This window comes from Macrosteles quadrilineatus, unplaced genomic scaffold, assembly GCF_028750875.1.
Source record: "Macrosteles quadrilineatus isolate MER2022 unplaced genomic scaffold, UCM_ALF_1.0 Scaffold_4__1_contigs__length_99947679, whole genome shotgun sequence".
NCBI lineage: Eukaryota > Metazoa > Arthropoda > Insecta > Hemiptera > Cicadellidae > Macrosteles > Macrosteles quadrilineatus.
Window position 1 is genome coordinate 91,006,497 of NW_026542597.1, and position 126,664 is coordinate 91,133,160.

Sequence of the window (126,664 nt, forward strand, 5' to 3'; positions counted from 1 at the left end):
CAGTGTGTAGTGTGAGTCTCCCCAGCTCAGGGTCTCTCTCCTACCCCTCCATGGAGTTCTCTCTAGCCTCTAGACACAAGATGTACATGTGATCTGCACCTCTCTCTAGAACTGATGTCAGTGTTGTACTACAGTTGTGTGTGTTGACAGTCAAGGAGGAGCCAGTGTGTAGTGTGAGTCTCCCCAGCTCAGGGTCTCTCTCCTACCCCTCCATGGAGTTCTCTCTAGCCTCTAGACACAAGATGTACATGTGACCTACACCTCTCTCTAGAACTGATATCAGTGTTGTACTACAGTTGTATGTGTCGACAGTCAAGGAGGAGCCAGTGTGTAGTGTGAGTCTCCCCAGCTCAGGGTCTCTCTCCTACCCCTCCATGGAGTTCTCTCTAGCCTCTAGACACAAGATGTACATGTGACCTACACCTCTCTCCAGAACTGATGTCAGTGTTGTACTACAGTTGTGTGTGTTGACAGTCAAGGAGGAGCCAGTGTGTAGTGTGAGTCTCCCCAGCTCAGGGTCTCTCTCCTACCCCTCCATGGAGTTCTCTCTAGCCTCTAGACACAATATGTACATGTGACCTACACCTCTCTCTAGAACTGATGTCAGTGTTGTACTACAGTTGTGTGTGTTGACAGTCAAGGAGGAGCCAGTGTGTAGTGTGAGTCTTCCCAGCTCAGGGTCTCTCTCCTACCCCTCCATGGAGTTCTCTCTAGCCTCTAGACACAAGATGTACATGTGACCTACACCTCTCTCTAGAACTGATGTCAGTGTTGTACTACAGTTGTGTGTGTTGACAGTCAAGGAGGAGCCAGTGTGTAGTGTGAGTCTTCCCAGCTCAGGGTCTCTCTCCTACCCCTCCATGGAGTTCTCTCTAGCCTCTAGACACAAGATGTACATGTGACCTACACCTCTCTCTAGAACTGATATCAGTGTTGTACTACAGTTGTATGTGTCGACAGTCAAGGAGGAGCCAGTGTGTAGTGTGAGTCTCCCCAGCTCAGGGTCTCTCTCCTACCCCTCCATGGAGTTCTCTCTAGCCTCTAGACACAAGATGTACATGTGACCTACACCTCTCTCTAGAACTGATGTCAGTGTTGTACTACAGTTGTGTGTGTTGACAGTCAAGGAGGAGCCAGTGTGTAGTGTGAGTCTCCCCAGCTCAGGGTCTCTCTCCTACCCCTCCATGGAGTTCTCTCTAGCCTCTAGACACAAGATGTACATGTGACCTACACCTCTCTCTAGAACTGATGTCAGTGTTGTACTACAGTTGTGTGTGTTGACAGTCAAGGAGGAGCCAGTGTGTAGTGTGAGTCTCCCCAGCTCAGGGTCTCTCTCCTACCCCTCCATGGAGTTCTCTCTAGCCTCTAGACACAAGATGTACATGTGACCTACACCTCTCTCTAGAACTGATGTCAGTGTTGTACTACAGTTGTGTGTGTTGACAGTCAAGGAGGAGCCAGTGTGTAGTGTGAGTCTCCCCAGCTCAGGGTCTCTCTCCTACCCCTCCATGGAGTTCTCTCTAGCCTCTAGACACAAGATGTACATGTGACCTACACCTCTCTCTAGAACTGATGTCAGTGTTGTACTACAGTTGTATGTGTCGACAGTCAAGGAGGAGCCAGTGTGTAGTGTGAGTCTCCCCAGCTCAGGGTCTCTCTCCTACCCCTCCATGGAGTTCTCTCTAGCCTCTAGACACAAGATGTACATGTGACCTACACCTCTCTCTAGAACTGATGTCAGTGTTGTACTACAGTTGTGTGTGTTGACAGTCAAGGAGGAGCCAGTGTGTAGTGTGAGTCTCCCCAGCTCAGGGTCTCTCTCCTACCCCTCCATGGAGTTCTCTCTAGCCTCTAGACACAAGATGTACATGTGACCTACACCTCTCTCTAGAACTGATATCAGTGTTGTACTACAGTTGTATGTGTCGACAGTCAAGGAGGAGCCAGTGTGTAGTGTGAGTCTCCCCAGCTCAGGGTCTCTCTCCTACCCCTCCATGGAGTTCTCTCTAGCCTCTAGACACAAGATGTACATGTGACCTACACCTCTCTCTAGAACTGATGTCAGTGTTGTACTACAGTTGTGTGTGTTGACAGTCAAGGAGGAGCCAGTGTGTAGTGTGAGTCTCCCCAGCTCAGGGTCTCTCTCCTACCCCTCCATGGAGTTCTCTCTAGCCTCTAGACACAAGATGTACATGTGATCTACACCTCTCTCTAGAACTGATGTAAGTACAATTAATTATACATGAATTCACATTTGATTTGATCATAATATTTTTTTAATATATCCATTAAAAATCATGTAGCATAATAGTAAGCTAAGCACATGATCATGTGATATTTTTCTTAAGTTTATAAGAGTCGAATACACAATTTACTAAAATATAAAATCTAGTTTTGATTTGAAGTATTTGAACTTGGACCTCAAGGCTCAGCTTGGAACTCAGCTGTTTCAGTCACCAGTTTAGTCGGGAAACAAACTGGATAACATCAAATAATGTCTTTTAAACTTCACAGTGAGAAATTTACATTGACAAAAGCTGTTACAAGAAGGACATTTGGTTTAAGATTTCTTTGCAAGTCCTCTGATTTTAGAATTTACTTTGCTACCAAAAACGTTTAAGTTTCATTTTTATTATCTATTTTCAGATCCGTCCATCAGATATTCTGCAATGCGTTGAACAAGAATTCGTCTAGAAAAGTGCTATTTAAGAATTGAACTGAGCAATGGACTGAGCACAATGTTGCAAGATAAGTTATTGAACATAGAAATCAATAAGGCTGTGTAAAGATTATATTTTTACTGTCCAAATACTAATTTTAGAGATAGCTTTCAAGCTATAATTTATTTATTAATGTAAGAATGTAAAGTGTATGTTTTAGGTGTACATTTGTATCATGTAACATTTTAATTTATTTGTTAAGTATACTAGTTTAGTATATTTGTTTAGTCAATGTTTCGTAAAGCTTTTTTTAAAGAAGCTACGTAATAAAAATGTTTTAAGACTTGATAATACAGTAATGTTATAGTGATTTTTTTTATTGTTTACTAATGTATATTATTTTCATAACATTCTTGATACCCTTATACATCAGTCCATGCAATGTTTAAGTTTGAGTTTTCTTACTTTAGATAGTTTTTGCGTGAATCCACATTTATTTTTACATAAAAAAACTTACATCACTATAAGTATTTTCTTTTTAAGAAAAATAACATTTAAAGGCATTCCCTCTCATACCATTGTCATATAATTTCCATAGCAGCAAATATGTAAATCGTTTCTCATTTAATACACCACAACTATGTATATAGCATACGATTATGGTTTTGTAAATCAGTATTATAGGTATAAAATGTGTTCTTTGTGTTTATAAGGGTACTTATGTATACTATTCATAGTCAATCATTTTGGTGAATTCCAAATCAAACTGTATGTTTTTGTGTAAATTTGTGTAATAGGTGTTATAAAATACTTTTTTAAAGTTGAGAGTGTTCATTTACCCTAAATTTGTTAAACTGTTATGTTAGGAGACAGCTACAGTAATACATGTTACTACCATTAGACGTCCCATCTATGGACCAGCTGTCGCCAATTTCTTTATTAAAAAAGAACGTAGCTATGTCAGCCAGTTACAGAATGCGCTAGTGTCTAAAATTCTATTTTATACCCTATTTTTTGTTGCTAATCTGGTTTATGGGTCATAACAGTTGCTTTGGATCACCATAAGTCATTCTTTAAGTTTACGACTTGGTAAAAAGGTTTGTGTGTTCGACAGAATTAAGTAATTTAGATCAGCGCAATCCGTCGGTGGCTCTCATCAACTACAACAATTTTGTGGAACCCCCTATTAACGTCCCTTCCCACAAAAATTAAATAAATAAAGGGGGTGTGGAGGGACATCTCCAGTGTCTTAGACGTCGGTTTAAAGGGTTCGACCCCCCACAAAGTAAGTTTTGTAAGTATCGTATGACCTTCAATAAGTTTTTTTTCTTTTTGAATATACAATCCGACTAGCATGGATACAAATAATCTCACTATTACAAAGGTTTTTGGGGAGTTTTGTGTGGTCTTCATTAAAGGTTTTCTCGTAATGTCATATTATAAAAGCGGAGGAAAAGCAGTTTACAAAATAGTATATTTCGTACCTAGGGCCGAAAATGAGGTCTTGCTGGTTCGAGCTCGACACGAAGTCGATAACTTAGAACGATCGAGAGCTGCAAAATCCTCTCGATTCGTGGTACGAACGCTATTTTTCACCACACTATACAAAATAAAAAATATTCACAGTTAATACACACGATTCAACTTTAAGGTATGCGACGTTGCGACGAAATAATTAGAGGAATCAGCAACAATATTAAATATAGGCAGCGGTGATAATAAAACAAGTTTGTTGCAATGCATAACATGGATACTGCTTGTGTATACTTTAATATATACTAATGTTTTAAGTAAATAAGCAAACAACTGATTTTCGGTCCTAGGGATGTAAAAACCTGCTCGGTCCTCAAGTGCTGATTACAGCTGACATGGACAGCATTATGTAGCTTTCAGCCTCCAATTAACATTGTCAAACGGCTAAAAACACCATAAGTGTGGTGAACATGTAATTTATGGAAGTAATTATTCAAAAGTCAGATATATATAGGCTAATCAGAAATAGTAGAACGAGTCCACAATAATGGTACAAGATAACTATCTACAATTACGATAACTAATAAGGGAGCGTGTTTAATTAATATTGAAGTCATTTTAGTATTGTTTTTGAGGTACCATTCCACTGATGTATGGTAATGTAAAGGTTTACACTAAGCTCTTGTTACTACATCTCATGTAAATTTGATCATCATTAACGTATAGCCAAATAACAACTAATTGGTCACTCAGTTTAGAATATCCTGTACAAAATCTAACATCCTTTGAACTCAAAGGTGAGCACTACGACCACAGACAAAAAGAATTAAATATAGACTGTCAGCCGTGCTGCGGTTAACGTGGTTACCATAGGTTCTGGCGCACACCGCTGGGAGCACCATGTATTTACGGCGTACGCGCAACGTAACTACTCGAACTCGGCGCTCCCAGTGGTGTGCGCCAGAACCTATGGTAACCATGGTAACCGCAGCACGGCTGACCGTCTATATTTAATTATTTTTATATCTATGCTACGACTCAACAATAATCGCACAACAACAAATCCAAGATCAAAGGGTATTTCTCTAAATCCACAAAGAGCAGTGCGATTGTAACTCGCCCAGTCAGTGTTGAGTGTTAGTGCATCAATAAACACTAACACCCGCTATTAGTGTTCACTAATAAAGCTGTCCGGGGACGAAATCCCGCCAAATCCTCGGCACTCGGCCAGGCCCAGGTTTACTAAACAGGTCCTATATAATGTTTCCAGAAATATCAACAGTTCGAGTTGGACTAGACCACCGAGTGTGAGAGGAGGGCTTTGGGATTGAGTAAATTGTATTAAATTAAGGTATAGTTATATCATGTTGGATACCAGGTTTGGCATTTCATCTTATGAACCGACTGTAGCCTTTTCCCACTTTTAGATTTACCTTTTTTGTAACTTTGGTTTTGGTCATGTGAAATAAAAGATGCTGCTACAATTTCTAACTATAGTTTAGCTTGGTTGAAAGTTGGCATACAAGACAGAAATCAGTGATGGCACTGTAGCAGCACTTAAAGCATAATCTGTCCTAGTTTATTGTCCCAAATAGTTAGTCTACTCCAAAACTGACAGCGAATATAACATGGAAAGGTGTCTAGCTCTATTCAAAGTCGAAGATAATTTATTATTTTATTTAAAGTTAAATGTTTGTTAGGATAACTACTGCATTTATTCATGAGTTGCGAACTTATTCTTCAACTTATAAACTTATCATCCAAAGTATAATTTCTGGCATTAGTATGAGAGAGGATTTTTTCTTAGGGCATTTTTTTTATGGGGCAAGGGATTGCGGGGATTATTTAGTTCCACGAGATAGAAATTTGTCAAGAAAACTCACAACTGAGTGACTGACGATCCGGGACACAGTAGTTGATTACGCCGCAACAAATCAACTCGCAAGAGCGAGTAACAAAACGATTGAGTCAAAGGGGATAACGGAGACGGAGTGAGGAGTTTGTCTGGTGGAGTGGTAAACAATTCCTGTATTGAAAACACAGTAGTTTATTACGACGAGATGCGATTGGCACGGAAGCAGTAATGAAGCATGTGACAAATTGAGTGAAGAAGTGACAACCGAGTAAGAGGTAAGTTGTGACACAATTGTTGAGACTATAGATATACCACGAACAAAACAACCTGCGCAGAAACGAAAAGATCACGTGGTTCGCGCAGGTAGGTGGGCCGTACCATTGAAACCTGCGCGGCTCGAAACGGCCGAGGGTTCTTTTGTTTCTGGTATTACTATAGCAACAATTAATTGTACTTGACTCAATGAGTGGCGAAGTTATTATAGTGACTCCTGACGGTCACGCAATGAGTTACGAGTGACGGTCACGCAATGAGTGACGAGTGATGGTCACGCAATGAGTGACTCCTGACGGTCACACAATGAGTGACGAGTGATGGTCACTCAATGAGTGACGAGTGACGGTCACGCAATGAGTGACGAGTGACGGTCACGCAATGAGTGACGAGTGACGGTCACGCAATGAGTGACGGAACAGGTGACAAATCACGTTAACTGGCATAACGGATTAAGAGATGAGTTGTTAGAACTGTCACGGTCACGCAATGAGTGACGAGTAACGGTCATGCAATGAGTGACGAGTAACGGTCACGCAATGAGTGACTAGTGGTGGAGCGAGTGACTCCTGACGGTCATGCAATGAGTGAGTGGCAAATCACGTTACGTGTCATAACGTGTTAAGATACGAGTTGTTAGAACTGTCACGGTCACGCAATGAGTGACGAGTAACGGTCACGCAATGAGTGACGAGTAACGGTCACGCAATGAGTGACTAGTGGTGGAGCGAGTGACTCCTGACGGTCATGCAATGAGTGAGTGGCAAATCACGTTACGTGTCATAACGTGTTAAGATACGAGTTGTTAGAACTGTCACGGTCACGCAATGAGTGACGAGTAACGGTCACGCAATGAGTGACTAGTGGTGGAGCGAGTGACTCCTGACGGTCATGCAATGAGTGAGTGGCAAATCACGTTACGTGTCATAACGTGTTAAGATACGAGTTGTTAGAACTGTCACGGTCACGCAATGAGTGACGAGTAACGGTCACGCAATGAGTGACTAGTGGTGGAGCGAGTGACTCCTGACGGTCATGCAATGAGTGAGTGGCAAATCACGTTACGTGTCATAACGTGTTAAGATACGAGTTGTTAGAACTGTCACGGTCACGCAATGAGTGACGAGTAACGGTCACGCAATGAGTGACTAGTGGTGGAGCGAGTGACTCCTGACGGTCATGCAATGAGTGAGTGGCAAATCACGTTACGTGTCATAACGTGTTAAGATACGAGTTGTTAGAACTGTCACGGTCACGCAATGAGTGACGAGTGACGGTCACGCAATGAGTGACGGAACAGGTGACAAATCACGTTAACTGGCATAACGGATTAAGAGACGAGTTGTTAGAACTGTCACGGTCACGCAATGAGTGACGAGTGACTCGGTTACGCAATGAGTGGCGAAACAAGTGACAAGTCGCGTTACGTGTCAAAACGGATTAAGAGACGAGCTGTTAGAACTGTCACGGTCACGCAATGAGTGACGAGTGACTCGGTTACGCAATGAGTGACGGAACAAGTGACAAGTCGCGTTACGTGTCAAAACGGATTAAGAGACGAGCTGTTAGAACTGTCACGGTCACGCAATGAGTGACGAGTGACTCGGTTACGCAATGAGTGACGGAACAAGTGACAAGTCGCGTTACGTGTCAAAACGGATTAAGAGACGAGCTGTTAGAACTGTCACGGTCACGCAATGAGTGACGAGTGACTCGGTTACGCAATGAGTGGCGAAACAAGTGACAAGTCGCGTTACGTGTCATAACGGATTAAGAGACGAGCTGTTAGAACTGTCACGGTCACGCAATGAGTGACTCCTAACGGTCATGCAATGAGTGACGGAACAAGTGACAAGTCGCGTTACGTGTCATAACGGATTAAGAGACGAGCTGTTAGAACTGTCACGGTCACGCAATGAGTGACTCCTAACGGTCATGCAATGAGTGACGGAACAAGTGACAAGTCGCGTTACGTGTCATAACGGATTAAGAGACGAGCTGTTAGAACTGTCACGGTCACGCAATGAGTGACTCCTGACGGTCATGCAATGAGTGACGGAACAAGTGACAAGTCGCGTTACGTGTCATAACGGATTTAAAGACGAGTTGTTAGAACTGTCACGGTCACGCAATGAGTGACGAGTGGCGGAGCGAGTGACAAGTCGCGTTACGTGTCATAACGGATTAAGAGACGAGTTGTTAGAACTGTCACGGTCACGCAATGAGTGACGAGTGGAGTGACCACACCACAGATCGACAGCCAGCTCGTATATCAGTCGCTGTAGAGCGATTTGATAGCGGCTGCGGAACACGTTCTCTCCTCGTAACCGGGTGCAACAAAAATAACAAGAGCAGGAATAGTAAGCGACCGCGAGCACGTACGTGTCGGGACCGGCCCAGACAGATCACCATGGAACTGGAGTACAAGGGGACCCTGTAACTAGGCCAAAGTGCGGACCGATTACTTAAAAATGTTAAATAACACCACTGGTGTAGTACAAAATATTTACAGCCAGATTCCCTAGCTGTAACGGTGTCTTAGCAAAACCAATATGAAAATCAGTAGTAAGAATTTGAATAGGTAGTGTCAAGTTAGGTGAAAACGAAAAACATAAAAGGTTAACTTCCCTTCCCTTTATTCCATGTTCTGATTATTGCTCCCCGGTTAGCAATGTTAATAACGTTGCAGAGTAGATCCAGCTCTCAAATCCATGACAAGTTACACTAAACCTCAATTGAAATTGGTTTATTAAAGCCTACTCCTTAAGGATATGCATGTCACTGGTAAATCTAAGATTATGAATTTTAGTTCTACTATCATATCCTAAGACGTTGTTCACATTTGTATGGCAACAATTGAATCTATAGTAGGCCTAAATGTAGAAGAGTCTGCAATTAATTGTGGATACCTATCGGTATTTATGAACATTTCTATTTAGTTTGATGTTGGGACTGTTGGGAGGTAGCCTACTGAAAATGGGTATGGGGAAGTCTGGCTTTTTCTGTTTAAACGATAGTGACTCTTTATTGGGATCTCAGGAGGAAAATAACATCATCACTTGGGAGCACGACTCTAAAGCACAGATTTTATAGGGCAGAAATACTAGGAGTCAATTTTCAATAAAATACCATAATAGTAATTAATATAATCCACTAAGTTGTAAGAAGAAATATCTCTAGTAAAGATACCGGTCTAAGAGGTCCTTTTACGTCAATAGGGTTCACCGATTAAGGTGACTCCAAACCATACGCTCCTGATTAATAAAATTTATATAAATATACATTTCTATTTGCGGGATTTGAACCTAAAACTAGTACAATATTGTTCTAACAATACCGTAACTATATTAGCACATACAAAATAAACCGTACCATTACAAAACATTCCAGTACAATATATAACCAACCCCAAACATAGAACATAAAAAATATAGCAACACCCAACACCCCCTCAACACTTCGAGATAGAGACACCAGACGCCGGCGGCACATCTTAGAGTGTCAAATCCAAAATTACGACACCATCTGAAGAGGTCGAAGGTTCATTCACGAGAAGCGGAAATAAAATGGCGACCGGAAATGGGTTGCAACAAGACAATCCACTTAGCGAAGTCGGCGTCTTTGGGGATGGGGGTGAAACTCAAAACAGACGTCCGAAAACAGACAACAACCATCATCGCTGGGGCTGCGCTGGAGGTGATAGTGTCAATCCAACGTCCGTGTGAGTGTGAGTGGAAAAAACGTACAGTTTTGTAAAATATGAAAAGTCAAAGGCAATGGACTTGGCGAAACAGACATTGATAGTTTTTCTTCAGCTGTTCTCGATGTATGATAAATCTAAAGGAGAATGTTTAATTTATTTATGGTGCAGAATATTTAAGTTAGGTTAAACTGAGTATACGACTTTTGACTATAGATTGAAGGCGTCTCATTCTCAAGAATAAAAATTATCGTAGTCTAGACCTAATCCAACGACGGAGTGCGCTGATTTGAATTAGACTAAACTCTATCAAAGAAGGGATATTTTTAACCAATTCGCGATTTTTTGTAGATGAATGAGGTTAAGCTTGTCTGATGCACCTCATTGAGCCTTAGTTTACAACTAAAAATCGCGATTCTTCAGCTTTCAGTTATTTGTTCGATATTTTTGAGCTTGGTGTAGTTTGATAGGAAATATCAAATGTTAATATCAGAACGACTAGCGGGAAAATGGAAGAAACCTTACAGTTTAGTGATGAACTGGATAAGGGTAAAAACCATCTGTGCGACATTAAGGGCAGCAGCATGTGTCTAAGGAGACAAGAAAGAAGTGGAGTATCCTTAGAGAGTTTGAAGATGGGGCTGGAGTACCATTAAAATAGCAAATGTGTATTACTTTTCTTATTAAACAACATGTACCTATATCAAACGCTAAATTAAAGAGATCTTAACATTGTTTTATAAAATTAGCCTAATAGAAAGTATTTTGTTAACTTACGATATCTTTGGATGTCTGGTTAAAACATGTTTCGTGGTGACTGCTACATCCTCAGGTTTATCCTCTTCACGATTCGTCGTAGCAAAATTGAACACAAAGCACACTTTTAACGCGACACATTAAACAAAAAGACGTTATAATAACTATAGTTGTTCTGCCCGTGCCTCACCACGGGAGGAAAACGCAGAGATGGTGATTCTTCCCTGCCTCGTCCAATGGTTTCCAATGCTTGTTGATTTAAACGCTTGCTCTTGATGTAAATTAATTTTATCATTGTCCATGACACAAGAAAAAATACTCTACAGATGCGTTTTTTCCCCAGTTGGAAAACATAAGGCTCGGTCCAAACTCTATGGTTCTTGTGTCACTTCATTATTTACACATTTGCTCAAATTATAAGAACAACTAACTTACTTCTCTAACACGCAATGAAACACTTCTCTTTATAGAAATCTACGGTAGAATAAGAAGGTTAACTCAAGGAAATGCACACATAAACAATCTAAAACAAAACAAATCTAACAGCTGATGTATCTTCAATAGTAGTTCACACAACGATTGAGTAAAGATAGTGTTAAACGACACAAGTATAAAATTTAAGGAAGGAGCTTTTGGCGAGTGCCTTAAAAACGTGTACGAGTGTCGTTAATACTATTTACGCGAGTTGCGTACACTACTTTACCTATGACAGTGTTTTAAATTCTAAAACTTACTACTCCTTCAAGAGAGGTTATGTTTTCGTGTAAAACCTCTCATTGCCACTGACAGTGATACAACGCCAAACGAAACATTGTACCAAACACTAATTGCACCACTCAACAATTAAATTGGCCTGATCAGCTGATTAGTTAGAAATCATTACAATTTTACTTCTTCACTCACGGTGATTAAAAAAATAGTATACGGTTGATAGGTGTGCGGCTTATGGTTTTCTCAAGAGTTCACATCCTTCGTATCTTTATAGATTCGATCAAAATACTCCAGTAAATTTAAATAGCATCCAAGAATATTCTAGGGTGATGAAATACTATCTGTATAAATCGATATCCAGAGTTATGACATTTAATTCAATTTTTTTTATAATTTAGTAATACAAATTTTAATGGCTACTATTTTGAACCCAAACAATTTCTTTATGGATTTTATGTTGTAAATTTTGTATTGCTATTTTAAAATACACCAAATTTTATAAAGACATCTTAAATAGTTATAGGATTTTGAACACGGAAAAACAAAAAGGCAAATATTTCACCAAGGTTAAAAAATGTAATTCCTGGTCTTCGTTTTATTTTCACCCACAAAACAGTTTCCCGGAGTTTAGCTGTTTATTTATGGGACACCCTGTATTAAACAAAATTGTATTTACTACTTGCTACAGGGTACGGTATTACCTTTACTAATGTAAAACAGACCGTACAAACGTTACGTATAACAGCGCCTTCAAACGCTCATAAGCAATTCGAATGATGTACCGATTTTGCATTGATGTTTTTGAAGGCGCCCTACATTGATGAATATAACAATACAGTAATGCTTTTACTGTGATTTTGCTGAGAATACTGACTTCGCTCCTGCTTCCTCACAGTTTCTTTAATTACTTCACAGTTCACTAATCCTAGAATTTTTTATATTTTATTTGAAGGCATTGTTTATTATTATGGAATCGTGTTGCTCCTTTTCAGGGTATAAAGATAAATAGATTGTACATCGTCAGATTAATATGTTAACCTGTTTTTAACATGGAAGAATGTGTGTTTCTACTCTATCTTTAAATCATTTACCTCTATCTAATAGCCTACTTAAAAGGTTTACTTTTTATATACCGGTATCTTGGTAATTTTAAAGTCTCAAATACCTTTAGAGCGCTGATTTTATACTCAAGTCATCATAAAGAGTCATGGGATACAAAAACCGTGTCAAAGTTATCGCAGCAATAGTTATAAAACCTTCCATTATCTAAAACCTTTAATATAAATGTTCCATACTGTCCAAAATAAATATTTATAATTAATCCCTCTTCTATCATTATTTAAATTATACGTATATAACAAAATACGCTAAATACATAAAGAAATTTAAATAAATTAAAACAAGGCAATTAGCTGAACATGAGAACCACTTAAGCCATCACTTTTTGTGACAAAATCCTTTTAATGAAGACTTCTTTGTGAAAAAATTCGCAATGCTAAAAATTGTTTTACTTCCTGTACAAATCTATCTGAATACTATCTATCTGGAGGTGATGTCAACTGTTTCTTAATTCTTCATCAGCCTCGTTGTAGTTGTGTTTTGGGGATATGGCCCTGGGAGGGAAGGTGTTGATGACGGGTAGCTCGGTGTCATTATGAGGGCCATTCTGAAAACATCGTAACCAAACGACTACTAAATAGACACTCGTAAACACACAACTACTAAATCGATACGTCGGTGATTCATCTGCCGCCTGAGCCAAGTTTTGTAAAAGGCTAGTAGCGCAGCATCCTCCGACAAAACATGTTAATTTCGTCCCCAGTTTGGCACATATTTTTCAACAGATTTTTTTTTTTTATGTGGTATCAATGTAGTTAGTTATATTAGAGCTCTTATACCTCAAAAAATTTTAAATGGAAAATAATTAGTTTCATTAGAGTTTAAAAGTGACCCAATTTACATTACTTTTAAGATTTTTCTGTACTTACGACTATTGGTTTTCTTGGATATATCATGTATGAGGGCTCTAGAATGAACATTAATCTGTAAGGAAAATACCCCCGCCGCAGCTAACCTGCCGACTAAGCGAATTTCCATTTGTCTGAATTGATTTTCAGTTAAATATATTTTAATAACATTAGGTTTAACGAGTACCTAGGTTTGCTACTACAAGGAAACGAATAAAGTGTGTTTTTGATTAAAATATTGATAGCTTAGTACAAAATAAATAAATTTGCCAAGTTTGATCAAAATATATCCATAAACAAGCAAACTACAACATTTGACAATATTCTCCATAAGAATAACAAGGGAATTTTAAATTTACAATTTTTTTAATTTTCTCCGTTACTAATCAAACAAAAATACTTTTATATACTAAATTATTTGTTTTTTTAAGCTCTTTAAAAAGGTCTAAAGAGAAATCGGGAAATTTTGTGTTTTGAGGGTCAAAAGTGAGAAAAACCAATTTTTACCCCATAAAACCCCCCATAAAGCCCCGTTCCCATGGTCCGATCGTGCTGGTTCGCGAACTCATTCAAGTTTATCCCGCTTTACACCTTTAAACCAAATTTCATCAAAATCGGACAAAAATTACTCAAGTTATCGCGTTCACGGACATATATATATATATATATAAGTCTATATATATATACATATATAAAAATTTGAACGAATGGTGTTTTTGGCCTCTGGGGACATCAAAATGAAAAAGTAAATCGGTCCCGGGTCTAGGTCTTACCGTGCCACCTACGGTAATAGCTACTTCCCTATAGGGAAATTTGCTAAAATGTTTTTAACATTATATCTTAACACATTCCATCCAGTTCAAGGTATGTTTTTGTTATTTTTGCAAGGGTGAAGAACTCTTAAGAACAGACAATGCTTAAAATACAAATGCTGCAAACTAAGCAAAAATACTTTCCAAACATAATGTCTAACACTTTTTGATTTATGAAGTATATTCGCTTAGGATTTCTTAATCAATGTAGTTTAATAGGTCGTCGATTTTATCTGTATTAACACACGATATACTTAACCAAAATAAAATCCATAAGAAACAATGTGTTTCATACTTCTCTATACTAAAGTAAAAAGAAGCAAAGTGCAATAGTTAACCTCAACTTCCGAGCACCTTTTATTTAAGTTGAGCCGCCCCATCGGCTTAGCCACATGTTACTTAGCTTTATCAGGTTGTACATGATTGCAAATCGAACTCGCGCATGTTGAGCGAACTTCAGGGCCACTTTAGTAGATGGGCCCAGGGTTTCAAGGTTTGACGGGAGCGCACCGCGCAAGGAAGAGTATTCCTCCATAAGAAAGGGGGGGAGGGGTGTGATTATCTCCGGGGGCCCATAGCGCAAAACAAGTCAACTGCTGGCCAGATACACTTCAGAGTTACACTCCAGAGCATCTAAATCACCATTGCTAAAGACCGAATGTCACAGTAGCGCTCGCAGGTGCCATTCAACGAATTACTTAAGTGTAGTGAGTTAATGGTACCGTGAGACTAGGTAGGTATGTCAAAGGTTGAAAATTTATCTTTGAATCATTAAACAAAATTTTTTTGACAAATTCCCTCATAAATTCCAGCAATAAAATGACATATAAAATCATACATATTAAAAGAGTAAAATCATAATGCACTTTTTTTTACTAAATGTTTATTTTACAAATATACACATTCAGTAGCTCATTTTCACCTATTATCTCATTTTCTTTTGTTTGATTAGGTAGTTTCTCAGGGCAATCTGCAACAAAAGATCAAATTAATACAAAAATGTCCAAGAAAAGTTCAACTGTAGCCTAAAGTTAAGTCAAAATTAACTTTAAAAGAGAAATTCAAGTTTTTACCTGTTTGTCTTTGAAAGATCGCTTTGTCTTTCCCCTGACTTTGTGTTTTATCATCATGAAATTCTTATTCTTCTTTTTCTCTCTGTTGGTTTTGCTGGAGAAAGGGTTTAGTCTGCCATCTTTGTAACCAAACTTTTCTCTCCCTTCTTGTCCTTTCTGAAAAACAAAAAAGTGTTATTACCAACATTTTTATTGAATCATGCCTAATAGACAAACACCATTTTCAATTTGTAAGTAACATTTTCCTCTAGTCAAAACTTTTCTTCATTCTTCTATTTCTGTACTTTAACCGAAGGTTATACATAATCTACTGTGTTTTAAGGTGTTATCTATGATTTTCCCAGAAATCGAGTCCTCGATCCCTGTGAAACTTTCTCTGATCTGGGATTGCTGCGTGGGGAACATTTCCCTTGAGTATATCACTATGGTGATCCAAACTTTTCTTTAGTTATCCTCTGATTCACAATAATTGAGGCAACATTGTTTACTACGGCAGTTGTTTACCTAAAAGTTCCAAATAACACGAAGTAAGGTACAGAGGAAATTTGCTTATGAGACGGAGACGACTGTGCGCTTTCAGCTCTAGTATGTTGTGAAATATACTTGTGACAAGCGAGGAAGATCCCCAACAGTGGGCACTGTGTCGGAATTCCAATCACACAGGGTCTTCCTCCACCATGAGCGTTGTAGTACATGAGGGCGAGGGGAGCGGTGTTGGACTTAGCCCTAGACACCACCAGTGACTAGTACTGGACACCACTTAAGTGCATCATTGAATGTCTCCTCTGTACCTTGCTTTTCTGTGCAACTAAACAAACGTTAGTAACGCTACACTTTACACTTCATTGAATTTTTAACCAAATTTTATGAAAACTAAAGTCCTAAATCTGATGAAAAAAGTTAAATGGTACTTGACATTATAATTTACTGCAACTATTATTATGACATAAAGCATTGAACAAGCCATTTTGTCACTAAGGTTTATTTTTCAACTCACCTTAACACAGTCAATTCTTGCTTGCTTGTCGTGTTTCCTCTTTTTGTAGATATTTTCAATGTCTGCCAGTGAAACTAGTTCTTTCCTGAAAAAAGTTATTTGTAACATAAATTTAACAAGATACTACTGCATCAAGTAACAAGAAATGCAAATATTTTACAAGGTATGCGTATGAAGAAAGAGTTATCAAACACTTGATAATTCTCACTGTATATTCAGTAATTATTTTCTAGACACATGCGACTGGTGCTAGACACGACGTGTACCATTGAATGTTTCCTCTGTATCTTACTTCTTTGTTGTAGAACTAAGTGGTATTTGTTTATTTGAATTTGTATTGTTTATTGGTGTTGTTATTTGTTTAGTTGTATTGTATAGTAATCCATGAAAGATGTAAAACTCTTTCTTCACACTGGCAATTGATTTTTTTCACCCCATCTATTAACCATTCTACCAACTGTGAAATTATCACTGCAAAGCTTCAGTCATACAACACCTCTCATTGCGCTGACAAGAATGCACGATGCAGCAGAAGGTAAGCCAGTTCTAGTGAACAATTTGACCTACTTTACACCCAGCACATTCTGTATCAAACCTCAGTTGAAGAATTGACTTTGAGTACTGCATGGAGACTTGTCATCTACTGTAAAAACATTGATGTTTGGTTTATGTCTAGAAATACTTGAGTATCCTGATGATAAATGTAAATGTTTATTATTTTTTGGGAAAGTTTAAAAATTTAAGTTTTTTTATTGATACCAGTGGATAAGCATTAGTTAGCAAAGGGTCGTATACATAGGAGGTTACATAGGGTAGGGGGTACGTAGGGTCGTATAGATAAGGGGTTACATAGGGTAGGGGGTACATAGGGTCGTATACATAGGAGGTTACATAGGGTAGGGGGTACATAGGGTCGTATACATAGGTTACGGGGTACATAGGGTCGTATACATAGGGGGTTACATGGGTAGGGGGTACATAGGGTCGTATACATAGGTTACGGGGTACATAGGGTCGTATACATAGGGGGTTACATGGGTAGGGGGTACATAGGGTCGTATACATAGGTTACGGGGTACATAGGGTCGTATACATAGGTTACGGGGTACATAGGGTCGTATACATAGGGGGTTACATGGGTAGGGGGTACATAGGGTCGTATACATAGGTTACGGGGTACATAGGGTCGTATACATGGGGGTTACATGGGTAGGGGGTACATAGGGTCGTATACATAGGTTACGGGGTACATAGGGTCGTATAGATATGGGATTACATAGGGTAGGGGGTACAAAGGGTCGTATACATAGGGGTTACATAGGTAGGGGTACATAGGGTTGTATACATAGGGGGTTACATAGGATAGGGGGTACATAGGGTCGTATAGATATGGGATTACATAGGGTAGGGGGTACATAGGGTCGTATACATAGGGGGTTACATAGGGTAGGGGGTACATAGGGTCGTATACATAGGGGGTAACATGGGTAGGGGGTACATAGGTTCGTATAGATATGGGGTTACATAGGGTAGGGGGTACATAGGGTCGTATACATAGGGGGTTACATGGGTAGGGGGTACATAGGGTCGTATAGATATGGGATTACATAGGGTAGGGGGTACATAGGGTCGTATACATAGGTTACGGGGTACATAGGGTCGTATACATAGGGGGTTACATGGGTACATAGTGTACATAGAGTACATAGGGTCGTATAGATATGGGATTACATAGGTAAGGGTACATAGGGTTGTATACATAGGGCGTTACATAGGATAGGGGGTACATAGGGTAGTATACATAGGGTCGTATTTACAGGTTCGTCAGATCATTGGACTTATCTACTGAGAAAAATTGTAGGAACAGAATATTAATGGAATTGTTCATTGTAAAACAAATCATTTAACCTATATTGGTTCTTACTTGGCTTTTGAATCGTCCTCTTCCAGTTTTCGCTTGATGCCTTTTTTAGGGGCTTCGATTTGTTTCCTGATTAAAGCGGCATCGATTTCTTTAAAGTCATCATCAGTCAAGATTCGCATTACGCTGGCTTCGGCTGCTTGTTTCTTCTTCATTGCTACAACTTCTTTGGCGTCTACTTTCTCAACCTTGGTAAAATATATACAAATTTAAAAAATTACGTTAAAAATCTATATAATTAATACACTACATGAAACTTTGTCGGTTGAACTCCTCCGCCATTTCTTAGCCAATTTTATCCATTGACGTCTCATTGGAAAGAGCGTGTCGCGGAGATTTGCAAACTGGCCTTACATTTTTGAAAAAGTCCTTGGGCTCTTCCCCAGTGGCTTTGAAGGTTCCCATGTTATCCTTATGAAGAACATAATTGTTTACATTTTGATCAGCTGTATAATTTAACTGCTGTTATTTATTTTTCAATTCAATGAAACGCATTGAGTACATTCATGTGCTCGCTGATTTATTTACTATTTGAGTTTGTGTAAACATAACCCCCAAGATGGATCATGTTAGTATGGTTGTATCTTAAATTTGTGTATTTATCGCTGTTTTGTGTCGCTATGACAGATCGTGTTATGATTGTAACTTAAATTTGTGAATTTATCGTTGTTTTATGTAGCTATAATTTGTTTATTTGTTGTTTTTTCTTTTAAATGCCTCCGACGCTACTACAACGAAACATAGATAGGAGGCGTAATCGTGATAATGACCGCAGCTACAGAACAGTGACACGTAATAGGCTCAACTATTAGGTTAAAAATGCGCCCTATCACTACCCCAAAACAACTTTTCGTGCTCAATTGGCCCTCTATCAATGACCTGTGTTGCCTGTACAGCGAGGCATTTTGAGAAGGAGACGAAAACCGGCCGGAATGCTTTAGGTTTATCAATAACGAAGATAAACATGGTCTGAGTTACACACCGGTAATCTTTGAGTTGACTCTTTTAAATTCATTGTAAATATGACTATTCGTTTTGAAATAACTCCTGTAATACTTTGCAATTGCTCGAATTCGAGCAACATGTACACTAGTAGTTATTACAATGGTAAAATTCATTTAATCTTAAACATAGGCTAACCTAAACTGCCAAGAAAAGCATAAGTTCGCTTCGCCAATTTATTACATGCTAAGGATTATTTAGGAATCTGTTCCACCCCAAACTTACAAAGCAAAAACCAAAATTATGAATTTTCTTTCTAACAAATCAACGTTAATGTCCAAGCCTACAACATATTTACTGCAGATTTAAAAGTTAATTTAATGTTCATGTTAAATGTAAATCTTCAGAAAGATCTCTTTCAAACAATATTTTGTGTCAAAAAGTCTATACTATTTAGGTGAAGTGTGAAAATTACCTTTTCAGATTTTCCTTTTTTTACTTTTTTATCTGATTTATCTTTTTCTTCTTCCTCTGAACTTCCATCTCCATCTTCATCTTCATCTTCACCTTCCTCTTCTTCATTTTCCTCTTCATCATTATCCCCTTCTCCTTCCCCTTCAGACTCTTGTTCATCTTCTGAGTGAGATACGTCGATCCAACTTCCATCTTCACTGTCAGAGTCTGCCTCATCAGTTTTACTTGTACTCTAAAAACATATTTATTTATTATTTAGTGGTTTTGAAGTAAAATAATACCACTGAACAGCATCAAATAGTTTGTGGTTTACTAATTTTACTTTGAGTAGATATTAGATAAATTTAACTAGTTTCAGTTTGAAAGGTAAAACTGAATTAGGGACATCAAAACGAATTCTACATTAACAGGACTAAAATATAACTTCAAATTGTCTGCTGATCCACAAAGACTACAAGGAAAACAAATTTCTAAAGGAGTACACTTAGTCTATGATATAATTTAGAAATTGTTACTCTCTTAAATAATTTCTCACCTCATTTTTATCCAGCAAGACTTCAGCTCCTGGTACCGCCTCAGGGACGTCCATTTCTCCAAAGTTCTTCAGTTTCAGCTCAACAGACGCTTCTGTAGGTTTTCCCTGCAACAAGAAATGAAAATCTCAAAAGAGAAATATTGTCTTTTGGGCCTTAGAAATACAACAATCATTAAGGCTTTAGTTCAAATCACTAGTCGAAATACAAATTATGAAATCGCTAGTGGATAGAGTACTCTATCAGAAAGTCGATGGTTCAATCCTGACTAAAATAAGTATTTATGGTTTTTTTTCTTACCCTGTCTCGCTTGTGTAGCAGTGTAGGCGCTGTGTGCCTGTACAAGTGTATGAGAGACCGAGCCGCCATCATGACACTGCGCTCTCGGTAGTTCTTGTACTGCGCCAAGTCTCCTAACAGGTCTTCCGTCATCACTAACGGGTTACGAGAACACATTTCTCGGACTGCGTTCAGCCTGTGAATTTATGTCTTAATTACCAAAAGTTGTAATAGTGGGATGGACGGAAATGTGAGGAAATGTAATGTGAGGAAAAACACAATCATACACAGTTTAGAAGAGAAGTAAAAATACTGTAATTTCGTGTAGTGATTCGATTTATAATACCTACTCCTTAAAGGGTGGTTGATGATCATTTTGGCCCTTCTTTGGATCCTTGTCAGGTATGTCAATCTTCACTCATACTGAGGTCGACAAAACATTAAACACGCACACACTTACATTTAGACAAGGTACACAAAATTAATATTTGACACCTACTGTGGCTATAGGTGGGCACTGCTCGGTTGGCGACCAGACTGCCCACAGTACCTCAATTAGTTTTGACGACCTCAATATGAGTGAAGATTAATAATCTTGACAAGGATCCGAAGAAGGCGACATAGTCACTGAGTCATCTGCCCTATGAGGAGTAAGTAAGTATTAGGAATAACTAGATGAAGTCAAGGAAAATTTATCTCTTATATGTTTGAGTGATGCGAGACTACACAAAAATATAAATAATTTTTGTTGTTACCCAATTGCCATGACATCAGAAGAGTTTCTCTCAGAGACAAAGTTGTTCACTAGTGTCCTCAAAACTGGTTCTAGCACCTAAAATGAAAAAAAAAACATAGTTTGAAGTGTGAAAAGATAATAAGGTGGGTAGTTTGATGGGATTTGTGTAAACCATTCTTTCCTATGTGCCCGTTAGGTTATTCAGGGACCATCACCAGCTCTCTAAATGCAAGTAAGCTTTTCAAGAGTGAAACAAAAAAGATCTGATGAGGAGATGGATAGACAAACTCTTGGGTGATTAGATGGTAGAGGTATCTTAAGAATGTGTGCGCACACACAATGAATGGAAGAATGTGTCCACATGAGGAGACTTTAGTAGCCATGGAGCAATATGGTGAAGTATCAAAAAACAAAAAGGCAACAAACAGAACTCAAAATTTACATTTGCACAAATTGACTTTGTTACCATATCAATACAATTGTCTTCTACTGCACAGCTAATAAACTGAAAGAAAACTATTACTAAACCAAAGTGATTCTGTTTAGTTCTGCTTTTTACCAAACAATGGCTTATAGAATCTCTTTTTACAGTAAGATACAAAGGAACTAACTAGTCTCCTAGCCTGAGTCTGAAAACAGGTAGGCTAACAACAAACTAGTTTTTAATAAACAAAATTTCACCAAATACTAAGAATAATGTACAAAACAAATTAAAAGATATCTAGTGTGGTAGAATATTAAAAGGATGCATAGTTTCCACAAGCTACATTACTGTCTGTTATTGGCTAAATACTTACATCTGGAGGAACCAGGTCATGACACGCCTGAGCCGCGTACACCAGCAACTTCGTCACCTCTGGGAAACAAACATAATTAGTCATAAACATAGAAATGTATGACAGAAGTATAAACGTGCTTTTCCATGAAAGGATACAAGAGTGAAAATGAGATTTATAAATAGGTGATTGAAGAAATGGGATATAGCTTCACTTAGGCCTTAGCCTTTGGAATGGGTGTGGGATGATAGAACTGGACTGTTGCTAAAACTTCTATCTGAGAAGGTTACACAGTGGCAGATCTTGGTGTTATAATTGTGTCTTCAATGTGTGCCTCCAGGAGATGATTTAAAAACACAAACCTAACTAGAAAAGAGAACTCTCTCCATCTCTTTTAGATAATATAGGTACCACACTCAGTTGCAGGTTTACTAACCTTACAATGATTAAGTAAAATGTAAAACTGATTACCCTCCAAATAAAAAACCAACAAAGTTCAAAGAGCCTGTTCCACTTTTTGAATCTTCCAAGGTGGTCTAATTATCCCTTATGCTAGCAGTACACTATCGCCGAATATAGGCAAGCTATGGCAAGCGTGATAGTGTACCCGGTCTGCTCGTGTACGCTCGGGATAGTTCGCCTTGCCATGATTTGTGCTCCATTTTTTGTCGGTTTTTTGAACGAGTCAAAGGAGACGAGCAAAGGCGAGTGCCGCAAGTTAAAATACCTCTAACACCAGCAAGCATGTTCGGCAGACATGGGTGAGCTCGTGGTTCAAGTTCGGCAGCATTCGTTGTCGCAAATCAAGTAAAAAATTTGGCAAAACATTTGGCCGAACATTCGGCGATAGTGTACTGCAAGCATCTAAAATTTTTGTTTGTTTTGTGTATACTATTATCATTTTAATGCTATAATCTAAACCTAGAGAAACTCTGCAGGACGTCTAGCTTTTTAATTTCTCAACACTGGACGCAGCAGTTGCTAATCATTACATTTATATTGTCATAACTAAAAAGCTAGTGTCAATCAGTAATAAAGCCACACAAGTTATCTAACTCTTCTACATAATCTTTCACTCACACTTTTATGAAAATACACCAATCTAACATGATATGTTACTCAAAAGTATCTAAGAGGGTATCCAAACGTACTGTTTCAACAACTATGTATTTTTTTAGTTACTCGTACATTACAGTTAATGAACTTTACCCTTCTGATGTGGTTGGAGGAATCGCTGAATGTAAGGGTAGAAGTTCAGTAGAATCAGTTGATGGAGGCCGATCAGACGAGAGACAGCGTCCAAAGTCATCAGTCGCACTTCAAACCTCTCGTGTGACGTTTCTAGTTGTTTGAACAATTTTTCTGCCATTCCTGAAAGATTCAAAATTAAAATTAAAAAGTTAAAGTTAAAAAGTTTTTTTTTTAGAGGTTGGCGGTCTCTTTAGCTTTCATTTGCCTGATTATATAGGCTACAGACCTGTATATGGAATGGATCCAGCAATGCAAGGGATGAGCCGGTACAGTACAAGGGTGAACTGTACTGTTAAAAAGCAGTGGCATGTACCGGGATCCGAACCAAAAACATCACTACCTTGGGCCCGAAGTTTATGACTCTACCGACTGAGCCATTGACTCACCAACTTTGTACCAAAAGTACTTTTTACTAACAAAAAATGTATACCTAGACTGTTTATTTACTTAAGTGTTTTGTGTTTGTTTCAACATTTTTTTTTTTTTTTAGGGAACAGCCAAATCTGGTCTTGTTATTACTTAACATCAACCTTTTGTTGAATAGTGACATTAAGTACCTCTTCAATTTTTCATTGGGCTACCTGCCCAATGAAAAATTGGCACCAAGGTTAAGAATTGACTTTACTTTACAATGAACCAGCAACCTTAAGATTTGGAAGCAACCAATGCAACCATTTTACTAAGGTTATTTGTTTTGAAAAGTTTCTTCTCATCATTTGGTTTATTTTTAACACTCAAGGCCTATCCCCCTGTACCTTTTGGTGGAAAAAACTATTTCACAAAACAACATTAGCAATACTACTAAAATTGTCAATTAGATTGAAGTATATTAAAGTTAACTAACTAGGACTACTTACAGTTACTCTATAGCCTAAGCCTAGGTTAGCATTTTGGCTTCTCTTTGTTTTTATAGTGAAGGCCATTTTTAGCATAAAGGTAGTGATTAGTATTTGACAATTTTCAGCGTTTTTTATTTTCAGCTGTTTCTCCCTAAAGTGCCAGAGGAAAAAGTGTCCAAAATAAGCCAAACAAAAATAAAAACATAACATTAAAAAAACGAATAAAATTGTCCAATGATCAGCCCCTCCAATATTCTTTTGGTGATACCCATTTGGTTAAACACACAAACACAACAGGGTAACACACAAGGTAAACAGTTAAGGGTAGAAAGGAGAAAAGCTGGATTCTACATGATCAACACAGGCTACTGGGCTACAGATGTTAAATAAATTACGGTTGGTAACTAGTGGTGTACACTTAATTTATAAACGTACCAATTACATGTTAAAATTGGAGCCTTTCTCCAAAAATATTTATTAGTATGCATATTTACCTTGAGGATCGTGGATAAGCTGTAACGCAGAAAAATTGTAAACTGGTGCAGCAGACTTCTTCTTTTTGGATTTCTGTAACATGTTTTTGAAAAATTATGATTTTCAATTTCATGATGAATGGTCTCTGGATCATGATTTTAGCCTACTGATAAAGGTTTAGTAAGGTTACCTGATGTTTGTAACGTATCTGTGATCGTGTAACATAAATCTTCCGACGAACTCCCCCATAAGAGATTAACAGCGAGACATCCTAATCTGATGATGTGTTCATTTCCCGAAAGCTTGAAACAGCCGTAGTTAATTAAATAGCCTACTACAACCGATGGTTTTGACAGGCAACAGATAACCTTTATCAGTTAGCCTAACAACGATTTCATAAGAAAACGGAAACGATTACTGTATACTAAAATTTGCTAACATCTTATGCGTGGGAGGGATGAAAAATCAAGACTAGGTGGATTGGATAATTGAGAAGTAGGCTACCTATGCAGGAAAAAGGATCCAAAGGAAAACGGAGTTGAATGTGATAAGAGTGAAGAAGAACAAGAGAAAGACTTAGAGGTGAAGTAAAGATGGTATTTGAGTAAACAATATTTATTGTACAATTTATCATACAGGGTGCGGCAAAAAAAACAATCTATTTTTTGTAGAGCAATGTTCAGCAACAGGTTGTCTGAAAGTGGTGGGAGTAGACTCATTGGAAAGCCTACACAATGCCATTTTTGGTAGTCATAGAGCAGTGGTCGCATGAGCTACGTGCGGTTGTTATAGAATTGTTTTGAAAAAGTATTGATTCCATTCATTGCAACTCAGCGGCAGTTTCATGAATTCTTTCAATTAAGGCGACATGGAGAAGTTCCGTTGCGTAGCACAATAATGGTGTGGGTTACTAACTTTAGAACAACGGCTTCTGCATTGAAAAGGAAGCTGAAATGCCGTTCAAAGTCAGATCGGACCCCAGACAACTAACATTCAATAGAATTCGTGATGCTGTGGAAAACAGTTTCCTCCTAGCCCGCCCAAAAACAAGCGGCTGTCTTAAACATGTCTGACTCCTCAGTTACACAAATTTTGAGGTTAATTTTCATCCCTACAGATTAATTAGTATAACAACCTGTTTAATTTTGTTAATTATCCATACAGATAATGACGACAGAACCTCTCCAATGTCGACCTAATAGAATAAAAGCACGGAACTGCCACTGAGTTGCAATGACTGATTCATTACTTTTTTTTAATGACTCTATAACAACCGCACGTAGCTCATACGACCACTACTCTATAACTAAAAAAATATCATTGTATAGGCGTTCCAACGAGCCTACTCTCACCACCCTCAGAAGGCCTGTCGCTGAAGAAAATAGATGGGTTTCTTGCCACACCCTGCATAAGATAGCAATGGATTGGTTACAAAATAAGCTATTACCTTCGACAATTTTTTTAAACTAGCTGTTTCAGTTCAGTTCTTAGAATTGAAAAGATTCACTTAACAGCATTTTTTACTTACCGTATTTACCATTTTCTACTCGTGTCATTAAGACTTTCCTTACGCGATCGTTGCGTAAACTACTATTCTAATTTCTATGGATAAGAAATCTTATAAAAGTAGAGAGAAAAACCACTCACCTGTACCAATTGTTTGACTTTTTTCAGCTGTTTTTCTCTTTTTCTTGTCTTCTTGTTGACTTTATTGGCCATCATTACTTCCTTTGCGTTTGGTTCGTCCTAAAATGTTGTTCAGTATTAAATACACACTATTAACTTAAATACTTCTTGATCCGTATTTCCGACTTCCAGTAGCCAATAGTACAGTAGTCGCAGTTAGTCTGGGCGCGCGGACCCTTGTGTACTAACCGTCCCCCACCTCAAAGCCATGAAGACAGCGCTGAGGCGCTGAAAAACCCCAGGGAGCCGTGTGGGCCAGATGTTTTTGGAAATGAGCAATAAACACTCCCCTCTACACCCCCCGCCATAGCGTGGCCACGCGCCCAGACTAGCTGCGACTACTGTATATAAGGGATGCCATTGAGATTCTTATCATTCACCTATTAAGTCTGATAATGATCAAGAAGTTTTTTACTAACTAAAAACAATCATAAAAAAAAGAGTATTATTGTCAGGCCTGCATACGAATCACGGTAAAAATAAACAGGAAAAGAACCTTTTCATTATTCCTTATTGTAAAACCTACTGTAGCCTAAGAATTTGAAAATAATGTACAAACAAATTCTAAAATACTTTTTCTAATTAATTTAGTCAGAACATTAATATAGACAATTCTTCCTAAAATAAATATGCAAACCACAAACCTTTAGAAAATTACTACAACAACAAACTAGGCCCTACTTTTCAAATAAGTCAGTTGTTTTACCATGTACTGATGAAAAGTCAACGTTAAGAGTTAGAATTCAAAAAAGCGTGGTGAAAAAACTAATATTTTGAAAGTGACTGGATAGGCCTACTTAAATTTTCATAATAACCTATTCTAGTTAAATATTAACTTTTTAAGGGTTAAGGTTAAGAATTCTGTTTGGTTTTCTTTTTCAAAAAGAAACTTTTACACTATGTCTATAGAAATTTGAACTGTGCTACTCCAGCCCAGAATTTTTCTTTACTTACATCTGAATCACTGTCCGAGTCGTCTTCTTTGCGTTCATCGGAACTGAGGAAGAACTTCAGTGCTGTTACCAGAACCTAAAAAAATTGATAAAACCATCAGTACCGATTGTTTGAGTGTTAGAATTGTGGCAAACTGGAACAATAGTTAGTGTGTAGGATTGGAGATTGAAGAGTTTGCTCCAAAGATGAAAATCTATATATATTCTAACAATAATGGATCCCTGCAATCTATAAAATATACTATCATCAACATTCTAGAATTAATTTGTTACTTTTTGTGATTTCTATAATCAATACGAATGAGAATAAGAATTAGAGAAACTTGGGTCCTCTTCCTTAACATCACATCATAAGCACACGCATCATGAACAAAATGTGCATTTTTAGTGTAAGGTTATGTTCAACCAACAAACGGAAACGAACAAACAAGACTCAAGCTTGTCAAGCAACTCTTTTTTTCTCTCGACACTCACTCGCTCCACTGCCACCACCACACGACAAACTCACAAATCTAAAGACAACAAATATTGCAATCTAGGTGAATGCCGTTGGTTATATGAGCTTTCACTCCTACCTTTTATTTATTGTTTATTCGTTACACTTCTTTTTAACGCTTTTAGAATTAAGTTTAGCTGCCAAAACACTCTTGCTATTAATAAGTGCCTGCCACAAACCGCCTTAGAACTAGTTTTCATAATTTCATTGTACTTAGAAAACAAAACAAAAGTAAAAGAGAAAAATCTGCAAACTTTGTTTGTCATTTTTTTTAATCTATTGGTCCTCGCCGACAAGTTTTGTAAACTTGGCGAGGCCATGCTTGTAACATTCTAAATAAATATATTTGAATTTGAAGAGCAAATCAATTTTCGCTCACCTTTGTAACTTTGGAAAAACAAGCTGTGGCAATAACATTGACGGTCTTCACATCGTTCCAAATGTTTTTCTTGTACAGTTCTACCATGATGTCCTTAAACACACAAAATTTAACGTTTTTTAGTAATCAAGACAGTAATGTTTGGATTGTGGTTTGACTCCGGGATGGTATTGATTATATTTTAAACAAATGTAAAAATACTAGGATAGAACAGAACATTACAAATATTTTAACATGCGTTGATACTTGTCAAATGTGAGAAATTGTAATATAATTCATTCCTGGTATTTTTTTTAGATATTACCAACTGAGATATTCCTGGGAAAATTGTGTTATAATTAATTCCTGGTATTTTCAGATATTACCAAGTGAGATAACTGGGAAACTGAGCGTATTTTTACCCAAAAAAATTGCTAAGAGGGGAAGATAAAAAGTGTTTTTTACCAAACTTTAATACCATAGGAAGAAATAAATAAACTTGTCAAATTTTATTAACATAGGTATATTCATCAACAAGTTAGTTTACAACAGTTTTTATTTTCTCCATAAGAAGAACATGGGAATTATAAATTTACTATATAGGCTTACCTCCATCAGTAGTCCAAAATTGTGTCTTATTTCAACTAATGCTTTGAACAACATTAGTTGACCAGGGGCCATCAGAATGAATAATATTATAAATTTACACTTTTTTTGAATTTTCTCTGTCTAACCGTTGGCACGTCAATGTACTAAATTGTTTCTTTTCTTAGGCTCTACAAAATGGTTTGGAAAGAAATTGAAAAGTCTTATGTGTTTAGGGTCGAAAATGGGGAAACCCATTTGTACCCCGTAAAACCCCCCATTAACCCCAGTTCCAATGGTCCGATCATACTGGTTTGCGAACTTGTTCGAATAAATGTATGTTTACACGCTTATACCAAATTTCATCAAAATCGGATCATTTTTGCTTGAGTTATCGTGCTAACGGACACACATATATATGTATAAAGGTCAAAATATATATGTGAAAGTGAATTTGAACGGATGGGGTTTTTGGCCTTTAGGGACCTCAAAATTAAAATGTAAGTCGGTACCGGGTCCTGGTCTTACCATGAGTACTACGGCAGTAGATTATTCCCTATGGGAAATTCGCTAAAAAGGCAGGATCTTTATAAAGGAAAAGGTTGTAAAAATTTTAAACATAGGTAGGCTAACTAGTTTTGCAAGAAGATTTGGAGAGAATTGGGGCAACGGAGGATGATGCGAAAGACCGGTTAACTTGGCGAAGATTTGTTGGTGCGGCCAAATATCACCTCCGATATAAATGGCCCTGGGAGTAAGAGTAAGTAAGTAAGGCTAACTAGTTAGATACTTACCAAAGAGAGTTTTGCAGCTTTAGGATTATTGTCCTTCAACATGCTGAACATGAAGTTTTGAAGAGTCTGTGAAATAAAAACGTCATTAGAACAGAATTGAATGGACTTCTTGCAAACTGTATATCAACTGAACGAACATAACTTTTTTTTCTAGGCCCTATTCATTTCTGTATCTTTGCCATTAGAATTTTTTTATTGTCTTTTGTAGGGAACGGTCCAAATTCTGATCTTGTTACCATCCAACATGGACCTTTATTTTTTTTTATTCTTGGACGGCATCATTTAATATTGACAGCCCAATGACGAAGGATATCTGAGGCCAATAACGATCTCGCTCTAGCGGAATCGAACCAGTGACCTTCAGTTTTAAAGCACTGTAACCATTTGGCTACCTAGATTTATGATAATTTATTGTCGATTGGATATTTTAAAATGTAGGCTACCCTCTTTACCTTAAGTTAAGTGTTATGTACACTGCTTAGGCTGAACAGAACTAATTTTACTTACGGTGTTGAGCTTAGCGTTCTTATGTTTTGCGTTCATATTCTTAATATCCGTTACAATGTGGGATTGTAAAAATGTCCGTAGAGCTTTATCGTTGCAGCGAAGTAACTGAAAGAAGAGGGATAAAAGATCTGTAGGCTGAAGCAGGTTTTTGTTCCTCAGCAAAATCAATGCTCGGCAGAATGTCTGCAAAGGAAATTTCACTAATTAAAACAATTCAGAAAATACAGTAGGCGTATTTACAAATTTCAATGCAGCTTGTGGATCATCTATTTTTAATGTATCTAATTGATAATATAAGTTAGAAGAGTTAAAACTGTAGGCCTAGCATTCTTAAATACAATAACATCAATTACAAAAATTACAAAGGATAAGTAAGTTGTTTCACAGTGTTATCAGTTTTGGTTTAATTCTATGGGGTAATAGCTCAAGAATTGATGAAGTACTGATTTTGCAGAAAAAGGCTATTAGAATAATGACAGGCTCAGAATTGAACGCTCATTGTAAACCTCTTTTTGCTGAACTTAAAATAATGACTGTGATAAATCTATATATTTTCATGTTATGTGTCTATAGTAAAGAAATAGAATGCACTTTCAACAGAGATGTTCACAAGTATAACACCAGAGCACAACATAAGGTTCATGTTCCTAGAGTTAGGTTAAGTAAAACCACAGAAAACGTACTACTATAACCCAGAATGCCAACCGCATGGTAAAAAGCATTAAGCGTTTTGAGAGAGCTTCGCCACCAGCGTTGCCATGCAATAGCATAGCAACGCTGGGTGCGCTGCCTACGGATTGACAGGCAAAGCTCTCTCAAAACACTTAATGCTTTTTACCATGCGGTTGGCATTCTGGGTTATAGTAGTACGTTTTCTGTGGTAAAACTCAAAAGAGCCATGTAGTTATAGGTTTAAAAATGTTGAATCACCTTCCTTATAAGTTAACCTGTCTACCCTTAAAAAGTTTTAAATGTAAGTTGAATTCTCTTTTAACAGCAAAGCCTTTTTACAGCATTAAAGATTTCTTTGAAAACAAGTTCAATTAGTTTTTTATTGTTGATGTCAGATGTGCTGTTTGCTTTTTATTGTCTAATGTTAAATGTATGTTTTTATTGTTAAATCTCCTGTTACCGCCCATAGAAATTTTAACAATTTTTTTGTACTATATAGGTATTGTTGAGTTTTATTTTGTTATTGTGACTTTTTTTAACTGTTAAAAAATTTTATGTATTGTTGACATTTGTTTATATAGACTACTTGTATATTTTTTTTTCAATCAACTTCTGTGATAGAAATCTAAAGACGATTTAAAGACTGCTTCTTATTGATAATGGTTGTTTTCTTAAGACAAGCAATTCATGTTTGCTAAAAATTGTACCTGACGATGGCCTATACATTTTTCTAATGTTTTCGGCAATAAATGTTTCTGATTTCTAAGTTTTTTTTACTTAGGCCTGCTGGTATAGAGGTACTGTAGGCCTAATTAATATTCATGTTCCTAATGTAAAGTAGCTCTATCAATAGGCTCCTTTTATAAACTTAATTATAAATTATTTTATGACAATTTTTCACCCACCATTCTCATAGCAGGGTCCAAAACCGTGTTGTGAGTGTTCAACAGATTGATAAGCTCCTGTGCATAGTCGGATAGTACATCGGGATAACAGTGAGCGACTTGTGCAATAAACATCACCAACTCGTCCAGACTCTTGTTGACTTGGTTTGGATTGAGCCAAAACACTTGTAACAGTGATTTGTAGTGCCGCAGTTGAAGCATAAACTGAAACATAGGTTTAAGTTTAGTTAGTTTTTTTGGCATGTATGTAACTTAACGCTAATAGCCTAGTGTTCACTTCACACAAACTACGTAGATCGCAGTCGTAACATTAGATTATTCTTGCGTGTACAAGTATTATGACTAGGCCTACCTAAGTTACCCATATTTATTTTGTTGATGTTGAAGGGGTCATGTAAAGAAAAACTGTCAAGAGCAATAAGTAACTTAATGTTGGGTGTTTATAGGTACTTGTCACTGGGGATAAGCCAAAGTATAACCATAGCAATACAGATAACCTAAATATCAGATCAGCAATCAATATTTGAGCATATATTTTTGTACAGGCTAAGTTAATCAAGATTTTGCAGTTTTAGGTAAATTGTTGAATAAACATAACCTCTATGTCAATTTTTCTTAAAGACTGTCTTACAACAAATTATTGCGTTCAAATCCTTATTATAACAGGTATAGGGTAGTTTACAGGGTACAGTTTCTTAACTGGGCTATGCTAATATTGATTTAAACTATCGAATTGAAAATACTGATTAATAATCGATATTTGTATATACAGTAGAACTCCAATTATCCGAGCTCCAATTAACCGAATCTCCGATTATCCGAATCGCTTACTTCAACAATTTTAAAAACGTAAAGCTACAGTAATAAGTTTTGCAAAATATCAAAGAATTGTTATTAAACACATTTAGCCAGTGTGTAATTTTGGACTTTGATGGAACACCAAAATTACACACTGGCTAAACTAATAACTTAATAACATGTATAGAACACTTGTACTAAGAGCATTGTAAACTGTAAAAATGTTCTGATTTAATTTATTATTAATTAAAAGTTCACTTAGTACCGAAAATTAGGATTTATCTTTAAAATTCTCAGAATTCCGGTAAAACTCCGATTATCCGAATATTTGATTATCCGAATGGGGTCTGGTCCCTATTAATTCGGATGATCGGAGTTCTACTGTATATCTATTATAAAATAAAGCTATCATAACCTAACCTAACCAACCAAACTTGCTGATGGTTAAAAAATCGCATGAAGGTTTACTAATCGAATCGATAGTTTCAATCGATATTAGCGTAGCCCAGTTAAGAAACTGTACCCATGGTCAGTAATTGTAATACTCAACTTTGGATTAGTATCGTAAAATTAGTATTATAACATAATTTTGTTTTTAACTAACCTCATCTTTGTAAGACACTGGATCTCTTTTTATAAGATTTTGTAACTGAGGTAAATTGTTTGGTAGTTGGTTGTTGTGCCTAACCATGTTTGCGTTTGCAAAATTTCAGCTTTATATATCTAATAATAGAAATTAATAAGGTTTAATTAATTTATAACACACTATAATAACACTCCGCGCATGTTGTTTTGTTAGGTTATATTATATTTCTTTTTCTAGAGTAGAGATAGTAGTGAGTAGTGGAGTGGGAGTGGAGTGTGAATGGAATGGAGGTGACAGATGGAGATGAGCTCATTGAAGTGAGTCTGCTGAGTGGAGTGGAGTGGACTGAAGAAGCGGCCCTTTTCTCTTGGGATAAAAAAAAATATTCATTCAGTCAGAGCACCAGAGAGGCTCGACTCGAAACCTCAACGTCAATGTCGATGTTTTCGAAACATCGATGGTTTTCTATGGTGCTTGAAATTTTTTACATCGAACATGGTTTGTCGATGTTTTCGAAACATCGATGGTTTTCTATGGTGCTTGAAATTTTTTACATCGAACATGGTTTAGATTACCGATGTTTTTGTTGCAACGATGTTTTCTTAAAAAAAATGTTTTGGTAGACAAAGATTGAAATATATTGATGTTTTCATCGATATGTATTCACAGCTAAATGAATACTAGAGTATGTTTTATCCATGATAACACCACACACCATAACACAACACTTATATTTACATCGTGGTGTACGGTTAGTCTAATCTAATCACCACTAGAGATAACACTTACATCGTCATTCGTCCAGTGTTTTTTTAGTGTGGCCCAGGCCCAGTTCGTATAGTCAGTCACCGCTAGATGACACCATAGATAAAACATGAAAGTTGTATTCTCAATCCAACGTACAGGGGCGGCTAGTCACGCACGGGTTTTTCGGTAGTACCTGTTCAGGATGGGCAAAGCCGTGTCACCCGATTGCATCTACTGGCCAGGCACTCCCCGACGACGTGGAGCACACCTTTTTCCACTGCCAGCGTTGGGAAAGTTCCCGCCTGGATGCTGAACAACATGTAGGGCAGTTGTCGGTGGACACGGTCATTCCGATGATGACGGAGGGTGAGGACAATTGGACCTGTATGTCACATTTCGTTCAGGATATTCTCCGCACAAAGATGCTAGAGCTTGACCGTGATGCAGTCTAGGTCATAAAGAAATTGAATGCCAGAATCGGCACGAGCCCTGAGGGCTTAGGTCACACGTTGACCTGACCTGAAGTAATGTGCAAACAATCCCAGGTCTGTATCCAACAGAGTAGAACCAGTAGAAGGGGCTTTTTTAGTGAGTAGTCTGACAAGCTCAGGAGTCTCATGCTACAGGCTGGCTACCTGTGTGCATAAAAGCATTTTTACCTCGTCTCCCTAAAAAAAACTAGGCTATTTTGAAAATTACGTACAATGATTGGTAATTTTATTAAAATGTTATAAATTATATTAGATTGAATTGCAACGGTATACAACATATTTACCTTACATGTATAACTTCCGTTACCCTTAACTACAAATATTTTTAATTTGATTATGTTCTAAACATTATCACCCGACACCTCTCTAATGTCCGCAGCGGCATCTGAAGTAATGTGCAAAACAATCCTAGGCTCGTGCCTAGCGTCCTTAGGACAAAAAAAAAAATGTCCGCAGCGGCAGCGTTTATAAATGTTCAAATGCCGTATTGGTAAATGTTATTAGTTTACGAATGTTAAACACCGATCATTAAATGTTGATGCGTCAATAAAATATAACTGGACACAATAATATACCAAGGGGGGACAAATCGTTCGACTTAGCTATTCTTATAGCATATTCAATAAATCTTTAAAACTTTTGTAAGTTGTTAAACAAACTTTTAGTTTTAATACGTGGGACATTTATGTTGATAACTATTCCAGCAGATCTAAAGATCATAAATTATTATCTTAAAAACGTTTTCTTCCCTTTGCGAAGCACAGGTATGGAAGCTAGTACTAAAAAAAGGGATGCTTTTTTTTAACTGGCTTCAGCTAACTTTGGGATGGAATTCTATTTACAGTAAATAAATCTACATACAAGGAGTCTGCACTGAGTCTAGTTCATATCAAGCACGATTACTTACCCTCTAGGTGTCACATTGACGACCTCCAAATGTTTCAGTATTTAGGCACTTTTTCCGAGATTTGTGTAAACATCCACAAAATCTTTCACTGAAGACATATATTTTCTTAAACTCCATCAAATAGGCTATCTCTAAATACATAATATAATACCCTTACCTTACAAGACTGAATTCCTATTTGGGTTTGAATCCAGAAAATGCACAAATTTTGTGTCTATATCTGAGTAAACAGACATGTGGTAAAATACTAAAAAAACTGTTATATACATTTTATTCTACATTAAATGAGGGAAAAGAAAATGTATAGTTATAAAGTAGGTTTTTATTTGAAAATGTTTACTAAACTTTAAAAAACGAGGTTAGACACAGAAATTTCGCTATGACAACCATAGACAAAAACAAACAAGCAGAAAAACAAACACAGGGAAAAAGAAATAGACGCAAAACGGCCATCTTTGTTGGTTGATATGAAGCCCAGAATCTGCTGAATACATTGGTATGTATTGTTACCGGGATCGTTCGATACGATTAAATCGAACAAAACAGAAAGCCTGCAACGTTGCCATAATTACGACGATTGACCCTTTGAGGGTTAAGGATAAGTAAAGGAATAGAAAGTATCATCACTTTATAATTAATTCTTTTATTGAATACAACCAATAAAATCTAAATAAATTTGCATGAAATCAGAACTAAAATAATAAAATATTTTTGAATATACAAAAGACACAACTCAAGACACAAATTACACAAACCACAAAATATTTTATATTTTAATACTAATAGTATACACATACAACGTCCATTGTATATTTCAAAATTTGCTTTTCAAGAGAACTTTGTTTCATTTGTATCCAGGAAGGATAATCATAATTTTATACCGTAAAGCTAGTAAAGTCAAAAATAAATAAAAAAACTTTTAGCATAGAATTCATTTTAACAAAAATAGTAAATAATAAATGGTATAATAAACATATAAACTAAGAACTTGCAATAATTAACTAACTTTATCTTTATACATTTAAAAAATTCTTGGTCAGTAATTTAAAGATAGCTAGGCTCAAAATCTGTACAAACACAAAAATGATTTGATTATTAACTTAAAACTGACTTATCCGGGAAAATAAACATAATCTAGGGTCAGGTTAACTTAAATCTCCAGGATCAAAAGCAAATTAAACATTGAAATAAAAGGCATGAAACCGATGTCAGCTGTAGGCAGGTGTAGGTTGTTAGGATTTTTTATTACATCATTTCTTGGTACTTTGAAGATAACAATCAAAATACCACAAAACAATGTGGTTGATAAAACAATAAAACAACAAATGTTACTTCAAACAATTTATCAAATTTAGTTACTCTTGAAAACTAATAAAATTTTTTTGTACCGGTATTGAACGATTTGTAAATTGTTAACATCACAAAAATCTAAGTGAGTCATCACAGTTCCAGGAAATAATTCAAAGGATTGTAAATTAAAATAAGTTAACCTGACAAACCCGATAAATGCAAACAAAACTAGGTGGGATATATCACACTCTAGTACATGATAAACTGTCTCATAATATTCAGAAACTGCACAACAGAATAAAGCTTGTCAAAAATCAAACCATGTATAGTTTTCATATCATATATAAACCAAATTATGGAAATTCAAAATTAAAATGTTAGAGAAAAAAACATTGGTTTGTTATGATTCTTTATCTATCCAAAAACCGTAACCTAGTTGTAAACTAATAAAAGGATTCATTAAAAATACCTATCTTTAGATCACAAAAAGTACATAAAACAGTCACAAGGTATAATTCTATCTACTACAAGAATATAACTTGTACGATTGTTGGTCTTTGCACACACAGTTTTAGCTTGGGATGCTTTCCAAGTCGTCTTCGTCGTCACTGATGTATTTCTTGCTGCTGCGTTTCCGTTTAGTTGCTGAACCCTTGCCGTCTTTGCCTTTTTTCAGTTTTAGTTTGACTTTGACTGAGTCCCCATCCGATGTGTTCCCATCATCATTGCCCCCTGGACAAGAAAAATAAGAAAAGTCAGAAACGGGTTAAATGGTCCTTATCATCTGTTTATGGATAATATATATATACTAGCTGTACCCGCGGGCTTTGCCCCGCTTAACTTCATAAGTATTCGCATGGCTCAATCACGTCCTGGTTGAAGTTCGTTCGCTACGCTCACTCACCTTCAGGTTGGAAATCGTTCGCTGCGCTCACTTGTTTTCTGGTTAGCTCGTTCGCTACGCTTACTCGCCTCCAGGTCGATTTTCGTTCGCTACGCTCACTCACCTTTTGGTTGCAAATTAGCTGTCGTCATAAATTTTAAAAAAATCATCCCTTTTATTGTTTATAATACTTTGATAAAGGTTTTTATGTTTTAATATTTAACATTGGAGAATTTAAACGTTGTTGAGTGCACAGGTGTGCTGCGATTGGGGTTTAATACATTTGGACTTATTAAAAAGTAAAATAGTTTTCTGTGCTGCACTCTGTAGAAACACTGTGGCACTATTTCAAATCATGACTAATGCTAATACAGAATGTTGTGATTATTCAAACCTACAAAACAGTTGGTGAAAGTAAACATCTGCTTTTAAATTATATTTATTTGTAAACATTGTAGATCAAAAAGTCTGACATTGGCCCACTTAAAACCCTCTAGGGCAGAGCCCTTTTGACGGATCTGCACCAAACTTCACTCGAACCATCCTTGAAAGATGCTTAACAATGCTTGAAAGTTTCATTACAATCTGTCTAGCGGTTTTGGAGTCCATAATGTATATACACACACACATACATACATACATACATAGAGTCTCTTTTATAGTATATATATATATATATATAGGCTACATATTTTTAAAATTTCAAGATACTATAGACCTTTATAAGTTAAAGTTAAATGAAAAAGTATATTTCGACCTAGGGCCGAAAATGACGTTTTGCCGGCTAAAGATAATTTTTTAAGTTCGAAACAATGTCGAGGACTTCAAACGATCGAGAGCTGCAAAACCCTTATACCTACCTACCTTTACCTTTTAGAACCTTTACCTTTTTTACCTTTTTTTACCTTTTAGGGTATGAAACCTATTTTTCACCACACTATACAAAATTGAGAAAATACATACAATAAATTCACACAACTACAACCTTTCTTGGTTATGTGAAGAAATATTTAGAGGAATCAGCAAAAATAACAAATAGCTGCTAGGCAGCGGTGATAATAAAACAAGTCTATTGCAATGCATAATAACGCATCTAGCAAAGTGAGGCCTGCCCAATACACGAATAACATTAGCCTACTGATAAGCGTCTACAGCAGAAAGCAGGCATGAGGCATATCCTTTGTACTTGAACCTACAATTGATGGCGTCGAAAATGCAATGAAGGCCTAAAGGCAGACCAAAAGGTGCTGAAAACGAAACTGGAGCAGTTTGAAAATGTGATACTCCAGTCTGTTTTGTGTATTTTTCTTGTGTAAAATACTATCTTAATCCCAATGATAAAAATACAGTAGGTTAGTTGGCAAGTCCTTGAATTTTAGAAGTCTCAGTTAATGACTACGTTGAGCCATCAACTGTATCATTGAATTACTGACACCACTAATGACTCACCTTTGCTGTCCTCATCATCCTCCGACTCGGGCTCCTGGCTGAGCCTTTGTCTTGCGTTGGTGAACACCGACTGCAGCACAATGCTGTCCTCGTGGATGAGCGACGCCTCCTCGTTGTACATTTGTGCGTTCTTACACAGCTGCATGAAATCTCGCTCCAGATCGTCAAAGTCTACATACTGTGGACAAAGATAAATAATATAGTTAACTACCAAGAAAATGCATGTTGTTGTGAGTTTAAATCTACAGAACTTTTTTTTCAAATGAGAGGAAAGCAACTGCTTTTATGCACATAGGTTGTCAGCCTGTATTGTGAGCCCCTGCATTGTTCAGACTAGGAAAAAACCCCTCTTTTGTACACAGATCTGGTATGGTGTTAGTTTGTGTATTTTTGAGCGTTACTGTTCAACAAAAAACTTATATGTTCTAAGTAAACACAAATTATTGACAACTTGTGGTTTCTTGAAGATTCCCTTGAAGAGTCAAACTGGTAGCATAGACAGACTACAATAATCACTCTGGCTGAAAAGGGTATTTAAACCACTATTATATGTTACTACATGTGGAAGAGTCACATAAGACTGTCAAATACGGAAGTAACCTATTGTAAATCTACGTTTTCACGAGCTAAAAAATCAAATTGTACACCATACCTTGCATTCTTCAATCCTTGTCATTATCTTTTTGATGTCCATAGGTTTTTTAATGACTTCGTAATAATCTGGAAGTTCTTTTCTTGAAGGGAGCTTCATGAAAGGGTCACTTAGCACTCTTGAATCACTGAAATAAAATTATGTTTTGTCATTAAAAAAGAAATACAAAAAACTTGCTTTAATATTTTAATTTTATTACTGGTTTTATTCAAATTCAAACAAGTTGAAGTTTTTTTTTAGAGTAAAATAACAATATAACGCTTTAAGATAAAATTTTCAAGACTCCATTAAGCGTTAATTTAATAACACGTAGCAATGAAAAAACATATTCTTGAAGCAGAGGGTTTTTGGTGACATACATAATAACATGCACCAAAATATTCATGTGTTTGTTCAGCATCTCTCATATAAGTTCAAACAAGATAGCCTTGTCAAATTTTAATACATAACAATTTAAAATAAATAGGTCTAACGATCTTCTTACAGCTCCCCCCTTCAAGAAACCTGCAATGTCTTCGCTTGGTTGATACTTTCACTATTTTCAAATTATCCTCCTAATGAGTCATGAAAGTTTTTTTTTCAAAAGATAATTTTAAAATCTCTAATACCGTATAATATATGAATTTGAGTTTGTAACTTTAGCCGTATATATCAACTAAAATGTCCTTTATAGTTATTTAACTTACAGTAGACTCTCTCATACAGCCTCCTCAGGACCGTGGCCAGTCCAGATAACGGGTTTTCCGACCCCTTAAATTTGTGAATCACTCGAAAAACAATCCAAATAGCTACTTTAAAAAAACCAAATAAGCTACTTATCCCAAAGGATAGCATTGTATTTGGGCACGTGATCACTGGTCTCAAATCTTTCCCATGAGGAAAGTCGTTTCACTACTGCCAACTTCCTGCCGATCCAATACGGTAAACCAATGTGCTGATAAAGACTAGGTCTGGTAGTGCAGTCTGGTTAAACTGATGTAGGCCTAACGTTAAAATGTGTCCGGATAAGAGAGACTACTGTATATTTAGTAATTAATTATCACGTGAATTCTGTCAAATCATTTAAGGGTGCTGATATTAAATTATCAGGAGCACAGATATAAGTTAATTAAATAGACAAAAAGGTATTTCATATAACCATAGACTAACCAACACAAGTAGACTTCTCATCCCATTGTAAATTTTGAAGCTCGTTTTTCATGTCTATTTCATGTACGGTAACACTGGGCGCTAGTGTCGAGTAAATTTTGTTTCTATTATTTTTAGGTTAGTTTCATGAATTGGTTATATAACTAGGGAACGAGTTATTGTTTATGTTTAGATGGTATTATTTGGTTAACGAGGTTTTAAATTACAGAAATCACAAGAAACCAATTGTAAAAAAACACAACCTCTACAATACACCGTACAGAATTAACAAAATATTTGGCATCAGCTGTTCCATAAGGATGAGAAATCTACTAAGGCAGTATGTTTTATCTTTGGTATAACTTTATGACAACTTCTAATTTTTACCTTTTCCCCTGCTACAAATTACATCTTATTACAATCTATGAAAACTTCGCCATGTAGAAAGTGTAAATATATCTTAAATTTATATTGTGAAACGTAAAGAGACAAAACCAATTAAGGAAAATATATCTTTTTGAACCTTTCTTGATTCTTCAAAAAAAATTTACTTTATAAACCTGTAGGCATACTTCCCATTAAAATACGTTAAGAAAGGCGGGCATACCTACCAAAGCTACATCTAAACCACTACACTAGACGACCACAAGACAGAAACGTAGCGTAACCTACCTTAGCAGCAGCAAGAACCATCCCGACACCACACTTTCACACACGACAGTTCGACAAGAAAGTTTCAACACAGGGAAAACGTTAGGATAAATACCACACAACTAGCACGGGAAATTATATCACTGTGAAGCTAAACAACGGAACTAGAGTCTATGTTCTACTAAAGTCACTGGATCATCACTGCCTGGGCTGACTGAAACATACAGCATCTCGGTAAACATGAGTCGACCACCAGGTCTACCAACAACAGGGGGAAACAGAACATACCAAGCCGAACAACCGACAGAGAAATCAAACAAGCCTTGAAAACAAAACTCCAAAGGAGAGAAGAACGGCTAAAGAACTTCAGAACAAACAAAACGGTTTCCAGCTAGGGATACCAAAGCGAAACTAAATAAAAGAAATCAGGAGAAGGATTTTTAAGTTACAAAGTAACACAATTTTTAAGGTTATGAAGTAACTAGAATACTACTAATTAAAAATGTCATATTATGAATCAAGGGGAAAATACAAAGTCATTTCAAAACTTCAGTAATTTTAAGTAAGATTACTTAGAACATTTTCACCTTAAAATAAGGAATTATAAAATCTTACAATATTATTAATATATTAATTCTTACATTTAATTTGAAAGCAAACTTCCATACTCCTAATTATGTTGGTTATTTATTATTTAAATAAATGATTCAACCTAACCATAACATGTGCATGTTATAAATAGATACAGGCTCACATAACTTAAAAAAAAAACTCAACTTTATGGTTGCATTATTTCTGTTGTGAAAGAAAATACATCTAAATTGTTTTAAATAATATAGCTTAGAAGAGAAAATGGATTGCATTTTTTTTATGTTTAGAGGTCTATGAGAGCAAAGCCTAAACAAAAGTGTTATTTAGTAGAACTCCAAGTAAACGAATCATTTGGGACTGTACTACATTCGGATAGTTAGATTTTTATTGAAATTTAGGATACTTTACAGTTGGGCCGAGCTTTTACAATGGTGATCGCAGAACACGTTTGCCAAGATTGTAGCTTGTTACGATTGCGGAGAACGAATGATAATGTCTACACGACTGCAGAAGATTTTCAAGATTTTGTCGTGATTGCGGGGAACGATGGCGATATTTCAATGGGGGTAGACGATGATCGTGTTTACATGACTGTGGGATATATAACATGTTTCCACAAATACAGAAAATGATGATGTTTCTGTGATCGTAGGATACGATGATATCTATAAGATCACTGAAGATATGCAAGATTTAGTCGTGATAGCAAAAAACGATGACCATGTTTCCATAACGGGAGACGATTATTATGTTCACACGACCACGGGAGGTTTTGAATTTTACCGCGATCACAAATTCTGCCTTCTTTAAAAACAATATTTAATACTGGGGTTTTAAGTTTAAAAAAATCTTTCTGTAAGCGATTTATTAATCGGCTATTCGGATTGTTAGAGTTCGGATAGTTGAAGTTCTACTGTAATTGAGAATATTTATAAAATCCATTATACTTTACTGAACATTATCTAACAGTTATTTAATGTTTTTTTTTTAGTTGAGTTTTTAAGTTTTAACTTATTTAAAATCTATTCTCATGCACTTGATACCTTTCCAACTGCTCATACTTGACTTTTTTTTCTTATTAGTAGTATTAATCAATTGAGTATTGGTAAAATCTAACAAAATATAGTAAGAATAAAAAATAAAACAATAGTGATACAATTTTATAAGTGGAGCTAATGGGTTAAAGTTTTAATTATGTTTAAAAATTATGATTCAATATAAATTAGATAAAACCTATAGACAGGTTAAATTTTGTTTAACAAACCTCTAGTCACAAATGTTGAAAAAAATCCTTCAGTTTGAAAAGAAGGGTTAGTTTAACATCATTTTACTTGAAGAATGAAGTAGATCACAAACCCTGAACACTTTTAAGAAACTGAATGTGTGTAATGTAAAGGGAGTTTTAGATTGATTGTACAAGTTTGAAACACTTTCAAAGAATAAAAACGTTACTTAAGCTGCCATAGAAGAACAAAATGTACAGTAGTTTCATAATTGAAAATAATGTTGGTTCTTTTGCCAACCTCACAAAGAAAACTATATGAGAAATTTAGAAAACAGCTACTTGAGGATCTCCAACTCAACTGCTCACAAACAAGTTCCTACGTGCAATAGACGGAATGAATCGTGGCAAAACTATTCTGGATATAACAACATTACCATTATGATTTATTGACGAACCTATGCAATCTTCACAAGACTCTACTAAACTTCACCAAATAATCAATGTATCACTCGTCATAACAATGATTCTAAACGTACAACTACCACAATGAGACAGAAGACAATAAATAATATAATTACGATCCAAGACATACAATCATGACAAGAACCAACTAAACCTGGCCAAACGATTACTGTACAACAATGAGACACGACTAGAACACCAATAAACGAGATAATTAAGAGCCACAATCAAAAATTGTAACAAGAATAAATTATCTTCTATTGTTTCCATACAGACGATTCCTACACACCAAAATTTTATGAGTATTTCAACTACCCGCTTAGACCAACAGTTTTTAACTGTGAAAGAAAAAAATGCAAGATGTGGAAATATAAAGATAAACAAGAGCCTAACAAAATCTATGTTGACATGGACAATCTAACCATTTGAACCAACTACTTTTAACTATTTGAAAAGCTAGCACGGACGACCTAACATGTCTCAATCAGCTTTTGATGGATTTATGATTCTGAGCTTAAGTGTGTAACAGAGAGAACTTTAGTTTAAATTTAACGTGATCCTCAAGGGAGCATAATAGAAACAAATTATCAATAATTTTATTGTTCAACCTTCATAAACCAAGACTACCCAGTTTTACAAGACTTGTGGCAAAAATATAAATTATATTTAAAGTTTAATCTTCCAAAACAAATTAGTCTTAGTAGAAAAACAAAGTATTAACAGAGGTTTCAACAAAAATGGTGAATTTGTGTCAATATAAAGCGAAGTGAAACCAAAAACCATAGGATGAGTGTGAAGTTAAATGTAAAGCAACCAGATGTACAAAAGATTAAAATTTGTGAGGGTAATTACAATAGAATAGTTAATGTTAACATCACTTTTAGTTGCTTGAAAAACTAAACAACAAAATAGATTTTTAAACCTACCACCTTTTTCGTTAACTAAATAGACAATTATTTCTAACATCAAGTTATCTACTAGTAATTTGGTAATTATTGTTAAATTTTCCTAATTCTTATCATAGTTAGAATGTTGAATTATCACAGTTGACTGTTCATGAACAGCAACACTAATAAATTTAAATTTTTAAAACCAATGTTAAATGTTTATTTAACAACATCAATTGTGCATTTTGCTACTACAGTCCGACTGCTCATTTCAATAAAGTGTTTTTTATGTACCAAAAGTACATTGCCAAAAAGTTATAAACAACACCAATAGTTCTATGTAGACAAACAATATAAAAATGAATGCTCAGTTTGCAAGTTTTTTTTTTATTTGCATAGAAACGTATCAAACATTTCTTAGAAATATAGGAGATAGAAGACAGATGGATTAGGCGGAGGTAAAAATCTTATATTTCACAATAGAGTTAAAAGACTAGAAGCCTATGGTAACGATTTTGTAGATCAGTTTGAAAGAAAATACCACCTACAGGTTTTCTTAAGTGTTAATACCTAAACATAGTTGACAATTCCACCCTAAAATCATTGACTTATCAAACTGTACAGCACTAGGACAATATTAAAAGAAACATCATACTAAAATTGAATTGGAGTATTCCAAATTATAACATGGTGAGTGTTATCAACTAAAGTATATAACCTTTTAAAACACAATATTGATGCTTATCCGCAAGAAAAATTTAAGTCCTTGTTTTATAATTGGCTATTAGACAACCCTTTTTATAGCCTGGACGATTTGTTCAAATCTGGCCAAATAAATCTTTGATTGTATAACCCTGCTGCTAACCTGTTGCTTTATCAGGTCCTTATATTGTTATTAGTTTAGTCATTTGTATATATTTTAGTTATTAAGCCCTCTATTGTTTTTTCAAAATATTGAAAGTGTTTTGATTTTGTTTTGTTTGATAATTGATGTATAATCATGATTTTGACTTTGTCGATGATCTAATGTATCCTTATGACAAATAAAGATTTTTATTATTATTATTATTATTATTATTATTATTATAATTCAAGGTGTCCAGTGCCTTGGCAACATCAAGATAAACTCCATGGTACCCGTGATAATCTCCCACGACTATAGCTATGATTCTAATGATTTTCTGCAATCGTCACATCATCTGTGATTGTCTCTTGCTTTCGTGACAACAACTTTGGGATTTATCGTAGCAACGTATGGGTTAATTTCTTACTATAATGGTGACTTCACAAGCTCTGCAACAACGTCATCATTTGCCGTGATCGCAATCTTTTTGCTTGACACAAAAAAAGCAAAAAAGAGAAAAAAGGCAAAATTTTGTGGATTTTATCGAGGACTATTTCACAATATAAACATTTCTTGCTCTTATTCAAGTTTCACGTACGATTCACAGATTGTTTTCCGATCATAACAAATTTTATACAATTCCCAGTTTTCCCTATTTTTAGGACGGTTGGACATCCTGTAATTGGCGAAAAAAACTTTTTATTTCAATATTATTACCTTAATTACACGAGTGTGGTTTGCAAAGTTATCTCTGACAGAAAATAAACAACTCAAGTTGGTTCAACACAGAAATTTCAGTTCTACCTTCTAATTATGTTTTTTTTTTCTTTTTTTTCTCCGCAGACTTTTTTTCCACCATGGATCTTGTTTTGACATTAGGAATTTCTCCTATTGTGTCTGAGCAATGATAGGTTAGGTTATCCCTATGTTGACTTAATGAAACCTAACCAAAAACCTTAAATAACAGGTTTCCTGTATAATGTCTACATGCATTTCTTCTTTTCTTCTTCCTTGGCACTAACATAATTGATTTGTATATTGGACATCTGCACACATTTTTCCGCATTTTAATAAACAATTCAAAGGCTATGTGTTGGTTCCCAAACCATTTTTGATTTAAGTAAAAAATGTCCTCTTGCAAATTTCAAAGACCGAGCCGAAGACCTTAGCAATGCTTTCCTTTTACGTATAACAAAAAACTACACCCACTTATTGAAAATCCATTTCTAATCGTTTACAGAATAAAAATTACTATAGTTAAAAATTAAAATGAGGTAAGTAAAAATATTGATGAGCAGTTGGAAAGGAGGCTTAATTAATTTAACCTAACTGATGAAAAATTGAGTTCTAATTATTGTGATAAAAAGGTTTTAATTTTTAGTTTTGACATTCATTACTCTGCATGCAGTTAGAAATGCGTTGGATTTATTATTAGTTTGCAGCTGGTGATGATGTTAGACAGAACAGCTGACAGCTTAGTTTATATTTAATATCATCGGAAATATTTGTATTAAAAAATAAACACATAATTTAAATCTATTTCGTCAGTGGTATTTTAGACTTTATTTTCTTGTAATGTGGCAGGAAAACCTTAAGGAATTGATAGTTTTTTTAATTGATTAGTTTTACTATTAAAACATTTTACTTAATTTAAATCAATTCTATAACTTTTTATTTTTAAAAATTGTTTCACCAGAATTGTAGCAGCACTTACAGAGAAAAAAATCTGGCATACCCAAACAATTAATTATGCTAGAAAAAAATACAAAAACATGTCTTTTCAAAACTAGGAAGGAAAGTGAACACAACAGTTCATAAAGTAAAAATCAAAGGAAGTATTTTTTTTTTTTTATAAGCTGACTAAAACTTTTTACTTTTACTATTTAAACATTTTACTTAATTTAAAATCAATTCTATAACTTTTTATTTTTAAAAATTGTTTCACCAGAATTGTAGCAGCACTTACAATATCTGCTACGGTACTGGCAACAATAATAGTGACCATTGAGATTGTATTAAAAAATTGCAAGAATCCTGAGTACCAAGGAAAATATCTCAAATTTTTAAATTCCACTAAAAAAATATGATATTTAACATTTAAATCTCAAGTACAGTCTGATTTTTCAGAACTCATATTATTTACAAAACTGAGTTTCCTTTACTCATAAAAATATGTAACAGCTGATCTAATCTTCAGCTAAACTGTAAACTGTTCTGTACCAAGCGCTTTGCTGTGTACGCAAGTGTGGACGCGAGTGTGTACGCTACCTGTCAGTGTACTTGATGACTACGTTCATCAACTTCTTCATCTGCCGCTTCAGCTTTGCGTCTACAGAGGCCTTGTCCGATCCTCTCCGCCGCTTGCTGGTGCTCGGCTCATCGTCGTCATCATCTCCCGCGCGTCGCCGCCGCTTGCGTGTCTTCTTTTTCGTCTCTTCTTCATCATCTTCCTCGTAGTCTTCAATACCGTCGTCGATTGCCTGTAAAATTTATCACAGTTAACTCGGAAGCAATCCTATTCTAGGGTGAAATGTCATTTTTACATTATGTGAATTTTTTGGTGTCCGAAGTATTACTAAAAACTAGGGATGGACGAGATTGGATTTTTAGTTCGAGATGAGACGAGACAAGACGAGATTTTTTATTTCTCATAAAATTTCGAGACGAGATCGAGACGGGATTTCCCTTCTCATACACAACGGGAAATGCACGTTCAAAATTTTTACCTGATTTTGTAACATTGTTAGATGACTGTTTAAATACAAAAATAATGATTATAGGCAAGAATATTTACAATCTTTTATTAAAAAACATCAGCATAACATTTTTTTATTAATCACCCTTAACTTATTAAAAATGCCTACGATTAGGAAACATAGTGATATCAGTTAGGATAGAGTTCAACTTATCCTAAAATAAAATAAATCATAAAATAAAAGCAATATTAATTTTTATAAAATAGTTACTTGTTTTGACTTTTTATAGTAGCCTAATAAAACATTCCTAACACTGCTTACACTTAACAAAACTTCTCAAATGTTATTAAAGTAATATTATTAAAATAATTAAAGTAATATTTACATTTAAAAAATTAATTAAACAAGAACGCCTTCGCAAAGGAAACGCAACTACAACAGACTCCTGTATTGCGGGTATTGCATTGACTTTCTGCAGGCTTTTAAATTTTTTTTTATTTATTTTTTTTTTTATTCTCGTCTCGATAAAAATCTCGGCCAAAAAGAAATCTCGTCTTGTGTAACGAGATTTAAAATTTCCCGAAAACTTCCCGAAATTTCGAGACTTGACCATCCCTACTAAAAACATAACCTGATTATGTATTGGTTCCTTCCACAGGATGTTAAATGTTTATCAATGGCTTCCTCTCTAATTTTGATCAGTTTGAAATTCGGAAGGTTCGTACAGTCATATGTTTAATTCACACATAAACTCTAATTTGTAAACAACCTGTCTGCTTGACTCTTTTTAGTCATACAGATGATTGGCTATATCACTTTATTGTTTAGTATGATAAATTTACTAATTCTTGTATGCATTATGCGTTTTTGCAGCAGCAAACCACTCATTTTTGTACCAACTTCATAATTTTTGAACTGTTAGTGTGTTGTCTGAGCTAATCCAACAAGAGAAAGTGGGTTTGAAATGCAATTTACCTTAAGCCACTCTTTCTCTGTGAGACTGTCTGTATAGTCGACTTCCTTGCGTTGTCTCGACCCTCGGCCCATCTGCACCTCCGGCTCCTCTTCATAAGTCCACCGCTCCACCTGCCGGGAACAACACAGTCGTAAGTAAATGAATACAAACTAACTCTTGAGATAAATAGTTCCAGCTACTCTTTGATTCCAGTTCATTTTTGGAGATGAAAAAATTGCTGTGAAGATCGTCTATCCTTAACACAATAACTCACAATATTTCAAGATCTTTGTCTGAGTTCATCTTTAAATGGCATGGTATCTGAAACATGACCAGGCAGTTTAAGGAAAAACAATAACTGATAACAGTTGTCAAACTCAAAAGGCAAACAAAAAAAAAACTATGTAAACAACAGAAAAAGGTAACTGAATAATCAACACTATCCACTCAACACGATTAAGACTGTCCAGTCCAAGAACTCAATCTATTCGCATTGAACGAGAACAAGGAGATTTGAAGGTGACGTAAAGCCCAAATGTCTACTAGGCCCTACTTTCATGTTCACTTATATAAGATGAACCCAGCTGGTTCAGTAGTTTTAGAGTTTACCCAGAACAAACAAATACATACAGAGACCACCACTTTGACCTACCTCGTCATCATCCTTGACCAGCCAGTCAGGCAGTTCCGTCTCCTCTATCAGACGAGACTTGCGGTTCACTCCCAGCTTGGCGTCTTCCCTCCGTCGCTCCAGGTCCATCCTCTGGAAGATCTCAAACTCGGCTTCACTTCTGGCGATCATTTGATTCACCGTCTCGTCATCCGGTACTTCATTTTCCTGAATAAATAAACGATAGTAAGTATAGTGATATTAAAATTGGTAATGAAAACAATTTCCTTGATTTTTCATAAGCAAGGTTTAGTTGGACTTTTCTAAACCCTTGCAAATAAGTATTTTTGTAATATGTTTAAATAACTAAGTTATGAGTTAAAAATAAGTTATAGGCAGAAAGCTGTAAGCAAACTACAAGACGAAATTAAAAATTAGAAAATTTAACAAAATGGAGAAACAAAATCAAAACAAGGGATACATTAAGGAAGAAGATGTTGATCAAAAGCCTAAAGAAGAGGGGTTCAGGCTGTTGACAAAAATATTTACAATAGTAGTAGAATGGTCATTCTACAATTTCTTACTAAAGAAGCCATGTTGTAGGGGCGTAACTTCAAATTTATTATTGTTTTATGAAATTTGTGTGTACTATTAACTGCCTCTCTTTTCTTGGGTAAATGTGTAAGTGTATCCATTCCTTCCTCAATACTATATTCATGGACCAATTTGTATTTCTTCTAAACAAAAAAATATGATGTTATAGTTTTAAATACATGTGTCAGAGTATTGTGCATTTTTGAGTCTGCAAAGACATATAGAGATCCAGTTGGGTTGACTTTGACTGCAAACAGTGTTTAATAGTTGCATATGGTAACAAACAAAAAAAATCACAAGGCAACCATTATTGCAAAGTGTACCACATACCTCATCGTCGGCGTCATCTTGATGCAAGATGGTCTGCAGGAACTGTTGTCTCTCGGAGCCCGTGGACTTCTGATCAAACATTCCGGCCTGGATGACCTTCTCGTCCATGTTCAGCTTGTATCTGGCCGCAGCGAGGATTCTCTCCTCTACAGAGTTGACTGTCATCAGACGCAATACTCGCACCTCATTCTGCTGTCCTATACGATGAGCTCGATCCTGGGCTTGCAGATCCTGTGGAGAAAACATACATTAATATGTGGTAGTTGACGATGGCTTCAATTTCTCAGACTACTTCATTTATGTTCTTCAGGTGGCTTTGGGAAGTCTGCAAGATCTGTACATCAACTCATGTTGCCAAAGGCAGAACAACATTTTAAAATAGAAACACACAAATCATCCTCCTGAGATGCTGCCTAAGTACATGGTGAAAAAACCTGTTTACAAAAAGGATTCTCTACTTCTGCCGGTAGTCCAAATTTGCATCTACAAAATGCAAAATGAGGAGGAGGAGGCAAGGAAGCCTGTTTTGTTCAGGAAGATGTTTAGAGGGTTAGGCTATTAACTGAATTGTTATAAGAACTTGTTGCTCTACTTTAAGTGGGTGCGAAAGTAGATAGAAGAAGGTCCTCATGTCCTCAAGGTCTACAACAAACCATTCCTGGGACCTTGGGAAACCAAGCAATCTTCACAGTGTACCTGATGAGGGTTCCAGTCGGAGTCGAATATGACAACAGTGTCGGCCGCTTGCAAGTTGAGACCCAGACCTCCGGCGCGAGTACTCAGCAGGAAGATGAAGAACTCACTGTCCGGGTGGTTAAACTTCTTCAGCAAATCTCCTCGGTCTTCCGCCTTTACAATGACAAAAACAACATAATCTATTAGTGTTATTTTACTCCATTACATATTGTAGAGGTGATCTTTTACACCTAATTAGTTACCATATAGTGTATAGAATTTAATACTTCTTTAATTATGTTTAGCTTTGTGTAGTAACTCATTTTACCATCCCTCATATGGGTTTTGTTAGGGTTAAGCCAAAGATAATTTCAATCAGTATTTTCATCTAGTAACACTTAGCTTCAGTCTTATGATGTATATATTTTTATTTTATTTTAAATTATATTTGTTGGGGACATTCCAATCATTCAAATTTGCTAACTTCGCTGATGTCTTCTACGATAACGTAAATACTGCGGGATTCCCAACCTAATAATGCTGTGAAATTAATCAAGTCCTCCCAGAAGAAACAAATTCCTAACAATTTCCAATCTTTGAGTCTTTGAAATCTCTACTAAATTAATAGATTCATTATTACATCCATAAATAAATTTACGATTCAAAATTTTTCTGTGGATACTTTAGCAAGACTTCCAAGTTTATTTTAAACCACTTTAATTTCATTCATTGTGTATCCTTAGTATGGTATAGAATCAGAATTTACAGCCGGAGTTTTAAAATAAATTGTCATTTTAGCATCGCAATTTTGGAATTGAACAATATCATAACCAGCTCATCGCTAGTATTTTATGGCATTGAAATCATCGTAAATTGATTAAACACAAAGCATTACCATCCATATTGAGTGTTTAATATGGCACTGGTGGAGTGCCAGTGCAATATGCCATTAATAAGCCAAATAAAACATTTGAAAGAACTGAATCAAGTGGGGTTAACACTGCATGCCGCACCTTGGTGGTTCCGTCGAGCCGCAGATAAGTGAAGCCCCTCCAGCCGAGATAATCCTCCATGATGGTCATCAGCTGGGTCATCTGACAGAACAGCAGCACTCGGTGATTGGTGTTCTTCAGCTTGGGCAAGATGCGATCGAGCAGTTCAAACTTGCCTGACACTCGGTACAGGTCTGGGCTGCAATACAGGTGTGAAAGACATAAAAACACAATTTTCAGAACTGTCTACTGAGTTATCTATTTATACAGGAAGTTATTGCTATATGCAGCCATAGTTTGCACTATTTCCTGTACTAGCGATTCACAAAATTTAATTTTGTGAGTAGATTAGTATTTAATCTAAAAATAAAATAACAGCGCTTAAACTGATACCTTTTTTTAAAGTAAAAAATAAAGGATGTTACATGTTTGATTTTGGTTTAAAGATGACGTAAAATTGAATTTTTATATCTAGACACCAGTCGGTAATACAATCCTTGCTCCTCGGTTTTGCTTTGTGCAGCACTTAAACAGAAAGCACCAACCATCAACATCAACGACAACAAAGTATTCTAACAATTGAGAAATGTAATATTTGCTATCCAAACATAATTTTACATTTTCCTTAGCTTTACTATTTTTTTTCAATACTCGCCTCTGTAATGATCGTTCAACTTCATACCCAAACAAAAGTAAAGACATGATCAACTAATCAAAAGTACTTGTTCAACTACTAATGTAAACAAAGACCAAAATTGTGTTCCCTATAATTGTCATCTACTTTAGTATTGATACTCTAATCATCCACTAACTTAATGCCCAAACAAAAGCAACAAATTCACTACCAACTATGCAGGACTTATCCGGTTGCTACATACCCGGAGACTACGCCGTTATTGCTGCCAATGTGGTCGCAGTACTTCTCCTCGATGTGTTGGAACATGAACGGATGGTTACACAGCTTACGCAGCTGTACGATGGTGTTCATCAGGGCCTTGGCGCCTCCCCGACCTTGCTTGCCCTTCTCTGAGCCGTCCGTCAGCAACACCCCCTTGCTCTGCATGTGTCTGCAAAACAACAAGTACACGTTTTTTGTAAATTTAAGTTATACATCAAAGAGATAGCTGAAGAAACAAATTGTTAAATGGATATTTTGGATACAGGTGTATAAAGAGTGGATAAAGAGTATCAGTTTGTACGGATAAGTCTGTGTATTTCCAACAACAGTTGGCAGTTTAGTTTCAAGCTCAAAGAACCCATTAATACAACACGTACATTTATACAAAAATCTAATAGCAGAGTTCCACACTAACCTGTACAAGACCCTCTGCAGCCCTGACATGTCACATTTGATGATGTACTCCACTTTGTCTGGCAGCTGAGATTCCACTTCTTTCTTGAGACGTCGCAGCAAGAACGGCCGAAGCACTTTGTGCAGACGACGGATGATCAGGATAGTTTCTTCCTCGTTTAACTCTACCTGAAAAAGCGAAATCAACATTAATCAGTTTCAGTATCTTTAGAAGCAGTTAATATTTAACGACAGTAATTGTGACAATGTAAAGTTAAAAAATGGCGGGTAGCGGAAGAAGAGGAAAGTGAACGAATAGGAGACAATAATCATGCCTAGTCGACACCAAGACTAAACAATTAAAATGGAAGAAAATGTGTATGCATTTAAGTGCAGGAGAAATTATTATAAGATGTAAAGGTAAATAGGCCATGTCAGTCATATTTAGGTGCAGATAGCAAAAAGATATTCTGTAAAAGATTGAAAAATTCGTCATTCTGTTAATGTAGCACATTTAACATACAGGCTGCTGTTTGACCATATCAATAAACTAATACAAGCGCACAAAAAAATTAATAGAAAGTAGATGGTTGCTCGTTTTTTAAAACAAGATCGGTGGTAAGATCTTTTCTCCAACAACAACAAACATTCTGAAATAGTGGCTGATTAAGAGCCATTGGACTCCAAATACAGTGTAGATGGGCTGGATACATAAAAAAAAGAAGAGGCTCAATTAAAAAAGCATCGAGAAATAGAGGCAAAAAACCCGAAATCAAGAATGGTGGGACATACCGAATATGAAGAAGTTGAGGCTTAATGAGGAGGATACTGTAGACTGAACCTAGTAAAGAGGCAGTGTAATTGGGGCAAAGTACCGACTGAGGTACAAGTGACCTTTAGCAGGTTAGTCTAGACTAATACGCACCTTTTCACCCGTGGTGGCAAACGGAGCATTGAACCACTGCTCGAACGTGCTGCAAGACTTGAAGATGCTGGGCAGCAAGAAGTTAAGCAACGCCCACAGCTCCGGCAGTTTGTTCTGCAGAGGTGTACCAGTGAGTAGGAGACGGTGAGGCGCTGTGTAGTGTGTGTTGAGCACCTGGGTCAACTTACAGTGGTGGTTCTTCATACGATGACCCTCGTCAATGATCATGTACTTCCAGTGGAGCTGCACACAAACACAGTCAACTGATTAATGTTGAATCAAGCATCCTAAATCTTATCTTACTGTTCTGAAACCTAAGTATAGTTCAAGAAATCAAACTCTCACAGCAAAAAATGGAAAAATAAGTTATTAGTAACTACTTTTAAGATAAAGTTATCAAAGAACCTACAATAACTCAAACTCAAGAAGAAAAATATTTTCCAAAAAATTGGTGTACATTGATAATTTGTTTATTTGATTATAGTTTATGGTTTTCTCAAGACCATGGCATCTTCTCCCACTATCACGACAATATCATAAGTTAAGACAATTAAGTTCAACTGACAACTGACAAAAAAACAAGCAAACGTAGAACAGAAAAATTTCATTGGTCCGGAATAATTTGGGATCTGTCATCCAGATAAAATAAAATATGATACAGTAGACGCTAACAAATCCAGTACGTTCAGGACTATAGCGGTGCAGCAGTATTGAAAATCGCGGATTATTGAGTGTCTTCTAAAAACAGCTGTTATTGCAAAACTACCACTAATTCTAGAAATTATTTTGACCGCTTTCAACTGTTTCGATCACTCCCAACTCTTCCAATCGCTATCGACTGTTCCAATCTCTCCCTAAGGCTACCCATTGGTCCTCACGTCTGCCAGTTGCTCCTGTCGTTGTTTGCCGACCACTCCTAACTCTTCCAAACGGGCTAATATGGCTTAAAACAGCATTCACAATTTTTATGACCTGGATACTGATGATGAATTATTGAAAGCGCTGAACCATTGGATTCCAGGATTAGCAGGCTTTTTCTGTAAGTGTTGTTCCAGATATGTGTGGCTCTCCTGATTAAGATAACTACGTAATAATGAGGGTTTGCTTTTATACACATCTTCTACACACTTTATCACTGAAATGATCGTAAAATCTACAAATAGCAAACAGATCAACATCAAAAACTCATAACACAAATGAAATTCCACTACTGTATAGACACATCTCATACTGAGCTAACAACTTGTTAATTACCTTAGCCAACACAGCCTTGTCCTTGATGACATACTCGTAAGTCGTCAGTAAAACGTTGAACTTGGTAGCCCTCATCTGTCCCTGCAGAGTGCGCCGCATGCCTGGCGAGCCCTTGTACGCCACTACGATCACTGACGGCGCCCACTTCTCAAACTCCAACACCCAGTTAGAGAGTGTGCTGCGGACAACAGAACATTTGTTACAATTAAATAATTGAAATTTCCAATTACTGAAATCTTAAACACCAAATTGATTAAAATTACTGATTTACCACCACTTAAATTCCTGTGTTCAAGGATTCTTAATTGTTAACTACGTCTATTTCTATAAACCTTTTCCCTTATTTGATGAACAAAGTTTTTTTTAAATAAATACAAAACAATATTTCTGTGTAGAGGCAGCAAAATAAGCAAAAATAAGGTCAAATATACATACGAGAGAGGGACGATGATCAAGAACGGTCCGTTGACCTTCTTCTTCTCCATGAGGTAAGTGATAAGCCCGATAGTCTGGATGGTCTTTCCGAGACCCATCTCATCGGCCAGGATACCGTTGAGGTTGTTGTTGAACAGCGAAACTAGCCACTCCAAACCCTGGAAAAAAATTTTGAAATAACAATAAAGTTAGTAGTGTTAACACTAGTAAGCACAAACCCAAAGAAATATTGATGACACAGTAATATAAAGTTTAAAGTACAGAGAAGCCCAGCTATTTCGATAATACACCAACAAACTGAAATTTCAAAATTATTATTATTTTTAAAGACATAAGTACGAAGCTAGTATGAAATCGAGAACATTTTCCCTGGTTGCTGCGAAATTGTAAAAATTATTTGCAGCAAAACCATGAACATCACAATGAAGATGATCAATCATCACATAAAACCGCTTATTCCGAATTCGGGCAAATCAGACCTTGGTTTGGTCCCAGTTAGTTAGGAAAAGCGGGACTCTACTGTACATTTCACTCCTTCACACAATTACTCCTGTGGCCATTTTTACCCAAGAAGGTATTTGGAACTGCTTAGTGCTTACACTTATTTTTGATTATATACTAACTGAGGAGGGGAACTCAACTGGGCTTGAGAAGGGGTGCAACCATGTCAACTCAAATGTGAGTGAAGAATAAGAGATGAATGAATAGTTATTTGACTTTTCATTAGTTTTAATTTAATAACAACTTTGTTTGAAGTAAAAACTGTGTTTATTGATTTGTACAATAGTTAACATGTATATTGCAAATACATATGACATACCTTGATCTGATACTCCTTCAATTTTCCATTTATCATTATGGACGCCTGTTCAGTCACCATCTCATGGATTGTATGTGCAATGCTGAAAAACGTAGAAAACCGTTAAATGGTTACCGTTGAAAACACAATCGGATGAACGTGTATCATTTTACATTTACTACTGAATTCAAAATCAAGTTTAATGGAACCTTTTATTATGTTTGTTCAGTAGTGGCATGTCAAAGCAAAATGATAAATTCAGAGAAATTTTAGGAAAATATTATAGTTCTTGGTTGTCTGGATTCAAGAATCAAATCTCAAATCTCACACTTAGCTAAACCCTTAAACATTTTGGGGAACACATCTTGCAATATTGCTTTAATTAATGTAGATTATCATGAAGCGATTCTGGAGTAAACTATTTTGAAAATCAACTGTGTTTTGCAATTGTTTAGTAAAGTAGACTTGAATTTTAGTATTTAGGCCCAATATCTAAAATACCTGAATTTGACTATCTTTATCTTTAATGTTTTTGTTAACTTTTGAGTATTAAAAACCTTTCTTAGCCAAAACCGATATAAACTAAAATAATGCAGATTTGATAAATTATTACCATGAAAATTTAAAGGAAATGTAGATCCTCCAGGCAGTATTAGTTAGATAGGTAGTCAATTAGAAACATACATTATTATTAACTTGTTGTAGGCTATATAAAAATAGATTGCACCTACCTATAATAAGTATGCTCTTCACAGGAAATTGATTTGTACTCATCGTCTTCTACCTGGGCTTTCTTAATGACTTCTTTGACCTGTTCTCCATCTTTCTTTGAATGTTTCTTCTCTGAAAATGTGAATTGAGAAATCGATTGAATACATATGAAATGAATGAAACATTCTAAAGGAAAAGTACATGTAGTGAGTGAAAAAAATTCAGTAATGTCATCTAGTGGTGAAACTTAGCATGGACACCATTTTCTATACTCTAGTTACTTGTTAAGAAAAGCAATTCCATCAGATCTGTTTTTTATTGTCATATATTATTTTTAAATGATTTTAAGTAGGTTAAAATCAGCGATTGCATCAGAATAATATTCATGATTTCATTTTCTAAGCAAGAGATTTCTAAGAGATTCTAAGTGTTTGATTAAAATAGAAAGACTTTTTGTGAGTTTGCGTGTGTTGTTTTTAGCGAATTTCCCATTCAATTCAATTCAAATTCTCTTTATTCATTCACAGTACAAGTTTTTATACAATGAATAGCCCCATATAGGGAATAAGCTATTACCGTAGTACTCATGTTAAGACCTGGACCCGGGACAGATTTACTTTTTTGTTTTGAGGTCCCTAGAGACCAAAAACAGCATCCGTTTAAATTCATATATATAGGCCTATATATATATTATGTGTTAACACTCATACTGTGATCATGGCCTTAGTGCCGAAATACGTATCAGTTTAAATAAAAAATGAATTTCGGGGTACTCTGGTTTTTATTATTTTGCTTATTAATTAAAATAGTAGCCCTAAAAAGTGAACAGAACTATCAAAAAATATATATATATATTTATTTATATATGTGTCCGTTAGCGCGATAACTCGAGCAAAAATCAACCGATCTTGATGAAATTTGGTACAAACGTGTAAACCTACGTTTATTCGAACGAGTTCGCGAACCAGCATGATCGGACTATGGGAACAGGGGTTTGTGGGGGTTTTATGGGGCAAAAATTGGTTTTTCCCAATTTTTTAACCTAAAAACTTAAAATTTAGCATTTTCTTTCCATACCATTTTTTAGAGCTTAAAAAAACAAATAGCGTTATTATGCGCCTAATGGTTACGGAGAAAATTCCAAAAAACTGTAAATTTAAAATTCTCATGTTATTCTTATGGAGAATATGTAAACTGTTGTAGTTTGCTTGTTTATGATCATATTTTGATCAAATTTGGAAAATGCATTCATTTCATACTAAACTACTAACATTTTACAAAAAAACACCTTTTTACCCTCCCTGTTGTAGCAAACCTAAGTACTCGTTAAACTAATGTTATTTAAATAGGGAATAAATGTGATATTTTTAAGGAGACATTTTAGTGTAAATCCAATCAGGCAAATGGAAATTCGCTTGGTCTGCAGGTTTGCTGCGGCGGGGGTTTTTTTTTTTAATCGAGCTCACTATTTTTGCTATTTCTTATTTTAAAAAAACACCATTAGGAAATAAATATATCTCAAATCACATAATGAATCAAAAGTCATTAGTTTCAAAGGAAACACCTTGTGTCTGATTATGGAAATATAAAAAAAAATTATTAGTTAAGCTAGAAAATCTTAAAAAGAACTCAGCTGAGACTCTTTTTTTTAGATTATCTTATCTCTATTCCTTTAAGAAAACTTCCAATCATAAAAGTAGTGAATGTTATTTAAGTTTCTTTTCTTTTCACTCTCTCGTTTTTGACAGCCATAACAATCTGCAATTTCTTAAACTACACTAAGTAGTCTTAAGTTAATTAGGTTCAGTTTACCTTTAGGTTCGCCATTCTCATCCTCGTCACTATCGTCTTCATCCGAGTCCGAGTCCTCCTCCGCCACGATCCACCCAGGGTGAGCCTCTAGCCACTCGCTGAGCTGGGTGGCCAATGGCGCGTCCTCTCCAGAGATCTTGTTGCCTGCATATAACACAACAAACGTTAAAAAAGGAAAACATAATTATAAATCATTAGAGTTTTTTTAATAATCATAATAGAAAATAATTGCATAATCCCTACATTATTCAAGTTGGAGTACAGGAAAACATTTATTGCCAGTATCTTAAACTTCAACGAACCAAGATGAGGCTATCTGTTTGACCAGTGTGCTTTCTCGCCTTTTAGAATTTGAAAAAACAACAAGATGCATAAACTTGGTTCTGTCATTGGAGAGTTAAATATATATTTCAAATTTATGACACTTCTTCATCTGGTGTCGAGAAGTTAAGTTAGCCCACTTTGTAATGTACGTAAAAAGTAATAATTTAATATGTCTCATAACCCCTCATTGAGGCTGTTCCACAGTTATATATATGACTAGCTGTACCCGCGGGCTTTGCCCCGTTTAACTTCACAAGTGAGATCGTTCGCATGGCTCAATCACGTCCTGGTTGAAGTTCGTTTACTACGCTCACTCACCTTTAGGTTGGAGCTCGTTCGCTCCGCTCACTTGCCTTCAGGTTAGCTCGTTCGCTACGCTAACTCGCTTCCAGGTTGAAGTTTGTTCGCTACGCTCACTCACCTTTTGGTTGCAAATTGGCTGTAGTCATAAATTTAAAAAAAATAATAGTGCTGCACCCTGTTGGTAATCCTTATAACTTTAATGCTATTGAACATCATAGAACAGAACCAACTTGTTTAATTGAAACAGCTGTTAAGAAATTCCTTTTAAATATGAAAAATCATAAGGTTGACATGGAAAACTCCAGAGCCACTGGGGCGGAGCCCGAAAGCCCGATCAGAATAAATCTACTTAGTTTTCCTATTTAATGCCCAAATAATCGGTGTACCGAATTTCAGCCCCCTAGGTAAATGGGAAGTGGGAGAATTAGTGATGAGTGAGTGAGTGAGTGAGTGAGTGAGTGAGTGAGTGAGTGAGTGAGTCAGTCAGTCAGTGAGGGCTTTGCCTTTTATGTATTTAGATGAAAATAAAAAAACTATCAATGCTAGGACAATCCAGACACACCTTAACTTCACAAAGAAACTTCCGTCAGAGTATATCATACATTGACAAAAACCGAACTATTATCATACCAAACTTATAAATGTAACATTGAAACAATGTGTTATTACCTGTGGCAGGCTCGATGACAGTAACATGCATGTCGGACATTTGAGAACTATCATCTTCCCCCCCTTCGATAAGCTCGCCTTCTGCGTTGAACCTCAACTTCTTCTTCTGTAAAGTGAAATTCAAATCAACACGTTTTGTTATAGTACAACTGGTATTGTAAATTATTGGAATGAAAAATACACTTTATTTGTAAAATTCTCAGTACACTTCGACGTTACACACTGGGAATGTATCTACAAGCTATCTATTTTGTATCTATTTTGGCCGTCTGCTGAGGTACAACTGATGATGTTTAGTAATAAATCTACAGATCATTTTTACTATTTCTAAATCACACCAGCCAAGTTAGCAATACATTGGATTGTGGGAATATTTCTCGAGCATAAAAAAATTTAATTATGCTCGTAGCCCCAGTCGAACCAGGTCTTTGATGAATGTCAAACATCCGTTTACCAAACAAGACCAGAAAGTGAGTTTTGGAGAGAAAAAATGAACCCTAGAGAAACTAACAGTAGAAAATATGGATGGATAGACACTTTTAGAGAGGAATGGAACAAAATTACCAAACAATCTATAACCAAAGACTAAAAGTGACAAGAAAGAGATCAAGAAAGAACTGGCTGACGTAAGAAAAGAAGAATATGACCTAAAAACCTATGCATCTGTTAGGATGAAGGAAATAAGAAGGCACCGTTACCTTCTTCTTCTTTTTCATCTCCTCGTCCTGTTTCCTCTTCTGCTCCATCTTGTGCTGTTTCACCATCTCCGTGAGGTTGCTGATGTACTCGTCTGTCTGAGACAACAGGAATGCCAACCGCTTGTCTTTCTTTTGATCGATAAGTTTCCTGTACAAGAAAAGATCAATTGAAATAAAATCAGACATGATTATGGAATCAACTAGGTAGTTGATGGTAATTAATACTAATGACTACATATGTTACTATTATATGCATGCAAAATTATAAGATAATTTGTTACAAATTACATCAAGATTTTAGCAATAAAACCGTGTTATTTAGTTAACAAAGACAAATTGTATTTTTTAGGTGCATGAACGAGGTAGCATACAAACTACTGAGAATATTTATTGAATCCTCTAAAATAAATTGATTTTCAAAATTCCAGTTCAGGTATTTTAGGAAAATTGTATAATTTGAAAACTCCGATTTTAGTGTAACATAGTTTTCTAATTTATTTGCAATGAAGTTGATTGATTTTTGCATATTTTGTCTTCTCTAACTGTCTACAGCAGAAAGAAAAACACATTTGAAAGAGAAAAATGTATGAACTGTGAACAATGAAGTAACATAACTAATAAATCTTACACAAATATTACAAGACTGTATCCAATATTATACTTATTCACCTGTATCCCTCTTCGTCCTCCGCCATAAGTCTTCTCATTCTCTCCTTCTCTATTCGCTCCTGTTCCTTCTTCTGTTCTCTCTCCGCGTTGGCGTGGTGGTTCATGATGGCCTTGTTGATGCGGCCCACCTTGGCCAGATTATTACGATGGTACTCCTTAAAGTCTTTGCAGTGTTGGAGGATGGTGCTCAAATATTCCTGTGGATCAAACACATGTTCTTAGCTGTGTATCCAAGTCTTCTACTAAATCTTATAAAACTTCAAAAAGTGGTACGAGGCTAAGAATAAGCACAATGATTAATTAATTTACACAAAAGTTATTTTGTGGTGATAAACTATATTGGTGATAAATTATATTTAGACAAAATCTATTGCAACTCGTGCTATTTAATGATGAATAAAGATTTGATTTGGAAAAAAAACGCTGAATAGAAACAAACAACATTCCAGCATCTGAATCGGACACTGAGAAAACCTAATTCCATTATTCACTAAGCATTATTATAGTAAAATATCTGTAATCTAGTTATCCAGGAATTTCAAATCTTGAATCAAAGTTCAATTATTATAAAATTCAATACAGAATCTACTATTAGTACCTGTTTTCACTATTATTGGAAGTAGTTTATAGTAGTTATAAATAGATTGTCCAAACCAATTTAAAAAGAATTGCAGCTATATGGTAAATCACCTTCCGCAAATTTAATTCTACTATTTTGTATCTTCTTCAACAAACACAGGAACAGTGGTGTAGCTAACATACCATATATCCAGCCAATACATAAAATCACAAATTAAAATTTTTCTTGAGCTTCAACTTAGAGATATAACCGCGCCATATTTTACAACCCTGGTAATCTTACCTGATGTTTCTGTCGACGCTTCCGCTCCGCCTCTAGTTTCTGTTGTTTCTCCAGTTTCTCGGTGGCCCGAGCCTCACGCAGGCCTTGCCGTTTGGTCCGCTTGTATGCCTTCACATTCACTGCCGTCTCCAGTGTCGTGTCTCGGCGAGTACACCCGATCACCTGACATGACAAATGTATTAGAACAATTATGAGGTCTGGAAGAAAACAAACACCGCAAATAGTTTTGATATACAGTAGAACCTCTTTAATTCGAACTAATTGGGATCGGGGGTAGTTCGGACTATTGAATAGTTCGTATTACAGAACATATTGTTGTTTTTACATAACAATTGCTAGGGAAAAGTGAAAAAGTCTTTATAAAGTAAAATACAGTGTTTATTTAATACTGTAGTAAACATAGGGAATAAACAGTACGGTACATTACAATAGAAACAATTACGATACGTATACCAATAAATACAGTATCCAATGAAGAACTTCTGTTCTGTGTATAGAGTACAGCAATGAGGGGTTCGGATTAGTGGACGTTCGGATTACAGGGGTTTGGATTAAAGAGGTTCTACTGCACTATTAAAAACCCAGAAATATGAGAGGGATGTTACAAGAAGCAGAGGACTTGGTAAGGTAAACCAGATGTAATAAACACACGCCCACCTCGGCTCGTAGCTGCCGCTGGAAGTTGAGCACCCGGAGAGCTCTCAGTTCTATCTGAGCCTTCACCCGCAGATCCTCGGACATTGTTGTGGGAAGGTTGGACAACTCGTCAATACGATGCGCAATCCTAGCGGCCACCCTGTTAGACAACAACCCAAGTTGTATTAGAAATACACACTTCCTTCTACAACTAAGTAAATTAGGCATTAGGCCTTTTCAGAACACATAAAGCCTACCCAAATATAACTAAACATAGAGTTGATTATAAAATTGCTAGAAACCAGGTAGTTGCAGAAATTAATAAAGCTAAAAGAAATTATTACTATTGTTTGTTCCAAAGAAGTAGAAACGATATGAAAGTGACTTGGAATAATATAAATACAATTTTGGGAAAAAATAAAACAAAAAATATAGATGAGGTCGTAGAGAAATATTTATTGGATAAGAACAACAAAATAGAAACAGTGTGCAATTCCTTTGGAGAACAATTCACAGAATGTGTGTATGCATCTTTACATGACTGTCAGATAATTGTGTCACAATATAAGGAGCAAAAGAAATGTAAGGAGACTCTAACTATACCAGACCTGGATAAGGAAAATTTTAATATATTAGTACAATCTATGAAGAAAAAGGGACCTGGTTTAGATAATATACGCATGCAGGACATAAAAAACTATTCTGATTTACTGTCTGAACCCATAATAAGACTGATAAATACTTCAATTAAAAAATCTTGCGTTCCAGAACTGTTAAAAACTGCAGTAATTAGACCAATTTATAAAGCAGGAAGGCATGAGAGCTATTTGAATTATCGTCCAATATCTATTTTACCAGCTATTAGTAAGTTAATGGAGCGATATATTGCAAATAATTTGATTGACCATTTAGAAAGGAATAGTATTATTAGCAAACAGCAATATGCATATCAGAGGAAGAAAGGAACAAACGAGCTACTTTTAGATTTTACAGATTATATAAATGAACAGCTTAGTGAAGGAAAACAGGTTTTAGTAATATTTATAGACTTTAGTAAGGCATTTGATACTTTAAAGCATGAGACAATTGCAATGGCTCTGGACACAGCAGGAGTAAGAGGGCAAATTAAAGAATGGTTTTTAAGTTATTTAATGGATAGAAAATGTAAGGTTAGAATTAAGAGTACATATGGAGAGGAAAAAATCTTAAGGTATGGGGTACCCCAAGGTAGTATATTAGGGCCATTGATATACTTGTTGTATGTTAATTCACTTCCTGAAATATTACAATTTAGTAGAATATATATGTATGCAGATGACACTGCGCTTGTATTATCCCACAAAAACATTCAGGAAGCTACCGAAAAAATGCAAATAGATTTCTTAAGTTTAACCATGTGGTGCCACGACAATGGTATAGCTATAAATGGAGATAAATCAAAGTTGATGCACATACATTCACCGTCATACAAATGCTCAGAAATAAATGTGAAATTCCATTGTCATGACTGCTTACACAATAAACAATTTGAAAATGCTGCATGTGGGTGCCTACCATTACAGAATGTAGTGAACTACAAATATTTAGGTATAACAATTGACCACAATATGAAATGGGATTTACAAATTAAGACAGTAACAAACAGGCTACGAGTTTGTGCAGCAAAATTTTTCTATTTAAAAGATTTTTTACCTTTTACAACAATGAAAATCATATATTCAGGCATATGTGAGTCAGTGATTAGATATGGCTTAAGATCATGGGGATCAGCATCACCCACAGCCATAAATCAAATAAAAACTGTGCAAAATAGAATCATAAAAACTATGACAAAGCTTGACTCTACTGTTTTGTCAGAAAACCCTCTGCTCGGATATAGGATAGTTGAGGTATTACCAGTGGATGTATTATTTGAGTATATAATTTTACTTGATTACTATTTCTCAAATGAATTTAAAGTAAAAAATGACCATAGATACAATTCACGCAAACAGTTTTATATTGTTCCTAAGACCACAAACAAATTTTCAAAAAGAGTTAGAAAATTTCTAGTTCCAACGTTTTTTAATAGATTGCCAACTGAAATAGAAAATATAACTAGTTTTAGAGTCTTGAAATCTAGGCTTAAGCATTGTTATCTCAATAAATCCATTTAAACATTGTTTATTACATTACTTTCTTTTTATATTATTGTTAAAGTTAAAATCATTTAATGCACGTTATTTATTTTAGTATTGTCATCTCAAGGAATCCATTAAAACTGGTTTAATATTGTTGTTATTATAAATTATTTAATTATTTATTTAGTTATGTATTGTTGTATTGTTAAAAAAATTATTTCATTATATTATTGTTAAAGTTGAGAAGTATTTAATGCATGTTATTTATTGTTATATATTTTATTTATTTAAGATAATTGTTTCAAGTTGTTTTTAAAGCAAGCTAGTCTTATATAGAAAGGTAGAGAATAAGTCAAAACAACAAATAGCAGATCTTGACAAGAAACAAGGAAAACCAGAGTGTAATATGGAGAAGACTGACCAAGGGACAAAGTACATTGTTATCTAGAACAAGTTTATCTCTATGAGCTGCAGACAAGCCAATTTTTCCTGGCTTTTGCAGCAAGCTTTGTTTATGAAATGTTGTAATATTTTTGAGATTTTCCAAATAAATAAATTGAAATTGAAAATAAGAAAACTCTCTCTTCCATAGTTGAAAATACTGCCAGTGACGGTGAAATATTCAAATTTTTTGTGTATAGTGTAAAGTTTTGCATTTCTTGTGCCAGTTTGGACATTTCCCAATCAGTTAAACCTGCTACCCTTACTAAAAATCTTAAAAACCAAGGACCTTGTTCTCTATGTTACTTCCCTCGAACTGAAAACATTAAATAAATTAATTATAAATAACAATTTTTAGTAATCAGCTTTTGAATAAACCTCTAATGAAAACTGAACTCAATACAAAATGTAGCCTATTCGAAAATATTTTTGCTGTATCCTGTAGTAATTCTCACATCAGTCACACACTCAATGTCTTGGAGAAATTCTGCTTAAAAGTGTAGTTTTAAAAATGAACCCTATACTTTTACGAGCCTTAAGCTTCCAAAAAAATTGTTAGCAGTTTCATACATCCAGCTCTTCTTTCCATTGATAAATAGTTGTTTGTGTAGTCTAATAAGTTGCACTTTGTTACAACAGTTGCACTTTGTTACATTCAAGAGAACATTTATGTCTTTGGCTTATTCTCTCACATAAGCTGAACCCTTTTAATAAAAAAAAAAAAAAAAAAACTCTAACCTTTGAAACAACAACTTAAAACATAAGAGTAAATTTTCTGGCAGTTTTTCTAATGCACACACCAGGTATAACCCCGTTCACACATGCAGAAATATTATCATCTCACCTGTTTTCCCTCTCCTGCAGTATCAGCAGAGGGTCCAGCCCGAGAGGTCTCGGCACAGACGTGATCCTGTTCTGCTTCTGTTGAGCCTGACAGCTCTGAGACAGCAACTGCTGGTTGTTAGGTGGTCCGGGGGGCCTGACTGCGCCTGGCGGCCCCGACATCATGGGGGCCCCTGGAGCTACAGGGCCCGGCTGCCGAGGCACGGGCGGGGCCCCTTGCTGTGGTGGTACAGGCGGTGCCATCTGAGCAGTCATGGGTGACTGTGTGGGTGGCTGACCGCCTGGCGGGCCCGGGGGCCTCATGGGGTGCTGCATCATCCCTCCACCAGCACCCGCCTCCCCTCCCTCTAATGGGGACAGGTGAACATTCGAATCACAAAATATAACTGATCCAAATATGACAATTAGACATGGTTCTCACTACTAAAATTCTAACTGACTTCACCATGTCAAATTAAATTAAGCAATATACAAATTTGTTGTTTGAAGAAATGTGTTTCAGTGTTGGTGAGTATTTAATGTTGTAATTGCTTTAAGCTGAACTCATATTTTACCAACTTATTGTTTATTAGTATTGTTCACTGTTTTTTAAACATGCAGATTTAGCTATTGCCTTTGACTTTTGATAGAAACAGACATTTCATCTTCATGTTTCACCAGTTTTAGAATCATAATTGAGCCACTGACTGTATTCGCTGATATAACCTACTGACTTCTTCACATCAACCTTATAACCGAGTCAAAATTATAGGACGACTCATTGTATGTAAGCTATAGCATATTTAACATCAATTATCTCAGTAAAAAAAATATAAAGGAGAAATAGAATTCCAAAACTGTTAGGTACTTTTAAGTGGCTCATTAAACTATGATAATTTTTCAAACAAAAATAGCCTCAGCTGGTCCATATAGATGGGATGTGGAACACTTCAGTATACAACAACAGTCAATGTTACAGCTTAGTCACCAAACATCAAGAATTTCCATTGGTGTACTTTATGATAAATAAATCAAATAAATTGGCAGAACCTAAACAGAATTTTAAAAAATGTTAAAAAAAGAACAGCCAACTAACCAGGCTCTTGTTGCGCCGGCCTGTTCTGTGGAGGGTACGGCGGTGTGGCCGGTGGTGGTTCTATCCTCTTGCCCTGCACAGCGAGCGCCAGTTGCTGAGACAGTGGCTGGTTGCGCGCCAGCAGCCGGTACGCCATGATCTGCACCCGTAGCTGCTGCAGCTGGTTGGAGCTGAAGCTGTGTTTCCCCTGCTGGCCACCGTCCGGCTGAGCGGCGCCACCAGCCCCTCCCGGCGCAGAGCTGTTTGCCGGAAACCCTTGCTGCTAAAAGACAATTTATCTTACAAAACTTCTTGTAGTCAAAATATATAGGAAAAGTATGTTCAAGCAAAGGTATAAAGTAGAACATAGGTTTCTATTCGCATTCTTTAACTGTTGGTGGTCCTTAATTATCCATAAGGATCTTTCATTGAACCAAATATTTTTCTCAATTATATTTTTCAAAAACAATTATCTTCCTCTGAAAGTCTTATGGCTAATGCCCCTGGCCTGTGCAACAGGACTAGGGTAAACATTAGGGATGGTCAAGTCTCGAATTTCGGGAAATTTTCAGGAAATTTTAAATCTCGTTACACGAGACGAGATTTCTTTTTGGCCGGGATTTTTATCGAGACGAGAATAAAAAAAAAAAAAAAAAAAAAATTAAAAACGCCTGCAGAAAGTCAATGCAATACCCGCAATACAGGAGCGTGTTGTAGTTGCGTTTCCATTGCGAAGGCGTTCTTATTTAATTAATTCTTTAAATGTAAATATTACTTTTTATATATTACTATTATATAATATTACTTTAAAAACATTTGAGAAGTTTTGTTAAGTGTAAGCAGTGTGAGGAATGTTTTATTACTATAAAAAGTCAAAACAAGTAACTATTTTATAAAAATTAATATTGCTTTTATTTTATGATTTTTTTATTTTAGGATAAGTTGAACTAACTGATATCACTATGTTTCCTAATCGTAGGCATTTTTAATAAGTTAGGCGTGATTAATAAAAAAAATGTTATGCTGATGTTTTTTAATAAAAGATTGTAAATATTCTTGCCTATTATCATTATTTTTGTATTTAAACAGTCATCTAACAATGTTACAAAATCAGGTAAAAATTTTGAACGTGCATTTCCCGTTGTGTATGAGAAGGGAAATCCCGTCTCGATCTCGTCTCGAAATTTTATGAGAAATAAAAAATCTCGTCTCGTCTCGTCTCGAACTAAAAATCCAATCTCGTCCATCCCTAGTAAACATAAACAAGTTATACATTTATTGTGGATTTTTGCGTAGTTCACTTTGGGACAAAAACCACCAAAGTTTTACACTATTCACAAAAATTAAAATATTTCTCTGTCACTGATCATTTTCAACCAAATGTGGATGCTCCAACCAAAATTCCTTGAAGACAAATCTTTACAACTTGAACCTTCTTTGACTTAAAATTTTGTCAGTGACAGTGAAATAAGACTAGTATAATTTTTGTTTACATACAAAGTTGTGTGATTTTGTACCAGGGTCTTTCCCATTCAGGTAAGCTTGCTATCCTCATAAAAATCTAAGATAAATGATTATCTTTAGTCATTAAATAACTGTCCCAGTGCTGTTGCAGAACCAGGAACATGGAATATAGACAAGAATACAAGAAAAAGTTATATTTGTAATTAGAGTTGAGGGAAATCTTTGGCTCAATCCCAAATCATGCTGGGGGATTAAGAAGAACCAGGAGTTTAAATAAACTCCAGTAAATACAAACCCAGACGTTGTAAAACACGGATTTATATGGGCAGGAAATTTGTGGTAGAAAGAAGTTAAACATTAAATAACCATGAGGGCCTGGCTGGAAAACCTGGGAGGAGGAAAATCACTTAACAGCGCAAGAATTTAGAAGGACCTGGTTTGAAATTACACTAATATACTTGGCACTACACATGACGGCACAAGACAAAACAAAAGTGGAGAGGCATTTATGGCGAGACAAAACCCTAAACAGGTTTTAAGAGGTAAGGAAGTATGGTGAGGTAACCCATCAAAATAAAAGGAAAATCAACAATAATTTGACAAGTAATTAGCATAAAATGTTAACATAGCTTAAGTTAAATCACTAATTTATATGTTGGGTAAACAGCTAAGGATTTATCTAATAAATAAATAATTATACTTGTGGTAGCATTTTTATCTACAAACATAATTATACTGTAAAATCATTTTATTTTTACAGGCAAGATAACAAACAAATATTAAATCCAATCTAAATGACAACACCACAAATCCAATCTTGACAAAAAATAAACAACAATAGAAAGGATTTAAGTTTTTGTGGCCTTGGCACCAGCCAACCCCTTTTTAGAAGAACAGTCTTCCATAAATGTTCCACTACTGATCCTAATCTGTCCTTTCTTTTTTGTGCCTGAAGAAACTTTCCACTAACCATTCAGTGCAGTAATATCTTACACTGGAAGACTCAACTAAGTGGTCAAGAGATTCCGACCAATTTGAGAACCATTCATTCAAAGATTAACCAACTTAAAAATAATCTCTGTTGTAACAAACTTACAGACAAAACAAATGTTCCATCCCTTTGCCAAGCTTTTCTAGGTTCAAAGCATGAGAAAACTTACATTTAGGTCGACATTAGGGTTAGAGGAAAAAAAATAATTAATTAGGGGGGTAGAAAAAAAATTAGACCCTACCTTTCTTAGAAATTTTGAATTAAACTTCAAGGTTACTAAACTTATTGCATATTCAATAGAATACAAAAGTTAATTTTCAAACACCTTTCTTCTAACAATGTAGAAATTAAGTCAGAAGTCACCAACCTGGGCAGGGGGTCCACTAGCAGGGGCAGGTCCAGCGGGGCCCGGGGGTCCACTAGCGGGGGCCTGTCGGGCCCTCAGTGCCAACAACTGAGAGTAGCGGGGGTCTTCTTGCAACCCCTTCTCCTCCATAGAATCAATGGCTCGTTGGAGAGCCGTCAAATTTTCCTGAGGTGTTCCAGCCTGAAAAATTTACATCTTGAATAAATATGTATCAACAATAAAATTTAACTAAATTTGTAACAAATTAATCATTTATAAATTTGGTATCGTGATGCAGAACAACTCAATTCTATCACTACATTAAATTGATCCATCTGAGTTTGGGTCCATCTATCCAATAACATCAATTAAACTATCAATCAGATTGTGTATACAATAAATCCATTCTGAGAATCAATCCATCCAGTTGATCCATCAAAGCTTGAATCTGAGAAATTCATTCAAACGGTGGGTTTGAATAATCTAGGCCTATAAGAGTTTGGATGCAACTAATCTTTTATATACAATCCGTCCAATGAATACTTGAGTTTTATTCAATTACTCATTCCATCCAAATAATAACTAGAATAACAATTGATGTATACCCCTTTGCCTGCTCAAGACTTTGAATCCAAAAAATCCATCTACTTAATTCAATAAATCTAATCCAACGAAATATGTAAAATACCCCCGTCGCAGCAAACCTGCATACTAAGCGAATTTCCATTTACCCGGCATGATTTCTACTAGAATATTCCCTATAAATTTTCAGATTTATTTCCTATTTAAATAACATTAATTTTAGTTAGTAGTTAGGTTTGCTGCTACGGGGAAGATGTTGAGGTGTGTTTTTTCAATTGAAATATTGATAGCTTACTATGAAATAAACCAAATTGCCAAATTTGATTAAAATATATCCATAAACAAGCAAACTAGAACAGTTTATTTATTCTCCGTAAGAATAACATGGGAATTTTAAATTTACAATTTTTTAAATTTTCTCCGTAGTCAATGAACATTAAAAAACACTTCAATATACTAAATTATTTGTTTTTTTAAGCTCTTCAAAATGGTCTAGAGAGAAATTTAGAAATTTAAAGTTTTTAGGGTCAAAAATTAGAAAAACCCATTTTGACCCCATAAAACCCCCCATAAACCCCTGATGCCATGGTCCGATTATGCTGGTTCGCGAACTCGTTCGAATAAATGTAGGTTTACACGTTTGTACCAAATTTCATCAAAATCGGATCAATTTTGCTCGAGTTATCGCGCTAACGGACACATATATAAATATATATATATATATATATATATATATATATATATATATATATATATATATATATATATATATATATATATATATGAATTTGAACGGATGGTGTTTTTGGCCTCTGGGGACCTCAAAACGAAAAAGTAAATCGGTCCCGGGTCTAGGTCTTACCATGAGACCTACGGTAATAGCTTATTCCCTATATGGGAAATTCGCTAACACAGTTTTTCATATTTAATGTCAGCGGTAAGTATAAATATTTGTTCAATACATTACTGAAAAGAAATTAATAACCAAACCAGAGGACCCAGCTGCTCCGGAGTGTTAAATTGAATCCGAGAAATAATCAAATTTATGATTTTTGATTGAGTAATACATTATCTTGGACTTAACTGATTAAAACAATCAATAGCTGAAATTAAAGCTTTTTAATTTACTGATTATTTTGAGTGCAAAGCATATAAAAAACAAACAATACTGAAGCTATTGATTTTTAATCATAGAAAAACCTTATAAAAAAAAATTTTTAGTCTGTTGTTCACCTTGACATTGCTTGAACCATTTGAATAACTAATAGCATAAATGAAATCCAGTATTTCACTGAAGGTTCTGAGAACAAAATATATAGGATTATATAGTTATAACTGGTGATATACGTCTTATATTAAAGTAAGAATTCAAAAATAAATCAAATTTATGTTTTTTCATAGAGTAATACAGTAGATGAATATATGCTGATGCTTGATGTGAAATCTGTGCGTGCATACCTTTTGAGACCTTAATCATGAAAATCAGACAGGTTGAGGAGCCAAACGAACTTGGAAAATAAAAACCAAATTTAACTCCTATAAGAATTACATGGGGAGCTAATTTTATTTACGTAAGCCGAGTGGGACTGTAGATAAATTTATGCCGATGCTTGATGTGAAATATGTGCGTGCAAGCCAAGCATACCTTCAATTTGAGACCTCAATCGTGAAAATCAGTCGGATAGAAGAGCCAAACAAACTCAGAAAAGAAAAACCAACTTTTTTAAATATAGCCTATAAGATATTGTTTGGAACTATTTTTGTAAACAAAAGTATTGTAAATTTAATGATAACTCAAGTTTACTATGATATAAATTATTTGTAAACACAAACAGTTTAAGTATCAGGGCAGACCTGTTTGTTTACCTAGTTGAAACTGCCCGGGGGGTGGTAACAATACACAACAGAGTGTATCAAGACACCTGGAGTTTTTCCACAGCATTACTCTTAATTGCATTTAAACAATTTGCTTTCCCACTAAAGTTATGACCTGCTTTCAAAACTTGTTATAAAAGAATTTGCATTTTTATCATTATAAGACATATGCATGGTTAAATCACTGAATAATCAATGAAGTTTTATTATCAAAAGGGTTTAGGTAGTATCTTTGACTATTAGAGCTAGACATTCCATCCCCGTGTTAAATAAAGTTGTCGCAAATTTTTAAACCAAAATGGGCATAGTTCAATTGATTCACCGACAGTGTGTTGGTTTAAATTAACAATTTTGTTACATTTCATCAAATTTTGAATAAAGTTGTCCCCAGTTTTTTTTATCAAAATGGAGGAAGGAATTGGGGGCACCGCAGATTATGCTGATTAAGATTAATGATTTCTGTTGAATACGCTTATATAAAAATAAAATATCTTTAAGATGTATTTTTTTTATAAAAAATAGGCTACAGCTGGTTCATATAGATGGGATGTATATTTAGCATCCAAAGGTCAATGGTATATTTTCATTTGTTCTGACAATTAACCCCGTAAATAAAAATTGTGCTATTATTAGTAAGCATACATGTGAGTGACAACATATTTATTCAAAATCCAAGCAAAACATGAGAAGATACTATTAGAGGGGTGACTAGGACACTTGACCTTGAACTGTGACTGTTTGTAAACAATCCCAGGGAGGTTTCCACTGGCCCAGACTAGGGCTTGATGAGTTTTCTGAATACTAAGCAAAATATTTGCTTCACATCTCGGCCGTCTCGTGAAACCTTCCGCTAACTAATTGCAGATAATGACAATCTGAGATTCATTCACGTGAACAGCTCGTGGACTGGAATGTTTTCGGAAGCTAATGTGTGTCTTTCAATAGATTTATGTTTGTAACAAATATTACTATTTCAATATAATTGTTTTTGTGCTTAATCAGACTGGGATCAACCGACTTCAAACTAATACTACTTGAGTATAAACAAACTAATTGAGTAATAATTGGTTAGAAGTTTATCAACACTTTATGCCAACTAAAAGTGCTAAGGTTGAAAAAATATATAATAACAACAGTACACGGTAAAGTTATATTTTTAAGTTACTAAAATAGCTTTTTTATTAGCATTGTACAGATCTAACGTACAAATAACTAATAGTTTACTATCACTACTCAAAATATTTATATTTACATTGTGCATTTAATAGGAGAAGAAGTGTTAGAAATGATATTATAATGGCTATTACAGATTTCATCCAGATTCACCGGTCATCACCGATTCAGGGATTGAGATTCAGGGTCAATTTTAACTCAAATGATCAAAATGGCATATTTGCATAAATACTATGTACTGCCCACTATACAAAAAATACTATGTAAAGGCCTGCGACGCCTAAGCATAAATACTTTAGATAAAATACACAGTTATAACTATTTTATTTGATCTTAGGTCAGTTTTTTATTGCGGTTATCCAGTAATAATGACATTTGCCACTTAAGCTCATTCATCCATTCAAAATACCGTACGTACTTTTAGTTAAATACTAGTCTCATTATAAGGGATGATGAATTGCAATGGTTAACAAAATAATCAACGTAGGCTACATACAATAATTACATATCTTTTCATTAATACTAAAAAATAAAATAGAAAACGTTTTCACAGGTGTACTACCGTGAGCAACTATATGATGACGTTTTGGTAACACCTTTTTCATTAATCTTCATTAACGTAACTTCAAAAAAAGTCAATTTCTAAACAAAATACTAGTTGTGCATGGATTGAACTCCAAATTAAGACCATTTTTCATTCAAAGTTTTTCAAAAGGTGAAGTTTTTTTTTTATTTGACTATAACCAATCAAATATTTATGAAAAAAGTATGTTTATTTATTTTGTTATTTTAATTTTGTGCCAGCCCGGAATCATTTTCTACATTACTTCAGACTAGTTCAGACAAGTCTAGAGGGGGTCGCTGCATTATCACTTAGATAAAATCCATTGGTATTTGGCGGGAATTGATCATGGGACCTCGGGGACCGAAGTCCTACACTTTAACACTAGTCCAGCTCCCTATCGTCCTACATAAGTCATTGTCTAATACAAACTTGTTGATAATTTCAAACTGTTGAGATTTAAATGATATGCATATTGATAAAAATAAATGCTAGAGTTAGTTAATAGATAGTTCCACATATAGTCCCAGTTTAGATTATTGTGAATCTATACGAGTCATAATTTTGTCATTTATAAAAGTGCAGTATTTTTCTAAATATGTGAGACTGTTTCAAATAATTAATATTCTTATCTTCAGGATCTAATAGGATCAAAACCTCTAATTTTTACATAGAGTTAGTAGTTATTGAAATAATACATTGAACCAATATGAAATAAATTGTATATAAAACTCAACATTAAATTTGATTGATAATTATTCTGAGATTTTTGTGCCCAATCCATACCAAAAGAAAACTAGTTAATAGACCATTTAAGTTGGAAAGCAAACATGTTTAAATGCACTAAAATAGAATTGTAACAACAGAGAATTTAGATAAAATACTTACACTTACAAAATCCATTAATTAAGCAACCACTTTACACTAATCCACTAATCCCTGCAGCAAAGTGCACAAACAATTTGCATTACAAAAAATAATTATTTTTTTTCAACTGCAAAACAATCAAATATAGGCTTGCAGTGAGCACCTGAGTATCATGTGTTCTCCCAGTGGAAGGAAGAGGGGGGGAGGGAGGGGGGAGAGTGGCCTAAACATATATATGGGGGGAGAGAGAAAGAAGAGTCAGTCCATCACAGACAGCACAATGGCACCAGCGCAGCAGGAAGATGTTATTGGCAACTATTACAATGTGATTCTTCAATTGGTCAAGAATGCCGGAAAGGTAATAATCATTACATATTATTTTGGCAAATAATTTAACTGATTGTATGCATAAATGTTGGATAGGTAATATCATCAAAACAAAATTATTTATGCAAAATAATTTGCAAAAGTAATTGTTTAGAACAACAGTTTGTAATTTTGTTTTTACTTAAAATTAACATTATGACTGAAATTTAAATTGGAACCACTTTTTATACATGAAAAATAATATAATTATATTCTAAATTTTAAATGTTATGCCTAATGATTGGAGTGTCGGGTGACAATTTGTGCAATTTGTCAAGTGGTGAGAGGCGGAATTATGTCCTACATTCTTAGGTTTGAATCTTGCCTAACATTAATGTTAAAGCGCTGTATGAAAAAACTCACTTTGATACAATTCAAAGGACATTTTGTTAAAACACTGCAACCCAACCTAACAAGCAGCGTTGAAGCAAATAACACTGTTTTCTGGAACTAACAAGAGAACAAAAGTGTGACACATTCAATCGAGTTACGCAAAATCTACACCGTCAATTGAGACAAAGCATTACACAACACACAAATGCACATTGCCTAATTCAGTTGCCTAATGTGTATTTGCACAGTGGGCAAAGTTAAATCCTCTCTTCCATATATTATTAATTTTAATTGTACTTTGTCTTTTATTTTAAAAATGAATCAAACCTAATAAGTTATTAGTGAGTTTAAAAAAAATGAACAAACCATAAGCAAACATGATACTTACATAATGCATCGTTTATAAAATAAACTACGTATCACATTTTCATTGTTATTTAACACTTCAATTGATAAAACAAACTATATTGACAATTTCCAACTATTTCACTATATTGACACTGATAAGAATCTGTTACTACTTCCGAGACATCCCAATAGAATCAGAGATTAATGAATGAGTAAAAACTCAAAACCAGCTTTAAACGCAACTCAATAATGCCTTCTTCTTCCTCAGGTATTGGTTGAAGGGTTCAACAACACCAAGAACGTCAAGACAAAATCAGCCGATTACGATCTCGTGACAGAATACGACAGAAGAATAGAAGAAATTCTTATCAAACAACTTTCAGCCAATTTTCCTGGCCATAAGTGAGTATAAAACGAGAATATTTTACAACAAATATTCTATAAACTGTAACTTGTTTTTATTTCTTGACCATCACAATAAATTAGTAGGTATATTACTAGGGGAGTAGCCTATGTATGGTCGCCATTTCAAAGTAAAGTATTAAGTTGCAGTGTTTTGAGGTTAGCATGAATTTTGGGCGCAAGAAAGGTTAAAATTCCTTTTAAATAAAACATTACGAGAAATCACCCTTGAAAGGGTTCATTCTTCTTAGAAAATGCTGCAGGTGTGGAAACTAACCAAAAAAATTTGAACAAATTAAACACCGAAAAAAACAAAGACCTAGGTAGTTTGATGGTTCTCTTTTAAATTATTGCCGGTTTGATTGTGAGAAATATCAAAAGCTTTTTGTTGATTCAGAGCTAAACCCAGCTGTGAGCTTTTTAATAAATAATATGGTCTTGGTAAAATAAACAGCTGATATTAGTCAGTAACAAAGCTACATCTTACTCCACTCACACCCAGAATTTATTCATATTCAGCATGAACCCCCATGAACACCCATGAATATATTTTTTACTTAAAGACTTAATTTATTGATTTATTAAACCCATAGCAGCCATAGCAAATTCATATAAAATGTCCAATTTATGTAAACATTTAAATGTCAACATTAGTAATATTTAATCATCAACATGATCTAATCAAAACAAATTGACAGAATCATTTAGTCCAACAAGACAGTTTTATTTACTATTAAGATCCTTTCACATAAATGAATACATACAGTCATTTATACAATCTTATGTAACTATCAACACATAATTAAAGTTAATAACACTAAACTATCAAGAATTATTATCAGAGTTGAGTTTGTTTACTGTTAAATATTTTGTGATATTTGCTTCTGTATTAAGACACTAGATTTAGGACACCTAAAATGCATACAGAAGTTATTTTTTGTCATGATTACAAAAGAAATTGGAGTCTCAAGACAGTGTAATATTTGACAAATGAGTTATAGCTAGTGAAATAACATTTTAAAACTTTCTTTCAAAACTGAATTTCCTGTAACTTATGTTTTACAGTGGTTTTGATTATAAAGATTTTATGGATTTTCTAATGCGTTCAGATTTTAAAATAGTTTCCAAAAAAATAAATAGCAGAACCTCTCTTAATGAACAAATAGAGTTGAAAAACTCAAGAAATTTATTACAATGTCCTTCACTCCTATCTAAATCATAAAGCACATTAAATAGAATTTAGCAAGGTTTGATAAGATAAGATGTCTTGTTAGCAAAATAAACATAACACCGTACAGATACACAGTAATCCTTAGGAACACTCTTTTGACTATTGTTGGATGGATTAATTTTGTAGATACAATCAACAAAACTTGCAATTTTAACTGTTGTATTTAAAATTGTTTGCTACAGAAGGCACAACCTTTTTTGCTATTTGATATGTCTGCAACAAATTTGTTTCTTTGTATGTTTTGTAAGAAAATTGTAAGATGCCTGATTTACTATCTAGCCTGTTGGTAGCATTTATCAGCGAGGTCAAGAATCAGTTTGGATTGAGGATTTCAAAAGTTTTCAAAAAACTTGAGTAAACCACTTAGCAACTCCGTTATTTTTACTACTAAGGACGCGGATCTAATAAAATATATCTTCCAAACTTATTCAATATATGTACACTCACAATTTTAACATTTCCAAGAGTGTTATTTTTGTTAAAAACATGTCGTAAAGGAGATCAATGTCAACAAATCACATCATGCCCCATTAGTGACTATCCATAGTTTGTTCAATACACCTGGGTAGTAGTAATTTTTTACCTACACTCCCGATTTTATTAAAATTAAACCAATGACATATCAAGTAGGCCTACACATAAAGATAATTATATAAAATTAGGCTATATCAAATCAAAATTCTCAAACTAAAATCCTAATTTAGAAAAAGTACTTTTACCACACAAGAAATTACGTAATCATCCGCATTTAAGACTAGTTAACACTGAAAAACTGTTTCTCAACATTTTTTCTACCGCAGATTTATTGGCGAGGAGACAATGGGAGCGGAGAAACTTACGGACGCACCAACATGGATCATTGACCCGATCGACGGTACGACCAACTTTGTGCACAGGGATGCCAACTGTGCCATCTCCGTGGCGTTCGCCGTCAACCGTCGGTTAGAGATCGGCATCGTCTACAGTCCAGTACGAGACCAGATGTTTACCGCGCAGAGGGGCAAAGGCGCATTTCTTAACGGCAAACCCATCCATGTTTCAAATGTCACAGGTAACATGATTTGTATATTTTAACGTTGAATTTCATTAAATTCTCGAAATTGAATAAGAATGGCTTTGAAGTTTAAAATAGAGGAATGAATTTTACTACAAACAGGTTGTTATAACTGAATGACTGTCGTGTTCTATTGATAATAAGGTTACCTGTTCAATCCTATAAATTCTTTAGTAAATTTTTAAGTTAAAAGTTAGACTTTAAGCTATCTTTTTGTTTTATTAGTTAATAAAGTAACACGGTAAGACATTTGACAATGTCATACTTTAACGTCCTTGATATTGGCTTTAAGATGCATCTAGCTGTGTTCCCTAGATGTGTGCTAAGTGTTTAAAAATTGCAATATTTAGGTAGGCCGGTAGAATGTCATGTAAACATTGCCGATACTATCTAATCAAAAACAGAACAAAAGCTGTTGTAAAATGTGCAACAGCCATGAAAAAGTCTTGAATTTTGAAGCCCTGGTGTAATATCTATAAAGAAAGTGTTGAGGACCTAGTTATTTTAATAATAAGTTATCTAATAGGGATGATAAAAATACATTGGGTGAAAATCACAGGACAAGTATAGGTTTGTTTATTTATTATTATCATTAATTTGGCTGTGCATAAAAATAATTAGTAGTCTAATATTATCTAATACTTTTCCAGATATCAAGAAATCGTTAGTCGGCCAAGAAATATCGATGGCACAGTGTAACACCATCAAAGAAAAATTACTTAAGAGGCTATCTGCAGTGGTCTCCAAAGCACATGGGTAAGTAAATACTGTGCTGCGTACAAAATTGAAAATAGTAGCCTAAATTTAAATAAACATAAAACAAAAAGTTTAAAATAACAAGAAAAGTAGTCTGCTTGAGTGGAAGTTGTCAAGATTATCAGTTTTACCTTAAATAATGTGCTTTGCTACGTTTTTATTTGACCTTAGGCTAAGTGTGTGTGTCGGAAAAAAATTTGTTTTATAATTATTTATATTTTCTTTTTGAGAAAAGATAAAAACATGATCAAAATAGCCATCTTTTAATCAACGTAAAACCCCCATAAGAGTAAATGTTAGCTGGGTAGCTTAGTGGAGACGGCCCTAGCCTAGTTATAAGAACGTTGTTGGTTAAATCACAAGAAAAGTTAGTAGCTTTTTGATGATTAAAACTGAATCTTTGATACAGTAGACGCTTGCTAATCCAGCATGTTTGGCTCTGAGTGCAATCAACGACTGCCATTCGCGGCTCATTTCAGTCGCATACCTCTAACTCCGCCGGCGTGCTATAAGTTGAATGTAACTTAAAAAGTGTACGTTTATGTTTTCTATAATTGGTAAATTCTGGTCTTCAAATTACAACCGCATAGAGACCATGATTTGCCCCTTTCACGGAGGTTCTTTTGCGGAGGTCGTGTGTTTCCTGGTGAAGCCTGGGGGTAGGGTTGAAGCCCATACAAACCCGGTTTAGAGCCACTCTAACGACCCACTCTCCAGGCTTCACCAGGAAACGCACGAACTCTATGAATGGAGATGAGTGTACGATGATTGGCGCCATCTTGTAGTCTTGTTAGTGACTAAGGCCGACTTATTCCCCAGACACAGCTGTTAATTAATATCCCATACAGCTAATTGCAACTAAGAGACCTACAGTTTATAATGGAATCCGAACCACATTTTTGCCTTGGTATAAACAAATTGGTCTAATTTTCAGGATAGTCGTAGTACTCAGTCGTGCAGACGTTAATCCACACCAGGGAGTATCGCATCTACAGTGCATGCCTATAAATATTCACAATTCGTAACCTCCTAGTAGCTGGATTACAGGACAACATACAACAATATACAAGTCTTAATGTGATCAATGTGTCCGTTGCAGTGTGAGGTCTATCGGCACCTGCGCCATGTCGCTGTGCTACGTAGCACTAGGCGCTTGGGACGCCTACCAGGTGGACTACTTGTGGCCCTGGGACTACTCAGCAGGCGCTCTCATAGTGGAAGAGGCCGGCGGCGTGGTGCTCAGCACCGATGGTAAGTGGCGCAAATTGGATACAGCTTAACGATTAGCAGAGTGTGTACTTATGTCCGCAGTGATTAGGATTTTTTAAATCATTGTTAAAATGTTGTAGGTACTTCTGTAGTGGAATCAGCGAGCGACTTTAAAAAAAATTTTCCTCTTCTAGGTCGAAGATTAACTCTTAATATATAGCGAGACGTTCGGCTTCATATATTTGATTTTAAAGGCAGTTTATGATTTACACTATATCGTTTGTTAACTAACCGGTCGATATGTAATCCAGTTGAATGTAAGTTAAGAAATGATTAGGATACAAAAGGTTTTACAAATTGTTGCTTGTGTCATCAAAAAGCAAATAACCACTCCAAAAATTTAAAAATGTTTAATAGTAGACGTGATAAAAATTTATAAGTATTTCAAATGTTTTATATAGGCTAGATGAAACTCAGAAAAATACTACCTATGTTAACTATCCACAGCTAAGTAACTTTTTACCATGATATTATCAAAGTGTTTAAATACAAATTATTGTACAGGCTCCATTGGGCTACGTAAGTTTCATTCAAATATCTATAGTAATGAATGTTACGGTATATTTTTCCCCAGAGTGGCCATTCACCAGGAACTCATAAACATTCGCTTAGAAGCCAAACTTTAATGCACCGGAATTGTTTCCAAAATGTGTCAGATGAAAATGTGATCATTTCATGATAAAAACTGACCACATATCAAAATGTTTTTCAGGTTCCCCATTTGACGTAATGAAGCAATCGATCCTCGTCACTGGTACAAAGCAGCTCGCTGAAGATCTTATCAAGACCTTCAAACAAGCAGATTCGTCCTAAAGTTGTATAATGAACGACTATGTAGATATTAGTGGCTAAGAAATTCTGTTGATATTATTGATTAAGATACTAAATTTTAATATTGATTATTAGTTAATAAAATTGTGTTTTAATGAATGGACGCACTTAATTGAATTATCCCTTTTCGGTCTATTCCTTACCTCCACCCACCCCCTGCCTACAATGTTGGCGCTGGGTAAATGCCAGCTTAACGTGTAACAATCTAAAAAGTTCTTTCTTTACTTAAGTTAATGATCAAGTTTTCTTTCCAGTCATAGGTAGTGAAAATAAGGCCAACAACTACATTAAAATTAATAGGTCTAACACAACATTTTTATCCAGATTGAAAAAAAAGTTTATAACTTTCAAAATTGAAGATAGCAATAAGTTAAAACATAGTTACTCTGGGCCTGAGGTCTACCTGTACGGGAGGTTGTCCCTGTGGAGGTTGCCCCATGTTGTGTTGTGGCTGGAAAGTTTGTGTCCCTTGCTGCATGGCAGATGGTCCATTCATGTGGTTCATCGCTGGAGCCCCACTGGGCGGTCCCTGGTTGTAGTTTGGGGACATGTGCTGCGGCGGTCCCATGGCAGGGGTGTTGGGTGTAGGGGAGGGCATGGGAGACGGGGCTTGCTGTGGAGGGCCCATGGGTGATGGGGCCTGAGGCGGGGGCATCGGGGACGACTGGGGCGACGGACTCGCCGCCATCCCTCCTCCTTCACCCTCCACGGTTGGTGGTTGTTAATACCTGAATTGAAACCACACAATGAGTTCTGGGATTATCAAATACTTTCCATCACTACCTGAATACAGACCATAACAGCAGTCATTTTCTTTGGGCTTTATATCGGGGAGAAGAAATTAAGCGATAGGCCTATATTGAACTGAATCATAATCTCTAGCTAGGCCTAAATATCTATATTTGGTAAAACAGAACTTATACAGAAATACCTTTACTACTTATATGTTATATTGAATTTTTTCACCTTATCTAGGTACCAAAATTAGGCTATAACTTATTTTAAGCACTTTTTACGTATGGCACTTTTAGAGAAACGACTATTTCACCCTGAAAATCACGTTTGATCATCGCAAAAATTGCTAGAAATCAATGATTTTTGGGGCTTGAAAAATTTTTCAGCAACTGCTGTTTTAACCCAGAAAACGAGGTTTGAAATATTGTAAAAATTAGCAAAGTGCCAAAAATGACCCATTTTTTGTAAAACCAAATTAAATACCTATAACTCTAACTTAATTTAACCTAATCTAATCTAACCTAACCCAACCTAATCCATGCTTAGGTTAGCAAAGTAGGTAGGTACCGAAAATGATCGATTTCAGGTAACCCAAGGTTAGGTCAGGTTTAAGTTATTGACCGTGCCAATTATGTTAAGTGATTTTAAACTCTACTTTTCTCGGTTAGCCTATTAAATTACGTTTTTCGGGATATAATAGGTGCGTGAACAAGGTAGGCCTATATAAAGGTGCGTAACCAAAAGGTATTTGCCGCAAAAGTGGAGAGGGCTGCACTTAACTTTAGGTCCTACACTCATTCGAATGAAAATATCGATCAATATATTGATTAATCGATTGTTTCATTCGATATATCGTTTGGTTAAGTAGGCCTAGGTAAGGTTAACCTAACCTAACTAACCAAACGATATATCGAATGAAACAATCGATTAATCGATATTTTATCATTCGAATGGGTGTAGGACCTAAAGTAAAGTGCAGCCGATATTAGAAAAGCCCAGTTAAGAAACTGTACCCAACCATATTACAAAATGACCCACTAATTACTGCAATAATTTGTTTCGTCTTGTTCATCAATAAATAAGTTAGAGCATTCAGCAAAGGCCCAGTCTAGGTTTGGTTGAAATGCCTTTGAACAAATATATCTAGGTATAACTTAACCTACAGGGCAGTCTAACATTTGTCCTTATGGAATAATTTACAGTATCTTAAAAATTAACATCACATAAAATACAACTTCAATAAAGCCAATTCGAGAAAAGCTGCTTGGCCAACCACAGTTTATACCACACATCACAACGCCGACCTCCATTGATTGCTTTCACACCCTGCATCCCGGATGTTTTGTTTATATAAATATTACAACGATATATTACTCAAATAACTTTAAGGTAACGCATTTAACTTGTAGATTTTTTAAATTATAAATTCCAAAAACCTACCTCTGCAAGGACAAAAGCGTTGAAATATTAGAGTAATATTAGATTTGACAAAGAAAGGGCAACACGACAACGACAAGCAAAGCAAGCCGACGAACGGGATACTTTTTTTTGGAGTTCAGTAGTTCTTGTTTTCAGTCTTCTTTTCTCCTTCAATCAATGAAGGCAGGCTGCTAAGTACAATGTCGTGTAAGCAAAGCGAAAAAGCAAACCTTATTATGGTTCGCGAACTCGTTCGCTTTTTTGTGAACCCAAATTGTTTTTCTAAAATAATATTATTTCAGAGAAACAATTTGGGTTCACAAGAAAGTGAACGAGTTCGCGAACCATAATAAGGTTTGCTTTTCAAATACCTTAGATATAGATTATGTTATGGCTATAGGTCTTTAGTTGTCGCAGAGGTGGCGATCTCCTTTTTCATGGAGTGAGTTCGAGCTCCCTAACAAAGTGCCACTCACTGATGTAAACCCACGGCCACCATTAACTACAGGCCGTGGCCTTCGAAATAATGGCAACGACGCAAGTAGGGTTGTAACAGCTGTTTTGTTTGGAAGCAGCTAATGATATTTGTGTATTTACGAAAGCTTGGTTACTGGACTATGAAAATATTGACCCCGCGGCCCGCTTTAAATGTACAAATACAGATTTTCAATAAATATTGTTTTGATTTTCAATTCCGTATGTTTTATTTTCAATATTTTGATAAATTTAAATGAATTATACGCGAATTAATGAGCTGGTGTCACCTGTTTGCCATGCTATCTTAAGGGGCGTCTGACACTAAACAACACCACTTGCGACGATTGCCAATTCAACCAGGCCGAGGCCTGGAGTTAAAGGCGGCCGTGAGTAATCCCCGGCAACAATTTGTTCTTATCGATGGCTAAGATTATTTAATACAGAAGTACAATAATATAGTATGAGTTAGTTAGACCATAGTAATTGTAAATTTTGAAGCTCGTTTTTCGTGTCTACTTGTTCATGTTTGGTGACACAAATAGCCAGTATCGTTGGTATTTTTTTATTATTTTAGGGTTGATTGCATGATTTTTGCTTTATTGTTTGCCTATATAACTAGGGGACTAGTTATTGTTTATGATTATATCGTTTTATTTTGTGAAACAAGGTTTTAAATACTTAAATAACAAGTAACAAATTGTAAACAAAACAAAATCACCAACTCTATATTGCACCCAAGGCGCCACTAGAAAAAGCATTGCACCAGACAGAACTAACAATAAAATTGGTTTCAGCTGTTTCATAAGGATGAGAAATCTACTAAGGGAGTATGTTTTATCTATGGTTAGATGGAAGACGAGTGGCATCTGGCCCTACAATTTAAATATATACATTTTAAATAGTATATGAACAATAATTCAAAATAGTATTTAGTCTAATACGTGTGGCTAGCCTGTTTGTCAATGGAATTGTCATTTATTTATTTACCAACGGTCAAACCAATACAAAGGTATTGGTACATGTATTATAAACTAGCAGAGTACCCGTCCTTCGTACGGGGTTGGCATATAAGTATCAAATGCTTATAGCAGTTATGAGTGAGGACATGGTTTAAGAAATTTCGGTTCTTTTTGAAGTTCGTTCGCTACGCTCACTCACCTTTAGGTTGGAGCTCGTTCGCTGCGCTCACTTTCCTTCAGGTTAGCTCGTTCGCTACGCTCGCTTGTCTTCAGGTTAGCTCGTTCGCTACGCTCACTCGCCTCCAGGTTGAAGTTCGTTCGCTACGCTCACTCACCTTTTGGTTGCAAATTAGCTGTTGTCATAAATGTAATAGAAATAATGCTAGTGCTGCACCCTGTTGGTAATCCTTGTAACTTTAATGCTATTGAAAATCATAGAACAGAACCAACTTGTTTAATTGAAACAGCTGTTAAGATTCATTAATTCCATTTCTCATAAGGTTAACATGGGAACCTTTGCTCCAGAGCCACTGGGGCGGAGCCCGGAAGGATTTTTGGGATAAAAATATGCCTATATGTTAATCGGGAATATGAGCTATCATCATGCCGAATTTCAGCCCGATCCGACCAGTAGTTTTCGCGTTTACTTTTCCCATACACACAGACACCACCTCTTTTTTATAATAGTATAGATAGATTGACTAAGACTTAAGTTAAAAATCATCATCAACTCTATCCCCTCCCACTGCTTCGTAAATTTATCTGCTCCTCTCCTCCTCCTCTTCCTCTTTCATCGTTTTATGACCCAAAGCAATTCAAATCCGCACTGACCGCACTTCGCCAGAGCCAGAGCCTACTCAGCAGGCTTTAAAAGAGGTACGCTTTAAAAGAACTGTTTGACGAGCCACTCGCTTTCCCTAATTAAGTCACATCCGTCAGTTCAGTATAATTGTATATATGTAATATAGCGTTAGTAAATAGTGAAACTTTTAATGACGCAATCTATCCAACATTTGTTGGTCAACGATGAAGAGATCAAGTATTTCAAGTAAAGTATTTATGTTCTCTTCTATTATCCATCCATTATCCTATCCTATCCATCCGATCCGTGATCCGTATATTTTCCATCCAAAGTAAAATTCCATCCATTCCACTCACTCTTCCCTTCCTTCACTCCACTCCACTCCACATTTTCCAATTTAAATTCAACTTCATCTTCAACGCGTCATCGTGCTCCGCTCCCGGCTCACGTAATTATCTACTCACTCGCGCAACTTTCTTGTCTGCGCCTGAAGAAAATTATCATAGAAACCTCTAGAAATAGCTTTGTCACGGTCAAGGTAACGTAATTTCAATTTCAGAAAAATCCTCTTGCGAATTACAGTGCAAGTTGTGGTTTTGTTCTCTGCTGTCTTATTTTTCAATCGTCAACGGTAAATAATGGGAGTTAAAGGAGTTTGTGTCTTAGCTGGCGAGAAAGTTAAAGGAACGATATTTTTTGAACAAAGTGTAAGTAGGTATTCACTAATTTTCAAGATACATATTTTACTATAGCCTAGGCTAGCCTAATAAAGCTGGTCTCGGGTACAGTTTCTTAACAACTGGGCTATGCTAATATCGATTGAAACTATCAATTTGATTAGTAAACCTTCATGCGATTTTTTCACCATCAGCAAGTTTGGTTGGTTAGGTTAGGTTATAATAGGCCTAGTTTTATTTTATAATATATAGGCCTATATTTAAAAATATCGATTATTAACCCTCCGAGTGTCCCTTGTTTTGGCCTTAATGTCTGCCTATTTTTTGCTCATTTGCAAGGTTTTATTAAAACGGATCTGAGAAGCTTAAAAACAATGTTAATTATACTGTTCTATATATACCATTTTGTTTGGAAAATCATGGGCTTCAATATTATATATAAAACATAATGAACGTTTGTTAAAAAAAAAACTTTTAGGTAAAAAAAAATATTTTGGAAAATTAAAAAAAAATAAGTTTGCGCTTAATGAAATTGTATAAGTTATAGGCCTATAAATATTTGAAAATAGCCACTTTGTTCTAAATTTTATGAGGATTATAAATATATAATCATATACAGTAGTGAGGTAAGTTATCAAATAAATAAGTTATGAGTGAAAAACAGATTTCAGTAGATAGTGTTTAGCTAAGAATGCATAGCCTAGAACCATAGCTAGGAATCTGGCTGATAACTTACATCAATATCACTACCTTACCTACTTCTTCAGGATCATCAACGAGCCCTTCAAAATCACTTAAATCTTCTTATAATGCACCACGTATATCACTACTTTAGATTTTTAACACTAAAACAATGATAAACGTAATAAAACACATCAGTCATCGGTCCGAGGTTAACCAAGCTGTTTACAAATACGCACGTCAGCTGTCTGCTACAATATTTTCGGAACTAAAATGAAAAGCGCTTAGTGACAGACCTCCGGAGAAAGCTCTGAATCTGTCAAATAAAATGATACCTAACTTGATCCAGATCAATCCGATTTTGTCAGTCATAGAGCCTTTGCCGTAAACAGTGTTTGTGAGTCGCTGCAGCGACAAATAACATTCAGAGGGTTAATCAATATTTTCTATTCGATACGGTAGTTTCAATAAATATTAGCATAGCCCAGTTAAGAAACTGTACCCCTGGTCTCATTTACAAGTAGGCATAGAAGATGTTAAAATCACAACTTTCAAAGAGCTCAGGCTAGTTTATATTTTTAACATGCATCCATTTATATTTTATTAACCTACTAGGCTCAAGTTTAAACGACCATAAAAATATTGTATTGCAGTAAGTTTTAAAAGTTAAGTTAGTTCAAGAGAGAATCTTGTTGTTCGAGGTCATTTAAAAAAATTATTAAGAAAGTGAAACAATAACTTATCCAACTCCATGTCTTATTGAACTTAAAACCATCAATTCCTTCAATAACCTAGGCCTAAACCAAAATTCTAGGTCTAACTTAAAATGACTGTAAGTTACCACAGAAAACATAGGCTACTACTATAGGTCTAACCCAGAATGCTAACCGCATGGTGAAAAGCGTTAAGTACTCGGAGAGAGCTTTGCCTGTCAATTCATAGGCAGCGCCACGCTGGTGGGCCTGCCTACGAATTGACAGGCAAAGCTCTCTCCGATTAACACTTTTTACCATGCGGTTAGCATTCTGATAGTAGTATGTTTTCTGTGAAGTTACTTAGCAATCTATAAACTGAATTAATGGAGTCTGATATCAAGGTTGTGCCGGTAAGTATTTAAGGCTTACTTAATCAGTGTTAAGAGTCCTAAGTTAAACCCAATTGTCGAGGATTTCTTCTAGAATGCGGTACTTGCATCCTTAAAATACCTTTTTTTAGACAATATATCCCATGCATCTTCTGCTGAATAAATTAGGCTACTTAAGTTATAGGCCTAGAATGTAACTCTCTCAGTATTTCTTTATGGTGGTTTTGTCTGACGACTATGCTAGGTAACTTTTTTAAAGGATGTTAAACCTAATTATTGTGGGTGGTGTTTTAAGTTAGCAACGGATTTTAATATTATTTGATTTCATTTTGCAGGATGCTAGCTCGCCAGTGACTGTTACAGGAGAAGTCACCGGCCTTGATAAAGGACTCCATGGATTCCATATCCATGAATTTGGAGACAACACTAATGGTAAGTTAGACTGAAATCGCATACACAGGCATGTGGAACTGCACCCTTCACTGTTGATAAAAGATTCTGCCTAAAATCTTGAATTGTAGTCAATTAGGCACCGCGCTGCCTCCAGGTGGCCAGCATATAGTGTGGGGCTGGTAACTTAACACATTTTAGACAATCTTATACACTAACAACCTCATTTACTTTTCGGACACTAGCCTGGGAAAACTTATGTAATTTGTATACCGTCATTATCACTTTTGAATATCAATTTATCTTGGTAATTCTATATGGCTTTATCTGACTCTGATCCATTAATGTCAATGACAAAATTTAAAGTACCTATTGTACAACTCAAATCAGCTAGAAATCAGGAAACAATATATGGAATTCTATGTATAAAACTTTGCAATGATTAGATGAGCTTACAGTTGAGCTTAAGTATTGTAGCATTTTCTCTACAAGAAATTTCAGCCCTGGCAAGTATAGTAAACGTCGATAATCTGGACGCTAAGAAGCCAGACTGTTAATAACCTGGAATTGTCTTTATCAAGAAATAAAATTTTAAACCATCTGCCCAGCTTGCACTAATCTCTTAAGTTTGTTATTAAGGGGGAGGGGGATGGTGTCGTCTGCTACGCTGTAACCGTCCCCCGGCCACCCGAGGGATGGAAACAACTAGAGAGAAACAAAAAGAGGACTAACCCATCAAATTGATTCTTTTAGAATAGACTAAAAGGACTGTGACGAAATAAAGCTGCATAAAACAATGATAAAACGTACCTCAACTGCAGTTCAAAAGCCTATCACACATTTATTTGAAGCTCAAATGTAGTGTTTTATGTTTTTACTGTACACGTATTGCAATAAATTTCATACAAAACAGTGCTTGAACACAATCAAATTTGTTTAATTCGTCCCTCTTTTAGGCCCTGTACTGTACCTCTATTATCGAACATAATTTTCAAACCTTTTAATCCCATACTGTGTTTTTTAGTTATTTTCAATATTCTCAATATTCCTGAAAATGTAGCATGGATGGGGTGTAGTCTCATTTAATACGAATTATTGATGTCCTGTACACACAAGTGAGTCTGAAATGTGAAGTAAGAGGAACTTGTTGCTTTGCAGGCTGTACGAGTGCCGGACCTCATTTCAACCCGGGTAACAAGGAACACGGAGCCCCAACGGACGGTAACCGTCACATCGGCGACCTCGGCAATGTGACAGCTGATGATAAGGGGGTAGCCAAGGTCAACATCACTGATAAGTTGATAACACTCGTTGGCCCTCTCAGCATATTGGGCAGGACTGTCGTGGTAAGCATTACCTGAGAACACCTTTCAGTATTGAGTTATGTTACAAATGTATGTTCTATGAAACCAAATAGAATTTCCGAAAGAAGTACACTCACATTCAAGTGAATATGTAGTCAATCAAACTATTTTTAATTTGAAAAAATTTGCTACAGTAGGTCCTCGTGATATTTTAAACTGGTGCTAAAGCGTTAGTTCGTGGACAATCGGCATCTGCGTGTACACAAGATTTTTGAATGAAGACAAGATTATTCTGTTAGTTTCATTTGATATGACAAAAACTAAGTGGTTGATTCTCACCCAAGTAGTGATAGCAAAATTAAGACTCTAGTGTGTGTTACATACTTTTCTCTCGGGTACGGAAACAAAAACTTTTTGGGAAAGGTTCAAATGCTTAATGTTTGTAATGGGTTAATTAGGTTAGCTAAATTTATTTATTTATTTCCAACGGTTAATCCAATTTTACAAATTTGTGTACATCAAGATAGGTCGCCTGATGTGTAGCAAGATGGTAAATTGTAAACATATTTCAACCAAATTGTCATATGACCAAGTTGGACGCAAACCATCTTAGTCTTACTACAACAGAAAACAGTTGGGAATCACTGCTCTTAAGATAAAATTGAAGTGATACTCTTAGAATAGACTTAGTATTGGAAAGTAATATTGGTTTGCAGGTTCATAAATTTACAATTATTATTGGTTTTCGGGTTCATAAATTTACAATTATTATTGGTTTGCGGGTTCATAAATTTACAAGTAGTATTGGTTTGCCGGTTCATAAAGTTACAATTATTACTGGTTTGCAGGTTCACGCAGACCCGGATGATCTGGGTAAGGGAGGACACGAATTGAGCAAGACTACCGGCAATGCTGGGGCTCGTCTTGCATGTGGTGTCATCGGCATAGCCAAGGCCTAGATCACTATATATTACACTCCATTACTCATAATCTACTCATAGAGATAGGCACCAACCCATTTAATACTAGCCATAAATAATGGTATCCTGTAAGAACAAAAATGTATACGTCGGATATGTGTGGAGGTGTTTGGTTGTGTCGGATTGTAAATAAATATATTTTGTTGGTTTAGTTGGAGTTTTGGTACCGTACCTGTGTTCTCTATGTGTTACGGAATTCTAGATTAAAAATCTTAATAAACATACTCCCTTCTATTTACAAGCCTACCCTCTTGAATTGACTGAAGACAATTAATTTAATGTTTCAGAACATTTTATGTTGTGGTGTTGAACAAATAACCCATGGCACCTTTTATCATCATATAACAGCCATAATTTAAATAATCTATGGCACTTTGTAAAGAGCCTGGATCATGTAGATTGTAGGCTATGAGAATCTGTGTCAAAAGTTAAACTTACTCTGATTTTTCTCCCTAAGTTCAATACTATTCTGTGCAACAATACACTGTAATAAGCACACTAGCTGTAGAACACCAACAGCTGAGATTTTTCACCCCATTTGTGTCTGTATATATTTAAGGCGGCTGCAGACATGCGTCAATCGCCATGCATGGAATATTTGATTTGGTGATTTAATTGTCTTCGTCGATTTACAAGTAGACGTCTACACACGAGTTCTTTTCCGAACAACCGTTCGTTTCTGGAATAGCAAATATTCGTTCACTTTGATGTGTGCAAAAATACTGACAATGAACGGGAAAACACAAGCACAAATGTTTGCTACGTGCAATTTAGACAAACACCTATCCACACGAGTCGCTGTTCGGCGAATGGAACGTGTCTATAGCCGCCTTTATATGAACAATTATTTCAAAAAATGTGAACAGAGATTCTTATTTACTATTTTTTTTCTGTAAGCATAAATTATACAGTAGAGTCAAAAATCCAAACCAATTAGGACCGTAGGTAGTTCAGATTAGGCTAGCAATTTGTTCGGATTTTCAAACATAGCCTAGAAATGCCTAATAGACACATAATTAGGCCTAGAGTATTAAAAATCTGTTCTAGGATACAGTGAATAAAATAAAAATAATGATTTTTGTACTAAGGTATTTTTGTTATATAACTGTAATTCGTTTCTTGAAAAAAAGATGTAGAGCTTATACATTGGAAACGAACAAAACACAGACTGGCTCGGCGTGTTCACTCATTTCCCTGCCACGCGCCGACTGTTTGGCCCGCGAAATTGTAAAACATCTGTTGTCTCTGTGCTAATTCAATACTTTAAATCCCTCAGGAGTGGTTCGGATTTTTAACGTTAGGATTTTCGATTCTCAACTGTAGCTTATTTTTATTTTGGACTGTTTTAAGTCCAAACAAATGCTGAAAACAAGCAAACAAACCAATAAAAGTATCTCTTGTCATTATTTTAGAATTTGTTTCCTCCATTCATATTAAAAATGGTCTGAATTATAAACTTAAATTGCATTTTGTTTTGAATAAATTGATTGACTACAAAAGATGGCAAGGAAAATAAATACAATACTGGAAAAATACAAGCACCTCATTTATTTAAAAATATAAAACCTTCAATATTTATTTTTGACACACGTCAAGTATTGACATAGAGTAAGTAGATCAGTTTTTAAAACTGAAAAAATGCATAAAATACTGACATTAAGTAGCGAATGTTTACGTTTTATTTCATAGTTGTTTTGAAGAAAATCAACAAAGACTATATAGTTTTCTTAAGGTAGGTTGCAGTTGGCTACCTTAAAAACGTGTAGGCTATACTACAGTCAACAAAATTAAAAGATAGATTCAATATTCTCAAAATATAAATAAAATATTTCAATAAAAAAAAACAACAATAAAAATTATTTAACAGTGTTTTAAATATATTTTATTAAACCTTTGAGTCCCTAGAGAGTAATAGCTATTTTGGGAAATAGAAACTAACTTTTGCTTACAACTATCTAAGCAAACATAATAAATTATCTAAAATGGGTAAAATCTGTTTCACTTCACAAGCCTAGGAGGCCCACCTAAAATGGTGGATGGGTTAGGTGGAAGTTGAGTGGAGTGTCTTGACGGGAGGATTCTTTGAAAGCACATCACAACTAAATGTTTTTTTCTTAATTTTATGTGGCCACTTAAAACTCGTTCTAATAGAATTTAGAATATTTTGCTCATAATTAAAGGGACAGGCGTTACAAAAATAGGCATATAAAACTATATATAATCACTGGGGCTCAAAGGTTTAATGCCTATTTAAATTTAAGGTAAGAAACCTAATAAGTGTCTATAATAAAAAATAGTGGAACAAATTAATAATCATGGTACCTCCGGTAACCAGGAGGGGGAGGTCGCTTTTGGTAACCAGTGTGAAAGTTCCGTTGCGAGGCTGCCATCAGAGCTGGGAACTGAGGCGGCGGACCTTGCTGGCCCCCCCTCCACAACATTACGATCAACAAGTAAAACCCTCCTATCGTCTTGGACAACATATCAATCAGTGCGAGGAAGATGGGTGTCATTACTCTAATAAAGTTGTTGAACTCTCTGAAGAATTTGATAGAATAATCACCCAGGAATTGTAACCCGTTCATCAGACCGGTTCCTAGAGTCATTGCTAAAAGAAACAAAAACCTGAAAGTTTCTTTAATATTATGCATAGTCACCAGTTCTTGAATGCCTTGTAGTAAAAATGCTCCCCAAACTTTTAAATTTATCAGGAGATTCGTCTTGATTTCTTCCCAGTCCATGGAGCTATCTAAAATATTTGGTGTGCTGATGGTTTCTGGTTCGTACTTTCTGAAACAGAGTTTTGACAAATTTGTAGTTGGTACAATATGCTAACAGGATAACCAACCATATGGGGCGTTAAAGGTTCGGTGAACAACATATTAATTAATATGTATTCTTTAAGAGATAGAATTAATTATTACATTGCAAAAAATTATATTCTTTTTCTTTAACTACCTTTTTAATTTCTCAAATTAATTTTTCTAACATTTGCACCTTATTTAATATTAACTTACTCTAAATGTTTTTATTCTCCTTCTCACAACACATTAAAATTCAAGTAAAGAATTTTCTCTTTAATCTAGGGACAGCCGAGGCCAATGTTATCATCACAGCTGATTACCAGCTGACCCTTGCAAAACAGTGTCTGCTCAGCTGCTAGCCAACACGATAACAGTTAACTGATACACTAACTCCCACCGGAATAAGCACTTTCTCATCACTTCCTTTTCATTATATATTCACATTCATTTTTCATCCCACAGAAAAACAAATCACATTTAATATTGGTAACTATTTCATATGTGTTTACAATTAATTTAACTAGTGGTCGTCCTGTGGTCGAAACTCGACCAAAAATAATTAATGTACAGACTTCTCTATTTTCTCCCCACACTGTAAATAAAACATGTGATTGGAATTTCTTCCATTTGTTTTGATTTTCTGTTTACATTTTGTTGTTATTTCGTCACCATCATGGCAACCCATATGGTCCATGTTAATTTTTTGAAGTTTTCAAATTAATTTTTTGTTCTTATTTGTTAGCCTATTTTAATTTTTAAAAGCATTCTGCACATCTACAGGAAAATATCTTTCCAACAGTATGCGTAGATTTTCCCTGCGATGCAAAAAGGTTTTAAAGAAACATGCTTGCCTATTAATATATAGATAGATTAATGAGTAAAGTTGAAAAAGTTATAGCAAACCCATCAGATGTACAGTTTTTTTTATTTATTTGGTAGTTTTTTTTTCTTCAACCAAAATTATGTTATATTTCTGTTCTTGTTTCATATTTTTATGGTACATCTCAGAATTTTAAAAATGTATACTTGGCAGCAATTTTATGTGTCTAAGCCATTCACATTTACGCAACTGTCAAAACTTGAAGGAATACCTGACAACTTTGAGATTCAACACAAGTTCTCCGAGGGCAGAGAAGCTAACTTGTTGGATCATGAACCAGTAGCTGCCGAACGCAACTTCCTGTAGTCTCGTCCAAACACAGACTCCAGCTGTCGCGTCTGAGTCTGAATCGTCAGGCCCTGTGGACAACAAAAGCATTAAACTTGCAGAGGATTCAGTCATAATCTCTGATATGGATAATAATGCTGTTGATTTGCTCCTTGCCAAATTGCCATGGTTCTGGACGTACTTTAATGTTTGAAAATAATCCTTTTATTAAAATCAAAATATTTATTGGTGTATTTTTATTTTAATAGTGTAAGATTTTTCAATAGTTAATTGACCTAGATAAGTGTGTTATCTTGCTAAAGCTGTGAAAAATTACATATTCACAAATATCTATAAATAGAACATTTCTGTGATTCAACTTAGAGAGAACTAATATTTCAAATTTAAATAATTATTTTAATCAACAATAACGTATTATCTTAAAGAATCAAATCAAATTATTCTTTATTTGTAGTTTTGTCAAGAAATTACAATGGCGTCATTGAAAGGCTTGAAGGAGGATTTATATACTAAATGTTTGTATACAAAAACAAGAACAGTGACTCAAATCTCGATCCATTATCTCTAGTTAAAGAAATCTTTGAGACATCTAAAAAAAGTCAAAAAGTAATCTATAATATAGGCCTAGTATTCATTCTTTCACATCTTTTTTTGGTTAAAAAATACATGTGACTAGAAGAATTCATAACCAGTCCAAGTAGCTAAAGCTGTTTAATGAAACTTCTATATTTAATTGATAGACATAATATTACATTGCAATATTTGTCTAGCTTTTTGAAAATACAATTACCTGTGATCGCTGCCCACATCGCTCCTTTGTACACACTGTTGATCCTCTTCTTTACTATTTCTAAATCTCTAATAAGATCTTTCTCTTCCTCATTAACTTGGACCATGTCCCTAAAAAAGTGCACAACAAGAAGAATAATTAGCCCATTCAAATTGATAATAATGATTTAGATTATACACTGAGAGGTTTATTTATTTATCTCGGGACTCTTTCATGGTTGAAAATGCATCAAAACCTCTGAAATTAATTTGTCAGCATATCATTTACATTGTTAACAAATCCTTCCTTCATCACTTATTCAGAATCTTCATCACTCTTTCTTTAAGGGTTATGGCCTTGGGAAATAGGATGTGTGGCCGGGAGGTTAGCTCGGGGTCATTTTGAAAACATTTCACAACACCTGACTAACTGACTCCGCACCTGCGCCAATAGCAACAAAGTTCTCTACCTGGACACTGAACCACACATATCAATCTCATAATAGGCCCTTCTGCTATTCCTCTTAAAACGATTTCTTGTCTTTGCCAATTCAGCTCAGCCTTAAAAATATTATCTAGACCTACATGCGTTTTTTATGATGTTTGTAGCCTTATTTATACTAGGCTACTTATATAATGGTCAAACTCACCACCGTACCGTACCTAAAACTATGCTATTATAAAATGTGTCATATTTGAATTATTGGTACTGCAATGTTTTATCAGCAAAATTAATTTATTATTATAGGTTTTGTACCATAAAAACTCAAGGAATAATAAAAGGAAATTGATTTGTTTTAAAGGATCCTTTTCAACATTAAACACAATTAGGTACATTCAAGACAGTTTCAGTACATAAACTTACAGACAGTTTGGAAATCGTTTCAAAAAGTTTAAGGAGACAGAAAGACTTGTAGCAGCTTGTATCACTAAATGATAAGAAACAAATAAAAAATATTCGGTCAACAACGTCTGCACAATCCCCTAGCTCCTGAACAATGTTTCGGTTCAAAAGCATGAAAGTAAGAGGTTTGTTGTGTGCTACTAGCCGTTTGTAAGATGTCCGGCCATTTATTTCTTGCCAACTGAAGCAGCTTCTATATATTTAGTCATTTATTGCAGCGTGTTTGAGTAGTTTGTTTATAGGCCTATAATCAAAAAGATTTATTAGATATTAATACACACATGAACAATTTTCAAAAGGTTTTCTTGTTTATAAATTTGATAATAAGATAAATTAGCAAGCAAGATCCCATGTATACCTGTAATCTTTCAGTGGGTGTACGTAGTTCCTGCCAGTGTAAGTCGCAGCAAATATCCTTGTGACAAGCATCTGTTGAACAAACACGTGGACTAAGCTTTCCTCATCGGAGCTTTCACTCTGTTGAGCCCTCATACTGGTTTTGACTGTCATTTCAGCCCACCTGAAACATGACATAAAGCTTAAAGTATTTTAGGAAAAGTTATCAATTTTTCAATAATTTAAAAAAACTTCATAATATCATTCATATTGATGAATTATGCAACAAGTTAAAATTCACAAAGTTCCCCAACAGAAGAGTGAAACACATCATCAGCTCTAATGAAGCCGGCAAGATAGCTTACACCACTGCGTTCGAGCGCCACTTGCGGTATGGAATTGTTCTTTGGGGTTTGCATTGTTCAATAACTTAAAGCACATCCTTGTTATTCAAACCTCTGCCGATAAACGTAATTAACAAAAATGAATGGATAAGGCAAATTATTATTATATTATTACCATAGAATAAATAGGTCAATAATTTACTGTAAGTCAGGGGTGCCCATCCCCCCCTAGACTCATGACGCACCCCCCCCCCCAATTGAGCAACAGCCCCCCCCCATAAATGATGTACACAACAAATGAGAAACATTATTCTTCCGCCCAGCACTATTTGTAAAACTATAAAAGAAGTTTTATAATTTTTTTTAGATATTTAAAATTCTCAAACCCAGTTAATCTATATCAATAAAGTTATAGTTTCGTCTGTACATTGCTCAGAATTATACATTTTGGGTTATTTATGTTTTATACATTGAAGAAGTTGAAACATGTCTTATCTCCATTTATGTCCGTCTGTCACGGCCCAGAAGGCATTTTATGCAGCCTACTCATGGCCTACTCTGAAGAAAACTAGAGTACCGATTATGATTCTAATGGTTTAATTGTATCCACAGGATGGGCGAGAGAGTCCTTATAGCCATTAAAATATGGCCTCACTATTTTGGAAATAAAATAACGGACGATCAAAAGTACAATTTTGTGTGATTTTTCTAGTTTATTTTCTCCATGTTTACTACATACGTCATTAATTTATGAAATACTAATAATGTGTTAAGAGAACACGTCATATATGAAATTACAAACAGCTGTTTTGATAAACATAAACAACATACCAACATAAAGATTCCTTTTCCTAGCTGTCACTGATATGTTTACATAAATAATGTTCTTTAAGAATACTGTGTAGGCCCTAACCATTTCCGTGTTTACATAAATGTTCTTTAAGAATACTGTGTAGGCCCTAACCATTTCCGATCACGTTTGTAAGCAAATCCAAAACCAAGTGAGATTAATAACCGTGTGGCTTTGGCTTACATAACGGGTTTTAATTATCACGAGTACTAATATGTAACTGTAAATGAAATTAAATAACTAGCCCTCATCCAGGTCGGGAACCGGAGATTCTGTGTGTATCAAGTTGTACTTGAATTTTTATTACCGGGAAAAGACCGTGAATCAGTGTTGTACAGGACTGGAAAACTTATCTTTCTATATAAATAAAATTAGAGTTTTATAAGTCACCTCATTTTAAGGGATCTTTTATTGCCAGAATATCCATATCGAATTGTCAGCGTCTTTCTCGATATAACGATCCCCTCTCCCTCCCTTTAGAAACATCACAGCTCCTTTGATGAAAATTAAATGGAAACAACGCTTGCGCCAACAATCGTCTGCTCCGTTATACACTTCTGTCTGCTGTGCGCTATGTTACAACAGATTTCAGATACAACAGCTGGGGAATGATGACGATATAATGCTTAGTACACTGTGATTGAGTGATAACCATGGTAACTTAGTACACAAAAAACATACTTAATATGTTTTCTGTGCTTAGTAAGGCTGTGATTGGCCAATGAGTAGGCCTAAATATGGCGACTTGTTGAATTTGTGTATGAATTGAAGAGAACCCTTTTAATGAACAGAAGAACAAAGAAAGAGAATAACAATATTGTTCTCGTTACATTCTTTGAGTGTTTTAATTATCTCTAAATATAATTTTACACTTTTTTATTCCTTATCTATCAATTCCTATGCTGTGATACAGCACCTATCGGTAGCCTATCTGTTTATATAACACTTTCTAAAGGTCCCTTTAATATTTACGTTATTTATAGCAATGTAATGTTTGGCCAGTGATTAGTTGAGTTTGAGTTAGCTACAATTTTAAACGTTGCCGTTTGTACAACTGAACCAAGATAAATAATTTGAAATTTACAATAATAATGATTGTGCAATATTGAATTTCGTTTATAAAAATGTAAATCGTGACTCAATTGCTGTTTACAGCGTTTTAATGAGTTTGTCATCTGTTTTTATACTATATTGGATTAACCGTATTTTTCATTCCCCCCCCCTCCCTATTAACTCAGGTAATCGAGTATACACAATAGTGTAAAGTATTGTAGCCTATGCTACTTGCTACTTGATTGTATTTTAACGAGCTTTATGTCAACAAAGCGTTCTGCTGTGCTTAAGTCGCGGTGTAGCTGGATGTGTCTGTACCACGCGTTATCTTTTATCTATCACAGCAGTTGAGCCATCCCGTGCGCTCCCTCTCTTAGATCTCACGTCTTGCTAATCTTAAATAATAACTTTCTACACGAATCCTAAACTATCCTAAAATCCTATTTTAACTAATTTAATTCAATAATATAACTATTGTCATTAATTATCCACTTTCTATCTGGCGATTTCGTAATGTATTTTGGATTATCGTCACGTTGAACACTGTTGCAATTAACTTTAGCCCCCCCCCATTTGAATTTTTTGAGCCCCCCCCAAGAATTTCAATGACGCAGTCTGCGTCACGGCCCCCCCTTGTGGGCACCCCTGTGTAAGTTACCTATTTAGGGTATTTATTCATACGGTAAACACCATTTTTACAATCGATAATACATGAGTGGCAAGTTACAAGATAAATATATATATGTCAGATTCAGATTCATCTTGCTAGACAATAAAAAGATTGCTAACATGAAAAATTACAAACAGGATTGAACCAAAAATGCAAGTAATGATCATACGTATTACAAATCCTGGTTAACATGCATAAACATTTTTAGAGAAAAATGACGATTACCAAAACTAGATAACAATTGATAAATATTTCAATATAATAACAATAACAAGCAAAAATTAAAAAATGAGAGTTAAAAATTATTGAAAATGAGACTGTGAGTATTAAATCCAAAGGAGGAATTGGGCCTTACACTTACTACTGAAGTTGTACAACATACAAGTTGCCAGTGCTTCTGTTGTAGTTCTCAAGCCTCTAACAGGGGTTTTAATCGTGTCGTGATAGTTTATTAGTGATATCGTGATATAATTACAGTACTTACTGTAACGTCAACAAACCTAAACAGCCTCTATCCTCTCTATCTTTTTGTTTTGGTTTGGTTTTGGTTTTGACGTTTTGGTTCTGGTTTAGGACAAATGGTGTCCATAGAGGAATGTTGGAAAACATGAACCAACTTTGATTAAGCTGTATATAACTAATGTGCATAATTAAACAGCTCAATAAGTATAACCGTTGATTATATACCTCCACAAGTATCTACATCTATCCTCTAGGGGAGATAAATAATCACTGGAAGAACTATAGACTAAGTGTTTTTAATTTATGGTAGAAAAACTATCTAAACAGATTTAAATGTTAACGATAAACGGAATAATTTTTAAAAATTAGCAATTTCCAACAAAGTCGGAAAGTATTGCGTCGAATTAAAACTAATAAAATAAATAATAAGAACTTATGATGACGGCGGGTTGCCAAAAAGTGGTGTGTCCTCTAGCTCAGTCAACGAATAGAGAGGTCTGCTCACCAAATAGTCCTTCAGTTTGTCTCTAAAAGCTCTCACGTCCAACTCACGCACTGCACGATGGGAGTGCGTTGTAGAGCTTACTGGTATAATAACGGTAGCCCTTTTGGTTCCAGACAAGACGGCATCTAGGCAGGTTAGTTAAATTGGCATGTCGGGTCTGGTAAGAGTGTTGTTCCTCACGCCGAACAAGTTTTGCTGAATTTTCCTTTGCCATTGAGGATGTACTGACTATATAGACGGTCAGAATATTTAAATCCCTAAAGATAGGCCTACATTGGTCACGGTACCCGGCAGACGTAATCACCCTCAGAGTCATTTTCTGAAGGAGCAAGATGTCATGTGCTGCAGCTGTATGACCCCATAGTGCGATGCCATAGCTTACGTGGCTTTGAAAAAGAGCATGGTATAAAGCATTCACTAAGTATGGTTTAGAGATTACCAATACCAACTGTATACTTGATACTTGTAGTCATCCCATTACGGGTGTGCCATGGCAGGGCCGCCTTTAACTACAGGCCGCGGCCTGGAGTTAAAGGCAGTCGTGGCCATGGTTGACATAGTTTTGGCATATTCTTGTTTCAAAAACTCTTCTACTTTGTTATACTCGTTACTATGCTCTTCTCGTTTGTTACCATTGATATTATCAAGTATTAGAGATAGAACACTTGTGTTTGTTAGCCTATGCTATTATTTAATTGGAATTTTCTTATGTGTCTTGTGTTAAAAGATAAACAAGCTTTTGGGTAGGTGGATAAACTCAAAAAACGTTGGATAGACCAGTTTAATAATAGTAACATTTCAGTACCATTATAGTTTCTAAAACTTATAGTTTAGTTTGTTTAAGTGCCTTTTTAATGTGGCACTTCTAAACAAAATTTAAACTAATTTAGCAGTAAAACATTATCAGATGTATCTTATTTGCCACCATGTTAACTCAGAGTGACCGTAATCCATTCTTTCATGTTGATAGATTTTTGTGCGTTACCATAACGATCTTGAACTCCCCCGATCTTTGTAACGCAAAGCCGAACCCCTCCCCAACCTTAAGCGTTACATAATATGGGAGAATGTTTTATCAATGATAATATGTGGACGGCCCCTACTTTTGGATGATCACGTAGCTTACAAAAAACCCCGTACGACGCTCATTTCCTCTTTTGTCTATAGTCTCTTTTTAAATACCAAACAAAAAATGAATAAATCAATCATTGTATTTTATATTCATAGTATAAGCGTCGATTTTGCCAAAAGCATTCAGTTATTACACTTGTTATACATTTAAAGCCATATAATTAAATCAGTGTACAATTAGTTCCTGTTTGATTTCCTTCCTCTGTGTGAATTACCTGGCTGGCAAGGCATTGGACTTTTTTTATTCGGTTCCGGTGCTTCCTTCCTCATCGGCTGCGGCTCTTTCTTTACGCGTTTCTATTACACGGCCACGTTTATTTTAACAAAATGGGTAAGTAACTGAGATGCAATTATTAAGATAGTAGACGGGTTTTTACATATACGTAACTTGACATGTACACCGAACACGTTATTGTTTAGGCTAGTAGTTTTTATTGTCTCATTTCAGTAGGTTATTTGCGATCGTTTCCACATGTGTTAGTCCATAGCCCAGGCTGTATAGGCTAGTACATCTAGGCCTAAAGATTCCTGATGGGTTGACACTTTTCACCGGCCAAGTAGGGTACCAAAAAACGGCGGGTAGACTTTATAGTTTACACCCCACATTCGCTATTACTTATACATTAGGCTAACTAGGTCCCTACCAGTTGTTTATAAAATGAAACTAGGCCTAGGCTAATCTAATCTAACCTAAAGCACAGGTCAAATTAGGCTAGTATCCGTGGCAAATTGAGAGAAGCCGTTACTGTCAGCTTAATGTGACCACAGAATTTGCAGCTTGCACTGCCAGCCGACGAGTAAGTTATTTGTCAGCGGCTGGTGAAGTCGGACTTGTTCAACTAGTAGCGAGGCAGCAGTGACTTAGAGGTAACGTGGTCACTTGGTTACGCCAGCCACCAGTGTAGTCTGACCACCTCTAGAAGCGTGCCATCGGCAACCACAAGTAATTCTCCACTTTGTTTTAGCCTACACAAGCAATGGGTTATGAGCCGCCCAAGGAGACATGGTGTCAACAACTGAGCTTTAAACTAGGCAGAGGATACACGTCCGGTAACCAGACGTGGATTAGACGTACGGCAATTACTGTCATAACCTAACCTAACCAACCAAACTTGCTGATAATGAAAAAATCGAATTAGGATAAAATTCTTTCTCTATAAAAAAATTATAAATGCCAAAAATTCTAATAAAAGATGTACAGTTAAGAATAAATGGTATTCAGTGCAAAATCTTCAACAAAAAGATAAAGTTACCAATGGGATTCGAACCCTGGACCTCTTGCATATCAGCCGAGCACCTTATCCACTACACCACGACCACCGATGGCTGAACATTGTATTATTGTGGTAAAGGCGTTCCAGGCTCCCGCAACCCCATGACGTCATTGCCGTACGCCTTATCCACGCCCGGTTACCGGACGCGTATCCTCTATGTTTAAACTAAGCGACTAAAAGTAACTTAGTAATTTGTAGCGCTGAAATGACTGAGCTGAAGTGGTCGTGGAAATAGGTTATTTATTTCTTAAATTTATTCCAAAACTAAACTTGTGGGTGCTTGTACAGTAACTTTAGGTTGTTTCTTCAAAGATGTAGGTAGGGAACGTCAGAGAATCAGCTCATAGCCTAAAGAGTTGCTGCAAAACCTCATTTTTCTTACACATTCTTACACTTTATAATCACTTAAGTTCGTTATGAGGTGCCACGGGCGCTGATCACTAGCGGCTGACAAGCAGCCTAGTGTGACCCGTACAAAAGTTGCTGCTTGGTGGTGCTGAGCTTAGTGTGACCCGTACAAAAGTTGCTGCTTGGTGGTGCTGAGCTTAGTGTGTCCCGTGCTTAACCTAACATGCTGTATACTTAAATGTGGGGTATAAATTAAAGTGTAGGCCTAGAAAAAACGGCTGAACTGAGTGGAATAAATGGTTAATTTCTGATTAACTTCTTGTCTAATTGGTTGTGGTTCTGTTGTAATCTCATATTGGTGTGAATCTGGCAATAGGCTAACTTAGCAATAAGTAGTGCGCACGCATTTATAAAACTATTATTGGCCATTTTACAAACAAAAAAAAAAACTTGTCACGCACCGTAATACCTAAATAGTCATATAACCCTTTGAGTGCTTTAAAACGAGCCAAAAGTGCCAACGTCCGGCTGACCGGACGTTTCGTAATGATCGAACAGTTGTCATAACAACCGAATGGATACTCGGATTCTTTTAACCCATATATTAACATTGAGTCGAAAGTTACTAGATGCGATAGGCCTACATCGATTTTCGTTGGTCGAAATATCGAAAATTCGATTTTTACGAAATTTTAACCTAAAAATCGCCAGATCGCGCTCGGCATTTTTAGCGCGACCTTTTATTTCTCGCCTGGCACTCTAAGGGATAATGAAGCACATGATGTTCACGCACACGACAGTACTCTAGTCGCAGTTTCTGGGCGCGCGGACCCTTGTGTACTAACCCCACGCCTAAGCCATGAAGACAGCGTTGAGGCGCTGAGCAACACCTGAGCCTGGCCGTGTGGGCCAGATGTTTTTGGAAATGAGCAATACTTAAACACTCCCCTCTACACCCCCTGCCATATCGTGGCCGCGCGCCCAGACTAGCTGCGACTACTTTAGGCTACAGTATCTAGGTCAAGTAAACCCATGATATTAGTGGTAGGAATACCATAAATGATTATTAGATAAGGGATGTATGTAAGTATGTTTAAAAGATTTTTTACAAGCCATTGTAACTTGCAGGTAAGCCCCGTGGTTTGCGCACTGCACGTAAGCATGTGAACCACCGACGTGAACAACGATGGGCAGACAAGGACTACAAGAAGGCTCACTTGGGCACGAGATGGAAGGCTAACCCCTTCGGTGGAGCTTCACACGCCAAGGGAATCGTTCTTGAGAAAGTGTATGTGTTTTTGTTTTTGCTTGCAGTTTTTTTTTTTTTTTTTTATATATATATTAATTATGAGGTTTTGAAAAAGCAGTCATCTAGACACCTAGAATTCTTGGTCCACTCCTATTCATAAATATTGAGTGATTAATCTGAATTGCTTGTTATACGTACTGTATGTTAATATGTAAAAAAGCAATTATTAATCGGCTGATCACTGTACGATTGATAGCTACTATCCTTGTGAGGTGGCTTCACAAGAGTTGTCTAAGCGCTTGTAGGCCTATTTTTGTAAAAAAAAACAAGTGTTTTTTACTGAAGTCCTCGTATCTCTGAGAACCGATTTGACCTCATTTCATTCTACAAAATCCGTTGCGTTGGAAACTGTTCCCCATGTTTTGTTGGAATGTTGGAGTTGCTTAGCAAATCTGTGTTTCACCTCTTGTGACTCAGAGTTCCTGGAGTTATGTTCAGTATGACCATATCTCATGGTTTCTTTGTTTTCTGTCATCACTTTACGTAGCCTACTTTTGATAGTCTAAGTAAGAAGGGTTTGGTTTTGGTTTATTCCATTAATCCAAATAGTATGTTTAAATTTAAGTTTTATCGATGTCACATGCGGATGCTTAACATAGATATTATGTTGATCACAGAAATATCACAGGAACATGTGCACTAAATAAAGAGTCAACTTTGTTATGAATACACCAACAACAAACCTAGTTCAGGTAAACAAATTGATGAAATTAAAATTGAAACCAAAAACACTACTATTTTTAGTCGTAAATGCCATCTAGACCTATTGCTTCTTTCGATTACAACATCGTATTTGTCTTCCGAGATCATGGTGACACTGAGCTTTTTTTCAATTTAATAACACAGGCCTAACTTTGTTTTTATTTCCCAACAAGTGGTTCAGATTAGTGGGACTCTTGGTGAATAGACTGATGGTTACATCTTTAAAATTTCCAATTTATAATAGTTATAAATTTTCCTAAACACACCCACATTTTGCTGGTTAAGATGGTTATTTTTCTTCATTTTACCTTGAAGGAGACTTTGTTTCATTTACTCTCACAAGTACACATAACTATAAATAAAAAATAACACACTTAACATAAAAATGTAAGTTTGAATCAACAATTATACAATTTTACCTTTAATCAATCAACTATTATCTATACTTATTTGCCATGTAATTTCAGTGGAGTTGAAGCCAAGCAGCCTAACTCCGCTATCCGTAAGTGTGTGCGAGTGCAGCTCATCAAGAACGGAAAGAAGATTACGGCATTCGTCCCCAGAGACGGTTGCCTGAACTACATCGAGGAAAACGATGAGGTCTTGGTTGCAGGATTCGGTCGTAAGGGTCACGCCGTCGGTGACATTCCCGGTAAGAGAGTGTATAAGTCTTGCATCATTTTATATATAGGCTATACACAATTGTCGCATGCCATATTAACTCATCATACTATAGTCTGTCTAAAATAATTGTGCGGTTGAAATTCAACATACGATCACCCTATCATGAGAAATCTCCCTGTCATGAGAAATCTCCCACTCATTTACTGTACCCTTTTCTACACTGAAATCCCCCTAACAATCATCTGTTTTATATTGCAGACAGTGTTTTAAGAAGAGTTTGTTTATCTATATAATTAATACGCTACATGAAACTTTGTCGGTTGAACTCCTCCGCCATTTCTTAGCCGATTTTATCCATTGACGTCTCATTGGAAAGAGCGTGTCGCGTAGATTTGCAAACTGGCCTTACATTTTTGAAAAAGTCCCTTGGGCTCTGCCCCAGTGGCTTTGAAAGTTCCCATGTTATCCTTATGAAGAACATAATTGTTTACATTTTGATCAGCTGTATAATTTAACTGCTGTTATTTATTTTTCAATTCAATGAAACACATTGAGTACGTTTATTTACTATTTGAGTTTGTTTAAACATAACCCCCAAGACGAATCGTGTTAGTATGGTTATATCTTAAATTTGTATTTATCGTTGTTTTGTGTCGCTATGACGGATTGTGTTAGCATGATTGTAACTTAAATTTGTGCATTTATCGTTGTTTTGCATAGCTATAATTTGTTTATTTGTTGCTTTTTTTTTCTTTTAAATGCCTCCGACGCGACGACAACGAAACATAGACAGGAGGCGTAATCATGATAGCTACCGCAGCTACAGAACAGTGGCGCGTAATAGGTTTAGTAGTATATTTGTCAGCACCTGACCCTGGCCCAACACTATCCCAAAACGGCTTTCCGTTCTCAATTGGCCATCTATCAATGACCTGTGTTGTCATCTATCAATGACCTGTGTTGCCTGTACAGCAAGGTATTTTGAGAAAGAGAAACCCGGCCGGAATGGTTTAGGTTTATCAATAACGAAGATAAACTTGGCCTGAGTTAGCCTACACACCGGTAATCTTTGAGTTGACTCTTTTAAACTCATTGTAAATATGACTGTTATTCGTTTTGAACTTTGCAATTGCTCGAATTCGAGCAACATGTACACTAGTTATGATTAAACTACCACAGAATAAAGCTAGAAGATTTATTTTTATTGTGTTTTTAGTTTGGGTTGTAGGCCTAATATCATGACACCTATTGGCCATTTCTAATTAAACACTAATCAACTAAACTCAGACTAAATAATATTAACCCTCCCAGTGTTACTTGACGAAAATTCGACAAGCAGCACACTTTGTGTAGTGTTACTTGTCGATTTTTCGACACGCAGACATCGTTTACGGCGAAGGCTCTATGACTGACTGAATCGGATTGAACTGGATCGAGTTAGGTATCGTTCTTTCTGTAATATTCTAAGCTTTCTCCAGAGGTCTGTCTCTAAGCGCTATTCATTTTAGTTCCGAAAATAATTTGTAATCCTCATAAAATTTAGAACAAAGTGGCTATTTTCAAATATTTATAGGCCTATAATTTATACAATTTCATTGAGCGCGAACTTATTTTTTTTTTTGAAAATTTTCGAAATTATATTTTTTTTACCTAAAAATTTTTTTTTTTTAAATGTTCCTTATGTTTTATATATAATATTGAAGCCCATGATTTTCCAAACAAAATGGTATATAGAACATTAGAATTAACATTGTTTTAAGCTTCTCAGATCCGTTTTAATAAAACCTTGCAAATGCGCCAAAAATAGGTGGACATTAAGGCCTAAACTATGGACACTTGGAGGGTTAAACTACACAAAATACCATCAGAATAATCACAATGTTATTTAAACCACTAAATGTAAACAAAGTAACACCTGTTGTAAAATTATGAACAGTGAACCAGCTGTAGGCTAATATGTGGGGGTGGCAGGGGCCAGGGAGAAAACAGGGGAGAACAAATTTGTCCTTCAACCGCACATTAAATTCAGACAGAGTATATATATTTAGGCTAATTACAAAATTGCAACTGAAACAATGCTACAAAAATAACCAACAGTTTTGCTTAACTGATGTACATCTCACATTTTAAACTTGTATTCCTGCTTTTTGAAATCCAAAGCTGATTAATTGCACTACACCCATATGGCTCTACCAAGGTTACAGAAAACAAAGTTTGGTCGGAGCAGTTTTCAAACTTGGGTCATCACTCATTAGCTTGGTTTAAAGTAAACAAACTTGTCAAATTCTATAAAAATGTATCCATAAACAAGGTAACTATAACAGTTTACTCATAGAATGAAGTGTATAAATTTAAAATAATTTTTTTAATACTTTTCCAATTTAGTAGGGTATAACAGCTGTTTTATAAGTAGGCAATTTTCGTAGGAATTTTTTCTCACATGACGTTTACAGCTTAAACTAAAACATTGTACATGTGAATGTTACAGGCGTCCGATTCAAGGTCGTGAAGGTGGCCAACGTATCTCTTCTGGCTCTGTACAAAGAAAAGAAGGAAAGACCAAGATCATAAGTTTTTGTTACTTTTTAAAATATGAACCAATAAAAAAAGTAAAATTTTATTTTTGTTCTTATTTAAACCCTGAATACCTGGGGACCGAACCATGGCTCGGTGTTGTTTATTTCCATTTTAAAAGCAATATAAAGGAAACTCATGATTTAGTTATAACTAATTTTAGCTTTTATTTTTTAAGTTTCAGTGGATTTTCAATTAACTATGATGGAATTTTAACCCGGCAATTTACAACACATTAATTTATTTTACAGTTGATAGTAAAAATGACTTGTTTATCCTATCAGGATTCACACTTTCTGGAAAGTCAGGGAATTAGTTTTGGCTTTAAGCTTAAAAAAAATACTGCGATGACAAAAAAAAACTAAAGTGGAGTCTGTCCACTCAAAAAATTATCAAAAACTATAAAAAAACTGTATATGTACCGTACTTGTATATTTTTATGCAATTCTGTGAGGTTAAATTTCTAAGCAATGTGTTCTCAGTTTTGGCATCAAATTACCAATTTGCTGTCAGACAGTCTGCTGGGTGAGGGAAACCAGACATTTATTTAACACTAGCAGAGTACCCGTCCATCGTACGGGGTTGGCAAATAAGTATAAAATACTTATTGCGGTTATACTCGATCTTTCCTTTTGCAATGTGAGAAGACACGGTTTAAGAAAATTTGCTGCCTCAAATTTACGGTATGCTATAGTATTATACATCTACCATAGCCATAATGTTCTACCACTTCACCTACACCATAGAGAAAGATAGATTATTAAAAATTCACAAATTATTCATGAAATTAAAAACAACCATACTGTAAACAATCCTACTTTGACAGTTCTCATTGCGTATCACAGTGTTTTGTTGCTGCTTAGTTCAAATTAGCTGATTTCATAAAAAAATGAAAAAAATAATAGTGCTGCACCCTGATGGTGAATCTTATAAATTTTTAATTGCATATCATAAAACCAACTCTTTAAGTTGAAACAGCGGGTTAAATTCTTTAATTCCCTTTAAATATGAATATGAATACTTGTAAGGTTAACATGGGGAACTGCAGAGCCACTGGGGCGGAGCCCGAAAGGATTTTTGAGATAAGAATATGCCTATATCTTAATCGGGAATGTGAGCTATCATCATGCCAAATTTCAGCCCTATCCGACCAGTATTTTTCACGTTTACTTGTCACATACATCCAAACTTTCTCATTTATAATATTAGTAGGATACTAAATAATAACATAGGCCACTAAATTTTAATCAAAACCGCAATTTTTAAGAAAATTGATTATTCTGTTATTTTTTTTATAAATCATTGAAAAAAAACCAAAATTTAAAAAAAAAGTAAAAAAATATCTGTTGATACCACGGATTATTAGTGCCTACATACCAAATTTCATGCAAATCGGATCACTGGTGTGGTGTGGTCTGTAGCTCCTGTACACATCCGCACATACAGACAGACATCACTTTTTTGGTCCATAGGGCCCAAAACGGATATCAACTCAAAACGCGAAAATGTTAACAAAAACAATACTTTTCCCATACTATGGTATTATATTAGGAGAAAGTAAAAATTAATAATAGTGCTGCACCCTGTTGGTTGAGCTTGTAACTTTTTAATGCTATCATAGAACAAACATGTTTAGCTGAAAGAAAAAATTCTTTAACTCCTTTTAATATGAATACTCATAAGAATAACACAAAATGTTGAACCCCCCTGGGGCATAGCTCTATAGGATTTTCACAACTTTGATATGCCTATGTGTTTCTCAAGACTATCCAGTACCTCTCTGAATAATGTCAGCTCAATCGGCCCAATAGTTTTCACTGATGGAACTTCAGAGCTATACACAAAAATCCATACTTTCACTTTTAAAGATATAGATTAGGATGCCACATTTTAATTAAACCAATACTATATAAGCTATGCCACATTTTAATTAAACCAATGCTGTATAAGCTATGCCACATTTTAATTAAAAGCAATATAAGCTGTGCCACATTTCTACGATTATAAGTTATGAAAAAAATTCCATTTCCCATTATTCTATGCCACATTTTCAGATTAAACAAGTTGAACAAATTCTCAATTATAAGCTATGCCATTATAAGGTATGACACCCAACCTGAGTCAGAGCTCTCCATTCTTGCTTGAAACAATGAAACAATAAAGTAAAGTCATGATAAAACATACTCTGTGGTTGGTTGGTCTATGGGTAAAGTAAACCAGCATGGACATGAATAATGGAGTGAAGTGAAGTGAAGGAGGTAGGGAAGTGAAACATGAATTTGATTCAATGTTGATGCTGAAAAATATTCCCAATACAGGTAGCTAGCAAGTAAAGAGCACCAGAGAGACTTTACCTGATTAATTAGAGGTAAGTTAAGATAAATTTATTATTTTGGAAACAGATCATAAAAGCGTTGACTTGTAAGCTATCAACAGTCAAAGATAAAAATAACTTAAGTTATGCCAAACTGTACAGGTTTGTTGATTGTGCAACATAGACGTGTTGTGAACCATAATTCAGGCCTTAAAGCTATTGGTTGTAATATTAATAAAATATACACTTTTTAAAGCATAGTATGAGTACATGATACACATATACACTCAACTCTGGTTTTATATTAGGTATGAGTGAGTAGTATCAGATAAAATTACATGCCAGTGCTTGCAAATGGGTTTGTGTTTGTAAGTTAAAGATTTGCCAAGACATTCCTAAAGTCATCTGGAGGTAAGTGGGAAAGTGTTTTTCACCACACTATGATGTTTTTAGCTGTTTTACATACGTTAATTGGTGGCTGGAAGTTACGATTTGCTGGCCATTCCAGCTGTCATCATCTTTGGGGACCGAGCAGGTTTTTACATCCCTAGGGCCACAAAATCAGCTGCTCGCTTACTTTCTTAAAACATGAATGCATATTAAATACACAATCAGTATTCATAGCATTGCAATAGAATTGTTTTATGGTCACCGCTGCCGCTGCCTAGCAACTATTTATTATTATTCTTGCTGATTCCTCAAATTATTTCTTCACACAACCTTAAAGTTGTATAGTTGTGTTGACTATCTTTGTACATCATTATTGTGCTGAATAGTGGTAATAGGGTATAGTGTGGTGAAAAATAGCGGTCGTACCACGGACCGAAATGGTTTTGCAGCTATCGATCGTTTTAAGTTCTCGACTTTGTCTCGAATTAAAAAAACTATATCGAGCCGGCAAAACCTCATTTTCGGCCCTAGGTAGAGAATATTATTAGGACAGGCATTATTGAGCATTTTTTTTGTCAACCCTCATATCACTCTTCCTATGTTGCTCTCGCTCTGATTTGTATTTCTAGATTGTAAATCCTGCAATAACTGTCAAAGTAGTTTGTTTATAATGTACCTGCTTGCTGCTAAATGTATAACTGTTATCTTCTCAATTGTAAAATGCCTGAACTAATTTAAGTCTATATCGTAAACTGGGTTATGCCGTTAATAAACGAACTGAATTGAATCAGCAATTTTAAGTAACGAGTGCTAGTCAGCTTAAATGCACCTTGCATGTAGTAATTTAAAGAAGACTCACAGGCTAGAGCAAGGCCACACTAAAAAACAGGCCGTAATGCTCGTCAAACATAACGTCACGATAGAAGACGGCAATGACGTAATTAAGGTTATATTTTTGTTTTCGATGAAAAGATTAAAACAAGCAGCTGATCACAAACGGCAAACATTACGTCATTGCTAGAGCCATAGACTAACCTCAAGTAGACATCTCATCCCATTTTAAATTTTGATGCTTGTTTTTTGTGTCTGTTGGCACTGAGCGTTAGTGTTGATGAAATTTTGTTTATATTATTTTAGGGTTAATTTCATGATTTGTGGTTTACTGTTTGGTTATATAATTACGGTACGAGCTATTGTTTATGATTAGATGTTTTTATTTGGTTAAACGAGGTTTTAAATGGCTGAAATAACTAGAAACAAATTGTAAACAAAAAATGACCTCTATTGTGCACTGGACATAACTAACGATAAAATTGGCTTCAGCAGTTCCATAAAGATGAGAAATCTACTAAGGGAGTATGTTTTTTTTTTATCTGGGCTATAGAGCCTTATAGTTAAACATCAAGTGAGCTCCTAGCATGAAATTGCAGTCCTGCTAGATGAATTATGAGGTTTATCAACAAAATATAATTTATCGCAATGAAAACTTTACAAAAAAGAGTATAACAATCAGAATTCAACCATTAATTTTAAACTAAAAAACATTTGGAATACCAGCTCCATCTTCAAATTCCCTCGCTGACCGCTATTTCTTTCTTGTTAATCTCAGAAACATACTTTTTGCCCTTAAAACTGTACAAATTGTTCTTGATCGTATCTAAATTACCAAACTGTATGGTTTTTTTCCATTTTCTGATAATTTTTCAGCCATAACCCTTAAAAACATTTGGAATTCATTCCCGAAATTCCATCAACACTTGGGACAAAAGTCGTTGAACATTGTAACCATTTAAATTAATAATTGCCACAGTTTCCCAACATGATCACTGGCCATGATCATAAAACATATTCATGGTATTTTAGGAGCTCCTTTCCATGAGGGATACCACAATTGTTACATTTAAACATTGGTTTTGCAAATAAAGTTCTGCAGGCACTAAGGAAAGTCCATAACTCAGGAATTGAGTTGAACTTTGTCCGCCCCACTCCTTCCCCCTTTGAAACATGTTCATAGCAGAAAACCTGCAAACTAGACTGAAGTTGTGCATGAAGCAGGAACAGTGTGGAAATTTCCAGAACTAAATTGACGACGGTTGATGTGGTTTAAAGTTAAAAGTTAGCCATTTTGGAGTCAGCAAGCCTAGAAGAAGTGTCAGCAATTGCAAGCTTTCTACTTTGGATCATTCTTTCCCTCCTGACCACCTTTAGGGATTTATTGGCAGAGGTGAGAATATTTGTAAATACTTTAATTTGATTCTTAACCGATTTTGAAATCATATGAATTATTAAATTCAACTATTAAAATATATTTCAGTGTAACTTGTTCATGATGAAATCTTGGCTAGACATGCAGTGTAGGAGGCTTTGGAATATCTTAAGAATTATTATTTAATATTGTTACCTTTAATTTTAAAGTGATTTAGTCTGATAAATATTGTAGTTGATGTAGAATTCACAAATTATATGGTATTTTTGATCCGTACAATTTATTTCTTAGTAACAGTGGAAAATTTTGCCAACTAAAACCTGTTTTGAGGATGAAACATGAAAGCTGGTAACTGATTACTTAAAATCCTTTAATTTGCCTCTTTATTCAAAATGTTAACGATTATGTTGTAGTATACTGTAAATATAAATGTTTAATAATCATGTTCCTGTAATATAGCTGTTGTTGTATTTGTATAAAACTCTCAATCCATATTTTCACATAGACCAGCACACTCACTATGGCTGAATTACATTAGAAGCAATTAATTATAGAAGTTGCCACATTTTAAAATGCTCAATTGCATTTTCTTATTAATAGTGCTGTATATAGTTTGATCCAAAATATTGTTTTATTATGTGTTTTAATGAAAAGACAACTAAATTAAGTGTTCAAGGTTATCAGTGAATTTTGAGTCTGACATAATGATGAATTAATTTAGCAAATTTATAACTGTAACACAAAGTGAATTATTTTGTAAAGATTTACATAAACGTTCCAAAGTCTCACCAATGTATGTCAAAGTGTGTAAGTATGTATGTAACTGTTTAATAGGGTAAGATGTGTTATTATTAATTGTCGAAAGTGTTAACATTAGAGTTTATCATTTCCATGATTGTACATGAACTTATTTGAATATATTAGCAGCTAGTGAGTCTAAACTTAAATTAAAGCAACCTATGATAAATTTTGGGTGCTAATTTAGAGAGTGAATCATATTCTAGTAGTGAAGGGGTCCATAGAAGAACTAATTGCATTATTTTGAATCAATATCTTGAATTATAGTTCATGGACTTTGTAATTTAACTTATATCTTAAACTCAAACTCACTTGAACTGATTTAAATATATTTAGCGTTTCACTTTTGTCATTGTATGTAAATATCATGTTTAGGGTAGGTTATGTGAAAATTTATATGCCTAAATGAAGGAGACTTTATAACATTCATGAACTTTATTCAATTTAGTGAAGATTTGTTGAGTTATTCATGTTTGGGACATGGTGTACTACCAGCAAAAATTAACTAGGAACATGACTACTATATTATTAGACCTGAGTACTAGTATGTGTATGGGTTTTGCACAGGGAATTTTTGGACCCTAGTGATTACTTGGTGCTACCTACCTCCCCTGATGTGGTCTTCGGTGCTAGACTGTTGAGTTTCTGGTTCAGTTCTACCTTTTGGGACATCTACTTACCGTGTTGGACTACTTCTCTGGACATTGGTGTTCACTCGTCAACCTGTGGGTGTACCGTGCTCCGCCTAACCGTCGCAGACTTAACCAACGCACTCAAACCACAGATAGGACAATTTCATTTTCACTCTTTTGTATTATATGTATATATTTAGATGATTTAAATTAACTTGCTATTGCTTTTGTACATTTTCAGGGATTATTCTAATTAGTTTTAAGTGGGAATTCTATGTTTATTGCCATTAGTTAGTGTCGGCCGACAAGTAAGGTATAATTCAGTGGATTTACTCTTGCAAATATTGAATATTGAATATTAAAGGGCAATTGTTGTTGAAATATCATTCTTTACTTCAACATTAAATAATTTTGTGGTGATTGAAAATTCTAGTTATCATTCAGATCACCTGGTGTGTGCCCTATCTTGATTATATAAAACAGTTATAGTATTTTTGAATATTTTGAATACAATTTGAATTTAGATTTATAAGATTTATTTGAATTTTGAATTTAAACTTGGAAACCACATTTATTTAAAACATTTTATTTGAACTTGCCCTATTATCTACTTTTAACTTCTGGAATTAGTCAGAGAGTATTTTGCATCAACATTCTTATCTGAGTAAAAGATAAGCAGATATCTTAAGCCATATTATCAAGATAAATTTTTGTAATATTTTAGTAATTAATATCACTTGGTAGATTTTGCTGAAAAGTGTGTTTAGCCAAGGACTTAACTTAATTAACTATAGGGTTTAGCCTCTGCCATTCCTTTCAGTATTTTGTTTTTCGAAATTATTTTAAATTTTCCTTTTCCTTGGAACATTTCCTAGTTTGGATCCCAGGAAGTTTAAAAACTAGGTGGCGCCCCTTTTCATGAAGAATTATTGAATTATTGATTAAGGATAAACACTCTGTGTATAATATTCATCGACCCACCCCAGACTGAGCAATCCGAGGCCAGAGTGTCACAAATGGCGCCCAACGTGGGGCCTGAGCAATTTATGTGTTTGTATTTGGCAATACTGTTTGTTTAGTACTATTGGTCTACAAGAAGAAAAAAAAATTGGACTCTGGACTTTGAAAATTCTTGGCTAATATCATCACTGGTTTTATTATTTATAGTTGTTTGGTATATATTTATCTGAAATTATTTGTTAATTTGGGACAACAGAAGCAACAGGGAAACATTTTGTGGTTCTGAATGGGATATTTAGCCTTAGTTTAATTTGGTGGCGAATGAGCATTGGAGTCTCATTGTTTAATCTTGTGTCAGCTATAAACATGACTGCTTATCATTTAAGAGCAACGGAAGTAGAATATGAGCTAAGGATTAGGAATGTCTCAACAGAGGGTAAGGCTGCAGACAACAGGAAAAAACTGTCACACTGCTTTAGATCAAATATAGAAGTGGTGGCGGCTTGTGTCAATTCTCTGGATGCCGAGTTGGAATTTGAGATTTGCAACGAGAAATTACAAGATTTGTCGTCACTTGTTGAAAATTATGAGGGGACTTTTAAGGATAATGAGTATCAAAGAATTGTTGCTAGACTCTGGCACTTGTACTCCAGAGTTGAGAGGATTCCTTTGGCTGCTTCAGTGGACTCAGATAAGGAAGAAATTAAAACAGATTTAATGACTCGGACTAGGAAACTTATAGATGAATTCAAAGGGCCTGATCCAACAGCTGCACTAGGTGGGAACTCTAATGAAACTGAGTTGAACAAACCAGATGGTCCTGTGGTCCTAAATGAGATGGAATTGAAGACAAGTTTGGGAATAAATGAAGGAAACAATCTCAAACCTCCGACAGGGAGTTCGCCTCATAATTTAGGTTCTCGGGAGCAGTTCACTTTTGACAAAAAGATTGGATCCTTGACTTCAAATTTAGATAAGGGAAAGAATAACTCCAGTGAAGAAGACAGTTGTAATTTGTACAAAACTGGATTCGTTCCTGTCTATAAATGGGGCCTTCAGTTTTCCAACAGTTCCGGCCAGAGTATTGGTAGCTTCTTGCAGCGTGTTGAAGAACTACGTCGAGCCAGGGGGCTAACTGAAGTACAACTGTTTAAGTCAGCAGTGGATCTATTTTCTGGGAGTGCCTTGATTTGGTACAGATCTACAGTGGGAAGAATCACAAGTTGGGCAGAGCTTTGTCAGGAGATGAAAGAGGTCTTCCAAACCCCGGACTATGATGACATGTTATCACAAGAAATTATGAATCGCAGACAAGGGGACCAAGAAACAATCGACTTGTACATCGCTTCAATGGAAGGACTCTACAGCCGCTTATCCATGCCTACGGGAGAAGAGATTCGTTTGAAGCAAATGCTTAAAAATCTTAATCGCTATCTTCAAGAAAAGTTGTGTTTATTCCCAATAGTCTCCATAAGCCAACTGAGAACCCTGGGAAGGAAAGCAGAGTTAGGTCGTCTTAGGGCAGCCAACAGTCAGTCCATGTCTAGCTCCGCTTCAATACTAGAGCCTGATCTTGCATATAGGAAGTCCACAGTAGTCAAACAACGAGTAGCAGAAGTATCCCACCCAAGAAATCCACAGAAGTTTTCAAAAATGAAATGTTGGAATTGTTCTGAAGAAGGACATAGTCAATATAGCTGTAGTAAACCTAGAACTGTGTTTTGTTATGGCTGCGGGGCTAAAAATGTCAAAAAGACCGTGTGTACCTTTTGCAGTCCAAAAAACGCCCGAGTCGGGGAGCCAGCTCTCAAATAAACGCTGTCTCCCCAAACAATGATAAGGCAGTGCCAACCAAGGATACATGTTCCAAGCCAGCTAGGGTTGACTTTGTTATTGAATCTGTAGGGGATGATTCTCGCCCATATTTAGATGTCAGAGTTTTTGGTCGCAAAATACGTGCTCTGTTAGATTCTGGTGCATCTCGCACCATTTTAGGTAAAGATGGAGATTGGATTTTTAATGGTTTTCCAGGAAAACTTCATGTTGCTAGTAATACCTTTGTAGAAACTGCAGATTCGAAGAAGCATGCTATAGCTGGAATAGTAGTTCTACCAATTACACTCAAAGGACAGACCAAGTACCTGGATGTATTCTATGTGCCTACCCTTAGCCATAATTTACTTTTGGGAATAGATTTCTGGGAGAAGTTCCATATAGTAGCAGATCTTCATCATAGAAGATGGGAATTTTCAAATGTAATGTCAACATCTTATTGTAGCTCAGTTAGTAGTGGGATTCAGGGTGAAGATCATCTTTCTCCAGATCAAAAAACTCAGCTGAACAAGTTAATCGACCAGTATTTCAGTGTGCCTCAACCAGCATTAGGGAGAACTGACAAGGTGTTTCACACTATCAACACAGGAGATGCACCTGCGGTGAAACAAAGATACTATCCAATGTCACCCGCCCGCCAAAAGATGGTCAGTGATGAGTTGGACAAGATGCTGCAATTGGGTGTGGTAGAACCATCAAACAGCGACTGGTCATCCCCAATTTTGCTAGTTGATAAACCAGATGGGTCTAAAAGAGTTTGTGTGAATTTCAAAAAATTGAATTCCGTCTCAAAGAAGGATGCTTATCCTCTTCCACAAGTAACGACTATTTTGGACAGGTTACGTGATGCTCGCTACCTATCTAGCTTAGACATTAAGAGTGCGTTCTGGCAGATTCCCTTAGACAACTCCAGTCGAGAAAAAACAGCTTTCACGGTTCCTGGTCGCGGCCTATTCCATTTTGTTACTATGCCAATGGGACTGAGTAATGCCCCTGCAACCTGGCAAAGGTTTGTTGATAATGTCCTAGGTGCGGACTTAGAACCATATTGTTTTGTGTATCTAGATGATATAATTGCTATCACCCCTACTTTTGAGAAACACATTGAGGTTTTGTCTGAAATTTTGAAGAGAATCCGAGAGGCTAAGGTTACGCTGAACAAGGAAAAGTGCAAATTCTGCCGCCCAGAGCTTAAATATCTTGGATATATAGTCAGCGAAAAGGGACTTAGGGTGGACCCAGAGAAAGTAAAGGCCATCATTGACCTACCAGTGCCCAAAAACCAAAAGGAGGTACGCCAGTTCTGTGGTACTGCCTCTTGGTATAGGCGGTTTATCCCAGATTTCGCTTCCCGTCTTTATCCCCTCACTTCGCTACTGAAGAAGCGAGCTAAATTTGTTTGGACTGAGGCGGCCCAGAGTGCCTTCTTGGACATCAGATCTTGTCTAGTCACATCACCGATTTTGTCTTGTCCTGATTTTACTAAGCCCTTTGTCATATCCTGTGATGCCTCTGCAGTGGGCGTAGGTGCTGTTTTGAGCCAAGAGACTGAGACCGGAGAGGTTGTGGTGGCTTATGCTAGTCGGACTCTAAGCAAGCAAGAGCAAAATTATTCCGCCACTGAACGAGAGTGCTTGGCTGTTATTTGGTCAGTCGAGCGCTTCCGACCCTATGTAGAAGGTACCAAGTTTAAAGTGATAACAGATCACTACAGCTTGTTATGGTTGTTCAACCTACGAGATCCACAAGGCAGACTGGCTAGGTGGGCCTTGAGGCTTCAGCCTTATGATTTCGATCTGATACATCGCAAGGGAAAAGAGAACGTGGTTCCTGATTTGCTATCAAGATCAGCAGCAGTGGAGCCAGACAACAATTTTCATTGTGATGTGGTTGTGCCTGTAGAGGTCAAAGATAAATGGTATGTTAGGATGATCAACAACGTTAGATCTGAAGGCCAAAAATATCTACAATGGAGAGTCAGAGATCACCAACTGTGGAGGAAAGTCAATGACAGCGTAGGCCTTTCAGAAGAAGACGATCTTCAGTCATGGAAATTGGTACTACCCAAAGATACTCGAGCTTCAGCGTTGGAGGAATGCCATGATCATCCTACAGCAGGACACCCCGGGATCTTCAAGACCTACAAAAGACTCCAATTGAAGTATTACTGGCCCAAAATGAAAGCGGATGCTGCCAATTATGTTTCTCGGTGTAAAGTATGTCAAACTATTAAGTATGATCAAAATTTGCCAGCTGGATTGATGGGTGAGCGACGTGGGATTGATGAACCTTGGAAAATGGTTGCTGCCGACCTTATGGGTCCGTTCCCCAGATCCACTAAAGGATTTAAATATATTTTGGTCATGACTGATACCTTCACAAAATATTCAGTTCTGGTGCCTCTTAGGGCAGCCACAGCAAGGGCTGTAGCGCAACATCTCGAAGAAGATATATTTTTGGTATATGGAGTACCCAAATATTTAGTCTTTGATAATGGATCAGAGTTTACTGGGGCTCCAGTGAAGAATTTGGCAACAAGCTACAGATGTAAGATTCTATACACTCCAAGTAGACACCCCCAATCAAATCCTACAGAAAGGGTAAACCGGAATGTGATCACCATGTTGCGTGCCTATGTGGGAGACAACCACAGGGAGTGGGACAAACATTTGGCTCAAATAGGATACGCACTGAGAACCGGCGTCCATGAGGTTACGGGATTTTCACCGGCATATCTTAATTTTGGACGTGAGCTATCTGCTTCAGGAGATGGGGTAGATCTGAATTGTGATCAAATTCCACTGATTGAGGATTGTGGGAAATACGGCAGAAGACTTCAAGAGCTTCAAGACATCTACAAGGACATCAAGGATAGAATGATCAGAGCACATGAGAAGAATAGTCAACGTTACAATCTTCGAAGAAGACCTCAGGAATTCAAAGTTGATGACCTGGTACTGAAGAGGAACTTCGCTCAGTCAAATGCTGCTGCAGGATTCTCGGCTAAACTGACTCCTAGATTCGTTGGACCATTCAGAATTGAGAAGAAAGTTTCAAATCTGGTATACAGCCTGGAAGATCTTCATGGAAGAAGTGCAGGAAATTGGCATGTCAATGATTTGAAGAGATACGTCAACTGATTCTGGATGTTATGACTTCAGTCTTCACATTTTTGAGAAATTTTAGGAAAATTTCTTTAGGCGGGGGAGTGTTGTAACCATTTAAATTAATAATTGCCACAGTTTCCCAACATGATCACTGGCCATGATCATAAAACATATTCATGGTATTTTAGGAGCTCCTTTCCATGAGGGATACCACAATTGTTACATTTAAACATTGGTTTTGCAAATAAAGTTCTGCAGGCACTAAGGAAAGTCCATAACTCAGGAATTGAGTTGAACTTTGTCCGCCCCACTCCTTCCCCCTTTGAAACATGTTCATAGCAGAAAACCTGCAAACTAGACTGAAGTTGTGCATGAAGCAGGAACAGTGTGGAAATTTCCAGAACTAAATTGACGACGGTTGATGTGGTTTAAAGTTAAAAGTTAGCCATTTTGGAGTCAGCAAGCCTAGAAGAAGTGTCAGCAATTGCAAGCTTTCTACTTTGGATCATTCTTTCCCTCCTGACCACCTTTAGGGATTTATTGGCAGAGGTGAGAATATTTGTAAATACTTTAATTTGATTCTTAACCGATTTTGAAATCATATGAATTATTAAATTCAACTATTAAAATATATTTCAGTGTAACTTGTTCATGATGAAATCTTGGCTAGACATGCAGTGTAGGAGGCTTTGGAATATCTTAAGAATTATTATTTAATATTGTTACCTTTAATTTTAAAGTGATTTAGTCTGATAAATATTGTAGTTGATGTAGAATTCACAAATTATATGGTATTTTTGATCCGTACAATTTATTTCTTAGTAACAGTGGAAAATTTTGCCAACTAAAACCTGTTTTGAGGATGAAACATGAAAGCTGGTAACTGATTACTTAAAATCCTTTAATTTGCCTCTTTATTCAAAATGTTAACGATTATGTTGTAGTATACTGTAAATATAAATGTTTAATAATCATGTTCCTGTAATATAGCTGTTGTTGTATTTGTATAAAACTCTCAATCCATATTTTCACATAGACCAGCACACTCACTATGGCTGAATTACATTAGAAGCAATTAATTATAGAAGTTGCCACATTTTAAAATGCTCAATTGCATTTTCTTATTAATAGTGCTGTATATAGTTTGATCCAAAATATTGTTTTATTATGTGTTTTAATGAAAAGACAACTAAATTAAGTGTTCAAGGTTATCAGTGAATTTTGAGTCTGACATAATGATGAATTAATTTAGCAAATTTATAACTGTAACACAAAGTGAATTATTTTGTAAAGATTTACATAAACGTTCCAAAGTCTCACCAATGTATGTCAAAGTGTGTAAGTATGTATGTAACTGTTTAATAGGGTAAGATGTGTTATTATTAATTGTCGAAAGTGTTAACATTAGAGTTTATCATTTCCATGATTGTACATGAACTTATTTGAATATATTAGCAGCTAGTGAGTCTAAACTTAAATTAAAGCAACCTATGATAAATTTTGGGTGCTAATTTAGAGAGTGAATCATATTCTAGTAGTGAAGGGGTCCATAGAAGAACTAATTGCATTATTTTGAATCAATATCTTGAATTATAGTTCATGGACTTTGTAATTTAACTTATATCTTAAACTCAAACTCACTTGAACTGATTTAAATATATTTAGCGTTTCACTTTTGTCATTGTATGTAAATATCATGTTTAGGGTAGGTTATGTGAAAATTTATATGCCTAAATGAAGGAGACTTTATAACATTCATGAACTTTATTCAATTTAGTGAAGATTTGTTGAGTTATTCATGTTTGGGACATGGTGTACTACCAGCAAAAATTAACTAGGAACATGACTACTATATTATTAGACCTGAGTACTAGTATGTGTATGGGTTTTGCACAGGGAATTTTTGGACCCTAGTGATTACTTGGTGCTACCTACCTCCCCTGATGTGGTCTTCGGTGCTAGACTGTTGAGTTTCTGGTTCAGTTCTACCTTTTGGGACATCTACTTACCGTGTTGGACTACTTCTCTGGACATTGGTGTTCACTCGTCAACCTGTGGGTGTACCGTGCTCCGCCTAACCGTCGCAGACTTAACCAACGCACTCAAACCACAGATAGGACAATTTCATTTTCACTCTTTTGTATTATATGTATATATTTAGATGATTTAAATTAACTTGCTATTGCTTTTGTACATTTTCAGGGATTATTCTAATTAGTTTTAAGTGGGAATTCTATGTTTATTGCCATTAGTTAGTGTCGGCCGACAAGTAAGGTATAATTCAGTGGATTTACTCTTGCAAATATTGAATATTGAATATTAAAGGGCAATTGTTGTTGAAATATCATTCTTTACTTCAACATTAAATAATTTTGTGGTGATTGAAAATTCTAGTTATCATTCAGATCACCTGGTGTGTGCCCTATCTTGATTATACCGGGTGTTTCTAAATGAATAGCTGGGTTTTAACGCTTTATAACTTTTATACTATTAAACTTACCACCACAAAATACGCATCAAATGAAAAACCAACTCAAAGAGTTTATGCCTTCCAAAGAAACATTATTTAACAAAATCGATCCAACAGAACTGTAGATTTAATTGTACAAAGTTAAAAAGTAATCTCCAACTTTTTTTCACCACTAGAAATTCGGAGGTTGCTTGACGTTTTTGCAAATAACTTTTAAATGGTGAGGAAATCGACCAATGTGGAAGGTAATATTCCGAAAGAGAATAAAATTTCCTACAATCTACTATTATGCATTTTTTGAAAATACTCAAGAAAGGTACCAAAAATTGCCTCAAAATGAAAAAATTGAAAATCCCTGTCTTCAATGTAGACAATAAACATAGCAAACATTAAATTTCACACTTTTTTATTTTAAGCCAAATTTAGGCTACATTTATTGAGTATTTTCCTGAAATGCATAGTAGTAGATTGTAGGAAATTTTATTTTCTTTCGGAATATTACCTTCCACATTGGTCGATTTCCTCACCATTTAAAAGTTATTTGCAAAAACGTCAAGCAACCTCCGAATTTCTAGTGGTGAAAAAAAGTTGGAGATTACTTTTTAACTTTGTACAATTAAATATACAGTTCTGTTGGATCGATTTTGTTAAATAATGTGTCCTTGGAAGGCATAAACTCTTTGAGTTGCTTTTTTATTTGATGCGTATTTCAGGGGTGCCCATCCCCCCCTAGACTCATGACGCACCCCCCCCCCCAATTGAGCAACAGCCCCCCCCCATAAATGATGTACACAACAAATGAGAAACATTATTCTTCCGCCCAGCACTATTTGTAAAACTATAAAAGAAGTTTTATAATTTTTTTTAGATATTTAAAATTCTCAAACCCAGTTAATCTATATCAATAAAGTTATAGTTTCGTCTGTACATTGCTCAGAATTATACATTTTGGGTTATTTATGTTTTATACATTGAAGAAGTTGAAACATGTCTTATCTCCATTTATGTCCGTCTGTCACGGCCCAGAAGGCATTTTATGCAGCCTACTCATGGCCTACTCTGAAGAAAACTAGAGTACCGATTATGATTCTAATGGTTTAATTGTATCCACAGGATGGGCGAGAGAGTCCTTATAGCCATTAAAATATGGCCTCACTATTTTGGAAATAAAATAACGGACGATCAAAAGTACAATTTTGTGTGATTTTTCTAGTTTATTTTCTCCATGTTTACTACATACGTCATTAATTTATGAAATACTAATAATGTGTTAAGAGAACACGTCATATATGAAATTACAAACAGCTGTTTTGATAAACATAAACAACATACCAACATAAAGATTCCTTTTCCTAGCTGTCACTGATATGTTTACATAAATAATGTTCTTTAAGAATACTGTGTAGGCCCTAACCATTTCCGTGTTTACATAAATGTTCTTTAAGAATACTGTGTAGGCCCTAACCATTTCCGATCACGTTTGTAAGCAAATCCAAAACCAAGTGAGATTAATAACCGTGTGGCTTTGGCTTACATAACGGGTTTTAATTATCACGAGTACTAATATGTAACTGTAAATGAAATTAAATAACTAGCCCTCATCCAGGTCGGGAACCGGAGATTCTGTGTGTATCAAGTTGTACTTGAATTTTTATTACCGGGAAAAGACCGTGAATCAGTGTTGTACAGGACTGGAAAACTTATCTTTCTATATAAATAAAATTAGAGTTTTATAAGTCACCTCATTTTAAGGGATCTTTTATTGCCAGAATATCCATATCGAATTGTCAGCGTCTTTCTCGATATAACGATCCCCTCTCCCTCCCTTTAGAAACATCACAGCTCCTTTGATGAAAATTAAATGGAAACAACGCTTGCGCCAACAATCGTCTGCTCCGTTATACACTTCTGTCTGCTGTGCGCTATGTTACAACAGATTTCAGATACAACAGCTGGGGAATGATGACGATATAATGCTTAGTACACTGTGATTGAGTGATAACCATGGTAACTTAGTACACAAAAAACATACTTAATATGTTTTCTGTGCTTAGTAAGGCTGTGATTGGCCAATGAGTAGGCCTAAATATGGCGACTTGTTGAATTTGTGTATGAATTGAAGAGAACCCTTTTAATGAACAGAAGAACAAAGAAAGAGAATAACAATATTGTTCTCGTTACATTCTTTGAGTGTTTTAATTATCTCTAAATATAATTTTACACTTTTTTATTCCTTATCTATCAATTCCTATGCTGTGATACAGCACCTATCGGTAGCCTATCTGTTTATATAACACTTTCTAAAGGTCCCTTTAATATTTACGTTATTTATAGCAATGTAATGTTTGGCCAGTGATTAGTTGAGTTTGAGTTAGCTACAATTTTAAACGTTGCCGTTTGTACAACTGAACCAAGATAAATAA

At 35.5% G+C, this 126,664-nt stretch overlaps 6 protein-coding genes across 8 annotated transcripts; 3 read left to right on the forward strand and 3 right to left on the reverse strand.

Annotated features, from left to right (window-relative positions):
• Window positions 1–15,082: 15,082 nt before the first annotated feature.
• Window positions 15,083–33,056, reverse strand: LOC128991962 (protein SDA1 homolog). The gene is made up of 18 exons (XM_054415275.1): window positions 32,861–33,056; window positions 31,459–31,662; window positions 29,882–30,064; window positions 29,375–29,440; window positions 28,017–28,109; window positions 27,143–27,217; window positions 26,150–26,248; window positions 24,523–24,595; window positions 23,148–23,309; window positions 21,960–22,018; window positions 21,182–21,258; window positions 20,448–20,622; window positions 20,150–20,254; window positions 19,616–19,846; window positions 18,202–18,386; window positions 16,278–16,362; window positions 15,281–15,436; window positions 15,083–15,177 (listed from the first exon to the last, which is right to left on the reverse strand). The coding sequence occupies exons 1-18, from the start codon at window positions 32,945–32,947 to the stop codon at window positions 15,133–15,135; spliced, it is 2,160 nt and encodes a 719-aa protein (XP_054271250.1). The 5' UTR covers window positions 32,948–33,056; the 3' UTR covers window positions 15,083–15,132.
• A 2,561-nt stretch (window positions 33,057–35,617) lies between these two features.
• Window positions 35,618–84,446, reverse strand: LOC128991461 (ATP-dependent helicase brm-like). Of its 3 annotated transcripts, none has more exons than XM_054414364.1 (27): window positions 84,373–84,446; window positions 82,601–82,925; window positions 70,570–70,749; window positions 67,769–68,027; window positions 66,695–67,040; window positions 63,311–63,449; window positions 62,654–62,815; window positions 61,792–61,988; window positions 61,123–61,270; window positions 60,425–60,530; window positions 59,129–59,272; window positions 57,337–57,448; window positions 56,627–56,708; window positions 55,807–55,964; window positions 55,372–55,549; window positions 54,118–54,360; window positions 53,215–53,381; window positions 52,780–52,968; window positions 51,923–52,100; window positions 50,931–51,083; window positions 50,235–50,465; window positions 49,353–49,538; window positions 48,721–48,831; window positions 47,318–47,529; window positions 39,262–39,388; window positions 38,610–38,787; window positions 35,618–37,009 (listed from the first exon to the last, which is right to left on the reverse strand). In XM_054414364.1, exons 2-27 carry the CDS (start codon window positions 82,883–82,885, stop codon window positions 36,849–36,851), a joined length of 4,632 nt encoding a protein of 1,543 aa, XP_054270339.1. In that variant the 5' UTR covers window positions 82,886–82,925; window positions 84,373–84,446; the 3' UTR covers window positions 35,618–36,848. The 3 variants fall into 3 exon arrangements, with proteins under 3 accessions (XP_054270339.1, XP_054270338.1, XP_054270340.1); XM_054414363.1 differs by having other exon boundaries at window positions 67,769–68,030; XM_054414365.1 differs by lacking the exons at window positions 35,618–37,009; window positions 38,610–38,787; window positions 39,262–39,388 and adding an exon at window positions 41,068–41,254 and having other exon boundaries at window positions 67,769–68,030.
• On the forward strand, window positions 75,865–82,296 carry LOC128991462 (inositol monophosphatase 1-like). Its single transcript, XM_054414366.1, has 6 exons — window positions 75,865–75,965; window positions 76,923–77,056; window positions 79,088–79,338; window positions 79,992–80,097; window positions 81,197–81,348; window positions 82,079–82,296. Exons 1-6 carry the CDS (start codon window positions 75,888–75,890, stop codon window positions 82,177–82,179), a joined length of 822 nt encoding a protein of 273 aa, XP_054270341.1. The 5' UTR covers window positions 75,865–75,887; the 3' UTR covers window positions 82,180–82,296.
• Window positions 84,447–87,031: 2,585 nt separating the features above from the next.
• On the forward strand, window positions 87,032–91,856 carry LOC128991490 (superoxide dismutase [Cu-Zn]-like). The gene is made up of 4 exons (XM_054414412.1): window positions 87,032–87,296; window positions 89,367–89,463; window positions 90,580–90,767; window positions 91,574–91,856. Exons 1-4 carry the CDS (start codon window positions 87,228–87,230, stop codon window positions 91,682–91,684), a joined length of 465 nt encoding a protein of 154 aa, XP_054270387.1. The 5' UTR covers window positions 87,032–87,227; the 3' UTR covers window positions 91,685–91,856.
• Window positions 91,857–93,232: 1,376 nt separating this feature from the next.
• Window positions 93,233–101,158, reverse strand: LOC128991489 (uncharacterized). Its single transcript, XM_054414411.1, has 5 exons — window positions 101,087–101,158; window positions 97,708–97,869; window positions 96,468–96,577; window positions 95,601–95,748; window positions 93,233–94,495 (listed from the first exon to the last, which is right to left on the reverse strand). Exons 2-5 carry the CDS (start codon window positions 97,857–97,859, stop codon window positions 94,012–94,014), a joined length of 894 nt encoding a protein of 297 aa, XP_054270386.1. The 5' UTR covers window positions 97,860–97,869; window positions 101,087–101,158; the 3' UTR covers window positions 93,233–94,011.
• Window positions 101,159–102,930: 1,772 nt separating this feature from the next.
• Window positions 102,931–109,577, forward strand: LOC128992115 (40S ribosomal protein S23). The gene is made up of 4 exons (XM_054415534.1): window positions 102,931–103,031; window positions 105,451–105,610; window positions 106,801–106,985; window positions 109,446–109,577. The coding sequence occupies exons 1-4, from the start codon at window positions 103,028–103,030 to the stop codon at window positions 109,526–109,528; spliced, it is 432 nt and encodes a 143-aa protein (XP_054271509.1). The 5' UTR covers window positions 102,931–103,027; the 3' UTR covers window positions 109,529–109,577.
• The last annotated feature ends 17,087 nt before the right edge of the window (window positions 109,578–126,664 follow it).

Excerpts from the sequence above, each read along its gene's own strand:
- LOC128991962 (XM_054415275.1), bottom strand. The coding sequence starts at position 32,947 with ATGGTTAGGCACAACAACCAACTACCAAACAATTTACCTCAGTTACAA. Across the intron at positions 29,441-29,881 it reads AGAACGCTAAGCTCAACACC|ACTCTTCAAAACTTCATGTT; the intron begins GTAAGTAAAATT and ends TTTATTTCACAG. Across the intron at positions 24,596-26,149 it reads AAGTCAAACAATTGGTACAG|AAATCCAAAAAGAAGAAGTC; the intron begins GTGAGTGGTTTT and ends AACATGTTACAG.
- LOC128991462 (XM_054414366.1), top strand. The coding sequence starts at position 75,888 with ATGGCACCAGCGCAGCAGGAAGATGTTATTGGCAACTATTACAATGTG. Across the intron at positions 79,339-79,991 it reads CCATGTTTCAAATGTCACAG|ATATCAAGAAATCGTTAGTC; the intron begins GTAACATGATTT and ends ATACTTTTCCAG. Across the intron at positions 80,098-81,196 it reads GTGGTCTCCAAAGCACATGG|TGTGAGGTCTATCGGCACCT; the intron begins GTAAGTAAATAC and ends TGTCCGTTGCAG.
- LOC128991461 (XM_054414363.1), bottom strand. The coding sequence starts at position 82,885 with ATGGCGGCGAGTCCGTCGCCCCAGTCGTCCCCGATGCCCCCGCCTCAG. Across the intron at positions 50,466-50,930 it reads CCGACTGGAACCCTCATCAG|GATCTGCAAGCCCAGGATCG; the intron begins GTACACTGTGAA and ends TTTTCTCCACAG. Across the intron at positions 48,832-49,352 it reads TGGTCAAGGATGATGACGAG|GTGGAGCGGTGGACTTATGA; the intron begins GTAGGTCAAAGT and ends TGTTCCCGGCAG.
- LOC128991490 (XM_054414412.1), top strand. The coding sequence starts at position 87,228 with ATGGGAGTTAAAGGAGTTTGTGTCTTAGCTGGCGAGAAAGTTAAAGGA. Across the intron at positions 89,464-90,579 it reads ATTTGGAGACAACACTAATG|GCTGTACGAGTGCCGGACCT; the intron begins GTAAGTTAGACT and ends GTTGCTTTGCAG. Across the intron at positions 90,768-91,573 it reads TATTGGGCAGGACTGTCGTG|GTTCACGCAGACCCGGATGA; the intron begins GTAAGCATTACC and ends ACTGGTTTGCAG.
- LOC128991489 (XM_054414411.1), bottom strand. The coding sequence starts at position 97,859 with ATGACAGTCAAAACCAGTATGAGGGCTCAACAGAGTGAAAGCTCCGAT. Across the intron at positions 95,749-96,467 it reads GATGTGGGCAGCGATCACAG|GGCCTGACGATTCAGACTCA; the intron begins GTAATTGTATTT and ends TGTTGTCCACAG. Across the intron at positions 94,496-95,600 it reads TTGAATCTCAAAGTTGTCAG|AAAGTACGAACCAGAAACCA; the intron begins GTATTCCTTCAA and ends ACTCTGTTTCAG.
- LOC128992115 (XM_054415534.1), top strand. Across the intron at positions 105,611-106,800 it reads GGAATCGTTCTTGAGAAAGT|TGGAGTTGAAGCCAAGCAGC; the intron begins GTATGTGTTTTT and ends ATGTAATTTCAG. Across the intron at positions 106,986-109,445 it reads CGCCGTCGGTGACATTCCCG|GCGTCCGATTCAAGGTCGTG; the intron begins GTAAGAGAGTGT and ends TGAATGTTACAG.